The sequence below is a fragment of the Chiroxiphia lanceolata genome, chromosome 2 (genome assembly GCF_009829145.1).
Source record: "Chiroxiphia lanceolata isolate bChiLan1 chromosome 2, bChiLan1.pri, whole genome shotgun sequence".
Taxonomy (NCBI): domain Eukaryota; kingdom Metazoa; phylum Chordata; class Aves; order Passeriformes; family Pipridae; genus Chiroxiphia; species Chiroxiphia lanceolata.
Genome location: NC_045638.1, coordinates 47,161,199 through 47,305,377, shown reverse-complemented (window position 1 = coordinate 47,305,377; position 144,179 = coordinate 47,161,199). Strand labels below are relative to the sequence as shown.

The following is a 144,179-nucleotide window of genomic DNA, read 5'->3' as shown; positions in this document are numbered from 1 at the left end:
ATTGAATAAAAAATGGATGAGATTGTGATAATGATTCAGGTGTTTGTTGATGAAATAGTTAAGAGAAACATAATCTAATAAAATACAAGCACACAAGTTGATTTTATTAACAACCTTTACACTAAGACTGTACATCATTGACTACATATTAATATTGTAATAAGCTGAGCATTATGACATTTAGTATGGACTATCCCTTTGGCCGTCCGGGGTCAGCTGTCCTGTCTGTGTTCCCTTTCAACTTCCTGTGTGATCCCAGCGTGCTTCATGGTGGTGTGGGGTGTCAAGCAAAACAAGCCTCGACTCTGGGTAAGCACTGTTCAACAATAACAAAACCATCCCTTTGTTATCAACACTGTTTCCAGCAGAAAACCAAAACAGCCCCGTACCAGCTACTACGAGGAGAATTAACTCTAACCCAATCAAAACCTGCACAGGACTTGAACCAGTTGTGTTTGTATCATCACTGTTGTAGCTGAATTGGGTCCTACCGTCTTAGCAGTGTATTTAAACCACATTCCTACCAACTTATTCCTACTGGTCCTGCATGATCACCTCTCTAGGCATGCAGAGCTATTTCCTTCCCATCTTCAGTCTGACAGGGTGCTGTTCTCCACACGTTCTGTCACTGGTGTGGTGTCCTTTTCTCTGCCCGGCACAGCAATGTCACTGCACGGCTCCGTCCTGTGTCTCTGCCGGGAATGCGTTGCACAGCAGTGCCACCCAGGGGAAAGGAGACAGGTCGGCACAGGGCAGTGCGGGCTTGTGTTCAATCCGAGGTAAAGCCTGGCAGCAGAAAGCACATTACTCTCACCAGAAGTGGAGGGGTAATGACTGAGTGATAGCTCCTTCGAAGGATTTAGGAGCTGCCTGAAAATACAGCTGTGCCTGTTGGGAAAGGCAGGTGTAATAAACTTCAGATAAAAAGCATTACCGAGGTAATTGGTGTTGAAATGATGTTTACCTGTCACCAAGTTTTTCTAAACTGTAGCAGGATTAATTTTTTGGGGAGTGATTATATTTCATACGGGCTTTTTTGTGTGTGTGTTTTTGTTTGTTTGTTTGCTTGTTTGGCTGGGGGGTTTTAAGAATAAAAATTCATACTTAAAATTCCATACTTAATTGTTTCTCAGAAAAATTTGAAAACCTTAAAAAGCACTTACTTTGCTACCTCTGCTCATTTCATCTAAATGTGTCTGACATGGCTGCCCCTCTTTTCAGCCCCCAAAGCCTCTACTCAAAATAACCAAAATAAAATGATTCGTACAGATAAAAATCTTTGTTAGGAATATCTGGGGGTAAAAATCAAAACAAAAGCAGACAAATAAACCCCTAAAAACCCCAAAACAAAACAAAAAAAACAAGTCCAAACTAACAAAACTGAACCCAAAACACAAGGCAAAACAAAAAGTATTTTTAACTATATAAACCTTCTTCAGCATTTTTTCTTTCCCTCTGAATTAATCCTCCAAACTTTTAAGTTCTATTTGCTCATGATCAGGTTTGTTACACTCCCACAAGTCTTTCTGCAGGAATGTGTGATGGCAGCCTACTTCTTGCTTATCAACTTAGTGCCTATTCATGCTACTAAGGACCTCAGTTTGCAAAGTAAATATTGTGAAAGGAAATTCATTACTGTCTATATTTTAAAGCAAAGCATGTGGGCTAGTTTCTGCTCTTGGGCTCACTCACACTGTGGCTTAAATGCCATTCCGTGTAGCTTGTCTCTGCTCTACTTTGCTCCTTTTTCTAGTCTATTCAATGGAAATAGATCTTGGGCTAGACTTTTCATACCTTAGTGATATCTAGGAGGTTACCACTGTACACCCTGTCAACGAGAAGTTCAAGAATTTCAACAAACACATCTAGGCATGTGTCCAGTGACTCCCTGTTGAGAAGCAATGGGACATATGGAAACATCTGGCAGCCTGACCAACTTGATCACTTTCTACAACAAAGTAGGATTTTCTGTGGATGTGAGGCATCATTGTTTTCCAGTACTTAAAGGGTGGCTACAGAGAGGACAGTTTCTCTCTTTTAAAGATCCACACATCAAGGATAAGAAGCAATGGGTGAAAGTTACACCAAGAGAAGTTTCATCTTGACATAAGAAAAAAAAATTCACAGTGAGAAAAATCAGTCACTGGAACAATCTCCCCAGGGACATGGTGGGGTCTCTATCCCTGAAGCTTTTCAAAACAAGACTGGACATGGTGTTAAATAACATCATTTAAGTTGGTATTCCCATAAAATGTTTGGACCCGATGACCTTTCAAGGTCCATCCAGCCTGGGCTGTTCTATAATTTCATGATTCTGGCATCTGGAGTATTATTCCCTACCTCGGAAAGCAAGAGAGAGTGCTCCAGAGGAGCACTCTCAGGGTATAAAAAGGGGACTTTATACCCCTTTAAAAAGACTTCAGGGTATATAAAGGGGAACGCGAGGGGAATTACTATGAGGGGATAGAGTCTGCACCTCAAGAAAAGACTGTGTGATTACTGGGGGACGAAGGGGAGGCAACAAATTGCCTGGCCATGAAGAAGGTAAGGAGGAACATCCCAGATACGGAAGGCAACAAACCTCGGATTGCTGCAACTACAAGAGAAACACCAAACAAAAACAAAACCAAATCAAACAAAACCGAAAAGTAAAACCCAAAAGACCACGTTAACAGGAACCAAGACTGCAAAAAAAGAGGTCATAGAGGACAGAGGGAGAGCTGATGGTTAGTTCCTAAACTTAATCATAAGCAATCCCACTAAACTTTCTCTATACAAAAAAGGGGAAAAAACCACCAAAACCCCTCATTGTTAAATTGCAAAAAATTGTAAACTGTAAAACATATTTTTCTGGCACTTCACATCTCTCTGTGTCTGGTGGCTCTTTTTGAGGCACGCACATGAACATACTCGCAGACTGAACTACACGACAACTACTGGGCTTTCCGGATTGCTGGTTATGTTCATTCTGCTTCAGATCTGACCCCAGGCAATGGCTCAGCAGGAAAGATCGTGAAGCAAAGAGTAAAGTCCTCTGGATGGATTTGGTGTATAATGTTCCTTTTGGCCCCATTCAGAGGAAAAATGTATCATTTTGAAGTATGACAGTTACTATATTCTTCATAAATAAAACACCAAATGGATTCGAACATGTGTTAACAATACGTGAGACAGGCATTAATCCAATCTCTGGGGGAAAAAAAATGAAAGAAAATAATAAATATGCCCAAAGTTCTCTAGGCAAGTAGAAGAAGCTCAAGATGTGCTATGAAAAGCATTATCTCCTTGTGACTAGTAAAAGTTTGTACAAAACCTCTCATGAGACAGCTAAGATAAAGTGTATGTCCATAGGGGGTTTTTGCTGCTTGAAAATGAGAGGCTATCTTGGTTTGGTCCAGAAATAAAAATTGTACATCAAACTTTATTATCATGACTTAGAAATAGAAATATAGTAAATAAGCATCTATGAAATATCAACTATTCCATATGAACCTCTATAGTTTATGTTTCTGATTTTTATGTTCCAGTGCCAGTGTATTTGAACAATATCCTTTTTGCCAGTACTGAACTAATTTCCTTTGTAATATCAGTAAGTATTGCTTTCTAATTTTTCTACACCATAATAGGTGTAGAATAATACACCAAATAAAACATGTATTTATATTCCATATATGATTTATAGTTTTGTACATCTTTCTTCTCATATATTTTCACATAAATTAAAATATAATTTAAATTTTTGGTGAAATTTATTTATAGTCTAGTTATTAGCGTTCTATTTTAGCTCTCTGGTTTTCTTTTCCTTATTCTCACATGAATAAACTGGTATTAACCAGAAACAAAGAGATGATGGTGAAAAATCAACATGAAAATACTAATGGAAAAGTGCAATAGCTATTTTTCAAATATCTATATGTTTGATTTTCTATTTAAACCACACAGCTGGCAGAAATACTTATGAAAATTATTATAGTGATTAATTTTTTTCTTTTTTTTTAAATTGTTAATTAATATAAGAATAATCATAATATTCTTCTGTTAGGCAGAAAATTAATTATTTTTCATCCTTCTCGTATTTCAGCTAGATTGTAATCTCTATTATTTGCCTTTCACTATATGATTTAGCTTTAAGGGATCTTTTTCTTGAGTTACTCTATCAATAATCATTTGAAAGTCTTATGCTAATCATTTATCTTTTATCTACTGCTTTATTGTGAACTGAATATAAAAGGTATGTTAAAAAAATTCTAAAATATTAGCAAGCTACAATCTCCTTTTGAAATGCTGTTGGTGCATATATAAAGATAATCCTGTTGTTTTACTAGTTTGAAATTTCAACCATTTTTCTAATTCACACATAAACCCCAGTTTATCTAAGTGTAACCTTTTACTGTTTTACCTTTTAATTCTCTAGTGTAAGAACTATGTTTGGAGAAGAGAGCAAATCTTTGTTAACATCTCACTTCAAAAGTTTTCAGAATTATATGGTGGTCAGCCAGGAATTATAAAAAATAGTTTTTATATGAAGGCCACCTTGAGATATTTAAGCTCCACTTTAATTCTGTGGTAAAAAGTTCCATAAAGAATTTCTAGTAAAACCCAGTCTCTTTATATTTGTATTGACTTTTGGATTTATCATATAAGTTGAGTTCATGAGGCTGGTTCATACATAACTAAGCCTCATTTAAAAAAAACAAAATTTGGCACTCAGAAATGCTATGTGTAGCACTTCTGGGTATGAATTGTTGGAGCTGTATGAAAAGTGTCTGAGTTGAAAGTAAAAACTAATAACTACACCTATTTCAGTAAATTAAGTAGTTTTTCAGCACTTTCCTCGGTACAAATAACTATCATTTATTTCACGGTCCCTGGCATGGCTTCATTCTAAGACAACTCACCTTTTCTGAAGACTATCTGAGAACAGTTGAGGAGTCAGCATGAGCAAAACACCATTCCCTAAAATCTTTTTGGAGGTGACTGTGTCTGTTACTCAGCCTCAGGGCCACAGAACAATCACAGACTCACTGCAATGAGTGGTCTAGATGGAGATTCAGGCCCTCATTCAGGGATAAATTCGATGCCTCCCTAAGACAGTTCACCTTCTTCTTAGGTAGATGCACAGGATTGCTTTATCCAGTGTACTTCAAATCCAGCCTGTTTTCTCCCATTAACAATGAGAGAGTTATAGGAGAGGTCAGACATATACAACTTTTAGGTGAATAAAAGCAGATGTAAGAAATCTTACATAATCTCTAATTCTTCAGATTTTTGACAAATATACACTTTCACAAATCTGAGTTTTAACATCTGCAGCAGTTTCAGACTTTTCCTTCCCTTTTTGGAATTCTGAAGGAAAAACAATAAACTTGGTATTAAGCATAATGAACTTCCTTATTTTTGTAAATTATCTTTGTACTTTACTCCAAGCATTCTAACTTTGTAAGCCACTGCATGTAAGCCACTGCATGCAGAATTTTTATCCTTGTTTTAAGTATTTTAATCATCACACTAAAGTGTTTTGTTGTCAATATTAATAAAATAATACAGAATTAATGATGTGTTAAGTAAATGTTAAAGAAGTATAAGGTTTTGGATGTTTTTCAGAATTAAATTTAACATCTAATCTATGATTGTTTCTCTACCACAATTTTACAGACAGAACTTGTGGATTTTTTACTTACGTGAATGTATTTCATATTCAAAGGTTATACTTAAGAGACAGCTATAAAGAATAAAATCATATGCATAACTAAATGAAAGCAATATTTTTAAAAAGCCTTATAAAAATATCAGGTTTTATGCATGTGTTGGATGAATCATATGTTTTATTCTTCATAATAGCAGTACATCTAATCACAGAACTTATCACAGACTAATATATGGTATATTTAGAGGCTATAGGAATTTCAGTAAATAATTAAAAATTGCCACAGTTATCCTAGAGGATGGCAATTAAACAGGTTGGTTTCTTTGTTTTCTTTCTGAGTTATCCATTTTAAAATCCTCTATAAGCTTACGTAAAAACTCTTCACACTCAAAGGTCAGGAATTTAAAAAAAAAATCTTATATAGAATAAGCATGCTAGAGAGAATTTATAGAAAAATATTTTCATCTGATTTCTCCAAACTCTAGTTTTCTAAGAGCTGCAAGGAAAAACTCATAAAAAACCCCAATAAGTTTCCAAAAGAGAGTTAAACAGCTACTGCAACAGTCAAATGTTGCCTGACAATGAAAAATATTATGAAGAAAAACCAAAACCAGCAGTAGAACTAACAAGGATTCATAGGGATTTTCATAAGATATCTTTTATTCTCATAAATGCAAGTTTTCAGAGATTTTCTTTTAAACAAAATCACTGAATCACAGAATTGTTGAGGTTGGGAGACACCTCTGGAGAACATCTGGTCCAACAGCCCTGCACAAGTAGGGTGCTTAGATCTGGGTTCCTCAGGACCATGTCCAGACAGCTTTTGAGTATCTCCAAAGAGAGAGACTCCACAACCTCTCTGGGTAACGTGTACTAATGTTCAGTCACCCACAGAATAAAAAAGTTTTTCCTCCTGTGTTTCAGTTTGTGCCCACTGCCTATTTATAAATAATGAATAAAGCACTATGGACATGATTTGTCTATGTATCTTCTCATTTAGAAGATATTCAGGCATGGAGGGTACTGGAGAATGTCAGGAGACACGCTATGAAGAGCATGATTATGTTGTTCCAAGTTGTCATCGTGAAAATTGTCATCACTTCGTGATGAAGTGGAAGGAGTTAATTGATACCGAAACCACTGAATTAAATGAAAAAGAATAATTTCCCGTTGTCAATTTTCCAGTGAGCAAAATTTTGTTTGTAGAACAGAGAAGTAAATATTACCTTATTGTTTTAGATTATAAATCTCAGAATCTGAAAATTTTACTTGGTATAGATTTTGACAGATGGGAAATAGTGATATACTCTTAAGCTATATTGCACAGAATACATGGGGTTTAACGAATTAATGACACATAAGATTTTAAATCCAAATACTTATCTTTTTCTTTTCTTCCTTTCCCATCTTCCTCACAAATACACAGAAAGAAGTTAGAATCACCTCTCCTTATTACTGTGAGAAAAGTTTGGTGGTTCCTGTGTCATCTGCTCTATATCTGTCAAGCTCAAATAAGAATGTTTTGTCATATAATTTGGAAAAACAGAAGTTCTATCAGTATCTACGTTAAGGAACAGTGTATTCCCATCTTTAAAAATACTCTTCTTGGCTTATTGTACAGGCAAAGAACACGTTTTGCTATCACTGGGGGTTTTTTGGGTTTTTTGTATTTTGTTTTTTAATTATTATTTCTTAAATCAAAAAATAACCTTGAGTATACTTGTAATTCTTTCTAATAAAGTTAATTACAGTGTTATGTGTTGTCCAATTAACCACCATGTGGAGCTCTAACCTAGAAAAAGAATGAATTGCTTTATAGTCAGTGCAGATACCAGCAGTGCTTTTTCATAAAACAAAATAAATTTGAAGAAAAAAAAAAGTCAGCTGCACCCTGTGCCTATTACACCTGTGTCAATTCATGTCTCTGGAATCTGTTTTGTCTGTAATTCACAGTTCCAGTCAAGTACTGTAAAAATAAAGTTCATTGCAGGCAAAGCAGAACAGTGATTCAAATTAAAATGGAATTATACTGCAATAGACTGAAGATTTTACTTCAAAGAAATTACAGTTAATGAAAATGATGCTCGATCCCTCAAGTGTTCAAGGATCCAAGTTCCAGATAAAAGAAACTGACTTATAAATTGTTCAATGATTAAAAGAACTGAATAAACCCTTAATAATATACATTTAATTGCCCTGATTACATTGAGAGAATTCTACTTACATTTGAAAGTTGAATGTCCTATTTAGAAGACCATCTAATGTTTAAATAAATGAGGCCAAATACTTATGAGTGACATTTATAAAAAAAATTGTTATGTGTCAATTATTTGGTTGACTGTCTTTATAATATAGCCTTGTGATTATTTAAAATCATATTTGGAATGGAATTACAAACAATGTAATACAGTAGATTGCATTTGAATTGCTGTTGTGTTTTGGATTCTTTGTATGCTCTTTTTCTACTTTTCCAGAAAAGCTGTGCTTACTTACCTGATTTCTTTTAGATTTCATTCTGTTAGTTATTCTGCTAGTTATATTCTTTTAGTTCTATTCTGTTGCACTTGTTCTATACACAAGTGAGAATAGGACTTAGGAGAGCTTTGGAATTCCAAGGTCAGTTTGTGCACCTTCTGACAACACGTGTGTACATTCACTCCCATCTCTTCCTCTCACCCTCTGCTAACATACTGACTCACTCTCTGAAGGCAATCCTGAACTCATGTCTCACAGAAAGCCATGATTCTACAGGTATCCCAGCACGGGCAGGTGGGAGACTGTGACTGAGGACGTTGAACAGAACAAACCTGTGTTGCAGGGTGTGTGCATGCTGCACAGGTACATATGGATAGACATGTGTGTGATTCTCAGCGACCATTCACCCAGACTTCTCTGCAAACAGCATGGGAGGCAGGCATCAAGGAGGCTGTAAGTCCATGCCAGATACTGGTGTGACCAGAGCGTCTGCAAATCATCTGTTGAAGGGACCAGAAGATCCAAGTAATGTGGAGCTTAGGGGTTGACTGAGAGACCCATCTGCATGTACTGCCTGTGTGTAAAGAGGATCCAAGGGCCAGCTGCTAAATGGATTGAATGTCTAAGTATGGGTTTGTGTTCAAGAATGTCTAAACACCTGCAGCAGCAGAAGGGCTGTGGACCCCAAATACTCATCTCCCAAGTGCCAGCAATGGGGGAAACCAAGCATCCAGGGCCAGCTGCCAGATACAAACATTTAGAATATTCTGAGCAATTCTTTTTATATTTTGAACCCATTATGTTTACAATAAATAAGAATAAAGCTGTTCCTATCAATTTAACTTTGCTGATTTCAGTAGCTTCATACATATGAATAATTTTATACATTTTGTAGCTTTTATACATCTTGTAACATATTGCTCCCAAGTAAATTCAAGTGCTTAATATTCACCTGACAAATCTGTTAAATGAATTCAATAATAACAAACTGTTGCATTAGGAATCATCTAAGAAGCAACAAAACAAACACTCCTCCCTCGCTATAGTCTGAATATCAGCCTGAGTAAGGTCTGAGTATTTTAATACCAATTAAACAGAGAAATTACATTGTAACATAATTTTTTAAAATGTTGCTTCTATCCAAATTGACCTTATAGAATGGACAACAAATAGCGGAACTTCTACTTCCATTCGCTGTAAGGTGGAGACAAGCCCTACACATCCAAGCCTGATGGCCTGCTTTAGTTCACAGCTTTGAAAACTGACATTAAAAGATGGTGTGAGAGACAGAATAAATGGAGCAGTTTTGTTAATCAAAGTTTTACCTCAGACTACACCTTATTCTAGGAAGAGTATATCTTGTAAAATGTTTTGATGATTATGCTAATAACAGTTTCTTAATGATATGTTCTCTTGGACTAGTACTTCACAACTTCCCTAGACCCTTATGCTTCCAGACTGACAGTCGTGACTCTGCAGCACATAACCTAAAATTATAGTAAGAACATGGTTTCTGTGGTCCCACTATGAAGAAGCCCTGAGAGCCACAAGCTGTGAAGTCTGTAGTTTTCTGTGGTAGGCAGTGCAGGACCTGTGGCAGTGTTTTCTGTCTTGAATCTGTGTATTGCAGAAGCATCAGGATGCACAGCAGCACACTGCACCCAGTCAGAGATTTTCTGAACACTGCTTTCAGTTTCCTAATGACTTCTGGGAAAGTAGTTCATCAAGATACTGTAGTTTTTGTGAAGCAACATTTTTTTATTAAAATTCTCTTTCATCCTGTTTCCCCAAATAGCTGTATTTGGCAGATCTTCACTTTCTCTCTGTCCTCCATCAGGATATTATTTTCAATCGCTTTTTGATGTGTAGATTGAAATCAGATTTTTTTTTTTTAAGTCTCTGGGTTAGCTTTTTAGTTATGCGTGGGCTCATAGGTACTCATGTGTATCATGGCTAAAGGCAGTTTAAATTAAGTGATGCCATCACAAAGAGACACAATTTCAGTGGCATAAGATCCTACCACTTTGCTATTGTGTTTAGCCTGAAAGAGGCAATGGCTGAGACAGGAGGTTATGAAGCTCTGTTACAGGTCCCAGGTAGATATAAAGGTGGAAGATGACACTTCAAAGAGATTTCAAGAAAGTGAGGGAATTTTTGAAGGATGTCCTGAATTTATATCCAGAAGATGCTGGAAACATCATATTGCATTATAATTCTACAAACCAGATTGTGTCATGCATCATCACATCAAGTAATAGTCCCTGATGTCTTTGCCTCTAAATTGCTGTGTAATCATGGATTTTCAGAAGAAATTATCAGCATAAGTTCTAAATAGCTCTTATAAATGCTTAAATTATTCTATTCTGTGACTGAGTGAAAACGATGTGACTGTGTATTGCCGTCAACACTCATGAAATAGTACTCTATGGGCTATAAAAGAATAGACAGGAGTTCTCTATGACATGGAATCAATGTACTTGCATCTTTCCAATGATACTGCGTTTCAAAGTGATTTCCAAATCTTTATCCTCCAGAGATGCAGCAGCTTCATGGTTTCATGGCTGTTGCTTCTCCTTCTGCAGAACATTACTCACATGACCTTCCAAATATAAATCAATAGAATTTGTTTGTTGCTAATTTAAAATTAAATGAGTACACATTGCAAATTAACCTAGGATGAAAAGGACTGATTAAAAAAAACCAAATTTTCCCCATTAAAAATTAGGTCCTACTAAAAAAAAAAAAAAAAAGCAATTACTTTTAAGCAAAGGTGTTCCAATAATTGATGAAAACAATTATTTGAGAAAACAACCTTAGAGTTAACTTTGTTTCTCTGCAGCCAATTTCCCATTAAGGATCTTTTTTCACTACCCAAACTCAAAATCAGTGTTATTCCTTATATCTTTTTTCTTGCAAGTTTTAACTCTGGTGTCTTTCTGCCAATCTGTGACCTAGCACCAATTATTCCCCTACACACACTCTTTCCGTTTGAAACCACAATATTTGCTCAAAGCTTTACAAAATATGTTAAGGCCTAGAACAGCTCCAGTAAGTAGAACAGAGAAAAGGAAGTGGAAGATCTTCTTTCAAAGTTTCACAAGCAGTGAAAAATAGTATGTTATTCAGATTTTGGAAGTAATGCAATATTCACTGTACTTTTTTCAGTTCTCAGTCAAAGCTTCAAGCCTTTCTTTTCCTGGAAAATTTGTAATAAGGATTTCAATCTACTTTACTGTTGTCAAGGTGTAGTAGGAAGCTATGATAAAATGTTCCAGTACTAAATACTCTGAAAGATGGCATGTTAATCCTTTCATTGGAGACCAGCCTGTCTAATCACTTGAACTCTTCTCTAAGATACTGTAAATTATTCCTCGTAGATTCTGTAGATCTCCTGTAGATCTGTTATTCTAGTAGATATGGCCCTGAGCAAGGACATGCTTTGTAAACTCATTCAGTTGTAGAAATACTGTGAGAGACATTTTACCTGACTGTGCTGTGTTTGACTGCCCTTGAGAGCAGATTCAGTGCTTGTCCAGTCAGCAAGCCTGCAGGTACAGACAAAGGTCATTCCTAAAATATGTGGGGTTCTATCTGCCTTGGTGTTTTTACCATGTTCACAAACCATGTTCACCTTGCAGGCAGGTGCTGGGAGAGTGTCCACAAGGCTACTCACAAAGCCGTGGGTCCTTATGAATAATATTGACAGAATAATTTTTTTTCTTTCTCCTTGCATCTTGCAAGGTTACACATTAGTGCTAATGCTTTTCTCTGCTGCTTCCCCTCATTACTCTCTGCTACTTTACTTTCTCTGGCAAGCATAGAAGTGTGTGTAGAAGGCAGATTCATAGGGTCTTTTTATTTCCAGAGACAAGAGTTATTTCAGAGAATAAAGTAACTCTGTTTATGGGGTTTCAGACCCCATATTTATACCCGAAATGTACTTAATTTCATATCAATGCTTAATGCTTGCCCCAGCTTTCTCAGTGATGAGGGAGGCATTTCAAGCTACTACATTCCTTCCTTCCTTACAAAAAAAACTCAAGACAACTTTTATGATCCGGTCATTAAAATCATTAGAAATACCTCTACCTGAATTAAGGTACAAATGAGACCAAATGCCAAAGTCAATATTATGGGTTTTATTTTATGGCAAATGTGAGACAGAGAAAGAGAGAAAGAAAGAATTAGGGAAAAGGGGGCTGGGGAGGTAGAAGAAAGAAAGTGACAAAGAGGGATTAATATAGAAGAAGTATCACCACTCCGTGTAACCTGGCAGCATCCCTTTGGTCTGGTTCTTCTGGTCTTCCTAATGGTGAGAGTTTCCCAAAAAACATAGAGTCCAATGGATTAATATGTTCAGAAGATGCCTGGCACCTCCCCTTTGCAGTCTCTTGTCACAGGTTTGTTGCCTCATTTGGATCACATGCAGTCCTTCAGTGGCAGAAGGCCTCAGGAATGAGTGGGGGGGGAGGCGCTTTGCGGGTCTTTGGTGGTTTATGACCCCTTCTCAGCTGCATCTCACATGAATATCCTGTGTGTACTTGGTCTTCCCAGAGAAGGGGGAGTGGTTTTCTCCTTCAGTTTGGCATGGAGAGATTTCACCATCACATCCCCAAAACTCTTCTCCCCCATGACCCCCTGAGCCCACCTAGGGCTGAATCTTAGCACAGATACATTCTTCTTTCCTGAGCCTTGTTTACTTCTCCTCAGACTTGAGATGGTTAGACAATATCTTATCTCAAGCCCTCAGCCACAGTCCAAACTCCAGTTAGAAGCACTGGGAGGCAGGGGGTGCTTCGGTGGCCACAAACAGACTGTTGTTTCCTTGGGGTTTAACAAAAAGTGTTTCTATGATTTTGACAACATTTAAGACATTACCGACATTTCAGTCTATCACAACAAAAAAGTAAAATAAAAGAAAAAAGAGGTAGATGAGAGGAAATGGATTAACACTACCTATGTATGTCATGCACACATGAATAGCTATTTCATTGTTTTTCTATATGTATTAAGTTCCTGCAGACAGATATTTATGCTTGTAAACTATATTGTGGCACAAAACCAATATATCTTTTCCTGATTCTTCAGTACATACTTTTTGTAAACATTAAGATACAATGAAAAAATAGGTGTTTGCCATACTAATTACCAATACAGAGGTAAAGCAAAAAAATGCATTTTCAAAAAGTACTATAGAATGCAAACATACAATTTTTAAATCTGTACTTATTAGAAATGTAATGAATGCCTTGGTTAGCAGAAATTATTTAGGTTCTGAATGATGGCTTATTGCACAGCTACCTGCTACCACCTCTCAAATTAAGGATTGACTAGGAAATGTTTATTTGCTCACTTAGTATTTCATTTAGGTATTTAGTAACTGCAGTACACTCAGAAAGTTGAAACAAACTTTTCCATTTACTTCAGAAAGCTTTGAAGTAGGGCTTTCAATCTCTCATTTGTATGGATAATAGATAATTTAGACTGTTAGATATTATAACTACCAGATAATTTTGTATTCATGAAACAATAAGGTGACTCATATTTTCTTTGGTACTTAAAAATAATAGATATGGTCTCATAGATTAAAACCATCTTTCATAGAATTAGAAAAACAGGTGTGAAACTACCTTCAGAGAACCCTTGGGGAGCACAGCTATTCAAAATTATGTATGCTAGGAAAAAGGAGAGGAAATCTGGCCAGATGTTCATAGATCATTAATTTATCCTGAGTAAGTTAAACAAATTTTCATTTTCTTTCCCAAAAATACTTAATCTTAAAATTGTATCAATTTCATAGCTATTTATTTAAATAAATTATAATAATTCTAATAACATTTTAATTCTAATTACTGTTATTCTAATAATAATACATTGCAATGTTATCATTTAATGAGGATTCAGCACACTGACTACAGTGTAAAGGTTTGAGCAAATGAACATTTCAGCTGACCCAATGATGCATCTTCAAGTTCATCTGCTAAAAGTTTGAGTTTAACAATTATTTATTTCTAAGAAAGAAAGAAAGAAAAGAAGAAAACAGGAAGAATAAGAAAAGGCCCGTTGTAGTCTTCCTATATTTGACCCCTGTAAGGATTTAAAGAGCCTGTCTCAAACATTGTTAAGGCCACAGAAGGACTTTGCCATGAGACATGTACAGAATGCCATGAGACAAGTACAGAATGCCGTGAGACAAGCACAGGGTGGCACTAACTCCACTAACTCCAGTCCTGGTGGAGTTAGTACGTCCAGACAAAAATTCCCACTGGGGCAAACTGTGTAAAAAAGCAACTGCTCATACACGTCACCTGTCAAACAAAGATCATCCCAAGTTATGGGGCAAGTGGCATCTGCAACAGCCAATGACCACTGAAGCCCCCCCCTCCGATTATGACCTCAAACTTGGACTGTAAATTAAGCCACCACAGCAAGAACTTGAGATAAGATAAAAGGTCCTATCTCAGACCTAGTGGGAGGTTAACACAGTTTGTGGAGAAGATGTATTACTGATAATGGACACAAAGAATGCAGAACGAATGGGCCACAAGGAAAGCCAACTCGGCAATTGTGCAGAAATCAGCTCTGTCTGGGTAAAAGGTCATTCCAGCAGGGAGAGGTTCATTTCATAATTTATCCACCCGGTGGATAAAGAGTTGGCTGGATGGTTGCACTCAAAGAGTTGTGATCAATTGCTCAATATCCAAGTGGAAAGCAGTGACAAATGGCATTCCTCAAGGGTTGGTACTGGGACCAGCACTTATTAACACTTTTGTCAGAAACATGGACAATGGGATTATGTGCACCCTCAGTGAGTTTACTGACAACACCAAGCTCTTGGTGTGGTCAACACACTGGAGGGAAGGAATGGCATCCAGAGGAGCCTTGATATACTGGAGAGATGGGCACGTGCAAGTTAAAGAAGGTCAAGTGCAAGGTCCTGCACCTGGACTGGGGCATTCCAAGCACATAGAGGCTGGGTAGAGAATAGATTGAGGCTAGCTGTGGGAAGAAAGGCTTGGGAGAGTTTGGGGACCAAAAGCTCAGCAAGACTCAGTAATGTGTGTGTGCAGCTCAGAAGGCCAACCCCATCCTGGACTGCCTCAAAAGAGGCAGTGGCCCTCCCTGGAGTACTGCATCCAGCTCTGGGGTCCCCAACACAAGAAAGTGTGGACCTGTTGGATTGAGTCCAGAGGAGAGCCACTAAGTTGATCACAAGCTGGAGCACCTCTCCTATGAAGACAGGCTGAGAGAGTTGGAGCTGCTCAGCCTGGAGAAGAGAAGGCTTCATGGAGACCTTACAGCAGCCTTCCAGTACATATAGGGCCTGCAAAAAGGTTGAAGAAGGGTTTGTAGTAATAGGACAAGGGGGAATGGCCTTAAGATGAAGAAGGGTAGGTTTAGATTAGAAATTAGGAAGAAATCCTTTCCTGTGAGGGTGGTGAGGCACTGAAACAGGTTTCCCAGAAAAGTTGTGAATGCCCCATCCCTGGAGGTGTTCAAGACCGGGCTGGATGTGGCTCTGAGTAATCTGGTGTAGTGGAAGGTTCCTTGCCCATGGCAGAGGGGTTGGAGCTAGCTGATCTTTAAGGTCCCTTCCAACCATAATCATTCCACGATTCTATATTAGCATGTTATGAACTCTGCAAATTACAAGAGATGTGCTTTATTTACAAATAGGTATTCTAGCCTCTGAATGCCATATTGCTTCATTTGAAAGTGTAGTGTGAAGTATGGTTAGGTGTGTATAAGTAATCCATTCCATTAATAATAAGATCTTCTGAAGTACTCAAAAGTGCCAGAGATGTATTTGAAATACACAACAACATTTAAAGGAAAGTAGCAGTGAATTATATAGAAAGAAATTATATTTCTTTAAAATTGTATCATGCACACTTACACAGAAATTTTGAAACTGGTTATTAAATTGAAGAAAAGAGAAACTTAATAGTGAAATGCATATAATGAGTTGCTATTGTTGTTCTGCCAGCTTTCTCTTAAATAATAAAACCACCATTACATAATCTTTATCTCTTTTGTCCTGGGTAATTGGTAACTATTGCTTTCATGTTTAAATTAAAACTTAAAGAAATAATGACAAAAAACCCAACCCCCTCAAGCAACTGAAAGCCCTGTTTTCATTTTCGTTCTTTAAAACAGTAAGACTAACTGCCAAGACCTGTTTTAAATATTAAAAGGGCTGAGTGGTGTGGACTGAGCTCATGCTTTCATCTGGGGAAAAAAAAAAAGGTTATATTTTTTCTGGCTTTTCACTCTTTTTTACCTTTTTCTACATGATTGATGTTATCTCCAAATAAAATATGTAGTCTTGCTGAAAGATGCTAAATTAATGACAGTAAAACAAACTGATGAAAACACACTTGAATCATATAATTCTTTCGCATTCCTTCCTTCCTATTTTGTTTCCTTGCAAAGTATTTTTGTGAGAAGAGTTATTGATATCCTATACAGGATATATCAAAGATAATTAAACATTGTTTTGTTTTCTAGTAAAAAAATTTAAACAACCATTTTTTTTCATACCTACTTTCCTTCAGAAGTAGAAATAAAATTTCTGTGTGTTCTACAAGAACTGTTGTACAGTGTTCATTTAGCAGTGATGTTAAATTTAGGTGCAAAACTGGAGAGCTGAACTTCCAGAGTTAATCAGAACATGTGGAACTACTTCTTAGTGAAGGGATAATAATGCTTTGCCACAAAATAAGATGTCTGACTAGATAGGTTCATAAACAAAGAATTTTAGAGGACACTATTCTGAAAATTATCAGCTTTCCCAAGAAGACAAAGAAATAAGTCCTTAGTATCTACTTTCACTTAATGAAGTGGCAGTGCTGTCAAAAATACAGGTTAAATTTAAAACCTACAGCTTCAATAGCACTACCTGTTCTTAGGATTAGCACTACTGTGGGATTAGAAGTATGTTAGCAAGCAGGAAGAAAGCATTTTGTGTCAGTGATCTTTTTCAAGTATTCCTTTCATGTTGGTAAAATGGGGAGGGGGAGAAGTCAAGAGTCTACTTTCTGTCTGTGGGATCTAGGATATATAAAACTTGTTTCAGCCCTTCAAACTCAAATTTTATTTTAACACATAATGTTGAAAGTCTGTTTCAGGATTCTCCCTTTCTGAGGGAAAGGAGCGGCTTGAATGGCAAGCAGATGCACAGGCTTTACCACCTCTGTGTCATAAAAAAGTTTTCAAAAGTACTGCAAACTCACTATTGACTGCCAAACAGGACTTGAAGGTTCCCTGTGAGGGAAAGAAATCACCTATAAATTCTACAGAAGTGCAAACAATTTCCCATTCAACCAGTTCATTTGAATTTGACCTTGCCTGAAAACTAGCTTTCTTGGAAACTGTGTAACTGAATGCATTTTTGATATTTTATTGAGTTTATTAAGTCACTTTTATTAATATAAAAAGGCATATTCCTAGGCCAATGTAACTAGAATAAGGTCATTAGGAAATCCTCCTGAATACTCTCCCAGCATCCAAAAATGTCATGCCTGAAAAATACCTAAAGAAGAACTTGCGTTTATGTATTGAACTTTAAACCACTAGTGTTCATACAACATCAAGGACTTTTCTGTTTCTCATGCTGCTCTCCCTCCCACCAAAGGAAAGTAGACTTGGGTTGCACAAGAGGGTGGGAGGGGACACAGTCAGGACTGACCCCAGCCAATCAAAGGGATATCCCATACCATATGCTCAGCAGTAAAAGCTGAGCTACAGTTTTCCCATAGTTACAATTGCTCAGGAAGTAACTAGACATGAGTTTGTTGATGGTGAACTACAGCATTTGCATTAGTTGCTTTTTTAACTTTTTTCCTTTTTTTTTTTTTTAAATATATTTCCTCTTTTTCTTCTTTCTCTTTTACTTATTAAATTGTTTTTATCTTCTCCATCCTGGTGTGTGGCAGTGAGTGAGGGCTTAGCTCATATCTCAATTAATCCATAGCAGTGCATCACTTAATTTTATTTCCATTGACTTTAATCTGTCATTTTATTGAACTTCATCATCACTAAGTCTAAATATAATCTGTCTAAACCTGATCCAAGAATGCCAGACTGTGTACTGAGAGTTTAACTATTAATTATCATTTATGCTTCTTTGCAATTAATTAGTTTCTTAGAGGCTTTCTAACTATTCTCAAAGACCTGATTTTTATCTAAGCTTTTCTTCCAGTAGAAAAAAATAAAATTTCAGGTATCCTTCTTTAAGTCAAACTTACTTTTATGTCATTGATAAATGAGAGCCCACTACAGAGACAAAAGCACTCATAATGAAGGTCTGTGGTAACATTGAAGCACTGTCTTGAATACTTTGACCAATTCTGTACCTGAATACACAAAAACTTCTCGTTATGAAGTAACATGTTGAAAGAAGTTTTGATTAGTTTGCTTTTCTTTAGTGTTAGAACAGTTTTGACTCCAGAGTTTTGCTTAAAAGATATAAACTCTTCAATCCTATTCTCAAGCCCAATTAAATAAACGTAAATGTCTAACTTTTTACCCTGGTGAAAAAAGAATCAACAAAGCATCACCATTTTAAAAAAAAAAGAGATTTTGAAAACTCTCACAAAAGACAGATTTTGCCTGTGAATTCATCTGGAAACCATAGAAACATTTACAAAGAATCAGAGACTGTAGGAAGAAATGCAGAAAATAATTTATTTGTTCTCTTTATTCAAGACAGAAATGGACTTGAAAGTGATGTAATTCACTTATTTTCTACGTGGTAGAATCATAGAATAGTTTGATTTGGAAGGACCTTAAAGATCATCTAGTTCATGGACAGAGATGTCTTGCACTAGACAAGGTTGTTTGGGACCCCATCTAACTTGGCCTTGAACACTTTCAGAGATGGGGAATCTACCACCTGTCTGGACAACCTGTTGCAGTGTCTCACCACTCTTATCCTAAATAATGTCTTCCGTATGTCCAATCTAAATCTACTCTCTTTTAGTTTCAAACTGCCTCCTTTATATATTGAAAGGTCACAATCAGGTTTCCCCAGAGCCGCCTTCTCCACGCTGAAAAAACTCTACTCTCAGCCTGTCTTCATATCCAACAGACTCCAATAAAAGTATACAACAACAATTGCTGGGATATTTTAAAGTGAAAACTGGATCAAAAGTCAGAAGATGTTGACTTGGAAGCTGCAGTCATTAATTCCCTCAGCTAATTCATGAGAAGATAAATGCCCACCAGGATATCAACTCTATTGACCTGAATGTGGACAGGTCTTTCATACCACCTTTGTCAGTTCTTCTGGCATGTAAAAAAAAAGATGTGGGATGAGCCTTATGAATTCTATATCCAAGATTCATGGATACTGCCAAATACCTCTTTTGCAGCTTAGTCAATAGACAGTCTACCTTTTGGTAGTGGTAGGAAACAGAATCACAAAATATCCTGGAAATATTAACTGATTGACTTTCAGTATCTCCTAACCTTTCTGTTGCTCTTTACTCAGCTGTATGGCATCCGCCTACTCCATTTGCCCTGTAAAACAGAAATGCTTTCTCCATTCCAATATATCTCCTCTTTTCCTTCCCCCTGGGTAAAGCTCAACAGGACTTGAACTCAGCAAGTTGGTAATTAATTAAATAAATGAAAAACATAACCCCTGAGGTTTGACCTGAGAGCGGAAATTGCTCTGGCCGCTCAGTGACACGGAATGGGAAAGACAGCTGAAGAAACCACCCGAATAGATAGTCACAAGATGCCTTTCCACTCTACCAGACCAAGAGCCATGCAGCTGGATCTTAACAGATGGTCTCAGTCTCTTGTAAAATATTTAAGTATGCCTTAATTCTATCTTAGGATTTCTACAGAAGAAAGAGCCTCAATTTATTGTATTTTTACTGCCGACAGCAATGGTCCATTGAAGTGGCAGTGAAAGCACAGGGAGACACTGGGGTTACTCTGTCTTTCTGGCTGGCTGCCCACAGAGGCAAGGAAGTCCCTACTATTGTAATGCAGATGACAGAAAACAAAGCACACACTGCAGCTGAATTAATCGAAAGAAACCAACTGCACACCAAAACATAATTTAAACGTTAAAAAGAAATCTTACCATTATAATTAGCATTATGTATTTCTGAGAGATCCTCACCCAACGGACTTATTAAGCTGTGCAGAACAGAAGTGAAGCATTTTAAAACAATCAGAAAGATTTTTATGTAGTAGCCTGTTTGGAAAATGTGGGGGTTTGTTTTGCATTTTTTGCTTTGGTTTAGTTTGGTTTGGATTTGGGGGTTTTTTTGTGAGGGGGGAGGTGAGAAGGAAGGGGGAGGGTAGAAGGAGTAAACAAGGAAATATTAATCACCTTTGTATTTTCTCAACTCCAGTTCCAAACAGCACTCTGTGACCAGAGGACTTTCCAAAATAAATGAACTATAATGACTTAGATGTGAAATCCATTTAATGACATGACCTGAGACTCCCAACTGCATGAACTTTATGAAAAATAAGTTTAGTGACTTCAGAGGAATTATTCTTTATTTTCATCAGCTTAATGGAAAATAGAATTGTCCCAAAATTATGCTAAAATGAGAATACTAAGATTTGAAAAATGAACTGTAAAAGTAAAATTTTTATTGGAAAAGCATAGACAATCTCTCTATTCAACTCCCATACAACTAGCTTTGTCATCTTTTAAACACTGAAGCCCCTTAATCTTGGACAGGGGACTTCTGGACAAAGTGACTTCAACCTGTGTGTGTATTTTGGCGACAAATATGATTAAATTCTGTTTGTTTTTTTTCTGTAAGGCACATAATGCCTCCTAGTGTCTTTTTGTCACTCTCACTTCCTTGTTAATAAAATCCTGAGTGATCACAGGGACACCAGGAGCTCACAGATGCATGTTGGTTGCAAAGATTCATTTCAGCATATACACTAGTAAAAAAATGAATAGAGAGGTCTGTAGTTCAGAAATATGTATATATGTTAATAAAACTGCTACACTTAAGGTAACTCCCACCTGCATTTTGAATAGAATTTTGGGAGTCTGCATTTTCTCACATAAACTATAAAAACATCCGTTATATTTTTCCATCAAATGACATATCATGGTATTACCAAGATTTAAGGCATTAAATACAATAGGGAAATCTATGCAATGATCTGTCTTTCACTGAAAAGGATCAAACAAAAAATAAAATAGAATTTAGCCTTCCACGTTAAATAAAAAGAATAAATATGGTGCACCACACCTGAAGTTTGCAGTCTTAGAATTTGAATTGCACTTGTTCATCCACAGCTGGTTAGAAGCAAGCCATTACAAGATACAGTTGTTATACTTGGATGTTACCTCCCGAGTCAGGAAATGCTAGTGTACAGAGAATGAGTTTTTCAGTTGGTTGCTTGATAAGCAGGAGTTTGCCACAAACTCAGTAATCACAGGATAGGTTGTAAAGGACCTCTGGAGATCACCTGGGGTAACATCCTCTTCAAAGCAGGGTTGTCTAGGCCGTGTTGAGCTGAGCCCTGATGACCTCTAGGGATGGAGACTCCACAGCCATTCTGGGAAACCTCTTCTTCCTCTTTAGACCTCCCTCACAGTTGTTTTAATGTCTAATTCAAATGTCCTGCTTTTCTGACTTGTGCCTCACTTCTTATCCTTCCTCTATCCCTTACGACCCTGTAAGGGAAAGGTGATGTGGAGCAAGGGCAGTCAAAGGTAAGTCAAGGGTAGAGAGACAAGTGCTGAGGGTTAGGGCAAGGCAGACTGACCAAGGGATGCAGCCACATGGTACCTGGTCAGGAGAGCAGGGCTGGGATGGGGATGATGGCTGGGGTCAGCTGGGAGACCACCAATATCCAGGCAAATCCAGAATGACCAGGCAAGCCTGAGGCCAAGGCAGTGAGTCAAAGCTGACACCAACAGAGGAGATGTCCAGATCCAGCCTGCTTGGCATGCAGCTCAGGCAGGAACCAGGTAGGAGTCAGTATTAATTATTTTATTTTATAATTGTTTTGTGAACAATATTCACATATTTTATAGAAATATCTCAGAACCTTCAGCTGTAGACCACTTCAGTTTATCTAATAAAAGGATTTCCACTATTATTTTTTTGCCATTTTTACTTACTTTAATTCAAATTTGACTGCAGACTTCTCAGGGCAAGAAAAAATTTCTTTTCCATTGTTAAACTGCTAATACAGGTATTGTCAAACTTCGTACTGCATTAGGTGAAAGTTTATTTACAGTTCTTCTGAAGGCTTATAACAATAAATACAGAACATCATAAAATGTCAGGTCAAACCAAAAATGTTCAGAAATGTATTACTGTATATTATGAATAAAGCTGGTAAACAAGGTTTGATGCAAGCATAAAAAGAGTTTATCTCATCCAATTTTGGAAATAAAGAACAGGAAAAACTGATAAAACAGATGAAGTATTTGAGCCAAATCCTAGACTTAAATGCTGGTGAAATAAACCATCAGAAATTCCCACTAGATTAATTCTGTCTTGCTCTCCTTTGAATCCCGATCTCATTCTGCTGGTGAATACTGCACCTATGAGTGCATAAGCTTTGCAATTTTGCAAGCCTGTTGATTATATTAAGAATCCACAGATAATACTACATACAGAATTAATTATCTTCCCTTACCTATTCAGGAGAAAAAGCTATTCATCACTGTGAGAATTAAAAACCATATCACAATCATATCAAAACTCATTACCCTCTCAAAATTTTGATTCTGTTCTTCAATCTGAACTCATAAAAACTTGTGCAGTGACATAAAAAAAGCACACTCTTGCTTCCATCTCCACCCTTTCAATCATTAAAAGAGACTATAAGGGGAACATAATGAAGAATTTTTTTACAATGAGGATGGTGAGGCACTGCAGCAGGTTTCCCAGAGAAGCTGTGGCTGCCCATCCCTGGAGGTGTTCAAGACCAGGTTGGATGTGGCTTTGAGCAACCTGGAAGGTGTTCAAAGTGGAAGGTGTCCCTGCCTACAGTGGGGGCTTGGAACTAGATGAATTTTAAAGGTACTTTCCAAAACAAGAAGCCTTGTGATTCTATGATTGTCATTGCCTCACTGAAAAATAGAAGAAGAAAAAAAGAATCAAATAACATCTATGATAATTGTGATCTCTATGATTTATTGTATTTGTAAAAATCATTTATTTTATTATTGTGAAAGGCTCAACACAAAATTAAGAATTTCAATCAATATGACCTAAAAACTTGTCTTCACAAATAATGGCAATTTGTGAAAATGGAGTGAGTGTATATTATATGCAAATGATATTGAAGAAAATATAAAATAATCTTTGAAATTCTGTAACAATGACAGTGAATAACTAAAAGTTTCTTTGATATATGTTTTCATTAAATATTTGCCTCATGCTATTTGGATTTTTTTTCTTTTTTACACAAAATTGAATGCCTTACTAGTCATTTGCAAACAAAATTGACCAAAACTATTAGGAAGCTGTATTCTTTAATGGTGCCCATGCTAGGATACTCTACAGTGACATACTTCTGCAAAGTTATGAGCTTTTCAGAACAGCCCAGGAAAAAGAAAAGCCTTGTATAATTGTGTAAACATGCTTGAATGGAAGCACATTGATGCTGTAGCCAATCATTTACCTACAGTTATGTCCCTCTGTAATGTTTGTCTGTAGATCCTCTGCTCAACCTTGACCCAAATCAGCCCCCTGATTGTGTGATTTTCTTATGAACTACTGTGGCTTACTTTAAGCATTATGGATAAATAAATTGCATAAAATTCCATCTCATTCTTTAAAAGGAAATAATCTCTAGGTCCTTTATAAATGATAATATCTTTTAAAAGAGAATTTGAGATAAAGGGCACAACAACTAACCAATTCTTGATGAATTAGAGTTAGGCTATCAATAGATTAGCTGAGACCAGCTCTCCAAAGCTAAGAGCCATAGGAGAAAAAAAAAAAGTCTTTACCTATGAAATCTATACAAAGACAGCAAGACTTGTCCTTTGCTATGGGAAACTGTAAGAAATCTGTATTACTAAAATTTGATGATCCAGCCAAATTCAAGGTTTACGTTTCAAAGGGCACTAATTTCTGTTACAGAAACCTTGTATGAAATTTTGTTATGTTAAAAAAAAAGAAATCCCTCTGCAATTAATAAAGCAAATCAAATTAAAAGCTTTAAGAATCTATGCAACATTAACTTTTAAAAAAATCCAATAGAAAAAAAACCCAACTCAAAATAAATATTAAATGTTCAACTGATTTCCCAGGAATTTATTCTAGTTGATAGTTGTAGCCACTTGTACCTTTCAGTTAAGAATTATATAATCATAACAAACAAGTTTTCTTGGGGACGGAAAAACCTGAATATTAAATGTCAGAATTTTGTTTCTAGAAAAGCATTTCTCACGTTTTGTCGGCAGATGGCAGCAAATATCCAGTGAACAGCAGAGTTTTCACGTTACTACATCACACCGATGGGAAGATCAAGTTAGCTGTCATACATTTTATTAACAAAATTTAAAAAATAATTAGATAATAATAAAAATATGCATCCTAAAGTATCAATTGAATGAATTTAATGTGTTTTTCTGAGTCGAATAAGTAGATATCATATGTAGGATGGAGTTCCACAGCTATGGAGTTTCAAGCAGTAAAATAGGTAGGATTTGACTTGAAGTGAGAAACTGAAAATGCAGCACTGAGGTTATCAACTGATTAAATGTCTGGTGTCATAGGTGACTGTCAGAGACTGAAATGGTTAATGATTTATGCATTCTAAGAGACTTCTGCAGGCTTTTGACGTTCTGATGGGCAACTGGGCCCATCCCTCCTCCTCCAGTGCAGAAGATGTCAAGCCTCGAAAAGGCGGGAAGAGCCGAGTTTACCACGCCCTCCACATGAACTCTGCGCCAAAAAGGGGGACACCACCCTATGAAAACAACTCCCCGCCTTGGGGGAGGTGCAAAAGATATAGATGTTGACTGGTGACTCTGGGGGCTTGGGGGGGGTTTTTTCTTCTTCTTCTCCCCCCACCGCCTGCGGATCAAGACATCACTGTATCCAGTGGGCGGTGATTATACCACTCTCATCTTTTCTTTTTTTCTTGCTCTCCCTTACTCTTATTCTGTCTTTCTCTCCCCTATGCATTTTTCTCCTCCCCCAAAAGGTTATGACAGCACCCAAAATGCTAGCATACCTGTTGATACAAAATTGTTAAAATAAACCTTGTCAATATATGTTTTCAGACACCGATTATTTAGTGTCATTTCACTTTAATCCCCCCCAAGGGAATTATTGATAAAACCTGGGTTACTCCCCCCCTGCTTTTCCTAGGGCAGGTTGTAACAGTGACACTGTTTCTTATATATGACATTTATATTATTCCTGTATTTAGAAATCTCCCTTGGTCATAAACCCATTCTAACAGACACCATGCAAAAATAACAAAAAAGATCCTACTGTTCACTCAGGGAAAAAATGCATGTGTGAGCCAGTTGAGATACTTCTGCTCTTTACAAAGATTTTTTTCTTCAGTGGAGATTGGATTTTAGTATAACTTCTAAAAAGTAGGTCCAAAAGTAGATATAAATTTAAGGCAAGTTCGGAAGTGTCTAAGAATACATAGAGCTACAATTAGAGTTCACACTTGCCTGTCAGATAATTGAATTAATTTCTATTGCTTCTGCTTTTTTTTCTTTGCTGGTCACTGAGCAGTTGAAGTTCAGAAATGTGTTTTGAAAGGGAAATGTATAGTTTAGGTATAATATTAGCCTTGGATTTTCCTGGCTGATTGTGATGGCCATGAAAGATAGTCAGGTCTTTGCACTTGTGCTCCCACACACTCACATCCACCCCACACTGCTCCCCTCTCCGTTTAAATGGGTGAGTAAAAGCACGAAGATACAGTCAAATATGAGAGTAGCTGAATGGGTGCTTTGTTTCTTTGTATTTGTGAGTTCTTCAAGGTCAAAGGCTGCAAATCTGTACATTTCTAGTTGAACCTGATTAGGTTATAAAAGTCTAGACTGTTGACCAAATCTGAGACTAAGTCGATCAAGCCACACCTAGACCCCTCTTAGAAGTTAAGAAGGCAAGGGGGTCTCACTGAAGCTCCCACTCAGTGGGAGGGACAAAGACCTGGTGACACTATAATCCATTGTAATAGATGACAGAGTTGTTATCTAGGTACTGCATCAGCAATATTTAGCTGCTACAGATCAGCAGATTATGATCAAACACAGTCATCCACATTGCGTCCTATTTCTTGTGCCTGGCTGAGAATCTTCTCTGCTGTTCTGTATGCTGATTAAAAAACAATATTAAAAATTGGATTTTCATGTACATAGGGATATTTTTTCTCTTCATAAAGAAGGCATTGTAGGATGTACTATGATCCTACCTGTCAGCTAACCACATTGGTGCTAAGTGTTTGTAGCTGCTGACATAAGTGTTGCTATGAAATAGAATCAAATGAATGGACAGGGTGATTGCTGCTGCATTAGTAACTGTAGGCAATCTGTGAATTATAATGGCAATTGAGGAGCAACATCAACTGAAAACAGTCACTGGAATAATCTTCCCATGAACGTAGTAGAGTCTTGAGGTTTTCCAAACAACTGGACAGAGAGTTAGATAATCTCATCTAGGTTTTTTTCATCTCGTATCTACTGGGAAAGTTTGGACCAGTCACACCTTTGAGATCCCGTTCAACCTGGGCTGTTTTATGGCTCTGTGAATATATGCAGATGTTCATTTTTTTTTCTTTTAGTTTTTTTTTGTGTTTTCACACATGTGCTATATCACAATAACTGAGATCTTTGATCCCATTCTGTTACAAAAATTTCAAAGGAAGGTACATTAAAATTGTAATGGGGAAAATCTCCCATGGCACAGAAATTCTTGACTTGTACTTGATTCTTTCACAGTCTTCCATCAGTCAGTTGAGTTATATTAAGAAATATTATTTTTAAAAAACCCAAACAACAAACAACAACAAACAAAGACAAAAAGACCCCAACTATGTGAGTGGAAAACAACTGAAACAGCTAAAAGTGCTGTTATACTGAATTCCAAGATAATGAACTGTGTTGATCTGTGGCCTAAAATTCACAGTGAAATATTGCCTTTATGTACATTACTGTCAAAATATTTGTCTTGGTCACCTTTTTTTTTTCCTTTTCATTTAGAATCCTTGCTGTCTTGTATCAGCATTTTTCATGGAACAGTTTCTCCTAGAAGCTCTGCTAAGGCACATGGAGAACAAGGAGGTGATTCACCAAGGGCAAATCCTGTGTGACCAACCTAGTGTCTTTCTATGACGGAGTAACTACATCAATGGGCAAGGGAAGAGCTACAGATATCACTTCTCTGGAATTCAGTAAAGCCTTTGACACGGTCCTCCACAACACCCTTCTCTCCAAACTGGAGAGTGATGGACTTGATGGGTGGACGGTAAGGTGTGGAGGAACAAGGATCAGAATGGGAACGGTTTCAGGAATGGAAAAAGATATACAGCAACTGAAAGGACTTTATTATATGGACTTTACAGTTCTTATGTGTTTATAAATACACTGTATGTTTCCCTGAGATTTGTATTTCCCAGGCTTGCCCAGGCTTGCCTGCTTCCCTCTCTGATTGGTTGAGAAGGCTGCAGAGAGGAGAGAGCTACCATTCGTCTGTTCCTCCCTAGTTCCTCCCTCTTCACCTGAGTCCCTATCCCTGAGTCCCTACCCCTACTCATTTTCCTGGTTGTCTGTCTCATGCTCCATCCCATTTTCTGGTGCATTCCGTACCAGAGCTTATAAAACCCTTCTGCACCCTCATTAAACTTGGCATTGCATCACAACCTCAAACCTTCTCGGACCCTTTTGTGCAGTGCTGTGGCCTCCTCCCCGCCCCCTTCAGACCGTAGCAGTAAAGTGGATTAGGAATTGGTTGGATGGTTGCATCCAGAGGATAGTGGTCAACGGCTCAGAGTCCTGATGCACAAGAGTGACAAGTTGTGTCCCTCAAGGGTGAAGAAAACTTGTGTAAACTCCTGAAGCTTTTTCAGTAACCTGATTTTTCTGCATGTATTTTTCAAAGACTACTCTTTGATATTAAGTTGCCTCTCGAAAAAGTCTCTCATGAAGTATTGTCAAAGGGTGCAGAAAAGTAAGGCTTTTATGCAGAGATATAAAAAGACTTGTTTAAAAAACTGAAATCTGTATTTATGAATGCACTAACTATGCAGACACTCATATTGGTAAGAAAGTTGCAATATTACCATTTAGATTTTCTCTATTTGTTTTTATTTCCTTTTCAAAGTCTCTGAGAATACTTTGATGTGCCTTTGGAGGGTTGGGTCATGCAGGACAGTAACATAGAAGACTTCAACCTCCCTGGGTCACCCCTGCAAATGCAAGGGTAGGAAGAAACAGTAAAGGTTAAGAGTCCACTGAAATACAAATATGTCTCTGCAAATCTATAAAGAGAAGAGTGAGGACAAATTAAGCAGAGCACTGATTTGAATGACAGCTTTGGTGATCAGGGAAGTTGTCTGCATAGCCTCCCATTCCATGTTGTGACACTCCATAAAATCAAGTGGGGGCTTGGGAATACATCAAGACCCAGAGCCAGGACTTCTTGCTTAGCAGTTAAAGGTCTTATTTTAAGAGGCCAAAAAGACCTCGGGTCTTATCTAGGCTTAAAAAAGGGAGAATTTAAATTCACATTTCCTGTCCTTGAAAAGTGTACCAGCTTTCAGGTGACAAGTCAGTCTTTAAACTTGTGGTGAGTACACAGCTGTGAAAAGGGGAAGCCCTCCTCTTGCTGCTGCATCCTGTGTCTGCTGGACCACTCAGGGAGTCATTTTAGATCACTGAAATGGCAGAAAACTACCTCAGAAGAAAGGAAAAAATAGCAAAAAAGTAGAACACAGCAGCCTGACATTCTAGTGAGCTGAAGTGGCTTGAGGGAGCCTCTAAGCAACCCAAGAACAGGTGTAGAGGGAGCAGGAACACTCCTCTGTATGGCTCTGTGCAATTAAATCAGTACATCTGCCTCTGAAACGGTGCTTAGAAGAATCTTCCCTTGATTCTGTGATTGCTGTGCAACAGCTGAGGTATGCTGGGCTTGAAGGAACACAGATCAGAGCAAAAACCTAAAACCAAGTGTGAGTCTAAAGTTCTGTTAGAGCATGTGCCTGGTGGCGTCCTGGCCACCTGTAACAGCCCGTGTGTCTTGCATTTTATAATCTGCAAATACAAGGTAGGAACCGGGTATGTTACCCGGAAGACTTCTGATCACTACATGAGTGACAGAAGGTGAAGTCAACCATCCTTCTCAGGTAAAGTAAGTCTTCTATTTCAGTCTCTGACTTTCAGTCTCAGCCCCAGATCAGTCTCCTTTTCTGCTTCTTCCCATTCTCCTTCTGCCCCAGTTTACTCATTTTTTTAATTCCAGTTCAGCTTTTATCCCCACTGGAAGGGACTGTGTCAGGCTACACCTATAGAAGCAAACCACACTGTAGTAGGTGTCCCACAGTTGTCTATCTCTGTTCCCAAAATACTTCTGGGCACTGTGAGGCAGTCAATGCAGGTCAAGGACTACCCCCAGCAGGCAGTTTAGAAGAAGCAAGCCTGCTTTGAAAGGCAGCTGAGAAGGGACATGTAGGCATACGAATGTGACCTGTGCCATATCTGTCCACCTCAGAGTCAGAGAGCAGACTCTATAGACTATGGAGGCACCTAGTGACCTTTATCCATGGCTCAAATCCACTGAAAGAATAAGAGAATTCCCTGCCAACAAGTTCTAGCACTCAACTCCACAAAGCTCCGAGACTGTAAATATGGCCTTACTTCTACATCTCTAAGGCAGAAGGAATCAAGTATTTTGTTGGCCTGATATATGCACAGTTGCTAAAGGAGACTGCTCAATGAGAAGAGAGTTACTGGAGAGTTTATCTGCAAAATTTTGAAAAAAGTTCATAGAATATGCACAAATGGCCATAAAATAAACCCAAGAAGTTCTACCTCAACATGAGGAAGAACTTCTTTACATGGAGTGTGGCAGAGCACTGGAACAGGCTGCCCAAGGAGGCCAGAGAGTCTCTGGAGATATTCAAAAGCCACCCAGATACATTCCTGTATAATATGCCCTGGCAGGGGGATTGGACCAGATGATCTCCAGAGGTCCCTTCCAGAGGTCCCTATCCTGTGATTTTGTGAAATTCATTTAAAAAAAATATAATAAATTTAGCACCCTCCTTCCAACCTTTGGCATACATTTCAAAAGCAGAATTTCTTTAAAGACATCACCAGATGTTTACTTATCATGCAAAAAATAATGCATGGCCTAAGCCTCATAATTTGAAAGAGGTGAGCTACTTTCATTAAAATTTTAAACATGCTCAATTCTAAGGTAAGACGTAAGGAAAATTTTGGGAATCTGCTTTTGAAAACCGGTGGGCAACTTCAATTATGAGCAGAGCTACTACTGTTCCAGTTCGATCACAGAAACACCTTACAAAAACTGAGAAGCTAGTATTTTATTCTAGTGATGGCACTGAGGAGTGCCATTACTGATTCTGCAGAAGTGACAGAGATGTATCTGGACTAGGCAAGAGAATAAAGCCTGCAAAATCAAACTGAATGTATTTGTTGAGAATTTATTCCAGCACTTCATAGAAAACTGAGGTAACCCTAACAGGAGCAAAACTGAAGTCAATATTACAAAAAGAATAAGAAAAATCACTAGTGAATTTACATGTGAAAGTACAACCATATACCATTCATTCTTTACATCTGTTCAAATTTGTACATGTTTCTGAAAGACAGATTGGTTGTTTGTTGGCAATCCACAACTATTTTAAAAGCACAAATGAAACTATGTTACTGTACTGTAACACAGTATTACATTACTATGAAAGACTCAAGACCCGTCCCTCCCTCTCTGATCTCATTTGAAGTGTGACATCATCAGATTGGCATTGCTAATGCACAGCCCCCCCAGTGTATAGTGGGTCTCATTTTTGCATGCTCTGAACTAGCTTTCCATACCCTCTTCACTTCAGACCTGTATATGTTAAGGACTCCTAACCTTGAGTAGGCAGGAATAATTAGTACACACGAACAAAACACATTTATAAAAGACAACATTTTAAAACTAAACGTGCTTGCTCTTGGACATTCTACAGTCTGGACATGATGTGCAGTTTTATCTCAGGAAAACTATTTCAGTTTCAGACAAAAACATTTGGAATGTCAATAGACTACTGAAAGTATAACATTACTGTTATAACTCAGTAAAATCCATTAATGTTTCCCATAACACTGAATCTAAAACATGCATTAGTGCAAACCATGAATGATAATTCCAAATTGCAATATGGCCTAAAATTTCCGGATATCACAGGAACAAATGTTTGTGGTCATTCACAACACAACACTCCACAATGTAGAATAGAGTGCCTCTTTTTAATATGTATATGGAAATTTCTGGAAGTGTGATGAGACAAAAGCAGATATATTTATTTGAATTCATTTATAAGACATGTTAAAGCTACTATTTAATAAAATAAAAACTTGATTACCAGGTAAGAAAATCTTTTTTGAAATGCTTTCTCTTTTCAAAATGTACAAATTCCCTGCTGGCAATCTTACAAAACACATATGTGCTGCAAAAATGAAACATACAAGAGTAGCAATGAAGAATTACCTCAGCTTTCATCACCACTTCACTTGATTGAAACTGTTCTAATGTTCTATTAAGTATAATAATATATTTGGAAAATGTAAATAACCTAATTACATTTTCTTCTTTCAAGCTGCCAGGCACCAGTCATATATCGCAGTCGTATAAAAAGAAGATCCCTGCCCATCTGCAGCCAGCTCCAAAAGGGAACTAACTTAGAACCTGTGATTAATGAAGAAGAAAATCAGAAGGACATTGTTAGAAAAAAATGAGCACTGGTAAGACACACACTTAAGCAGTCTTGAAACTCTGCATTCTCAGCATGTTCAGTCCCACAACTTAGATCTTAATAAAAAATCATATTTTGAAACTTATTGCTTTATAATAATTACACTACGCCATAGGTGGGAGACTAGTTTGCAAGCAGCACAGTAATTCCATGTATGTGACGAGATGCACAGTCTTCTCCATAACAAGGCTTTGTTCAAGTAAATAGGAACCTGAACACCAATAATTAGGCAAATGATCTTTTTACTGACTTTGGAGAAGAACATCACCACCTTGTCTTACAGCAGTAACATGAATGTGCCAATCTTCAGGCAAGAAAGGAACCCACACCATGAAACCAAGCCTTCTTCCATCTTTGCTAATATTTGTGATAGGTGCAATGCACGTGTGGAACTGGACTGAAAGGAAGCATTTCTTTTCTAGCAAAGCTGGCTCAGGATGTTCTCTACTTGCACCCTTCATCATCACTGCAGTTCATTGTACTATTTGTTGTTCAGGAGTTGTGTTGAGGGGAAGAGATTGAGGTTAAGAAAAAACAAGAAAAGGTAAAAAAAAATGGAGGAACTGCATTTGATGGGAAGGAAGTGAGCAGAAACAAGCAGTACCTCTTAAGTTGGCTCTGCTATGACGAAATATGCATGGAGCTATACTTTCCAGTAACTCAGTGTCAGAGACCTCTCTATGGGTCTGAAAGAACATCACATCTTAAGGAGAGATGGTGCCTTAGAGGAGGCCTTAATAGCTGAGAAATTTGCAAGGTAAGACACAGTGAAATGAATCAATAAGCCATGATGGTCAGATTTCCTGCACAGTATTTTACAATGGCTCTATTTTTATTAACACATTACAGCAAGAGGACATGCCAAAGTAGTGTTTTGTCCTAGTAGTATAACTACCTACTTTTGCCTCCAGTGGGAGTGCAGAGTTTCTCTTTCTTGTTACCCCTTCACCTACTATTTCTGTAAAAAGCCACGGAAGAAGGCTGGCAAGGACACGAAATTCAAAATTTGTATGGAAAGAAGGCTGTGAGTTATCAAAACTGCATAAAAAATGGGCACACCCTTGGCTACTTTATTCTGGGTTGACATGTAAGGAATCTTACAAGAATATAAAGAATTTGCCTACCTTCTATTTCAGTCCAGTTGACAGCAACTTCTGCTATAGGTATTTTCAAGCGCTGGGCTATATAAAGAAGTTCCACATCAAATGCCCTGAAGAAGAAGAGGAAATAGAAAATACAGTCATACTTATTTCCAGAAGAAAGACAGTGGTGATGTTAATTAAATCCCTTGCCTGATTTAATTGGTATCAAGTGCATAACTGAACTAATTGTTCAGTTATGCAGTTGATACTAGTGCTCTAGAGGTCAGATGCACAAGGAAGGGAAATTTATTTCCCTGACTGCACATCTCAGAACACAGCCAATATACAATATTACAACAGTAACAACAACGCTTCACTGCATCCTGTTTTTGAAGTATAAGGTCATGCTGTACCCAGACCACTGCTTGCTTTTCATTCTGGCCACTATCGTGATTTAAACATTTTTAAAGACCATAAAGACCAAGTACAGCGTGGAGTACAGCGTCACTCCACATCTCTAGGGGTTTCATCCAAGGGGACAACTATGTGCTGTGGCTTTATGTGGATCTGATGGTTTCTCCTTGTACTTTCTAAGTCAAGAAACTCAAGGCAGCAGCACAGAAGTGAGAAATGATCTAAGTTACTCTGCGTAACAGAACCTGAACAACACTTTTACTTTATCCAGTGACCATTTAAAGCACAACACAGAAACCTTCTTGAGACACTTACGTTTTTTGCTGGCACAATTTTTTGCAGGTTGTGCAGCAAAATGAACTGGGGAAGTGATCCTGCTCTAAGTCAGCTGCCCTTTTCTGCTCGCTTTGTCCAAAATATAACTCAATCCTCTCAGTTCTCTGCACAGAGGATTGTTTGTGTGTTTCATTCTTGAAACCACATGCTCAAATGGGCCTTGTGGACCTGAAGCACTGAAGCTTTTGATGTTAGACAAGTAGTTTGTAATGCTCGTGTAAAAATCAGCATATGAAACTGCCAGTAGTTACTACTGACAAGGGTGAATGCAAATCATAATTATGAAGGTTCTGGTGATTTTTGTTAAATTTCTTAGATTTATTGAATGCAATAACAGCAGTCAACTTTGAAATATGCCCTTAGGTATGACATACACATGTAGGTTCCCATTGAAGTGCAGACCACAGCATGCTGGCTTGCTGGTGAAATCATGGGCAAACAGGCATCAACGTGAACTTGTGCTCTCCATGTACATTACAGGAGAACTACTGATATCACTGGACAGCATTAAAATATGCAAAGATAACAGATGTAATCTACAGAGACTACACTTACTGTGTATGGAGAGTTTAGAGCTACTTTCTAAATCTGATTTTGATCATGACATAGGTCTTTTAATTGTCACCAAAACAGTTACAGGAATAGAGTTTTTCTTCCTCAGTGACCTGAATCTGCTCCAAGCAGCCTTGCCATTTCACTGCTTTCTTTAAATGGGGGCTGAATATTATTTTATTAATTACACCACAGTCTCTTTTACTGAAGTTATATTATATATTTTTTTTGCTGACATTTTACATTTGTAAGCTAAAAAACCCACGTATTCACCTTTGAATGTTTATGAATCATGTGTATTAAGACTAAATCTAATTTTGTAATACTTACTACTTAAATGACTAAAAATCTTAAAAGACACAGAATAATTGTCTGCTGAATTAGACTATATGAGTTTCTCTAAAAGTACTACTACATAAAGTATTAGCCTAGTGAACTAGTAGTTATTTGCAACGATTCCTGTGGACAACTGATTACTGGAATGTCAGTATATACATCACAAAAAAACATTAAATAGCTCTGTGAACTACAGTGCTCAAAGTAAAAGATTAAAAGCACAGAAATTAATCAGGTTGAACACTAATATTGTTACATGTGCTTGCCCTTTGGGTAATAGTGAACATATCCTGAAATTAAAAAAAAAACCCTAATCAAAGTTGAAGGGAGAATGATTTTAATAGAATATTACTGGAGTATCTTCTTTCTTCCCTTTCTCTCATCACCTTTCAGTATACCAGAATAGTTAATCAGGGAATACAGACCACAGTGTGTTCAATACAGCATTACACCCACATTGCTGATCACCAGACCCAGATGGTATAGAAGAACCATATAAAAGCTTCCACAGCCAGGATTTAAGGGTGAATATGTTACATGAAGCCTGTCCTAGAGGAGATCACAGCCAGATCAGTGGATGAGTTGGTGAGTGTGATTAGCCAGGAAGCCATTTGTGACTAGTTAACATGGGACAAAACCACTCTTTGAAACAGAAAGGTATTACTCACACCATGTACTTCATCCTGCTGCAGAGACTCAAAGTAGGTGCCTCTTGGAAGGCGGACATACAGCTCAGAATACCTAAGTTTGGGTCCAGCTTGAACGAATTCAGGCTCCAATCTAAGTTTAGATCCAAAAAATTTAGACACATAAAAATATATGGTGCGAACAATTTCCTCATCTATTTCTAACAGTGGCTCCGTTATGTGTTAGTTAACACTAATATGTAATGTAAAATAAAGAAAAATTTCTCCAAGTAGTTGTGTTTTGGTAAGTTACAATTTAAGATGATGCTGGCTAAAATTAATTTGAACATCAAGTTGGTAGGTGTTTAATTAATTCAGTCCTTTTAAACTGAACCCTTAAAATGCTTGAGCTTACAAAATAACTATCCTGAAAAATTATTCTGTATTTTAAAATTGCACTAGGACTCTTTCTTACTGGGTAGAGAAAACTTCCAGTGGTCAAAGAGCTCTAAGAACGAAACACGATGTCAAGTGGGTTAGTCTGCCAGCACTGCTCTAGTTAAACTGGGGCTTTTGAAAGTCCACATATGTCTGCCAGGAGCAGGACTTCTTACAAGACAAAAGAGACAAAGTTAAAATAGCAAAATGTTTTTGTGTTGATTAGACATTAATAAACAAATCTACTTGCCATGCACAAAGCCAGGTAAAAAATTCATTCCACTGCTTGTGTTAGTCTACAATGCCAAAGAAGTAGGGAAAAAAAAACGTGGCAATACGAATGCTATTTTTTCTGTAATTTTTACACAGTGACTCACATCTAGAGATAAGTGAGAAACTGGAGAAACAAATGCTAATTTTTTATATTGATCTTTCCAGTTTTAAAAGTGAAACAGCATGGCTTGTTCAGTGCACAAGGTAACTTTTACAGACAAAAGTAATAGCAACAACTTGATCTAATCAGTGATTTGCTAGCTTGGGTAATAGCATTATAAATTGCCACTTCAAAAAGTTTGTTGATCAAACCAGGACTAGAACTATGTTTTGAATTTCCCCTCCTTTTATCATTATTCCAGGTAGGACAGTAATCGCTGCTATGTCTAGTTCTCCTAAGGATGGACATTTTCTGGCTCGAAGGAAATTTTGTTGTTGTTGTTGTCAGAAGAAAGCAATGATCAAATTTAGGATAGGAAAATTCTGCCAGTGAGATAATTTAATTTTCTAGTATTTCTCCTGTGCATCAAAACTTAACACAGTTACATTTCTCAGGTCAAGACTGTAGATGCAGAACTAGACTTTCTTTTGTAGCCTGAACTGAGTAAATACAACTGTCTCTGTTATGTTTTTATAATATTTCTTTTAATTTTAAGTTTTAAATTAAAAAATGTGCTCCATCCATTTCTGAAAACAGATTAATAGTGTAATCAGATTCAGAACCTAAACCACAAAGCATATGCTCTCTGCTCAAAAGGTTGTTCTCATTTCAAACTAATGTCAAAACATTGCTATTTAGAAAAGTAAATTTCAAGAATGTTTGGTTTGTATTCATTTATACACAGCCAGCTCTCCAAAGGACAGTTAAACAAAAAGACAATGAGAACACTCACAAAAAAAAGGTAGTTTAGGATTTAAGCATTACTTCTTAATATTGAATATATAAACAGTTTGCAGCATCTATTAATTTTCAAATGCTTTCTAAACTTTAATATGCTAGGAAATATGTTGGTCTCTCTTTAAAAAGTGTTACATGATCCTTATTGCCATAATGATAAAAGTGTATTTTTACTTGTATACTTCAGTTTGCTTTCAAAATTTCCTAAATAGAAGCATCTATAAATCAAATTCACATAGCAAAAAGAAAAATGTGGTCTGTTTTCTAGTACTTTTAACATTAAAGAGGTGATTTTCCCATCAATGTACACTGGAATGGAAAAAGCACGAAGAAAGTATAAAAAAGTGAAGGTCTAAGTAGGTAGGAATTACTAGATAGCTGATTTTATAGTGATTTTATAGTAACGTCATGAGTAAACATGTTTTGCATGAATTTTAGTCTAAATATTTGTCATGTGCTCACACAAGAATTCACCTAGCACTGTAGTACCCCAAAAAATTCAAGCCTGACAAAACTTGAGCAGACAGGACAGAGGACCTGGTTTTTGCAGAAGTCTCACGTTCATTCCCTTCAACAGCTCACCACATGCTCCAGTGCAGCAGATGGGAAGCCCTCAACAGATTCGAGGACCAGGATGCTCTCAGATGGCTTTTATTTGATTAAATGCTGCTTGTTTGTTGAATATTCTCTAGCACTCTCCTCCATTATGCACTGACCATCCTGAACTCTTCTTTCAATACCTAACAGAGCTGCACTTCACTTGTGGGATTTTAAGACTCAAAGAGAATCAAATAATTTCTTCACATGTTGAATAGCCCCAGTGCAGTGATGCAGAGGCTGTAACAAACCCAGATTTCAGAGCCTCTAACCCAATATCAAGATAGTGGTTTCTCTGCAACCTCTTGCTGATGGTCTCAGTATCAATGAGCTGCTCTGTGACACAGCTGGGGACCCCACGCTGTTCCAGGTTCCAGCAGAAATACAATACTGGCGACTATTTCTTACTGTTATGTTTGCACACTTGTGGTATATACAGAACCATTATGGCACAATATCTAATCAGTTTTTATTTTCCTTTTTACACACATGTTATGCAATGGAAAGGTATCAGGGGTCAGATTTGTTTAAAATAAAAGCTTTCCATTATTGGGCTATTTCTGGTTCTTACATAATTACATAAAAAAGAATCTAATGGAAGTTCTATGGGATGACTATTTGATATCCCTACATAATTTCCAACTGCAATTATCCCACCTGTTTGTACAACACTGACATTTCACTTAGGACTATAATTTCCTTTAATTTACCCACTCTTTCCATATACTTACACTTCCCCATGCCCCAGTTTATTTCCAGATCTTATAAATATTAACTGGGAAAGTGACAGTACTCTCTTTTGTGCACTGACAAGATACACACGTGAAATGACTAGCTGTGAAGCTGGTAAGTTACTTTTGAGTCCTTATTGTAGTTTTTTTTTCTTCAGCAATGGGTTTCTCTCCTCTAAGAGGGTTTCAGTTTCCACAAAACTCACCAAAGCTTTTGATCTTGTAACCTCTACTGTTCTGCCAGATTTGTTAAAATTAGCCAATAAATATTAAAATGAAGGCAGGGAAACACAGAAACTGTTGACAGACAGATGAAGATAAAAACAGACAATATATTTCCTGTTTTAGTGGAAAATTAAACAAAACTAAAAAACCCAAACCAACTATTGTTGCAAATTTGTGAATGGGAATTATCTGAATAGCTTCTTTATTAGAAGAATTTGACAAATTTGACAAATTCTTTCCTTGACAAACAAAACAAACATTCTTTATCATTAAGTAGTACATTTTGATAAATAAGAAAACACACAGGGGATTAGTTTTTGCATTACCGTAAATAACAAAGCTAGAATAGAAGGCCAATTTTACAGCAGTACATACAAGGCACAACGAATTAAGATATGAAGATCTAGTTTGTTACATATCAATAATACAATTACTATAAAATAAGTTAGCAATATCCTTTTTTCTTTGCCTCTATTCCCAGATAATGGGATACAGCACAATTATTTTTACTCTTTCATTCCTTTGGTGCTAGAGAATTGAAGTGGCAGAAGAAAGCTTATTAAGATTTTTTCTGTAGAAAACACTTTATGTAACCAGTAAGTGCAATTACAGTCAGAATCTTCAGTTTAAAAAAGAATAAAATTTAAGATTGCATTTTTACAGCTTAAACTGATTATCCAAATTTATTTCTTCTGTTTTCTTCTTGAAGAGCTTAATTTATTAAAGTGAATAGGGTTTGGAGGTAGCAGCACAAACCATACTTCTGGCTCAGTTACAGTTTCCTTTAGAGTGATAAGCAAACCACTCCAGTAGAAAAGTGATTTTCTGAACGTTGACTGCTCACAGTTACAGATTCCATACAACAGAAGGTCTATGTTCCACACTTGTGTGCCCAAACACTACCTTTGCAATTTCATTCTGGAGGAGCAGTGTAGCTCAACTATCTCTGCCAAACCTCAGTCTAAAACTAGATGTATTGGAATTGACTAGCTACTGTAGGATGGCACACATTTTTGTACAGGGACACTGTTCAGTAATTCTGTTCCCTGCCAGCAAGCAGTAGCCCACGAGAGATTTTCTTGAATGAAGACAACAGTTTGAAAATATTTGATTATACGTAATTAAACGATCCTTTTAAGCAACAGTTGGGGTGCAGGAAATTTACAGAAACTGTAGTAATTGTGTGGAAACAGTGTTTTAGTCCCATAGCAGTATCATGACTGTATCACTCTCATAAGGGAACTGTTCTAGCTAAATTACAACAAAAGGAGCTCTAAAGTAATTCAAAGACTATGAATCATCTTCTGTTGTCTTAGACTTATGATATCTATCAGTAGTCCTCTCATCAAATATTTTAGCAAGAAAATAAGTAAAGAATAGGCATTTGCTTTCACTTGAGTCTTGAGCAATTACAAACATCAGATATTGATTCTAGGTAAAATGTTTTGCTTAAGCAGTACTGAATTCTAAAGAATATGGAATTTCCAGCAATTACCAGGATATTTGAACATAACAAGAGATCTAAGCTGCCATGCAAGCAGTGCTACAACTGGTTAAACTGAGCAGCTAGGATTTATACACAGACATAACATGCTTCATAGTAGCTGCAATACTAAAATTATTTTTTCAAAACCACGTTCAATTATAAAAAAACCCGCAACAACAACAAACAAAAGGAACAATTTACCAGCGTTCTATATGAAGAGTTGAGAAAGTCCGCAAGGCAGCTTCTCTGGTTAGAAGTTTAAATCCGCACTGTGTGTCCCTGATCTCTTTGACACAGAGAAACCAAACAAGGAAGTGGAAGCCGTACATAAGGAGAGTTCGAAAGTAAGAGCGCTGTGGACAAAACGCGGTAAGTTAGATGGTTTCATTTAAGTGATGTGTGAAGTGCTTGAACAGAGCTGCCTTACAGGACAATAATTCTGTTTTGTGACAGCTTTCAAAGTCTGTAAACTGTTTTTGGTTTGCACTGGAACGAAAATAGAACCTATCAATTGTTACAGTGAAACAAAACTACAGCTGAAAGACTTGCCAGCCAAGAGCCCTCTAGAATAGGAGAAGTCCAAGTTCTTTTTTCTTCTTTCCCCAATTCACAGCAGCTTTTCACTTGGAACAATGCTTTATTAAGTAAAGCAGGAACCTGCACCTGGATTTCAAATAATGAGTGGGACAGCCAGAGCATCTTCTGCATGATTCTTTGGGAATTCCCCAAGGAAAAGTAGAGTGAAGGAGGAAGAGGATGGCATGTTACATGCTCTACTTCACTGGACACTTTTAAGCTATTTTTTCCCTCTGTCTAGTCCTCTTGTTCTTCTAAAAATTGGCTGCACAGATGCAAAAAATTCAAAAGTTACCAGGACAGACAATGGACAATAAGCCAGCAGGACTCCATAAAGTGCTACTCTTAAGAATACACATTTAAACTAAACAGGTTCCAGCTGCTAATCCAACAAAAAAATTGAAAAAAGTTTTTTATTATTAAAAAACCCAAATGGGAGCATCTCTTGTTATTTGCCATCCACTTCTTTCATTCAAGACTGAATGATCACCAGAGTTTGCACACACCATGTTAAGGCACTTAAGAGAATACAACTGAAGAATGCAACTTTTTGCAGTACACAACGGACCAAGTGAAAACCAGGCCTACAGTAAAGGGTACTGTGCAAGATAATATTTCATTTTATATTTTCAGCAATGTTACACAGTCATCTCTTTTGTTCTTTTGCTTTCACAGATATATTTTATGTTCCCGGTAAATGTTCTCCCAGCCTGCTCTTTGGTTTCACTTTTGTTCTTGATGCAATAATCATATGGATAAATTTGTCCATGGACTCCAGAGGCTGGAGTCTGGATTTGCAGAGGTCACTCTTAGTCTTTTATTCAAGATAGTTCCTAAACAACCAGAACTCTGATCTACAAATCACTTCTGAACTCACTGCTGACCTTAAGCTCAATTTAAGCGATTGTATCTAAGACTGCAAGCCAAATATCATATAAAATCTTTAGGAGCCATCAATTTAACTGGTAAGCATCTCTGGGTGAAAAGAGATGCCTTCAAACCTAACAATTTAGAATCTCATTTGAAAAATGAGAAGATGCTCAGCTTATTATGTAACAGCCTTTGACTTAAATCAAAATCCATAGCTTGTGCCTTTCAAAAAGTGCTCCAGTCCCAGGTTAATGGTGAATCTGGTGTGGCTTCTTTGGCTCTTTTGGCTCTGTGACCAAGAACACAAGGCTGCCACTAGTGTCAGAAGAGAAGTGCTAAGAGGCTGCATGATTGTCAGACAGTGACAAAAGACTTCACAAAGAGGAGTTCCTGGATTATGATTATCACTCCTAAGACTATTTATGCATGTAATATTTTGGATTAACTAAAGTACATTAACAATTCTGGAGGCAGAACAGAATTCTTGATGTCTTCAGACTGAATTTAAGGTGAAATTCTGGTCTCAATAAATCCCATACAGCTGCTTATCACAGCTTCATTCTACTGTTTTAAATGCCACTAAGTCCAGAGGGAAATCCCAACATCTAAAAGATTGTTCTGCAACTTTTTTATACCTATTGCACTATACAATAGGTATTTTCTTCCCACTTTAGTAGTCTTTCTGCGTCAGACTAGAGATAGCTGCATGACAAAACAAAATGGGCTACATATTTTAAACAAATCAGTACTACGTAACCAGTTGGTGATTCCTTTATTGAAGTCAGAAATATGGGGAGAAACAGGAAACAAAGTATGGACACATCCTAAAAATTGTACTTTTGTATTAAAAGATAAAAGTCCTGTTCCAATTGCTTTCCCCTATGCAGCAAAACCTTCAAAGATGAAAAGAAATATGAATGTAGTAAAGAAAGTTTATCTACAATCAGAACCTGACCATAAAATGAAGCATTTTTTCTGGGCTTAAATTTCTGAACATTATCAGTGTAACCTGTTTGGAACTTTTGTAACTATTTTAGTAGTTGTGTATACATTTTAGAATTATTTCAAGTATTAAAGATTAGTATAAACAAAGCTTACTCTTGAAAACATTCAACATGATGAGCACATCCAATGATGCTGAAAAAATGAGCCCAGCAATGTGTCTGTTGCAATACAAATCCCATATCTGTACTTTGTCAACTACTCTCTGCCAAGACATCAGAAAACCAGATGCAAGATAAGGTCGTGTGCCTATGCATCACTGTTTATTCCACAAGAGCCACACACAGAACAGTATGGTTTGTGTGTTCAAAACTCAAAAATTTTACAATGAGTAATACAGAAAAATTACACCAGTTTCCCATGAATTGAGATACTCTTCAAACAGTCGGCTGCTAATTATCCCTAACTCACTTTAAACAAGTTTCAAGATCTGCAGGTCAAGCTCTTGCACTGGAAGGGAATCAGTAATAATGAACTCATCAGTTTCCTTCCACTCCAGTCCCAGTACTGGTTACTGGTTACAAACTTTGTCAGGGTTTAGAAGCTCTGCTCGTGACATGCTCTCAACTCAAAAAATTAAATCTATAAATTGGAACACTAACTTAAACAGTAAAAAGTGCCTGAAATCCAGAACACATCTTCTGTATATGACAGAGCACATCCTACATTTATGACAATCTTTTCCTTATTTTCAGCTTCCATTCTTTTACAAATATTGATTATTTAATTGCAAAATCTGTAAAGCAGAAACAAACAATGGAAGTATTTGAGTAATAGTACACAGCAGGAAATGGAAACAAACCTTTGCTACTGAGTCCTTCTCCAGATGAGCTCTAGAACCACAGGAAATAGCCATCTGGTTCTGTACAGGAATATAAAATAAAGAGTTATTACTTAAACTAGTATTTTTGGAATCAGCGGAATCTTGTGTTGAGAACCATATAATAAAAAACTTCAAAGCAGTATACTTCTATGCTTCCTCTAGCTGCACCTCTTTTACTCCTGAATTCTGAGCCTAAATCAGTCTTCTCTACAGTTAACAGATAATCTAAAGTTTATTACAATTTGCATATGGTGTATACAAATTGCTTCAATTTATTCAGGTTTGGTTTAGTTTACATTGTTTATTGTATGCATACAGTGTAGGTGCTTAACAGCACAGATAAGCATGCAGCATTCCTAGGAACTGAATGTTTTCTTTAAATATTGTGCAATGAAAGGGTAACAGAATAAAGTACTTGTTGCACTGATGTATCTTCAAACAAATAAAATGACATAGTGTTAGGCAAAAATATAACCTCAAATTAAATCAAGGCGACGAAAACAAAAGGTTTAGCATTATTCTCATGCTACTATTTCTCACATGAAATCTCTCAAATATACTATTTGAGAGTGTGGGACTGAGGCTGGAGAAGCAGCAGCTGCTGCTGCCCTGGCAGCAAAGACCATCAGAGTCACACTGTTGCCTGTTGGCTCCTGCACTTGTGCTTCTGCAGTCACAGAACCATGATCCTTTCCACAGGCACATCCCTTTCAGCTCTGGCTGGAAGGCTGCATATCACTTCTGGCCTATGGGAAACTAGCTACAAGTACCTCACTCACCTGTGTTTAAGCAAAAAATAAACCTCAGTTCTTTCAAGTTAAGCTCCCTAAAGAGAATGACTATGCAGGAAGGTGTTCTTGTTCCACAGGTTTTTGAATTTTTACTTACAATAAAAGCTCTTCCAAATACTGTCATTTAGCTAAGGACCCTGAGAACACAAAACCTCTTTAAAAGAGGGTGAAATTAAGATGCATCCTTAAAGGTATACAGGATGACATCAGACAAAATGGAAATAAAAAACAGTTAACAAAGAAAACTAAGTAGGCAACACATGTATTTATACAGAAGAGAACAGCTTCAAAGAACTTAAAGGAAGGATAAATAAAACATTCTGTACTGCATTGAAGTAGGCACAGTGAATGCAAAGGAGTTAAGAACTTTGTGGAAGCTCCTTCATACAGCCCATTCTTGAGGCTTCTAAGCTTACACGTAGGTCTTCAGACTTACATCTACATCTTCAACTAGAGCTCAAAAAACTCAAGTTGAGAATTACAAAGGTCAATCTCTGTGCATGTGTATTAAACTAAAGCCATGAGAATTTATACTCACAGGCCATGGCTGGAGATTTTTTAGACCTTCTTCTACTTTTTCAATATCTGCAAATTTTGTAGCTCCATCTGCATCAGCCATAAGAATTTTTTTCCCCCGAGAACTAAAGACACCCTGCAATGAAAATAGTCAATAAAAATCAACACTTTTGAAACCAGTATTTGTCACAAGCTAGGTGCAAAAGACTCCAAAAACCTAATGTAGTAAGAAGAACAGTGATATCTTACAGATTCAACACAACAGGTGTCTTAATATTCTGCTACTAACAACAATTTACCAATTTATATTACAACATCTAGAGAATTCACACACTGCATAGTGTCCAGTGACAGACAATGCATGAACACAAAAGGTTAACAATCCCTCTGAAGAGAGAGTTGCAAACTAAAAGCTTTACAACCCAAAATCTGAAAGTCAACAAGTTCCTACAGTCAGCTGTAGAGGGGAGCACAAGAAGCAGTGATTAGCAGCTGCCACTACACTGGATGGCTTTTCTTTGTCATTTGAGCTATGGAAAGGAGGATGCAGTGCTAGTTTTTCCCAACATTGTTTCAAGAGAATTCATGAGCTATTTCTCAAAACTAAATTTAAGATGCAGTTTTAAGTCACAGTATCATTAAAAAACATTTGTGATGCACAGGTCTCACAGACAGTTTTGCCATTTTGAAATTTGTCAGACAAATTTCAAAATTTTTGAAGGGGTCCAGACAGGAAAACAATTAGCAGTGGGTTTGACCAAAGTACTGTTGCAACCAAGGAGGTGTGAGTTTGGAAAACCCTGTCAAGGAAGTATTGTATACACATCCACTCTACACTCTGCACTGCAAGAGTGTATCACACAAAGAATTTTCTCCTTCTCTTGAAATAAGTATATAGCTTACAAAAGTTCCAGATGTTTTAATATAATGTTCTCTCCTTTTCCTATATTTACTCATTTTTCATAAAAAAATAAAATTGATGTATTAAAGATAAACCTTAAAACACAGAAAAAGACAAGTCACTGATAACCCACAGATGATACCACCCTTTTTCATAAAAGTAATCTTAGGAAAAAATACTCCTTCTAAATGTGTAACAGCTATTTTATTTTTAGGACATGATGATCTCAGGATAATGTCTGTGTGAAAGCATCAATTGTGCTGTTTCCGCTATCGAGTGTGGGTGATAACAGCGGACTTCAGTAAACACAAACTTTGCTGGATGAGAATTCTTCTTTATTAGCCATTTTAAAAAACCACATCTATGACCTGGAGAGCAAAGTTTGCAAATTTGGCTCTATTTTGTCTACAAAACCTTAGCTTTTATCTGCAACAGTTTGGTTGGGTGTTTTTTATTTAGTTGGTTTTTATAAACACAAGCCTATTCCTAAGTGGAACTAACATAAATATGAAATTCAAGTATTTTTTTCTCTTTGAAATCTCATATAAAAAATTGTCTTCACTACTGATCTTCCTGGCAAGACAATACTGTTTCCAAGATCTCAAATAAGCTTATTTTGAAAAACAGGTTTTGCTTTAATTTATAGAATCTGTACTCAGTTTTCTCATATTCATTTTGTTAATGCATTGAATTCAAAATGTCAATCAGCACAGCTCTGTCTTCTACATATGTGGTAGTTCAAACAGAGAAGGAGATGAAAGTATCAATTACCATCCTGACTGCTCCTCCTTTCCCTCGATTTTTTACCAAAGAAAGCACTCGCACTTTGTCGCTTCCATATTTCTTGCAGTACTGCATTGCAACCTGATAGACACACAAAAAACCAGCATAAAACAAACCGAGGAATCAAGGTAGAAGTTTACATTTGCTCACCCTTTAAAAGAAAATAAATTAACAGCACAGAGCTATAACCACTTCAGTCGGCACAAATACATTGCCAGTGTTCGCTGGAGTCTGTTCAGGAAAATAAAAACCAATTCAAAGTCAAAACAAGAAGACTGAAGAAACCAGTCATGTTCAAAAGAACAGGATACTCCAAACCCCATCCTCCCATCTCTAAAAAACTCAATCCTAATTTAACTTATACTATTACAGACCTTTCATATTAACACCAACAGTTAATAAAAGAAATATAATTTTCTACTACAGCCACTTATTTATCACTTGTCTTGCTGCTATTTGTGGTTTTAAACAAAAATTCACATTGATCTAAAATCCCACTCACACTGCAACGATCTGCAGATTTTATTCCATGCTGTGAGGAAGACAAAGCATGAGTTTTCTCCTCTTAATTTTTCCTAAAGGTTGTCTTGAGTCCTTGTAAGTCCAGAGGCCTGCAGCCATTGTATGCTCAGTTAAAGGAGATGCCAGAAGGAATGCGCAGTAGTAAAAAATATTTACGAGCAATCCTTAACGGATGAGCTTAAGGAAAGTAAATCAAAAAGCAGTATGCATTTCAGTAGCTACCTCAAACATCTTCCAAGCAGTAATAGTAAGAAAAGCCCTCAAGTTAGCAAGCCTTCCTTTCCAGTGACGTACATCAAAGTCAAACCAGAAGAATACAAAACTATTTTGAAAATACTACTACTGGCACAGGGATTTTTAAATAAGCAATGCCATGAAGGGTGTGAGGAAGAACTATGTCAGATGTTCTGTCAATCACAGTACAAACTGAGCATTTTAAAAGACTTTAGTTTTCTAAAGTTCATATTCACATCATCGCTATGCATATATAGAGTATTTCATAAGGAATTTCTTGACGTTAGGATTAGAATTCTGAGAATCGCAGCTGCAGGAAAATGGCTGTCACAGTCACCAATCAAGAAAACCAGAATTTGCAGAAGAATTATGTGTATTCATATGCATATGTGATATCCGTGATGCATACAGAACGACAGAAAATACTCAGAAATGTGAAATTCAATTGTCAACTATTCAAGTACCAAGATATAAACGCGAAAAATTGTTATATTGCACAAATGCAGCAAAAAACCTGACACCCCTGATGCTTGGGAAGGCACTTCAGTTTTCTTACCTTTGTAGTTTGATCTTTACTACCATCATTAACCACTATCACTTCATAAGTGAATGAAGGATCTCGTTTCTTGAAAATAAAAACAGAAATAATACATTTAATCCAATTTCTTAAGTAGGTAGTAGGTCTTTCAAACATCATTCTTCTTTTCTCCCTAGCAGGTTTCAAATTATTTATGGTTGTCAATGGACACTAATATGATATAGTAAATTTGTTCACCTGGCATAACTAAAGAATTTTGCCATATTTGATGAACATACCATTACATTGGGTTGTCATGCTACCATTCAGAGATCAAAAATCAGTTCATTTGTAAAAGATGGAACACTCAGAACATCATCACTGTTAAGAAAACCCAAACCGAACAACATCCACAAACTTTCACAATGGGCTTCTTACCCAGAGAACAAACCAAAATGAAGAATAGATACTTATAAACTTGTTGGAACAAACTAGGATTTAGTTTAGAAAGTTAAATGTATGACTAATCCTCAGCTTTGTCTTGGAAGGGTAACATTCACATGAAGATTTCTTCATCCCATAACAGTATATTAAATGTTTACTTAATTTAAAAATACTTTTTGGCACTTGATTTAAAAATAACTAAGAGACCTAAGCGTTACTTCTAAGTGGCCAAGTATTACCGTTAAAAGTACACCAACAAAGTGACTACGTCAATAACTTATTATATGCAATACACACAACAAAAAAATGTTGAATGCAAAAAGAAAATACCTGTCTTTTTTCTAGATAATCCAAAGCTTCATCCATCATAAGAGGTACTAGAGAAAAGGCGGAGGAGGTCAGGTTAGTAGATTATAACAGGCAAAGCACCAAAAGCACTTGCACAAGCAAGCTGAGAGCAACCACAAAGCAAAGCTGAGCAAATCGACTCTTTCATACAACACTACCTTCAGCAAACAAGCTTAGCAGCTGCAACTCTAAGTGCTGTCCTTTCTGAATGCAAAAAGAACACTGAAGAAAATCACGTACATGATAAAAGACAGGATAAAAACATTTCTTCTGAGGAACCAACTTTTCATTTTGAAATTTGTAATTCTCTACACAAGATTAAAAGAAAAAGAAATCATACTTCATGATTGACCCTGAAAACCAGCACTGACTTTAGCTATTTAAGCAAGCTGACAGTTTCTGTACTAGCATGTTTGATTATTTCTATCACACCTGAAAGCCTTTCCTCAGTATCAGGTACTTGTATGTATTGCCAAGTCAAACACAAACGTGTGAGATCATCCTTCCTCTGCTCATCTGAAGTTGCTGTTGTTTAAAGAGTGGGAAGCTCTCAAATCAGTTTTAAAAGTCTTTTTTTACTTCTTGCCTTGCAGCATTTACAGAAGCAATGAACAACCATTCTTCTGAGGTTCACTAAAATAGAGAGGATTCTTACAAGTGTCCCATGCTATTTTTAGCAGCAGAAATCAAGTTACACAATGCCTTAATTTTGAAATTCAATGTACTTGGACTGTTTTCTGGAAACTGTTTCCAAAATCTGATACATAATCTGGCCTGCTAGAATCTACCCCAAACATAACTGACCTCTGCATTATTACAGTAACAACAGATAGATTTTCTTCTTTTCCTCAAAACAAGAAAAATCTTACACCGGTCTTCCTCATTGTATGAAGGCACAACAACAGAGAGTTCCCTTGTAGGGGGATCATGTACACTTGGTAGAGGTTCTTTCCTGCCTTCAGCGTTTACGAAGAATTTCTCTTCTTCGTGTCGGTGAAGGGTTGGCATTTTTTTGGCAGTTACATGAGCAATTGCACAAATCTGTGATGAAAAAGAAATAAGAAAAATTGCTGAGCATTCTGTTAGAAGTTGACCGAGCTGTTGAACGTGCTACAAAGGGCAACCAACTGTTTTTCAATAATGTGGTGGGTCAATGGTGTGGAACTTCATCCACTGACTGAATCACAGAGGACCAAAATCCTCTCATGCCAGTTGGTTACTCCTAGTCTGACCACTGTCAGCATCACTGGCGTGTTGCTATTTTCGACTGCAAAGCATGCAGATGCCTCCAAAGTCGTGGTCCAAGCCCCCACTGCCCGTTACCAAGTAATCCAGAGCACACATGCTGGTGCTGCCTCTGATCCCACCCCGCCCCACTGAAATCAATGGCATGGCTTGTGACCAGCCACCCACATGTGCTTGCAAAACAGAGGCTCTGATGGCCTTATGAATGGCTAAAATGAAGCCATAGAACTTGCGGTTTGGAGGACTTAATTTGGTGACACCAGGTTGGAAAAGACCTCTAAAATCATCGAGTCCAACATCGAGACTGAACACCATCATGTTAACTAGACCACGGCACTCAGTGCTACGTCCAGTCTTTCCTTAAACACCTCTAGGGACTGTGGCTCCACCATCTCCCCGGGCGGGAAGTATACGTGGCACTACGGACAGGCAGCAGAATTCCGCCTTCTGAGGTGTCCAACTTCTGCAAACTGCCGGGTATTTCAGCCACGCAGAGACACAGTGACCTCCCAAACGGTCACCGCGAACGGGCGTTACCAGGGCATTCCCCAAGGCGTCTTTATCCCCTCCGCAGGTCCCCGGACGCCTCGCTCGCCCCAACCCCCGCACCAGTGCAGCCCCGCCGGCTGCTGCCCACACGGCTCCCGGTGCCACCCGCGCTGCCCCCAACCTGGGCCAGCCCTGCCTGGGCCCGCCGCAGCCCCCCCGGGACCCCCCGGCAAAGACAGGATCCGCGGACAGCGCCCCGGCTCTGCACCGCGGGGGCGGGCACGGGGCGGCCCCGCGCACCGCCCTCGCCACGGAGGCCCCCGGGCCCGCCGTGACCGCGCTGCGCGGCTCTCACCAGGACGAGGAGGAGGGCGGCGAGGGCCGCCAGCGCCGCCGCGGCCGCGGGCAGGGACAGGGGCAGGGGCAGTGACGGCTGCAACGGCAGCGCCATCGCCCGCCGCGGCGCGCGGGACCGGGTCGCGCGGCGGCAGCGAGGCGGAAGCGGCCGCATCGCCGGGAGCCGCTGGCGCCCCCCCGCGGCCGAGCCCCGCCAGCGCCACCGCCCCGACCGCCGCCGCCAGAGCCGGTCCGCCCGCAGAGCCCGCCGGGCGGGCCCGCCGCCAGGGGGCGCCACATCCGGGGCGGCGGCGGTGCCGCCATGGCGGCCGCCTTCAAGTAAGTGCTGGGGCTGGCGGCTGCGGTCCTGCCCGTCCCGCTCCGGGGGTCCCGCTCGATCGCGGCAGCGCCGCCCGGGCCCCGCGGGGCCGCCGGGGCCCCCCGCGCCACAGCGCGCTCCCGCGGGGGGAGCGGACTCGGCGCGGCCACCGGGATGGGGTCGGTGCTGAGGAGGCTGCGGAGCCCCGACGTGTGCTGGGGGGTACTGAGCGGGCACGGGTTGTCCAGCCGGGATAAGGCTTGGCAAAGCGCGGAGCTCGGTGTGACCTGAACGTACCTAGTGTTACAGAATCGCAGAGTATCGCGAGTTGGATCCACAGGGATCACCAAGTCCTGGCCCTGCGCAGGACACCCAAGAGACACACCACGTGCCTGAGACCGTTGTCCAAACCTTCTTGGATTCTGTCAGGCTTGGTGCTGTGACAACTTCCGTGGGGAGCCTCTTCCAGCACCCAGCCACTAAAGGGTGAAGAACGTTTTCCTGATATCCACCTTAAACCTCCCCTGACACAGCTGATAGCATTACAAGGATGTTAAAACTGTAGAGAATTCAGTGGCTTCTCATTTGTAACTTCTCGTTTTAGAATAGTAAAATTAATTGGGTGAGAGGGGGTCTTCAGAGGTTGTTTTATTCCAGCCCCACTGCCGTGGGCAGGGACACCTTCCACTAGACCAGGTTGCTCAGAGCCCCATCCAACCTGGCCTTGAACACTTCCTGGGGTGAAGCATCCACAGCTTCTCTGGGCAACCTCTTCTAGTATTCTTGCTTCTGTGTTTATGTCTTAAATGCATGAAGCAGCGTTTAGCAAAGTGCTTTTACATGAATTGGAAGAGAGTAGGCCTTGCGTTGGGCTTCAGAAAACCAGTACAGGACCAACATATGTGGAGCCAGCAGGAGCTAAATAATGCTTGCCGTTATGTTTGATATCTCTGTATGTTAGTTTGCATTTGGAAAACCTGCTATTCCCATTTATCTTTGTTTTTTCGTCCAGAAGCACTATTTTAACAAAACTCTGAATGCTTTGTTTAGGTATTAACAACAGTTTTTTAAAAAAGGTGGGTTTTTTTTTTAGTTAATGATCCCTACTTGAAATACAAATACACGAACACTGTTAGTAGTATGTAATTAATAATGAGCGTTAATTATTTCTCACCTGAAACACTGCACGAAGCATATTTTGTAATTTTATATTATCTCAAAGATTCTAAGAAAAACTGTAGCATTTAAAATTGTTTTATACCATTTTGTCCATCTGAATGCGATCCTTGAACTAACAGATATTTCAGACACAGTTATAACATGCTTTCTGCATTTTTTGTAAACCATTCTACACCTTTCTGTCAGTAAACACTTATTTTGATTTATAACTAATATTATTGAGGTGAAAGCTAGTAGTTTTTGTTAGGTACATGTGCAGGCAGGTTCCTTGTAAGGAGGTGGAATTTTGGAACTGAATATAGGAAAACATCTTAGATCAGTTCAGAGTCTCCTCATCTTTCTGTAACCATATTGCTAAGCATCTTTGCCAGGCATCTTGATTCTCAAATTATTTGTTGTTGTGGGTTAGTGCTTGCTTATCTTTTTTTTGCTATCTCTTGCCTACTCAAGAGCTTGCATGTGAACTTCTCTTTCTATTTGTTTTAGAACTGTGGAACCATTGGAATATTACAAAAGGTTTTTGGTGAGTAAAACATGAGATCCCTGTATAAATTGCTTATAATGAATTTTTTCTTTCTTGTGGTTCTTCAGATCTAACACGATGCAGTATTGTTTCAATTTCTGACTTAAGGGTCATGTGTTGTACAGCCTCTGCCTGATGGTATTTGAACGTTACGTGGTTTTGGGGGTTGTTTTGCTTTACTTTACTGTAACATTAATTTTAAGAGCTCCACTAGGTGGGGATGGAGGAGGGGAATTGCCTATGAAACCTGAACAATACAGACAGATGGAAACTCTCATTTTAAGTTACCAACGAGTATTCATTCTTGGATGATATTCTGAATCTAGCCTGTAGTACTTACCTTTGAGACAATCAATCTATTGTTATATTTTCAAAATAAATTATAATAAAATTTAAAAATCAGGGATTTTTTTGCAGGCCTACAACCACAAACTACATATCGCTTGATGAAAAACCAGGTAGAGTTGTGAGCAAGTTTTCCCTAGCATTTTTGAGGCTGCATATTTCTGCTAAAAAGAAGAGAATATTGTTTTATATCAACTTCTATAGCATAAATATTACTGTATTATTTAATAAAACATGTTTTCTAATTTGAACTTTGTAATTTTTGGTTAGAAAGAGAACTGTCAACCTGATAGAAGGGAGTTAGGTGAATTCTGGGCAACCACTGTCAACATAGGCAAGTGCTTATTTGGAATAATAATAATGGGAGAAGTATTATTAATATCAGGTTATAATAGTGACCTTAATGACTTCCTAATTGGTTTTCTTGGTCCTTGCTTTGAAACAAGGAAGAGAAAGGATTTTTATTTACTGTTTCAGCAAGCATGAAAGAGAATGCATAGTACAGTAATATACTTTAACATTGTTTTCAGTCTTGATCCTGGGCTGATGTGCACAGTGTAATTACTCGGGTCTGCTCCTGTCTGGGTATGTGCAGCACAATTTAGGTGGCTGTGGAATCTTGTCTCTGTCTAAGGTGAGCAGTATCTGTTACAGATGCTGAAGGCAGCATCAAGGCATATGCTGACCGGCACAAAATTGATGCCCAAGCATCTTGGGAGAGACAGTGAGTCCTGGCTTCTGCTGTGTTCTGAGCTTGGTGGGCAGCTGCCTCGAGCAGAGGCAAAATGAGCCAGCAATGTGCCCTTGCTGCAAAGAAGCAAATGTTATCCTGGGCTGCATTAGGCACAGCATTGCCAGCAGGTCAAGGGAGGTGATCCTGCTCTCTGCTCAGCACTGGTGAGGCCACACATGGAGTATTGTGTCCAATGCCAGGCAGTGTATAGAAATACCTGAAGGGAGGGTGTGGGAAAGACAAAGCCAGCTTCTATTCATTAATAACCAGTGACAGAACATGAGTCAGTGGGCACAAGCTGAAACACAGGAGGTTCCCTCTGAACAAGATGAAACACTTTTTTACTGATGGAGTGATGGAGCGCTGGCACAGGTTGGCCAGAGAAGTTGTGAAGTTTCCTTCCTTGGAGATAATCAAAAGCCATCTGGGTACAGTTCTGGGCAACCAGCTCTAGGTGGTCCTCCTTGAGTAGGGGTGTTGAACCAGAAGAGCTTCAGCTGTCTGAGCCTCAGCCATTCTGTGTGATTAACTGTTTAATATAGAGATTCCATCCCACTCTGGATTTGAGACATTGCGTAGCCTCTGTTTAGTATAAAATGATGGAAAGTTAACACTTTGTGAAGGTAGATGTTAATTAATGCTCTTTGAATGAAAAATAGATTTTATTGAACAGTACTTTTCCTCTGCAGGTAAAATTGATACATTGACCTCTTCATGTGTCCCCGCATCACACAAAGAGCTGATGTGTCACAGTGCATGGGGTTAGACTTTAAAAAGCAGCATTTTTGAACAGGGTAGGTAAGGACTTATGTTTTTGTTACTATTGCTATTAAATGGCAATCTGAGGTTTTAAAATTCAGCTTTAAGTTCTAGGTTTTCTTGTTGAGCAAAGTTGGCTTATAGTTTAGATCCTATAGATTTCCCATTGATTTTGCTCTCTTTTTAACTTAAATGGTTCAAAAATAACGGTATTTAATCTCTCAAAGATATGCATTGTGATGTATAACAGTTTATACTGGATGTCAAACACCGCATAAATCCATTTTTTTAACTGTTCCCAGGCTGAGTGATATTAGAGTTCTCTGACAAGAAACTGAGAACTACTTTGGTGAACTATCCATTGGAAATGAGTTTTGCATTAAGGTGTCTGGTAGAGATTAGTGCAGCCTACACCCTATGCCAGTTTTTGTGTAACTACAAAATAAGTGACTGCATCCTTCAAATGGCAGTTTAGTGGCATTTTCCTGCAATACATGGATGTCACAAATCTAGGAAACTTCAGGCATAAAGCTGCATTTTCAGTAGACATAAACACTTGATTATGTGGAATCTCCCATATTTTTTGACTTTTTAATTTTTTTAAAATTGGTGCACTTTGGTAAGAAAACAGATGGGCACTAAATCCATCTACAAGTATTTTGTAAGACTGCAGTAAAAATTAATGTTATGTGTATTTTGCAATGATGGTAATGGAGCAATACGTACAAACATGTCTGCATGCGTTTTTCTTTCACAAGCACATTACTCATTACGTTATTGATCCAACTGCTGAAGATGATTTAGCAACTGGGACAGTAACCATTGTCTGATGAAGAAGGCAGACTCTGTTCTGTCCAGGTACTTACAAATTTATTACAAAGAAACCTATGGAGATGATAACGTTTAGGTCAAGAAAAGACTGTGTACCTCCTTTGTTTTGTAAGATTTGGGTGGCTTTGTAGTAACAGAGGATCTGCTCAAATACTCATTAAATTACTTGCTCTTGAAATTAGTTTTTAAGATGGTGGCATGACTGAAATTCAAAAAGAAGTCACAGCTTGACCTACATACAGCAGAGGACAGATTTTGAGCATGTTTCCTGTTACAGCTCTAGTTTGTTTCCATAATATTTGCCTGAGGCTGGAGCTGGGAAAGCTGCATGCTCCCTAGGTGAAAAGTGTTGGTCATAAAAATTACTGTGTTAATACTCTTATTTGGAAATCACATTTAGAAATACATAACTGAAGTATAAGTAGAAAATCAAATTGTTTCCTTTAATTTTTAGGTGGAAGTCCTCTTACAGAAGCCAAGCTTCAGGACTGTATCACCAGAGCAATTACAAGACACGAAGAAGTAAAGAAGCTGGTTGACAAAGTAATAAAAAGTACAGTGCCCAAGTGAACAAAAGGAGAGATCTTTTCAAAAATGGATTTGCAAAAATTGTATTTGTTACAGTGTTCACAAACCTTTTATACTAAATAAACAATTACCAATACTACCTTTACAAAGTTCTTTTTTTTCTAAAATGTTTTTCACCCTTATTCTATGTACAATGCTGTTGAGTGCTAAAAAATACAAAATAAAACATTCCTTTAAAAAATTAAGTGACTTTAGAAAACCAGATCCTAGCTGCTTTATGGATGAAATTTCTACGTTCTGTAGGGTTGGCTTCCAAAATCAGTTCATTTCTTTTTGTGTAATGTCAAAAGTTAATTTTCCCACCAGTAATAAAAAGCACTATTTTAACTTTAAGCTTTCTCGTTATTAATCTGAAAAAAATCCCCTTTGAATCAATTTTTTTTGGGGGGCGGCAAGTCTCATGATTTTGGAGGGGCCAGTGTGCCTCTTTACTTTTTGAGTGGCTGCCTGAATGCTGTTGATGGTGCAGGTGAGCTGCTTGTGCTGCTGCCGTTGCCATTTGATGCTGCAAGAATCGCAACTGCTGCCGTGAAGGAGAAGGGAGAGAAAAAGCTTGTTAGTGTTGACTATAGAGCTTTTACGTCAGGAAGAATGAGAGGAAGGGGGGGGGAGGGGGAAAGGTAGAAAAATAAGGAAGCACCAGGTTGACAAAAGAAACACACCATGTACTGGGGCAATGGGTACAGTCAAGCAGCACCAGTGGCACAGAAGCCTGCTGAGGGCACAGCTAACATTTTGTATGTGTATGTGCCCAGCTTTGTTTCTTTGCCCTTTCCCTCCATTGCAGTAACTGCAGTAACTCAGGAACTGCTGTGAATGTTTGGGTTACATAGCACATTTTTAACATATTACCTTCTCAGTGTATGCATCGTATATAATTTCTGTATATATTACAAAGAGGAGACTGTGAGCTGAAAAAATATTAAAATATTTGTATAAAGCATCTGGATGACAGAATGGTAAAAGGAATGCTTTGCAGAGTTGTTGCCTCCATGTACTGACTGTAGCAGTGCTACACTTGAATTTGCAGGTGCTTAAATTCATGTCATTTTAAAATCTATTGGCACCTGGCAGAGCTGATTTAGATATGTGCCACAAGCACCCCTTGAATGTTTGCAAATCAGGAAGGTGGGCAGCTTAAAGGAACAAAAATCAATTCAGTGCTCCAAGTTGAGAGAACCACAGATTATAAATCTTGCATGATAGTTTACCAAATTCATGTTTGTTTGTAAGCTGTAAGACCATAGTGAGATCAGTCAAGGAAGTCAAAAGGGCAAGATTTTCGATTTTGGAGCCAGGAATTGTATTTTTAGTTTGTTGTTTTGTTTTGTAGGGTTGGGTTTTTTCGGTTTTTTGTGTTGGGGGTTTTTTTTTGTGTGTGTGTGTGGTTGTTTGTTTGGTTTGGTTTTGGTTTTTTTGTTGGTTTTTTTTTGGTTGGTTGGTTGGTTGGTTTGGTTTTTTTTTGTTTGTTTGTTTAGGTTTTGTTTTTTTTGGTTTTTTTCTTTTGTGTTTTTGTTTTGGTTTTGTTTTTTGTTTTTTTTTTAAACACAGAGTGAAGTTGCTGGATTACTTGTAGCTGTTGCTGCTGCAAGGCTGGTTGTTGCTGTTGCAGGGCAGAAGAGAGCTGGAGTCTCTGCTGAGGAAGGCTTTGCCCAGGTCTGTTCACGGCAGAGCCAAGCTGAGACAACACGGAGGAAGGAGAATGGGAAAGCAGGAAGGTCAAAGAAGTCAGGTTCAGTTTGTCAGGGTTGGGGAAGGAAGACATAGGAATACAGTGTAACAGGAAAGAGGGATCAATAGAATTAGTTTCAAACTGGAAGCAGTGCAGAATAAGGTATACATGATGTACATACTCAGTTAGTTAGAACATAATTAGATAATGAAGTGTTTGTGGAGACACAAAGCATCTCACACTGGATGTTAAGCACAGAGTTAAAGCAATATTCCTCAATGAAGTCTGGCATGGAAGTTGCCTGCATTTTCTTTTTGTATTAAGTGGAGCTTATTTTCATGTGATACAATCAATTGACTGCACTTAACTGCCAAACAAAACAGAGAAGTGCATGCGTTAAAAGTCCAGTATTTCTCATGTAATTCACATGCTGATAATCAGCAAATTCTTCTGATCTAACATATGACTTCTTTAAGACCAAACTTCATTTCAGTGTGAATTTATCCATATACACACTTAACTACAAAAGGAGGCTCAGCAAGCACATACCTGTGGCTTGAGGTTGCATAAAATTCCCTACTCCAGTCAGGTTAATTACAGCAGCTTGTTGGGCAGATAATGCCTGATCTTGATTGGATGGACCTTGGTCAGACCCCTAGCAAAAATGAAAAGCTTGATCCTTATTACCAAACTTTGGTATCAAGCCAGTGTGAAGGCAAACTTTTGAAGTGCCATTTAAAAACATTTAATGTTATGTCGTCCAGTGTGTGTAGATACAGGCTATAATGCAATCACTACAAGTAGAACTTTGTTTTGGCAGAAATGGTACTGCACCTGTTACCCTGCAGAAGTCCCATGTAGTTGTCAACTTCCCTGCGTTGTAGCAGAGACTACACTTTATGGCTGTGATATTATGACTATCTCCTGTCCCACTCCCAGCCCCAGAGTGTTCAGGTGACTCTGAAACCATCCATGTGCAAAGGTCCTAATCAATCAAAGTGTGCAAAACCCAATGTTTTACTTTCCCATGTTCATATTGTGCCACACACTCCTTAATTTCATAAAAAATACAAACCCTGCTTTTAAAATTATATTTTCAGAACAGAGCAGTTCTCAAGTAATCACTCAAATGGAGTAAGTGGAGACTGACAGTATCTCCTGAAGTCAAAGGGTGTTGAATTGTACTGTTCTCTAATAAACTTGTGAGATAGATCTGTCCATTCCAGACCATTCTTTTGAAATTCTCTCTTTCCATATAAAGAAAAGCATCTCAAGAGTACACTATATACAATCCTCAGCAAGCATTCTACTTCGTTACCTCTAAAAACAGATTTAGGGTTACCAGGTAGTCATGGGCCATCCTCTTACCTTGTTTTTATTTCCAACTGAACTAAGATGATGCTATTAAATTACACAGTTTAGTCCACAAAAGTCATAATAATAGTTTTTCCTGCAGTTTTAGCCTTAGGTAACTAGTACAGTAGGAAGAGTTTATTCTTGTTTTAACAAAGAAATTAAGTGAAAAAAAAATGTATTTTCTGAACTTGCCTGTTTAGACAGCAGTGAAAAGCTTCTCAGCATTTGCCACTTACATTCTTCTGTATATAAATCATAGAGTTTTTGAAACACAGATTTTCTGCAATTAAAAAAGCTTAATTTGTAACCAAAATTAAATCAAGAAATGCTATTTAAAAACTGAATACTGAAACTCTTAGTACCTTCCACTGGATAAATATTTTCTTTTGGGAGGTCTCTGATGGGCACTTTCAGTGATATACTACAAGAGAAAAGTAAACCAAAAAAATAACATATGTTACAAAGAAATTTATTTCTATTTACCACACAACTTTTATCATTACCAGACAGTGTTCCATGAATACAGAAAATAATTAAAAGCTATGATACATGACTGTTTCAAAAGAGTACTGAACACGATCTGGTTTATGTTAAAGTCATCAACAAGAACATAGCTCAGTTTAGTTGTCAAAAGAAGCATTTCATGGCTATGGCACTAGTTGCACACAAAGGCTTGATTCTGCATTTGTTTTTTTAATTACAGTAGTAATTAACACTACTGTATGTAGCTAATGTTTCTGAAGTTAATGTAGTTAACACACTGACAATTAATATGGTGAACATGCTAAGATACGACCAAATTTATGCATGTTGGCTTGACAACATCTACAGTCAAGTACTCCTCATCAAAACTAATTTCAGGAAGTTTAGTTTTCCCCTTGTCTTTTGCATTTACATTTGTTTTCTCTATAGAGCTGTGCATTATAAAAACAATTCATGTACATTAAATATTCAAATTAAAAAAGAATAAGAGAGATATCATCCCACATTAAATATGATTTATATTTTAATAAGGTTTTTCCTAATCTCTATTGTTTGTCAGAAGTATTTTGATTAACAGCTTAGTTCAGAATGTCAGGGAAGAGAGGTTCTCCCACAGAAACATGTATTTCCCATAACAGGGTTCAAGGTAACCGTTGTACCATATAGCAGCATGAAAGAACATGAATGTGAAGGCACTTGCCTCTTTGTTCTAACTGGGCTATCCTTAAACAGGATTTTACCATATATTTCTGCCAGCTGTCTCTGTAGAGCTCTGCCTATTTCACAGCACACAGATATGCTGGTTTAAAAGGGGAAAACTGAAGTCCTGCATAGTCTATCACCATTGCACTTGATGATGTTCACAGTAGAATGGGTGAGAGATAAATACATGACATCAGTTTTGATGAGAATTTTGTAAACTCAGTGTTACATGTATGGGTGATTATTTATACACATACATATAATTAAATAACATGCTTTTACACTGCCTTTCAGAAGACATAAAAAAATAACTGTTGTATTTTTATAACTGTGAGACCAATATATTATGTACAAGCAAGTAATTTAGCTTCTTCTTACCTCAGCACGATCCAATGCCAGTTCCAAAGCTTGTTGCTGCAAGAATCACAAAGGGGTTTTTAGAAATTAAATGACTTGTTTAAACATCCTCATACATAAAAACACTATGAAAGCTCTACTACTGTTATGGACTTATAATTAGAAGATGGGCTCAAACATTCTTTGGCACATACTAAAATTAGCAGCTGAAACTTCACGTAACTGTACCACAAGGTTTGGCTAAATTATGTAGCCTTAGAACAATGAAAGGCAACTGGAATTAAAAATAGGAATAGAAATTACATCTAATAAAAGCAGTAACAAATATTAACCAAAACAGTTAGCGATAACAAGTAGAAAACCTGTTCTCCTTTGTTAAGCTGGTCACTAATTCAACAGAAAGTTTAGGCCAAAGTGTCCCTGAACAGCTGTCCAGGAAGAAAACATTTTAACTTCTAGATACTGGTGCCCAAGTATTAATACACAAAATAGAAACGAAGATCTTGTGCTCAGAATGCTACTTCTGCACACAATACAATTTGAGAAGAGTTTCTTATGACATACTGTTAGTTGGCTAAGAAACAAAACCAGTTTCCACTCCAGATTTCCTTCACGGCAGGCTAAAAAGTCTGGCCAACTCTACCAAAACAGCAAAATCTGCAAGAGCTGCTCTATATCCCATTGCACAGTATACTAAATAACATTTACTTTAATGAATTTAGCTCCTCTGGAATGTCTTTCACTTCAGTATACCTGCAGCCAATATTTCTGTATTTCAAGAAGAGCAAAAAGAATAATGAGTTCTTAGACTAAAATTTAACAAGTATTTTAAACTGGAATAAACAAAAAAAGAGAGAAAGTCTTCCCTGGCTCCTAACTTTCTTCCTCCAGCACTCACTTTAGCTCTGTTGCCTCCTTTGTGCAGGAATAATGCCCAGCTGCTAAATGCACCAGACAATGACATTGATTCGGGGCAGGGAGGAGAGAGAAGACAACACTAAGAACAAAAGTCTTGCAGGAGAATGCTTGGGACTTGATTCAGCTCCAAGGAAGTCCGGAGAAACAATGCATTAACTTCAGGGGCAGGTGGATAAAGCCCCTAGGAATGTATTGTAACAACCTCTAATATTCAGTAAACCTTAGAAACATTTGTAATAGATACCTCTTCCCACATAGACATTTGTGTTATTTCCTCAGTTTAAACCATCCCTATCAGCTGTTCATGAAAGCAAATACCTTTACTTGAATATCAAGGAACAGAAGGCACATGAGCCACATTCACTTCAAGGTAGCATCAGTTATTTCATTGATAGTGAATATTTCGTATTTCATTATAATAGAATTCAAGGAAGAAAAACATTACACAACAACAAAGTAACAATAAAGAAATATACAATAAAACCACTCAGGCTTTTCACCATTAATCTACAACATACCTAACACAAAATTTCTTACCTTTTCCTGAAAAAAACACCTACTTTAAGTGCTATTGCTTGTTAGAATCCACCACTACAAAACATGTAAATTTTCAAGTGTCTAGGTGTTTTTATGAAAATGTCTAACACTCATGCTTTCTATTTAAGTCTAGTGTATAACTACATGATTTCAGATGTTCAATTCACTGACTGCTTAACATTAGGTAACAATCCAAATTAATATTAGCATCAGTCAACAGAATACTACGTGGAAGCAGGATTTATAAGCACCCAACTGTCTACCATCCGTTGTGACTGAAATCTCACCATTAGCTTTATATAACAATTCCTATGATGCACTGGCTAGTGACTTAAGTGTTTAGAAGCATTCACAGGCTATGAAGGAACACATCCCTGAAAAAAGAAATGTCAGACCTCAGAAGTGACGTACAAAATAATTTTTGTAAAGAAAATGTGAAACGCTTTTCAATGTGAAATGTAATGGTATTCTCCACAGCAGCCAGACAGCTAGCAGGCTGGAGCAAAAGAATCTAAAAATATATTATCCGAATCATAACTTACCATTATAGTTGAAGCCATGTGACCAAATGCAAAAGAAGTACTCAGGGAGTTTGGTGCAGCAGGCAAAGAATCATATTTTATGGTCACACTTGGGATACTGAAAAAAAAAATCAAGAAGAAAAAGTATCACTAAGAAACTAAATGGGTATTTTATTCAAATGCAACATTTTTGGCAGCTAATTGTACTTAAAACTCATTTGCATAGTATCCTTTCCTCCAAAAGTAGAAACAAAAAAGTTCCATTCACTACTAGTGCAGAGGTTCTCATTCTAATGACTACTACTCCTCTTCATAATCATTTTACATCAGTTTTATTAAATAGTAAAGTAATAAGCATATAAGTGATCTTACATAGCCAAGTACTCTTCTCTGTTGCAGCAGCGTGCCGAGACATCCCAAATATCACATCCTCAGACGCACAGGCTAAAACATTTAATGACAATCAGTCAGAGCGTTTAGCACACCCCATCAGTTCTTCTGTTTTGCTTTCGAGCAGGTGTTATTCCCAGCCAACAACTCCACGAGCGGTGTCTTCCAGCACTGTTCTGCGATGTTAGTTTAACACTGACTCACAGCAAGCGTCTGCCGGGGCGGAGAATGACGGAGGGTAGCGGCCGGCCAGGAAGGGCCGGGCCGGCACAAGCCGAGGGCGCAGGACAGGGCCCCGTCCTGACCCCTCCCACCGCCCCCTGCCCGGCGCGGTCGGGGGAGCGCCATGCCCGGGGGAGCCCCGCTACCTGTGGGCCTGTCCCGGGGAGCCCCCGACACACGGCCCCACTGCCCACCCAACCATCCACCCCGCCGCTTCCCAGCTGCTCCGGAAGGGGCGGGAGCGGCGCCATGGAGACCGGGCGGGCAGGGCGGTGGACGGGGAGAGGTTGGCGGCGTTGTTTGGTGAGGCGGGAGTGTGGAGGGTTCAGTGGTTAAAAAAAGAGCCAGGAGAGTTCTTCGAGGCGAAGATTTAATGCCGTTGTGAACGTCAGGATAGGTCTCCATGTCTCTCAAGGGTGCTGTAAAGATATTTGAAGTTTTTTGGTGTGTGACTCCCAGCCAGCAGCACGTTGTGAAAATTGATTTGAGAGCAGAGAGGACTCAGAGTATCCTGAACTGGAAGGAACCCACTGGGATCATCAAGTCAAGTTCCTGGCCCTGCACAGGACAACCCCAGAAATCACACCATGTGTCTGAGAACGTTGTCCAGACACTTACTGAACTCTGTCAGGCTTGGTGTCTTGACCATTTCCCTGGGGAGCCTGTTCCAGTGCCTGACCACCCTGTGGGTGAAGAACCTTACCATAAAATCCAACCTAAACCTCCTAAGACACAGCTTCATGCCATTTCTTTGGGTCCTGCCACTAGTCACCTGAGAGAAGTTCCTTCATTTCCCCTTGAGAGGAACTTATAGACTGCAATGTGGTCTCCCCTAAGTCTCCTCCAGGCTGAACAGACCAAGTGACCTCAGCTGCTCCTCATGCAGCTTCCCCTCAAGGCCCTTTACCATCTTCTTGTTCCTCCTTTAGATGCTCTCTAAAAGCTTAATGTCTTTAAGCTTTTAGAAGCTAAAAAAAAATACAGCCTCAAGCCTAATTTTTTTTGTTTAGTTCAGTGTTCAGAAACAGAAACCAAACGTTTACATGATTTCAACATGAAATATCATTTCCCTTTTGCATTTTCATAGAAGTTTCTTAGACAGAACTACTGCTTGAAGTGGAGAGCAGTGTATGTGTTAATGTACCCACCTCGGATGGAAGGAAACCCAGATGTGAAGGAAAATGTTTCTACTTCAGAGACAAGGCATGTTTCACACCAGTTGGATAAATTTTGTGTAGGCTATCACTCAGACTTTGCAGGAGTGGTGCTGAATCAGGTGCAGCTGCCATGAGCTCCTGACAAAATCACTTTTCCTTACTCTCTTCATAGCCTTTCTTTTAAATCCTTAATGTGCCATCCATCCTTTGTTTCTCCCTAAGGAAATGAGGCAGTTTAAAAATAAGGGTACTCTTTTTTTTCCTAATATATGGAGGTCTTCTAAAGAATTTATTGTCAGTCCCCCCTTACAAAATTATGCTTATTTGTTGCCAAGACAATGTTTGTTATGGAAGCAGATGCAGATATGTGTTTTTATAGTTGTGAAGCTGGAGAGAGTATCAAGAACACTCATGACGCAATAGTCAAAACAGTAAAAACAGGAGAACAATTTTTCCCCTAGGTAATAGTGGGTGAAACGAACCATGGATAAGTACACTTCTTACAAATAACTTGCAATGATACAAATATTGTCAGATGGGGTAAGATAATACATTTTATGGCCTAAATTACAATTATGTTAGTCCAAGTACTCCTTATCCTCTAAAAATATTCCATAGGCTGGGCATCACATAAGAAATAACTGCTGAGAGCAGAAGTTTAAGTACTAAGAACTTTAATACTTTTCTTTTTTTTCTTTTTTTTTTAATCCAGACTTTCTTGTGTCAGTTGTTAGCTATAATGAGCTCAGGCTGCGAGTTATTGAAGATATAATTTTAAAAATATCTTTTGCAAAATATCTAGTGGATATGCAATATGTTGCCAGAAGACATGGGAGTTTGAAACAGAAGGGCGAGGCACAGCTGCCAGTCTGGAGTATTTCCTGATGAGCTGATAGTGGCGTATGCTTTAGCAGCTGATCTTTTGGCCACAGTGGCATGCTTTTTTTTAAATTGTGTTTTAGATCATAGATCACTCCTCTTTCACAGTTTTGCTATGATGTGCAATAGAATTTCAAGAGAATAATGTACCAAAGAAGAACAACTGCTGCAAAAAATGTTAGGATTACATTGAAAGAAAATACATCTCATGATGACATCTGTTCTCATATCATCATACTAAAGTGTTTTGTTGTCAATATTAATATTAAGTTAATACAGAATTAATGATGTGTTAAGTAAATGTTAAAGAGGTATAAGGTTTTGGATATTTTTCAGAATTAAGTTTAACACCTAATCTTTGATTGTTTCTCTACCACAATTGCACAGACAGAACTTGTAGATTTTTTACTTATGTGGATATATTTCTTTCTCAAAGGTTAGGTTTAAGATACAGCTATATAAAGAATAAAATTGTATCCGTTACTAAATGAAAACAATATTTTTAAAAAGTCTTATAAAATACCAGGGTTAATGCATTCATTGAATAAATCATATGTGTTTTCTTCTTCAAAATAGCAGTGCATCTAATCACAGATCTTATCACAGACTAATAAATAGTATATTTAGAGGCTATAGGAATTTCAGTAAATAATTCAAAAATGCCACAGTTATCCTAGAGGATGGCAATTAAACAGGTTGGTTTCTTTGTTTGTTTTCTTTCTGAGTTATCCATTTTAAAATCCTCTATAAGCTTATATAAAAACTTCACACCTAAAGGTCAGGAATTTAAAAAAAATCTTATATAGAATAAACATGCTAGAGAGAATTTATAGAAAAATATTTTCATCTGATTTCTTCAAACTCTAGTTTTCTAAGAGCTGCAAGGAAAAGCTCATAAAAAACCCCAGTAAGTTTTCAAAAGAGAGTTAAACAGCTACTGCAACAGTCAAATGTTGCCTGACAATGAAAAGTATTATGAAGAAAAACTAAAACCAGCAGTAGAACTAACAAGGATTCATAGGGATTTTTGCATAAATGAAAGTTTTTCAGAGATTTTCCTTTAAGCAAAATCACTGAATCACAGAATTGTTGAGGTTGGGAGACACCTCTGGAGAACATCTGGTCCAGCAGCCCTGCACAAGTAGGGTGCTTAGATCTGGGTTCCTCAGGACCGTGTCCAGACAGCTTCTGAGTATCTCCAAAGACAGAGACTCCACAACCTCTCTGGGTAACGTGTACTAATGTTCAGTCACCCACAGAATAAAAAAGTTTTTCCTCCTGTGTTTCAGTTTGTGCCCACTGCCTATTTATAAATAATGAATAAAGCACTATGGACATGATTTGTCTATGTATCTTCTTATTTAGAAGATATTCAGGCATGGAGGGTACTGGAGAATGTCAGGAGACACGCTATGAAGAGCATGATTACGTTGTTCCAAGTTGTCATCGTGAAGATTTGTGATGAAGTGGAAGGAGTTAATTGATACCGAAACCACTGAATTAAATGAAAAAGAATAATTTCCTGTTGTCAATTTTCCAGTGAGCAAAATTTTGTTTGTAGAACAGAGAAGTAAATATTACCTTATTGTTTTAGATTATAAATCTTAGAATCTGAAAATTTTACTTGGTATAGATTTTGACGGATGGGAAATAGTGGTATACTCTTTAGCTATATGACACACATGGATAGAGCCCTTCCCAAATCTTCGTTTGCGAAGCCTATCCATGATGATGATATGACACACATGTAAAGATGTATTCCCATCTTTAAAAATACTCTTCTTGGCTAATTGTAGAGGCAGACAGGGTAGAGCCCTTCCCAGATCTTCGTTTGCGAAGCCTAGCCATGAATGTAGAGGCAGAGGACACATTTTGCTACCACCGAGGTTTTTTGATTGTTTTGGGGTTTTTTTTAATTATTATTTCTTTATATTATAAAAATAACCTTGAGTATACTTGTAATTCTTTTTAAATAAAATTAATTACAGTGTTATATGTTGTCCAATTAACCACCAAGTGGAGCTCTAACCTAGAAAAAAAATGAATCATTTTATAACCAGTGCAGATACCAGCAATGTTTTTTCATAAAACAAGATAAATTAAAAAAAAAGGAAGAAAAAAAAGGTCAGCTGCACCCTGTGCCAATTACATCTGTACCAATTCATGTCTTTGAGATCTGTTTTGTCTGTAATTCACAGTTCCAGTCACGTGCTGTAAAAATAAAGCTCATTGCAGGCAAAGCAAAACAGTGATTCGAATTAAAATGAAATTATGCTGCAATAGACTGAAGATTTTACTTCAAAGAAATTACAGTTAATGAAAATGATGCTCAATCCCTCATGTTCTGTGTTCAAGGATCCAAGTTCCAGATAAAAGAAACTGACTTATAAATTGTTCAGTGATTAAAAGACCTGAATAAACCCTTAATAATACACATTTAATTGCCCTGCTTAGGTTGACAGAGAATTCTATTTACATTTGAAAGTTGAATGACCTATTTAGAAGACCGTTTAATGTTTAAATAAATGAGGCCAAATAGTAATGATTGACATTTACAAAAAAAAAATATTATGTGTCAATTAGTTGGTTGACTGTCTTTATAATATAGTGTTGTGATTATTTAAAATCGTATTTGGAATGGAATTACAGTCTTAATGTAATACAGTAGATTGCATTTGAATTGCTGTTGTGTTTTAGATTCTTTGTATGCTCTTTTTCTACTTTTCCAGAAAAGTTGTGCTTACTTATCTGATTTCTTTTAGTTTATATTCTGTTTGTTGTATTCTTTCTGCTAGTTATATTCTTTTAGTTCTATTCTGTTGCACTTGTTATACACAAGTGAGAATAGGACTTAGGAGAGCTTTGGAATTCCAAGGTCAGTTTGTGCACCTTCTGACAACATGTGTGTACATTCACTCCTATCTCTTCCTCTCACCCTCTGCTAACATACTGACTCACTCTCTGAAGGCAATCCTGAACTCATATCTCACAGAAAGCCATGATTCTACAGGTATCCCAGCACGGGCAGGTGGGAGACTGTGACTGAGGACGTTGAACAGAACAAACCTGTGTTGCAGGGTGTGTGCATGCTGCACAGGTACATATGGATAGACATGTGTGTGATTCTCAGTGACCATTCACCCAGACTTCTCTGCAAACAGCATGGGAGGCAGGCATCAAGGAGGCTGTAAGTCCATGCCAGATACTGGTGTGACCAGAGCGTCTGCAAATCACCTGTTGAAGGGACCAGAAGATCCAAGTAATGTGGAGCTTGGGGATCAACTGAGAGACCCATCTGCATGTGCTGTCTGTGTGTAAAGCAGCCAGAGCTGAGAGGATCCAAGGGCCAGCTGCTGAATGGATTGAATGTCTAAGTATGGGTGTGTGTTCAAGAATGTCTAAATGGTTTGTAATGAAACACATGACAACCTACAGGGTTCAAGGAGGAATGCAGGTCTGAGTTTATTCAAAATGGCTCTCCCATTTCTAGGGGGGAGGGGGAAGGTTCTGGAATTAGGGGCGAAGACTTTCCAAATAAAGCAAGAGAAGGCGGGTGCAAGCCATAAAAGGGAGAGCGTGGGAGGAGCTTTGCCACAGCTCGTGGGTTGGGAAAAGGAAAGGGCACTGCAATGAAGGACTCGGGCACAGTCGAGGTCGGTGAAGCAATGCCAATTTATTGAGGGAAAGCTCGGGCTTATATAGGGTAACTTGGGGGTTGGACTCAGGCGAGGGGAGGAGAGAAGGATTGACAGGTAAGAAGCAACTGGGATTGGTCGGTATAATGAGGTAGGGTGGAGACTTTGGGTAACCGGGGGAAAGGGCCAATGGGAGCTACCTCTGCACTGCGGCAAACTGCAACCAATCACAGGCAGAGGAGCGGGAAAGCAGGGGAGTAAACAACTTTAGGCGGGAAAACTCTGAGGGGAGGAGGGAGACAACATGGAGGATTTGAATTTAAAACAACAACTGGGGGTACAAACACACAGATAACTACATAACAATAAACTGGGGGAAACTGCAGCTAACTGGGGATAACACAAGAAAGTAGTCCAGTCCAGGGGCAGCCTCTGAGGGCTGCAAATGTCCATTTCTGAGTAGCCTTTTCAGGCCAAAGCGTCCATCCGGGGGTAAACAGTCTTTTAAGATTCATAGACTCTCCTCCACGCCTGGAACCGTTCCCATTCCTCTCGAAGTTGGTGGTTTTCATCCCCAACATCTCCCCCTTCTTTGTTTTTTGAGGCCGCGGCGACGTTGGCACTTATAGTTGAGACCAGGGACTTGCGAATACAAACGATAAGACAGGGTAAACAGACACACAACAGAAAAACAACGGAAAGGGCAAGGATGCACATTATTATAATTTTTTTAGACCAATTGGGCAGTGACGGTATGTTAAGCCAATCGAAAAAGTCTCCTAAGTCTCCTTCTTTGTCCTTGTGAATGTCTCGGATCAGGCTCTTTAGCTGGCTGATGCTCTCGTGAATCGATTGAGCATGGTCCGAGAAATTCATGCAACACATCCCCTCAAACTCCTGGCACCCGTGTCCGTGTGCCAGAAGCAAGAAGTCGATGGCCGCTCAGTTTTGAAGACTTACCTCTTTCAATTTCTGGGTGTCTTCTAAAAGGCCCTCTATCGCCTGGGTGGTGGCATTCGCCTCCTTGGTCAGCCAGCAGCAAGGTGCGTCAAAAGTGACAGAGCGTGTGCGGTTCCAATTCCAGGGATAGGGAAGGACGCCCAGAAGTTTTTCATCCGCGACCAGATGTGGATGCTGGAGTCGCAGTCCGCCGGGAAGGGTAGAGGAGGTGGCATCGTCACAACTCCAGCACCCGCATGTGGTATGGCGTACACAATTGGAGACTGATTTTGAATTTGTTTGACTTTAGGAGGGGTGGTCTGAGGCTTGGGTGGCTGAGGTTTGGGCTCCGGAGGGAGCCTCCACCCATCCACCTGCCTCTGAACATTTGGAAACCACCCCTGGCGCCGAATTCGGTTTCTCAGTTTTGGAACAGCCAATTCATTTTCGTCTTTGAGGGACCTTTTAATTTGGATTCTCGGAAGGATTGCCAAATCCGTCATCTGAAACTTCGCCGGGTTGTAAAGGGCCAACTTCCCTACTGTGCAGGGACCCCCTTCCGGGTAGGCCCGAATACCAGGCCATGCCCGATCTCCACACAGCAGGAAGTACCCCTTGGGCAGACGCATGTTCCGAGGAACATGCTCCGTGGGGATGGTGGTAACAACAGACCCATTACACCACGGCGAAGCGGTCCCTTGATACAGGGGTTTAGAGGGGGTAACGTTAAAGGGAGTAAATAAAATGGGTTGGGTATACCGGTGAAACATAATACAAGCAAGGTTAGGGAGAGAACCTAACAAATCAATTTCTTGAAAGGGGATATCAATAAAAGAAAGTGCCGCGATCGCCTGGGCTAGATTGGGGGAGTTGAGGGGCATCGCCCCACGAGCTCTTGTTTGGGAGACGAATGCGCCCCAGTCCCCTGGTGTTATGGGGACTCCCACTAGGCATGTCCTGAATGGACTACCCGCGCTAGCCAAGGACAGACACAGGGTGTCTGTGCCCGTTGCCTTGGCCAGCGTTACCCACAGATTTTCTTTGGGCTGGTCCATCCAGGGCCTCAGTGGGATGGGCGCGGCGAGAGGAACGGTCTCGGCAAGGATGACGATGGCGGCGCAGAGGAGGATGGTCGTCGGTCTCATGATTTCGTTTCTCTTGATTCCTGTCCTTGTGCGACTTTAACTCTTCTAGCTGGGACCCACTTTGGTCCTTCTGGACCTGCAATACAAGCGTAGCCCTTCCCCCAGGTGATCAAGGGGAAAGGGCCTGTCCATTTTTCTGTGAGTGGGTCCCGATACATGATTTTCGCTTTCAGTGATGACGCTTCTGGTGAATTCAGATCAATCATAAAGTGTTTTTGTGCTGGACTTCTGTTTACGTGAGTGTTATATTCCTCCAGCAGGTTCAAAAAATTTAAAACATACATGACTTTGTCCAATCGTTCTTGGGGAGTCAGGCCCATACTCCCCCTTTTTTGTTTTCTGAGCAAATTCTTAATATTTTGGTGGGCACGCTCTACTATGCCCTGTCCTGTGGGATTGTGAGGGATCCCGGTGGTATGGTGCACCCCCCATTCTTCAAAGAACTTTTTCGTGTCTGCAGACACATAGGATGGTCCGTTGTCAGTTTTCACCTGCTTCGGGACTCCCATCCTTGCGAATGCAGACAGGAAATGCCTTTTGACATCACGACTCTTTTCACCAGGATGCGCGGTGGCCACAATCATTTTTGAAAAGGTATCAATTGAAACATGAACAAATTTCAGCTTCCCGAATTCTGAAATGTGTGTCACATCTGACTGCCAAATTTCTAGCGCCGCCAGACCTCTGGGGTTAGTACCCTCAGGGGTAAGCGGCGTGAAATTCTGGCAATCAGGACACGTTTTTAGAATTTCTTTGGCTTGAGAAATTTTTAGACCGAATTGTTTGTGTAGCGATCGCGCATTCTGATGAAAAAACTCGTGGGATAGTCTTGCTTGTTGGTACAAATTTGGGGTGACTACCATACCTGCCAAATGGTCGGCAAGTTGGTTTCCCTCCGCCACAGGGCCTGGCAGAGCAGTGTGTGACCTGGTGTGGACAATGAAAAAGCCGAATTCTCGGGCCTGAATCAAATATGCCAATTGGGTTAATAATCTGAATAAATTTTCATTGGATACTTCTTTTAGATAAGAATTTTCAATTCTCTTGACCACACCAACAACGTAAGCCGAATCTGAAACTATGTTAATTGGTTCACCACTGAAAATTTTGAAAGCCCGCACAACTGCTGAAAGTTCCACAATCTGAGGGGAACCTTGCACTCTGTGTATATCTTGTTGCCAATTGCCATTTTGTTGCCAAACGATCACAGCATTGCCGGTTCTCCCTGAGCCATCAGTAAAAATGGTTTTTGCATTTTTTATCGGTAAATTTGACTGAACAATTTTTAATTTGAGTGGAATTTGCATTAACCTCTGAATAAACGGGCACGCCGGGAGGTGCAGCCGAATCTCTCCCGGGTAGCCCCCAATGGCTATCTGAAAATCGGTGGAGGTTTGCAGCAGTTGATCTAGATGTTCAGAAGTCAGGGGAAGGTAGATGAAATCTGGTTCTTCTCCACTGAGTTCCAAACACCTAGTGCGGCCTTTGAAGATGATCTTGCCAATCATTTCAGAAAGAGTGGTGATTGTCTTGCCGAATTGATGAGGGAGGAATATCCACTCCCATAAACAGAAGCCCTTATTATTATCTGTGAATTGACCTAGCAGGGCTAGGGGTTGTCTTTGCTCTCTGATAATTACCAAGGAGGATGGCAGCCCCTCCAACCTCCTGCATGATTGCCTCTCTGAAATTTTTCTTTCGACAATGGATAGGGTCTTTTTTGCTTCGGATGTTAAAGAGCGGGGAGAAGATAGGTCAGCGTCTCCTCTGAGCAGCTCAAAAAGTGGGTGCAGATCACTAGTTGTGATCCCCAGCAGAGGCCTGACCCAATTGATGGCTCCTAGCAGCTTTTGGAGGTCATTTAAAGTTCGGACTCGGCTATCAATTTCGATTGACTGTGGTTTAATTGTTTTCTCAGTAATTTTGAGTCCGAGATACCTCCAGGGTGCTTCCTTTTGGACTTTTTCAGGGGATATTTCCAATCCTCTGTCTTTTAGCGCCAGGATAGTAGAATTTAGGGTTTTCTCAACTGCCAATTGAGTCCTCGCACAGATCAATACATCATCCATATAATGGAAGATGATTGACTGCGGAAATTTCTGCCGAATTGGCCTCAACACCTCTGCCACAAACATTTGGCAGAGTGTTGGGGAATTTTTCATCCCCTGAGGAAGCACTCGCCACTGATACCTGCGGTGGGGTTCGCAAGCATTGACTGCTGGGACTGAGAAAGCGAATTTGACCGAATCAGCCGGATCCAAGAATATGTGAAAGAAACAGTCCTTTATATCAATGACCACTAGGGGCCATTCAGCAGGGAGCATAGATGGTGACGGCATTCCCTGCTGGAGGGCTCCCATTGGTTCGAGGACTTCATTTACTTTGCGCAGGTCCTGGAGAAATCTCCAGGAACCTGAGGATTTTTGAATGACGAACACTGGAGTGTTCCAGGGACTGGTGGAAGACTCCAGGTGTCCTTTAGCCAATTCTTGATTCACAAGGTCATTTAAAATTTGCAGCTTTTTTGTAGGTAGGGGCCACTGATCAACCCAGACTGGTGTTTCTGTTTTCCAGCTCAGTCTGGGGAGCTGCAACACTTCAGTGACCCCACCTAAAAATTTTGATCATGGAATGGGGAGCTTAAGGTGAGCTCCCACTGTTCCATGACGTCCCGTCCCCATAAAGTAATTGGAATGTTCAATATATATGGTTGGAGTGTAGCTGGCCTACCTTCTGGCCCGTAGATGGTAAGTGCCTCCCTGCTCCTGACCGGTTGTTGGCTTCCTCCCACTCCACTGACCCGCACGGACGCCGCCTGGGCAGGCCACTCGTGCGGCCAATCGCTGGAGGCTAGGATGGTGACGTCAGCTCCCGTGTCCAAGAGGCCCTTCACCTTGATCTGCTGTGGTTGTCTCGGCTGTGGGTAATAAATGAGACATGTGAGCAGAGGGCGAGAGGATTGGACTGTAGTGGTCCAGAGAACCTCTTTCTGGTCTTCTTCCCTCTGCTCTTCGTCCGGTGATCGGACACACAGCAGATCTTCGGTGGCGACCATCTTGGCCACTGGGGAGCGCACCTCCAGCTGGACGGGAGGAAGATGAACAGTTAGATTAATCGCGATGTTATTATCATTCAATCCAGTCAGGAGAGTAGGCACTATGCTGATTCCCTTATCCATTGCCGAAAGATGTGTTATGATTAAATAGGTCAAATCAGGGTCTACATGGGCGGATGGTACAACCTTTAAAAGATGTTCAGAGGATGTTATCTGTACAGTGGAACTGCCAGTATGTAGAATCGTCCACTGAAACAAGGCATTTTGACCCGGAACTGATCTTATTGTCGGAGGTCCGGCTGGGAAGCCGTGCGCAGAGCAGAGCGCAGTTGGGGGGTCACTTGTGTCATCGCACTCCCCCGGGCGCTCTGCTCCTCGTTTCCCGACTGTTCCGTGTCAAAATGCCTAATGTCTGGGAGGGAGGAAAAGGTGACCCGTCGCTTTAGGTTCCGTGAACGAGGAGGAGGGAGAGGTTCGCCGTTAATGTCTGTGAGGGAGCGGCAGCTGGCTGTCCAGTGCCGCCCCTTTCCACACCTTTTGCACACTGTTTTAGGTAGATTTGGTGTGGACGCAGACAGGCGAGGGCAATGCTTTTTGAAATGCCCCTTCTCCCCACACTCAAAGCAGTGATTTGGCCCTGTAAAGGCGGCAGCCAGCAGGCGTGCTTTATGGGATTGGGAACCAATGTTTTTACACGCCTCTATCATCTCCAGAAGAGTGGGATTTTTGAGCATTTTTAGAGCTCTTTGGCAGTCCTCGTTGGCCTTTTCGATCACCAATTTACTAAACAAAATTTCTTGGCACTCTTTTTGTGGGACTTGCCTGGCAATAGCCTCTTTAAGCCTGGTTATAAATTCAGTAAAAGGTTCTTTTATGCCCTGGTTAATCATGGTGAAGGAGGGGGTCGGCACATATGCGTCGGCCACCTTCTTCAGGGCTTCTAATGCCAATTCTTTACTGATCTCTAACAATTTAGGGTCTAATTTTATCTGATCCCCTCTTCGCGTGTACCCACCTTCCCCATAAAGCATGTCTACTGCCTGCCTGGGGGGAAGACCTCTCCTGTCCATCTTGTCGTTCACGAAACCTATAATTCTTTTCCTCCACTCCGCTTCGAACACGGAGGCCTGCACGGTGGTCAGCAGGCCCCCCATGATCGCCCGTATATCAAAGGGTATTAGGGTGTACGCAAGAAAGAATGATTCCATTAGTCCGATAGTGAATGGGGCGCCCAACCCATACTCGACAATGGCCTTCTTTATATCCTTTAACATCGGATATGAGATGGGGCGCCATTCAGGGGGTTTCCCCTCCTCATAGTAGACCGGGAAGGCCTTTAAAAATTCAATGTCCTGGGCACTCGCCGCGTCCTCCCGGAAGGTTTTCCAAATGTCCGGAGCGGTGGATGGCTCCTCCGGGAGGTGCGGTGCCCAGTGGCAGTCAGAGTGCGGATGGTGACAGGCGGGGTAGGCCTCGGTGGCTTGGGCCTTATGGGCGCAGCCATCTTTGCGGATGTGGGATGTGGCCTTCGCCCTGGCCCCGCCCACTGAACCCCGTGGCTTCCGGGAGGGAGATGGCTCGGGGGAGGAGTCAGGGGTGGCGGAAGCGGACGCAGAAGAGGACCGGTCCGAGGAGGGGCTCCGCGCGCGGGAGTATGGGGGCGGAGGCGGAGCAGTGGGTGTTACTCTAGAGTCCCGCCTCCGCCTCTCACGCTTAGAACTTTCCCGCGCTACCAGGGGCCCCGCCTCCTCGTCGCTGTTGCATCGCCGCGATTCCCTCCTTCGCGCCCTCCCGCCATTTTGATGTTCTTCATCTGACTCCTGCCCGCCATTTTGTGTGCGTTGGTGTCTCTTCCTTCTCCCTCCCTTCTTCCCGGGTTCTTTAGTGTCCTGATCGGTGTTATGAGTGTCCGTGTCTGTGCAAAAAGTGTCTCTGTCCGTGTTCTCCTGGCTTTTTTGCGTGGTCTTGGAGGAGTCGGCTTCTTGGATGTTACTGCCGCTCTTCTTGCTCATCATTTGGTGCTGTAGCACCATCAGAACAAGCCTCCAGGCTATTTGCGCCTTTTTTGCGAGCCGGTCACCTCTCTCGCCCTCTCGCCACAGCTGGAAGCCTATATTCTGCCACTCATCAAAAGTGGTGTCATCATTAACATGATGGTGGTGGCTATCCAGCCATTTGGCGAGGGCTTTTGCTGACTTTTTATCTAGAGGGTGACCGTGCTCGATGATGAAATCTTTAAGGCGTCTATAAACGAACTTCTGGGAGGTGGAGAGTGCGAGTCCCATGCTGTTAATCGGTCTCTCAGCACTCTCAGGTGTTAATTCCTCCCTTCAGTTCTTTGTTACAGGGGTGGGTGGTGGGTGAGGAGTTAGGATGTCCCCCGTGGCTCACCTTCCGTTGGTGCGCGACTCGTCGGACTCCGCAGGGTCCTCAGCCGTCCGCTTCACAGGGGAGAGCTGGCGGTGCGATCTTCTCTCCTGAAGATGTCGCCGAGCCCAAGTGCAGGCACAGGAGTTCTCTTAATATAAGAGACCTCGACCGTGCCCCACGTTGGGCGCCACTTGCCACAGCTCGTGGGTTGGGAAAAGGAAAGGGCACTGCAATGAAGGACTCGGGCACAGTCGAGGTCGGTGAAGCAATGCCAATTTATTGAGGGAAAGCTCGGGCTTATATAGGGTAACTTGGGGGTTGGACTCAGGCGAGGGGAGGAGAGAAGGATTGACAGGTAAGAAGCAACTGGGATTGGTCGGTATAATGAGGTAGGGTGGAGACTTTGGGTAACCGGGGGAAAGGGCCAATGGGAGCTACCTCTGCACTGCGGCAAACTGCAACCAATCACAGGCAGAGGAGCGGGAAAGCAGGGGAGTAAACAACTTTAGGCGGGAAAACTCTGAGGGGAGGAGGGAGACAACATGGAGGATTTGAATTTAAAACAACAACTGGGGGTACAAACACACAGATAACTACATAACAATAAACTGGGGGAAACTGCAGCTAACTGGGGATAACACAAGAAAGTAGTCCAGTCCAGGGGCAGCCTCTGAGGGCTGCAAATGTCCATTTCTGAGTAGCCTTTTCAGGCCAAAGCGTCCATCCGGGGGTAAACAGTCTTTTAAGATTCATAGACTCTCCTCCACGCCTGGAACCGTTCCCATTCCTCTCGAAGTTGGTGGTTTTCATCCCCAACAGAGCTTCACCCAAATATAGAGAAAGGGGGAAGGACATGACCAAATATGGGGATTCTGCACTGCAGCAGAATCCAATCAATAGGAAAATAGTAGATAAACTTGAGGGGAAAAGCATTATAAAATTGAATAAAAACATGGGGGTGCAACAGATTTAAACATGCATTAACACTGGCTATCAACTCTTTCAGCGAAAACAGTCTCCTCCATTCGAGGAACCCTTCCTTCTTCATCTTGGATACTTCCAACATCTAAACACCTGCAGCAGCAGAAGAGATGTGGACCCCAAATACTCATCTCCCAAGTGCCAGCAATGGGGGAAACCAAGCATCCAGGGCCAACTGCCAGATACAAACACTTAGAGTATTTTGAGCAATTTTTTTGTATTCTGAACACATTATGCTTACAATAAATATGAACAAAGCCGTTCCTATCAATTTAACTTTACTGATTTCAGTGGCTTCATACATATGAATGATTTATTGTAGCTTTTATACATCTTGTAACATATTGCTCCCAAGTAAATTCAAGTGCTTAATATTCACCTGACAAATCTGTTAAATGAATTCAGTAACAATAAACTGTTGCATTAGGAATCATCTAAGAAGCAACAAAACAAACACTCCTCCCTCGCTATAGTCTGAATATCAGCCTGAGTAAGGTCTGAGTATTTTAATACCAATTAAACAGAGAAATTACATTGTAACATAATTTTTTAAAATACTACTTCTATCTGAATTGACCTTATAGAATGGACAACAAATAGCTGAACTTCTACTTCCATTCGCTGTAAGGTGGAGACAAGCCCTGCACATCCAAGCCTGATGGCCTGCTTTAGTTCACAGCTTTGAAAACTGACATTAAAAGATGGTGTGAGAGACAGAATAAATGGAGCAGTTTTATTAATCAAAGTTTTACCTCAGACTGCACCTTATTCTAGGAAGAGTATATCTTGTAAAATGTTTTGATGATTATGCTAATAACATTTTCTTAATGATATGTTCTCTTGGACTAGTACTTCACAACTTCCCTAGACCCTTATGCTTCCAGACCGACAGTCGTGACTCTGCAGCACATAACCTAAAATTATAGTAAGAACATGGTTTCTGTGGTCCCACTATGAAGAAGCCCTGAGAGCCACAAGCTGTGAAGTCTGTAGTTTTCTGTGGTAGGCAGTGCAGGACCTGTGGCAGTGTTTTCTGTCTTGAATCTGTGTATTGCAGAAGCATCAGGATGCACAGCAGCACACTGCACCCAGTCAGAGATTTTCTGAACACTGCTTTCAGTTTCCTAATGACTTCTGGGAAAGTAGTTCATCAAGATACTGTAGTCTTTGTGAAGCAACATTTTTTATTAAAATTCTCTTTCATCATGTTTCCCCAAATAGCTGTATTTGGCAGATCTTGACTTTCTCTCTGTCCTCCATCAGGATATTATTTTCAATCGCTTTTTGATGTGTAGATTGAAATCAGATTTTTTTTTTTTAAGTCTCTGGGTTAGCTTTTTAGTTATGCGTGGGCTCATAGGTACTCATGTGTATCATGGCTAAAGGCAATTTAAATTAAGTGATGCCATCACAAAGAGACACAATTTCAATGGCATAAGATCCTATCACTTTGCTATTGTGTTTAGCCTGAAAGAGGCAATGGCTGAGACAGGAGGTTATGAAGCTCTGTTACAGGTCCTGGGTAGATATAAAGGTGGAAGATGACACTTCAAAGAGATTTCAAGAAAGTGAGGGAATTTTTGAAGGATGTCCTGAACCAATTTATACCCAGGAGATGCTGGAAATATCATATTGCATTATAATTCTACAAACCAGATTGTGCCATGCATCATCACATCAAGTAATAGTCCCTGATGTCTTTGCCTCTAAATTGCTTTGTAATCATGGATTTTCAGAAGAAATTATCAGCATAAGTTCTAAGTAGCTCTTATAAATGCTTAAATTATTCTATTCTGTGACTGAGTGAAAACGATGTGACTGTGTATTGCCGTCAACACTCATGGAATAGTACTCTATGGGTTATGAAAGAATAGACAGGAGTTCTCTATGACATGGAATCAATGTACTTGCATCTTTCCAATGATACTGCGTTTCAAAGTGATTTCCAAATCTTTATCTTCCAGAGATGCAGCAACTTCATGGTTTCATGGCTGTTACTTCTCCTTCTGCAGCACATTACTCACATGACCTTCCAAATATAAATCAATAGAATTTGTTTGTTGCTAATTTAAAATTAAATGAGTACACATTGCAAATTAACCTAGGATGAAAAAGACTGATTAAAAAAAAAAAACAACAAATTTTCTCCATTAAAAATTAGGTCCTATTAAAAAAAAAAAAAAGTAATTACTTTTAAGCAAAGAAGATGTTCAAATAATTGATGGTATTGGAACACAGAGAAAACAACCTTAGAGTTAACTTTGTTTCTCTGCAGCCAATTTCCCATTAAGGATCTTTTTTCATTACCCAAACTTATTCTTTATACCTTTTTCTTGCAAGTTTTAACATTGGTGTCTTTCTGCCAATCTGTGACCTAGCACCAATTATTCCCCTACTCACACTGTTTCCATTTGAAACCACAATATTTGCTCAAAGCTTTACAAAATATATTAAGGCCTAGAACAGCTTCAGTAAGCACAACAGAGAAAAGGAAGTGGAAGATCTTTCAAAGTTTCACAATCAGTGAAAAATAGTATGTTATTCAGATTTTGGAAGTAATGCAGTATTCACATCTGTCTGTACTTTTTTCAGTTCTCAGTCAAAGCTTCAAGCCTTTCTTTTCCTGGAAAATTTGTAATAAGGATTTCAATCTACTTTATTGTTGTCAAGGTGTAGTAGGAAGCTATGATAAAATGTTCCAGTATTAAATACTCTGAAAGATGGCATGTTAATCCTTTCATTAGAGACCAGCCTGTCTAATCACTTGAACTCTTCTCTAAGATACTGTAAATTATTCCTTGTAGATTCTGTAGATCTCCTGTAGATCTATTATTCTAGTAGATATGACCCTGAGCAAGGACATGCTTTGTAAACTCACTCAGCTGTAGAAACACTGTGAGAGACATTTTACCTGACTGTGCTGTGTTTGACTGCCCTTGAGAGCAGATTCAGTGCTTGTCCAGTCAGCAAACCTGCAGGTACAGACGAAAGTCATTCCTAAAATATGTGGGGTTCTATCTGCCTTGGTGTTTTTACCATGTTCACAAACCATGTTCACCTTGCAGGCAGGTGCTGGGAGAGTGTCCAAAAGGCTGCTCACAAAGCTGTGGGTCCTTATGAATAATATTGACAGAATAATTTTGTTTTCTTCCTCCTTGCATCTTGCAAGGTTACACATTAGTGTTAATGCTTTTCTCTGCTGCCTCCCCTCATTACCCTCTGCTACTTTACTTTTTCTGGCAAGCATAGAAGTGTGTGTAGAAGGCAGATTCATAGGGTCTTTTTATTTCTAGAGACAAGAGTTATTTCAGAGAATAAAGTAACTGTTTATGGGGTTACAGACCCCATATTTATACCCAAAATGTACTTCATATTGATGCTTAATGCTTGCCCCAGCTTTCTCAGTGATGAGGGAGGCACTTCAAGCTACTACATTCCTTCCTTCCTTACAAAAAAAACTCAAGACAACTTTTATGATCCGGTCATTAAAATCATTAGAAACACCTCTGCCTAAATTAAGGTACAAATGAGACCAAATACCAAAGGTAATATTATGGGTTTTATTTTATGGTAAATGTGAGACAGAGAGAGAGAGAAAGAAAGATTTAGGGAAAAGGGGGCTGGGGAGGTAGAAGAAAGAAAGTGACAGAGAGAAATTAATATAGAAAAAGTATCACCACTCCGTGTAACCTGGCAGCGTCTCGTTGGTCTGGTTCTTCTGGTCTTCCTAATGGTGAGAGTTTCCCAAAAAACATAGAGTCCAATGGATTAATATACGTTCAGAAGATGCCTGGCACCTCCCCTTGGGAGGGGGAAAATTTGCAGTCTTTTGTAACAGGTTTGTTGCCTCACTTGGATCACGTGCAGTCCTTCAGTGGCAGAAGGCCTCAGGAATGAGTGGGGGGGGGGAGGCGCTTTGCGGGTCTTTGGTGGCTTATGGCCCTTTTTCAGCTGCATCTCACATGAATATCCTGTGTGTACTTGGTCTTCCCAGAGAAGGGGGAGTGGTTTGCTCCTTCAGTTTGGTGTGGAGAGATTTCACCATCACATCCCCAAAACTCTTCTCCCCCTCCCCGAGCCCACCTAGGGCTAATTTTTAGCACAGATACATTCTTCTTTCCTGAGCCTTGTTTACTTCTCCTCAGACTTGAGATGATTAGCAATAATAACTGTGTCAAACTGTGTAAAGAAGTAACTGCTTGTACACATATCACCTGTCAAACAAAGATCACCGCAAGTTATGGAGCAGGTGCCATCTGCAACAGCCAATGACCACTGAAGACTCTGATTATGACCTCAAACTTGGACTGTGAGTTAAGCCACCACAGCAAGAAAATTGAGATAAGATAAAAGGTGGTACTATTGCACAGGTGTTATCTCAGAACTAGGGGGAAGTTAAAATAGTTTGGAGAGAAGAGTGTATCGTTGATAATCATGGAATCATAGAATCAGCCGGGTTGGAAAGGACCTCCGAGATCATCAAGTCCAACCCTTGGTCCACTACCACCATGGTTATTAGACCATGGCACTAAGTGCCACATCCAGTCTCGTCTTAAAATCTTCCAAGGGCGGAGAATCCACCACTTCCCTGGGCAGCCCATTCCAATGCCTGATTACCTTCTCTGTAAAGAATTTCTTCCTAATATCCAACCTGAATCTCCCCTGGCAGAGCTTAAGACCATACCCTCTTACCTTACTGATAGTTACCTGGAAGAAGAGACCAACCCCCACCTGGCTACAACCTCCTTTCACGTAGTTGTGGAGAGTGATGAGGTCTCTCCTGAGCCTTGTCTTTTCCAGGCTGAACAACTCCAGCTCCCTCAGCCTCTCCTCATAGGACCTGTGCTTGAGTCTCTTCACCAGCCTTGTTGCTCTTCTCTGGACCTGCTCCAGCACCTCAATGTTGTTCCTGAACTGAGGGGCCCAGACCTGGACACAGTACTCCAGGTGTGGCCTCATCAGTGCTGAGTACAGGGGAAGAATCACTTCCCTGGTCCTACTGGCCACACCGTTATGGACACAAAGAATGTAGAATGAATGGATCACAAGGAAAGCCAACTCAGCAATTGTGCAGAAATCAGCTCTGTCTGGGTAAAAGGTCATTCCAGCAGGGAGAGGTGCGTTTCATAATTTATCCACCCGGTGGATAAAGAGTTGGCTGGATGGTTGCACTCAAAGTGTTGTGGTCAATTGCTCAATATCCAAGTGGAAAGCAGTGACAAATGGCATTCCTCAAGGGTTGGTATTGGGACCAGCACTTATTAACACTTTTGTCAGAAACATGGACGATGGGATTATGTGCACCCTCAGTGAGTTTGCTGACAACGCCAAGCTCTTGATGGGGTCAACACACTGGAGGGAAGGAATGGCATCCAGAGGAGCCTTGATATACTGGAGACATGGGCCTGTGCAAGTTCAAGAAAGCCAAGTGCAAGATCCTGCACTTGGATTGGGGCGTCCCAAGCATATAGAGGCTGGGTAGAAAATAGTTTGAGGCTAACCATGGGAAGAAAGGCTTGGGAGAGTTTGGGGACCAAAAGCTCAACAAGACTCAGCAATGTGTGTGTGCAGCTCAGAAGGCCAACCCCATCCTGGACTGCCTCAAAAGAGGCAGTGACCCTCCCTGGAGTACTGCATCCAGCTCTGGGGTCCCCAACACAAGAAAGTGTGGACCTGTTGGATTGAGTCCAGAGGAGAGCCACTAAGTTGATCACAAGCTGGAGCACCTCTCCTGTGAAGACAGGCTGAGAGAGTTGGAGCTGCTCAGCCTGGAGAAGAGAAGGCTTCATGGAGACCTTACAGCAGCCTTCAAAAAGGGCCTACAAAAAGGGCCCACAAAAAGTCTGGAGAAGGTCTTGTAGTAATAGGACAAGGGGTAATGGCCGTAAGATGAAGAAGAGTAGGTTTAGATTAGAAATTAGGAAGAAATCCTTTCCTGTGAGGGTGGTGAGGCACTGAAACAGGTTTCCCAGAAAAGTTGTGAATGCCCCATCCCTGGAGGTGTTCAAGACCGGGCTGGATGTGGCTCTGAGTAATCTGGTGTAGTGGAAGGTTCCCTGCCCATGGCAGAGGGGTTGGAGCTAGCTGATCTTTAAGGTCCCTTCCAACCATAATCATTCCACAATTCTATATTAGCATGTAATGAACTCTGCAAATTACAAGAGATGTGCTTTATTTACAAATAGGTATTCTGGTCTCTGAATGCCATATTGCTTCATTTGAAAGTGTAGTGTGAATTATGGTTAGGTGTGTATAAGTAATCCATTCCATTAATAATAAGATCTTCTGAAGTACTCAAAAGTACCAGAGATGTATTTGAAATACACAACAGCTTTTTAAGGAAAGTAGCAGTGAATTATATAGAAAGAAAACATACTTCTTTAAAATCATATCATACAGACTTACACAGACATTTTGAAACTGGTTATTAAATTGAAGAGAAACTTAATAGTGAAAGGCATATAATGAGTTGCTATTGTTGTTCTGCCAGCTTTCTCTTAAATAATAAAACCACCATTACATAATCTTTATCTCTTTTGTCCTGGGTAATTGGTAACTATTGCTTTCATGTTTAAATTAAAACTTAAAGAAGTAGTGAGAAAAAAACCAAACACCCCTGCCCCCCCCCCAGCAACTGAAAGCCCTGTTTTCATTTTCGTTCTTTAAAACAGTAAGACTAACTGCCGAGACCTGTTTTAAAGATTAAAAGTGCTGAGTGGTGTGGACTGAGCTCATGCTTTCATCTGGGGAAAAAAAAGGATATGTTCTTCCAGGCTTTTCACTCTTTTTCACCTTTTGTGCATGATTGATGTTATCTCCAAATAAAATATGTAGTCTTGCTGAAAGATGCTAAATTAATGGCAATAAACCAGAAACTGATCAAAACACATTTGAATCATATCATTCTCATTCCTTCTTTCCTATTTTTTTTTCGTTTCCTTGCAAAGTATTTTTGTGAGAAGAGTTATTGATATCCTGTACAGGATATATCAAAGATAATTAAATATTTTTTTGTTTTCTAGAAAAAACTTTAAATGACCACTTTTTTTTCATACCTAGTTCCCTTTGGAAGTAGAAATAAAATTTCTATGTGTGCTACAAGTGCTGTCATACCGTGTTTATTTAGCAGTGCTGTGCTGAGGGGAAGGAACTGTTTGAATGGCAAGCAGCTGCATGGGCTTTACCACCTCTGTGTCATAAAAAAGTTTTCAAAAGTACTGCAAACTCACTATCGACTGCCAAACAGGACTTGAGCTATTCCCTGTGAGGGAAAGAAATCACCTATAAATTCTACAGAAGTGCAAACCATTTCCCACTCAACCAGTTAATTTGAATTTGACCTTACCTGAAAACTAGCTTTCTTGGAAACTGTGTAACTGAATGCATTTTTGATATTTTATTGAGTTTATTAAGTCACTTTTATTAATATAAAAAGGCATATTCCTAGGCCAATGTAACTAGAATAAGGTCATTAGGAAATCCTCCTGAATACTCTCCCAGCATCCAAAAATGTCATGCCTGAAAAATACATGAAGAAGAAATTGCATTTATGTGTTGAACTCTAAACTACTAGTTTCTTTTGAACTCGGTTTTGTATTTGGGTTTGTGTGGCAAGGTTTTGGTAGTTGGGAAGGGGCCACAGACGTGCCAGGAGCTTTCCCTATGTCCAACAGAACCAATACCAGACAGCTCCCAAACGGACCTGCCACTGGCCAAGGCTAGTGAATTAGAGAGGGTGGGAGTGCCTCTGGGTTCACAGATTTAAGAAGGGGGAAAAACTGCAGCCAAAGAGAGGAGTGAGAGTATGTGGGAGAAACAGCTCTGCAGACACCCAGATCAGGGAAGGAGGAGGGTGGATGCCCAAAAGGGGCTGTGGGACGTCTACACTGGAGCAAACTTCTGGCAGGACTGGTGACCCCTTGGAAGGTACCCACACTGGAGCAGTTCATGAAGAACTGTAGCTCATGGGAAGGATTCACAGTGGAGAAGTTAATGGAGGACTGTGTTCCATGGGAGGAAGCTAATGCTGGAGCAGGGGAAGAGCATGAGGAATCAGTCGTCCCCCAGAGATGGAAGCAGCAGAACAGACGAGTGACAAACTGACCACAACTCCCATTGTCTGCCCCACTGTGCCACTGGGGGGAAGGCGACAGAGAAAACTGAGAATGAAATGGAACCCAGGAAGAAGGAAAGGGTAGAAAGGTGTTCTAAGATTTAGTTTCATTTCTCATTATCCTGCTCTGAATTAATTTGAAATAATTTAAACTGTTTTCCCCAAGTTGAGTCTGTTTTGCCCTTGACAAAGCCAGTGTTGATGAGACAGCAATGTTTTGGAACTTGCTGAACAGTGTTCATACAACATCAAGGACTTTTCTGTTTCTCATGCTGCTCTTCCTCCCACCAAAGGAAAGTAGACTTGGGTAGCACAAGAGGGTGGGAGGGGACACAGTCAGGACTGACCCCAGCCAACCAAAGGGATATCCCATACCATATGCTCAGCAGTAAAAGCTGGGCTACAGTTTTCCCATAGTTACAATTGCTCAGGAAGTAACTAGACATGAGTTTGCTGGTGGTGAACTACTGCATTTGCATTAGTTGCTTTTTTTTATTCTTTTTTTTTTTTTAATATTTCTTCTTTTTCTTCTTTCTCTTTGACTTATTAATTTTTTTTATCTTCTCCATCCTGGTGTGTGGCAGTGAGTGAGGGCTTAGCTCATATCTCAATTAATCCATAGCAGTGCATCACCTAATTTTATTTCCGTCAACTTTAATCTGTCATTTTATTGAACTTCATCATCACTAAGTCTAAATATAATCTGTCTAAACCTGATCCAAGAATGCCATACTGTGTACTGAGAGTTTAACTATTAATTACCATTTATGTTTCTTTGCAATTAATTAGTTTCTTAGAGACTTTCTAACTATTCTTAGAGACCTGATTTTTATCTTAACTTTTCTTCCAGTAGAAAAAAAATAAATTCAGATGTCCTTCTTTAGGTCAAACTTACTTTTATGTCATTATTGATAAATGAGAGCCTGCTACAGAGACAAAAGCACTCAGTGCACATAATGAAGGTCTGTGGTAACATTGAAGCACCGTCTTGAACATTTTGACCGATTCTGTACCTGAAAACACAAAAACTTCTGGTTATGAAGTAACGTATTAAAAGAAGCTTTGATTAGTTTGCTTTTCTTTAGTATTAGAACAGTTTTGATTCCAGAGTTTTGCTTAAAAGATATAGACTCTTCAATCCTAGTCTCAAGCCCAATTAAACGAGCATAAATGTCTCTAACTTTTTACCCTGGTGAAAAAAAATCAACAAAGCATCACCATTTAAAAAAAAAGAGATTTTGAAAACTCTCACAAAGGACAGATTTTACCTGTGAATTCATCTGGAGACAATAGAAACATTTACAAAGAATCAGGGACTGTGGGAAAAAATGCAGGAAATAATTTATTTGTTCTCTTTTTTCAAGACAGGAGTGGACTTGAAAATGACATAATTCACTGGCTTTCATGGAACGATGCTAACTGATATATACCAAGAAACTGGCCTCTTTGTGTTTAAAATTTCAGTATTGAACAAATTGATTTAAAATATTAGGGAATAGTTTGAAATAAAATATGGCTGTGACTTCACAATTTAATTAAAGATTTGATAACCATCCCACTGTAACTACCAGATAGTTGTAAAACTGAATATAGAGAACAATTAGAAAAATTATTTGGGAAACTAGATTAAATATATAAGGGACAGATCCTCAGCCTGTGTAAATTTTCACCGTTTTTAATGAGTCTATGTTACATTATACCTGCTGATAATTTAACCCTAAGAATTTATCAGTTCATGAATTCAAAAGAAAACCTTGACTGCCACAAGTAGTCATGTATTATAGCTCTAGAATTTTAACAGAATTTGAATGATTTTTGAAATCAGAGTATGTATTTATCATATGAACACAGATAAAAATTTAAAAATCTTAAAAGAGTGACAAGAAGATTCATTACAGGAATAGGTCCATGGCATTCTGAAGTTTATGTTATACCATGGGACAAAATGAAGAACTCAAAGATGAGCATGTCTTATTTTAACTGGTTAACTAGAGCAAATTAGGCCTCCATCTAGTTTGGTGTTTAAGTTTTTATCTATCCAGAATGTAAATAAACTCATTGACTCCTAAATTAAAGTTTGCACATTAATTTATAAGTAGTAGTAGTTATTATTATTATTATTATTATTATTATTGTTTTTGTTATTACTTCCTTGCTGAATCAAGATTTGGTTAGCAGTTAACTCAGTGTTCAATGCATTTAAATTTTGAGTCTTTTGATGAGAAAGCAATGAAAGGATGGTCACAGAAGGATTCTTCAGAAATAAGAATATTAAACCAACCATATCCTTATTCCTAAATAATACCTTGAAAAGGACAACAGTATTAGCTGTAACTGGGAACAACATACTGACAGGAATATAGTTTCTTTTAGCCTCCATTTAGGACACAGAGCTATTACAAAACTATTCTATTCTCCAACACAGTTCAGAGCCAATGTAATTTCTTTTTCTGTAACTTTTGGCATATAATTTAAGAAACATAAATTTGTCATTTAGTGATTTCATCATCCAGTTAATCCAGATGATACATTAAAAGTAATTAGGGGAGATAATGGAGAGTTTCAATTTCACTACAGTCAGTTGAAAAAGTATTAAATTCAATCAAAATTCCATTTATGAAGTAGTCTTTGACATTAACTTTCAAAATTGTCCCTGGAATGTACTGGACACTAGTTAAGTGATTCTGAAATACCTCTAAGGTAAAAGAGACAAGGTTAGAAAAGTGACCATGAAGTCAAGTCACTCAAATCCATTTTTTACCAGTCACCTCACTGCCTACAAATCATTTGAGTTCTTTAATTCTTTCCACTAGCTTTATAATTTCTTTGGATTTATTAAACTTTCTTTGACAGGAAATGTCCCTTACTATGTGTGAATTTTGGGATTACAATATTGCCTAGAATCCTTTAAAATGTATTTCTTACACATATACCTAATTGTTAAGTACCTGAACACTAAAAAAATAGGGATTTTTAAAATAAGATGGCCTGATAGTTCTGTGAAATTATTTTCTACCAGTAAATTTCAAATTCAGATTTAAACAATCACAGATTTCCTGGATTTTGTGCTGTGATTAGGAAATTCTCAACATTTAGTAGCTGAATTCTGTTTTAATTGCTATAGAATACAACCTGTCCATTTAACTAAAATTGGTAGACCTGGTCTTCAATCAGATTTTTATTAGAGTTACAACACCTCAGCTGGGTCAATAAATATGTGTTTCACATTGATCAGTTGAGAAAATAAACAAGAATGGCACTGAACAAAACACAAAAGAAATTGAGACAAAACTAATGAAGACGCATGTGTTCAGTTCCTGACAAAATCTAGGGAAAAACTACGTGCAGAATATTTGTGTGGATTTGACAGTTCATGTTTAAAACAAAGGGTATAAACAGGAAAAAAAAAAAAAAAGAAACAAAACCCCTTCAAACAAACAAAAAATTCCAAACAAACAACAACAAAACAAAAGCCCCAAGTTAAAAAAAGTAATAATACCCCCCTAAACCAAAATAAACTGCAAATTCTGAAATAGTAGATAGAGTCTTCATGATGTATGAGAGCACAAACCCCCCTGACATTATGCCTATGACATTATTACCTTTCTTAGAAGGACACAGAATGATTGAGTGAGGCATTACTTACCCATCCTCCTAAGTGCTCATCAAGATGACCTTTTAACATTGTCTTTTTTATCTAGTTTGACTTGCACAAAATGTTTTTTCTGTTTGAGGCTGTATATTATTCTTTAGATTTTTCAAAAGCTATTCAGCTTTATTCTAGCTAAAGAGGAAGAAGAAATTACAAGCAATTTGTTCTTTTTCCTTCTGAGTGGAAGATTTACTTAAAGTGAAAAAAGAATTACTAAAACTTGAAAATGTGATGAAGTTGCAAATGATTTCTCACTTTCTTAAAAGAAAAAGCTTACACATTCAAAGTATAAAAATTCTAATGAAAAGACAACACTTCTGTGTCACCTGAAATAAGATATGTAATGACATAATGAGTACAATACTTAGGTATAATGCTACATATCTGCTTTTTTAAAGAAAGGTTGGTACTCAACTTTCTCTTTCCCTCCAAATGTGAAAAATTAGTTACTAGGCTGAAAAAAGCCTATTCTCTCTTTATCTTTGGATATAAAGCCTGTCTTTATATCCAACTTTTTATGCAGTTCAGGATATGATTTTGTTTTCCAGACCCCAATAAAAGTATACAACTACAGTTGCTGGGATATTTTAAAGTGGAAATGGGATTAAAAGTCAGAATATGTTGACTTGGAAGCTGGAAGAGACCATAATGATCATATACATAAAGTCAGTCAGTACAAAGCAGAACTTCATTCAGTCATTAATTCCCTCAGTTAATTCATGAGAAGATAAATGCCCACCAGGATATCAACTCTATTGACCTGAATGTGGACAGGTCTTTCATGCTATCTTTGTCAGTGCTTCTGACGTGTGAAAAAAAAGATGTGGGATGAGCCTTATGAATTCTATATCCAAGATTCATGGATACTGCCAAATACCTCTTTTGCAGCTTAGTCAATAGACAGTCTACCTTTTGGCAGTGGTAGGAAACATAGAATCACAAAATATCCTGGAAATATTAACTGATTGACTTTCAGTATCTCCTAACCTTTCTGTTGCTCTTTACTCAGCTGTATGGCATCCGCCTACTCCATTTGCCCTGTAAAACAGAAATGCTTTCTCCATTCCAGTATATCTCCTCTTTTCCTTCCCCCCGGATAAAGCTCAACAGGACTTGAACTCAGTTGGTAATTAATTAAATAAATGAAAAGCATAACCCCTGAGGTTTGACCTGAGAGCGGAAATTGCTCTGGCCGCTCAGTGACACGGAATGTGACTACTGAAAGATTAACAATGGGAAAGACAGCTGAAGAAACCACCCGAATAGATAGTCACAAGATGCCTTTCCACTCTACTAGACCAAGAGCCATGCAGCTGGATCTTAACAGATGGTCTCAGTCTCTTGTAAAATATTTAAGTATACCTTAATTCTATCTTAGGATTTCTACAGAAGAAAGAGCCTCAATTTATTGTATTTTTACTGCCGACAGCAATAGTCCATTGAAGTGGCAGTGAAAGCACAGGGAGACACTGGGGTTACTCTGTCTTTCTGGCTGGCTGCCCAAAGAAGCAAGGAAGTCCCTACTATTGTAATGCAGATGACAGAAAACAAAGCACACACTGCAGCTGAATTAATCGAAAGAAACCAACTGCACACCAAAACATAATTTAAACTTTAAAAAGAAATCTTGCCATTATAATTAGCATTATGCATTTCTGAGAGATCCTCACCCAACTGAATTATTAAGCTGTGCAGAACAGAAGTGAAGCATTTTAAAACAATTTTAAACTGCATGAACTTTATGAAAAATAAGTTTAGTGACTTCAGAGGAATTATTCTTTATTTTCATCAGCTTAATGGAAAATAGAATTGTCCCAAAATTATGCTAAAATAAGAATACTAAGATTTGAAAAATGAACTGTTTTCAGCCCTTAGACTATTTTCTAATGATATTCTAATATTTCCTTATAAAACAAAGGTTTATTTGAAAAAGGTACAAGTAAAATTTTTATAGGAAAGGCATAGACAATCTCTCTATTCAACTCCCATACAGATAGCTTTGTCATCTTTTAAACACTGAAGCCCCTTAATCTTGGACAGAGGACTTCTGGACACAGTGATTTCAACCTGTGTGTGTATTTTGGTGACAAATATGATTAAATTCCATTTGTTTTTTTTTTCTGTAAGGTACATAATGCCTCCTAGTGTCTTTTTGTCAGTCTCACTTCCTTATTAATAAAATCCTGAGTGATCACAGGGACACCAGGAGCTCACAGATGTGTGTTGGTTGCAAAGATTCATTTCAGCATATACCCTGGTAAAAAAATGAATAGAGAGGTCTGTAGTTTAGAAATATGTATGTATATTAAGAAAACTGCTACACTTAAGGTAACTCCCACCTGCATTTTGAATAGAATTTTGGGAGTCTTCGTTTTCTCACATAAACTATAAAAACATCCTTTATATTTTTCCATCAAATGACATATCATGGTATTACCAAGATTTAAGGCATTAAATACAACAGGGAAATCTATGCAATGATCTGTCTTTCACTGAAAAGGATCAAACAAAAAATAAAATAGAATTTAGCCTTCCACGTTAAATAAAAAGAATAAATATGGTGCACCACACCTGAAGTTTGCAGTCTTAGAATTTGAATTGCACTTGTTCATCCACAGCTGGTTAGAAGCAAGCCATTACAAGATACAGTCGTTATACTTGGATGTTACTTCCCGAGTCAGGAAATGCTAGTGTACAGAGAATGAGTTTTTCAGTTGGTTGCTTGATAAGCAGGAGTTTGCCACAAACTCAGTAATCACAGGATAGGTTGTAAAGGACCTCTGGAGATCACCTGGGGTAACATCCTCTTCAAAGTAGGGTTGTCTAGGCCGTGTTGAGCTGAGCCCTGATGACCTCTAGGGATGGAGACTCCACAGCCATTCTGGGAAACCTCTTCTTCCTCTTTAGACCTCCCTCACAGTTGTTTTAATGTCTAATTCAAATGTCCTGCTTTTCTGACTTGTGCCTCACTTCTTATCCTTCCTCTATCCACGACCCTGTAAGGGAAAGGTGATGTGGAGCCAGGGCAGTCAAAGGCAAGTCAAGGGTAGAGAGACAAGTGCTGAGGGTTCGGGCAAGGCAGACTGACCAAGGGATGCAGCCACATGGTACCTGGCCAGGAGAGCAGGGCTGGGATGGGGATGATGGCTGGGGTCAGCTGGGAGACCACCAATATCCAGGCAAATCCAGAATGACCAGGCAAGCCTGAGGCCAAGGCAGTGAGTCAAAGTTGACACCAACAGAGCAGATGTCCAGATCCAGCCTGCTTGGCATGCAGCTCAGGCAGGGACCAGGTAGGAGTCAGTATAAATTATTTTATTTTATAATTATTTTGTGAACAATATTCACATATTTTATAGAAATATCTCAGAACCTTCAGCTGTAGACCACTTCAGTTTATCTAATAAAAGGATTTCCACTACTATTTTTTTGCCATTTTTACTTTGATTCAAAGTTGACTGCAGACTTCTCAGGGCAAGAAAAAATTTCTTTTCCATTGTTAAACTGCTAATATAGGTATTGTCATACTTCATATTGCATTAGGTGAAGTTTATTTACAGGTCTTCTGAAGGCTTATAACAATAAATATGGAACATCATAAAATGTCAGGTCAAATCAAAAATGTTCAGAAATATATTACTGTATATTATGAATAAAGCTGGTAAACAAGGTTTGATTCAAGCATAAAAAGAGTTTATCTCATCCAATTTTGGAAATAAAGAACAGAAAAAATTGATAAAACAGGTGAAGTATTTGAGCCAAAAACCTAGACTTAAATGCTGGTGAAATAAACCATCAGAAATTCCCACTAGATTAATTCTGTCTTGCTCTCCTTTGAATCCTGATCTCATTCTGCTGGTGAATACTGCACCTATGAGTGCATAAGCTTTGCAATTTTGCAAGCCTGTTGATTATACTAAGACTCCACAGATAATACTACATACAGAATTAATTATCTTCCCTTACCTATTCAGGAGAAAAAGCTATTCATCACTGTGGGAATTAAAAACCATATCGCAATCATATCAAAACTCATTACCCTCTCAAAATTTTGATTCTGTTCTTCAATCTAAACTCATAAAAATTTGTGCAGTGACATAAAAAAAGCACGCTCTTGCTTCCATCTCCACCCTTTCAATCATTAAAAGAGACTACAAGGGGAACATAAGGAAGAATTTTTTACAACGAGGATGGTGAGGCACTGCAGCAGGTTTCCCAGAGAAGCTGTGGCTGCCCATCCCTGGAGGTGTTCAAGACCAGGTTGGATGTGGCTTTGAGCAACCTGGTCTAGTGGAAGGTGTCCCTGCCTACAGTGGGGGCTTGGAACTAGATGAATTTTAAAGGTACTTTCCAAAACAAGAAGCCTTGTGATTCTACGATTGTCATTGCCTCATTGAAAAATAGAAGAAGAAAAAAAGAATCAAATAACATCTATGATAATTGTGACCTCTATGATTTATTGCATTTGTAAAAATCATTTATTTTATTATTGTGAAAGGCTCAACACAAAATTAAGAATTTCAACCAGTATGACCTAAAAACTTGTCTTCACAAATAATGGTGATTTGTGAAAATGAAGTGAACTTATATTATATGCAAATGATATTGAAGAAAATATAAAATAATCTTTGAAATTCTGTAACAATGACAGTGAATAACTAAAAGTTTCTTTGATATATGTTTTCATTAAATATTTGCCTCATGCTATTTGGATTTTTTTTCTTTTTTACACAAAATTGAATGCCTTACTAGTCATTTGCAAACAAAATTGACCAAAACTATTAGGAAGCTGTATTCTTTAATGGTGCCCATGCTAGGATGCTCTACAGTGACATACTTCTGCAAAGTTATGAGCTTTTCAGAACAGCCCAGGAAAAAGAAAAGCCTTGTATAATTGTGTAAACATGCTTGAATGGAAGCACATTGATGCTGTAGCCAATCATTTACCTACAGTTATGTCCCTCTGTAATGTTTGTCTGTAGATCCTCTGCTCAACCTTGACCCAAATCAGCCCCCTGATCGTGTGATTTTCTTATGAACTACTGTGGCTTACTTTAAGCATTATGGATAAATAAATTGCATAAAATTCCATCTCATTCTTTAAAAGGAAATAATCTCTAGGTCCTTTATAAATGATAATATCTTTTAAAAGAGAATTTGAGATAAAGGGCACAACAACTAACCAATTCTTGATGAATTAGAGTTAGGCTATCAATAGATTAGCTGAGACCAGCTCTCCAAAGCTAAGAGCCATAGGAGAAAAAAAAAAAGTCTTTACCTATGAAAACTATACAAAGACAGCAAGACTTGTCCTTTGCTATGGGAAACTGTAAGAAATCTGTATTACTAAAATTTGCTGATCCAGCCAAATTCAAGGTTTACGTTTCAAAGGGCACTAATTTCTGTTACAGAAACCTTGTATGAAATTTTTTTATGTTAAAAAAAAAAGAAATCCCTCTGCAATTAATAAAGCAAATCAAATTAAAAGCTTTAAGAATCTATGCAACATTAACTTTTAAAAAAATCCAATAGAAAAAAACCCCAACTCAAAATAAATATTAAATGTTCAACTGATTTCCCAGGAATTTATTCTAGTTGATAGTTGTAGCCACTTGTACCTTTCAGTAAAGAATTATGTAATCATAACAAACAAGTTTTCTTGGGGACGGAAAAACCTGAATATTAAATGTCAGAATTTTGTTTCTAGAAAAGCGTTTCTCACGTTTTGTCGGCAGATGGCAGCAAATATCCAGTGAACAGCAGAGTTTTCCAGCGTACACATTGCTACATCACACCGATGGGAAGATCAAGTGAACTGTCATACATTTTATTAATAAAATTTAAAAAATATTTAGATAATAATAAAAATATGCATCCTAAAGTATCAATTGAATGAATTTAATGTGTTTTTCTGAGTCAAATAAGTAGACATCGTATGTAGGATGGAGTTCCATAGCTTTGGAGTTTCAAGCAGTAAAACAGGTCGGATTTGACTTGAAGTGAGAAACTGAAAATGCAGCACTGAGGTTATCAGCTGATTAAATATCTTGTGTCATAGGTGCCACCGTTTCTTATATATGCCATTTATATTATTCCTATATTTAGAAATCCCCCTTGATCATAAACCCATTCTAACAGATACCACGCAAAAATAACAAAAAAGATCATAGTGTGAGCCAGTTGAGACACTTCTGCTCTTTACAAAGATTTTTTCTTCAGTGGAGATTGGATTTTAGTATAACTTCCAAAAAGTAGGTCCAAAAGTAGATATAAATTTAAGGCAAGTTTGGAAGTGTCTAAGAATACATAGAGCTACAATCAAAGTTCACATTTGTATGTCAAATGATTGAGTTAATTTCTATTGCTTCTGCTTTTTTTTCTTTGCTGGTCACTGAGCAGCTGAAGTTCAGAAATGTGTTTTGAAAGGGAAATGTATAGTTTAGGTATAATATTAGCCTTGGATTTTCCTGGCTGATTGTGATGGCCATGAAAGACAGTCAGGTCTTTGCACTTGTGCTTCCACACACTCACATCCACCCCACACTGCTCCCCTCTCCGTTTAAATGGGTGAGTAAAAGCACGAAGATACAGTCAAATATGAAAGTAGCTGAATGGGTGCTTTGTTTCTTTGTATTTGTGAGTTCTTCAAGGTCAAAGGCTGCAAATCTGTACATTTCTAGTTGAACCTGATTAGGTTATAAAAGTCTAGACTGTTGACCAAATCTGAGACTAAGTTGATCAAGCCACACCTAGACCCCTCTTAGAAGTTAAGAAGGCAAGGGGGTCTCACTGAAGCTCATGACTCAGTGGGAGGGACAAAGACCTGGTGACACTATAATCCATTGTAATAGATGACAGAGTTGTTATTTAGGTACTGCATCAGCAATATTTAGCTGCTACAGATCAGCAGATTATGATCAAACACAGTCATCCACATTGTGTCCTATTTCTTGTGCCTGGCTGAGAATCTTCTCTGTTGTTCTGTACACTGATTAAAAAACAATATTAAAAATTGGATTTTCATATACGTGGGGATATTTTTTCTCTTCATAAAGAAGGCATTGTAGGATGTACTATGATCCTACCTGTCAGCTAACCACATTGGTGCTAAGTGTTTGTAGCTGCTGATATAAGTGTTGCTATGAAATAGAATCAAATGAATGGACAGGGTGATTGCTACTGTATTAGTAACTGTAGGCAATCTGTGAATTATAATGGCAATTGAGGAGCAACATCAACTGAAAACAGTCACTGGAACAACCTTCCCATGAACGTAGTAGAGTCTTGAGGTTTTCCAAACAACTGGACAGAGAGTTAGATAATCTCATCTAGGTTTTTTTCATCTCGTATCTACTGGGAAAGTTTGGACCAGTCACACCTTTGAGATCCCGTTCAACTTGGGCTGTTTTATGGCTCTGTGAATATATGCAGATGTTCATTTTTTTTTCTTTTAGTTTTTTCTTGTGTTTTCACACATGTGCTATATCACAATAACTGAGATCTTTGATCCCATTCTGTTACAAAAATTTCAAAGGAAGGTACATTAAAATTGTAATGGGGAAAATCTCCCATGGCACAGAAATTCTTGACTTGTACTTGATTCTTTCACAGTCTTCCATCAGTCAGTTGAGTTATATTAAGAAATATTATTTAAAAAAACCAAACAACAAACAACAACAAACCAAAGTAAAAAAACAACTATGTGAGTGGAAAACAACTGAAACAGCTAAAAGTGCTGTTATACTGAATTCCAAGATAATGAACTGTGTTGGTCTGTGGCCTAAAATTCACAGTGAAATATTGCCTTTATGTACATTACTGTCAAAATATTTAATTTGTCTTGGTCACCTTTTTTTCCTTTTCATTTAGAATCCTTGCTGTCTTGTATCAGCATTTTTCATGGAACAGCTTCTCCTAGAAGCTCTGCTAAGGCACATGGAGAACAGGGAGGTGATTCACCAAGGGCAAATCCTGTGTGACCAACCTAGTGTCTTTCTATGACAGAGTAACTACATCAATGGGCAAGGGAAGAGCTATAGATGTCATTTCTCTGGAATTCAGTAAAGCCTTTGACACGGTCCTCCACAACATCCTTCTCTCCAAACTGGAGAGTGATGGACTTGATTGGTGGACTATAAGGTGGATTAGGAATTGGTTGGATGGTTGCATCCAGAGGATAGTGGTCAATGGCTCAGAGTCCTGATGCACAACAGTGACAAGTTGTGTCCCTCAAGGGTCTGTATTGGCACCAGTGTTATTTGATATCTTCATTAATGACACAGACAGAGGGATTAAGTGCACCCTCAGCAAGTTTGCAGATGACACCGAGCCCAGTGATGTTGTTGACACACCTGAAGGATGGGATGCCATCCAGAGGGACCTAGACAGGCTTGAGAAGTGGGTGCATGGGCACCTGATGAGGTCTAACAAGACCAAGTGCAAGATGCTGCACCTGGGTTGGATCAATCCCCGGTGTCAATACAGGCTGGGGAATGAACAGATCAAGAGCAGCCCTGCTGAGAACTTGGGGGTGCTGGTGGATGAGAGGCTGGACACAAACCAGCAATGTGCACTTGCAGCCCAGAAAGCCAATTGTATCCTGGGCTGCATCAAAAGCAGAGTGGCCAGCAAGTCGAGGGAGGTGATTCTGCCCCTCTACTCCACTCTCATGTGGTCCCCAGTCCAGCCAGGACACTGACCTGTTGGAGCAAATCCAGAGGAAAGCCACCAAGAGGATTAGAGGTTGGAGCACCTCTCCTATAAGGAAAGGATGAGAGAACTGGCATTATTCAGTCTGGAAGAGAGAAAGCTTTGGGGTGACCTAATTGCAGCCTTCCAATACCTGAAGGGAACTTAGAGGAAAGATGGGGCAAGACTATTTACAAAAGCATATAGTGACAAAACAAGGGGAATGAGCTAAAGTTGAAAGGCTTGAGTAGGTTTAGATTAGATATTAGGAAAAAATTCTTTACTGTGAGCGTGGTGAGGCACTAGAGCAGGTTGCCTGGAGAAGTTGTGGATGCCCCATCCCTGGAGATATACAAGACCAGGTTAGATGGGGCTCTGAGCAACCTACTCTGGTTGAAAGGTGTCCTTGCCCATGGCAGAGGGGTTAGAACTAGATGATCTTCAAGGTCCCTTTCCAACCCAAACCATTCTATAATTCTCGGATTGCACAAAAGTTTGAATTTTGTAATCTGATAAAATTACAGACTTCAAGAAGTATTCAAGCAGATTGTATATCTTTAGATGGCATGCATTCCTTTCTAAGCCGTTTATTCCTTCTTATTTGTTGATACAAACAAAAAATGCTTCAATTTAACTTTGCTTGTGGCTCTCTCTGATGTTTATTATTAATGTAATTGTTCCAGAGTTTTTAGTTTCCTATTAAGAATTCAAAATACACAGCCCAAAACACAGAAAAAATCCAGATCATATGATATTAATCTACATCATCTTTTCTGCTTTTTCTGCCTTTGGATATTGTGTATACTGAGCCTTAGTTGATATTGCTAGTTCTCTTGCAGTAGCATGCAATCATAAGTTCATACAATTCTCATGTGATACTGATTCAGATTTCAGTTTTATTTTTCTTTTGAAAAATCTTTATTTCTGGTGTGATACTGTACATCTAATTAATAAATAGTGATTTTTCCTAATAGATTTTTTCGAATGCTGATTTATAACAAAATCAGAGGGGGGGAAAATGGCTGGCATATCTTATAATGAGCACAGTGAAACTGAGTGCAGACAATTAGAACATCATTGCCTGCACAGCTGTGCATACTAATATGCAATTCTAAGCAAACAAAAAAATTCCCTTGGGGAGCTGCCAGCTAATCCTGGAAATACTTAAGACTTACATCTTTCTCCATTGAATTAGGAGTTTTCTGGTTCTCTAGCCAATTCCACCTCTGACCATGCCTGAGTTTGGCCAAGCTTGAGTATCTTGACACCTCCCTCATCTAATTCCAATTTGAATCCAGCTGTAAGTATTTCTCTACTCAGGTGCCCTAACCTTACATTATAGCAAGGGAACCTGTCTTAAAAGAATTCCCATCTGGAATATTTGCATCTGTCAATAAAACTTCCTCATGTAGCAACTTTTTTTCGATCATTATTATGAGGCTCTGGGAGAGAATTATGTGTGTGTGTGAGGTGAAAACAAACTTCATAAGGGATTAAATGGAAACTACCTCCAGCTAACAATACTGTTGTTTATAAGAAGATATTTGTCCAGAAGTCAGTTGATCAGGATGATAAATTACCTGATATGAATGATCCAAGGAAAAAGTGTTTGTCGCTCACAGAAGATTAGCTTGTACAGGCTGCTGAAGTTAGTTTTTGTGCTATCTGTGCCTAACCTGAAAGACACTATGTCTTTTGCTAATCTGGCCACTGGGTAATTGGGACTCTTTGAAAAGCCATAGATTGGAGCATTTCAGGTGTCAAATTTAAAAAAAAAAACAATTTAACTACCTAAATAATAAGTATACACATAAAGTAATGCAGTGAAAAACAAACAAAAAAAGCCCACACAACTTTCAAATTTTTATCTGAGCCTTCAGACCATTAAATTTGGCTCTAATATGCATTTAGTGATTTATATATCACAAATACCAGGAATATTTTAAACATTATTGTTCTTGCTAGCAGCCCTTAAAATCTAGGTTTTTAATTCTAACAGAAATATATGAAGCAAGAGAAGCTTTACTTATGGCAATTGTTTGTTTTTTCCCCTCCATGAAATAACAGAAATCATTAAAGCAAATGTATTTATTCTCTTGCCTAGGAGGCTCCTTGAGATATTTTTTTTTCCACTTGGAGAATTTTCTTTTCAATTTGATTAAGTCTGCAGCTGTGCTGCTTTGCAATTGCTGCACATCTACCCAAAGACTCAACTATTAGAAAATTAAACAAAATTAATCTGTCATAGGAGCTTCCTGTTAATCCTATAATGCTCTGTGGAGCCTGTATGTCATGCAAGTTGTTGTGAATGATGGATTCAAACACAATGGTTCTGGAACATAGGGAATCAAAATGTTGACTGTCTTCCCGTGTGAATTAAAGAACTTTTTTGTCTTGTTTACGTACTTAAACTCTCTCAATGCAGACCAGTCTTTATAAGACTTACTCACACCATAGAAGTGCTTGTTTCATATTGACTTTTCCTGTGGATTCAATTATAAAGCATTTTATTTTACAGGAGGGTTTGGCATTAAGTAAAGAAAATATCCTGAACTTCTAAAAATATAATGGTGGATAATAAACAGTAAAGCTTACAGAGATATAAAGAGTATGCTTATGGCATGATGAAAATTATTTATTATACCGAAAACCTTGTGTTACAGAAAAATAAGAAACTAACATGCTTTGTGGCACAAGTAGCAATACAGTGAAGGTGCATAAATAAGTTCTTTATTACCTAATCCCTATTACAGAAGAGTAATACCTGCCAAAAACTTAAAGAAGTCATGGACTGATGGTTCACTTTGTTCATGGTAAAAGTAATCACAGAGCTTTTTCACCAAAAAAACCCACCATCATACCATGGTGCCCTGAGTAAAGCATTTTATTTGTTTGCTTTCCAATGGAAAGCAATCTTATTGTAAAAACCCAGGGTCATCTCAATATTTTATAGTATAAAAGGAAGAAATAGGGGCAAATAATGGTGTTTTTTCTTCCTTTTCCATCATTGATTATATTCAACGATAAAATTTCCACTATTTCATCCAGTCTACTTGATAAAGATCTCAAACTTTCTTGTATTTTGTTCAAACCTTTCCATCATCTTTTGTGTGTGTGTTATGTTGTGGCTTTTTCCTTATTCAATTTCGTATCTGCTTTCAATATTTCTGTGTATGAACTTATAATCGTTTTTATTTTGACATTTATTGATCTGGGGATTTCATAAACTGCTTCAGTTTACTATAATATATATTTAGTAAGACCCATGGCACATTATAATAGATATTAAAGGAGATTTATACCTGTCCTGAACTCCTTTTCAATTTTTCAATTTATTGAGATTCTTATTTTAACATTTTATCCAGAACCACCCCCACCCCCTCCAGACTATACCAAATAAGCTTATCATGGTTCTGCCCTGGCACCGAAAGTCTATGGTTCTGGGAAAGTATATGTTCTGGGAAAGTTTGAGTGTTTGGGTTCAAGGGTTCGTTTAGTTTGTTTCTTTTTCTAGTGGTCTGTTATCACTTGTGAAAGCATTCAGATGGTCAAAAGCCTTTTAGCAACTGTATAAGCATTAATGACTTTATGTTATATGCCTCCTAAAATGTGTGAAGCAGTAAGCTTACAGATCCACTGACACTTTTTGGAAAAGATGAAGGATGGGATTCCTCCTCTCTTATCCTTCAGAAGATGATAGATAATACTAGAAAGAGATATGTCCTCTTACATAGTCAGTTGTCTTCATGCTGAAGCTTTAAACTATCAGTAGTTCCCCACAGCAAAGTGATGAGGGAGCAACAGGAAATGTTTAACCAGATCCTATCACACACTCTCCAAATAAATGTAATTCTAGTTTTGAGACTAATGTTGCCAACTAGACACAACTACTCACAACTAGATTTCATAATCATGACAAGTAAACTGTAATTTAAGTGCACAAGGAAGATGAAATTTCTGGTTGGTATTCTTTTCTTCTTTTTCTCAGAAAGATGCTCCTTAAAATTCCATACAGAAGAATATTGAAATAGTAACACAGTCTCTGAGTAAGGATGACATACCATATCTTTACCTGCTTATGAAATTTCATCTTCTCTGGGTTTCTAATTCATTTGAAGAAGTGTGTACACTTCATAAATCTCTGATTTAACCAGGTTCATCATTAAGGACTGAAGCTAGATCATCAACTTAGGCCTCTGTATTTGCACCAAAAGAACAAACAAAGTAAATCCAAGGTTTTGTCCCTACAAAACAAGAGACAAAGAAAGTATTAAATATGTAACTCAGATCCCCTTAAGGAAAATTTCCCCCATACATCGCAAAATTAAATTTATCAAAATCTCCATTAAAATTATTTTCTAAGGTACTATCTATTACAAATCACTAGTCACAATCAAATGTTTAAGATCAGAAGTCCAGTCCTGTAATACTTAAAGAAAATCTTATTTCATATTCCTCTGGCTGATTAGTTACTAACCACTGTATCGGAACATTTCAAGGGTAATGTAATACAGAGACAGACAAAGCCTGAGACTGACAGGGAAGAAAAAAGAATCTCTGCAATCAAATATTAGTCACACTGAACAATACAGCAGGTATTGACCACAGAAAACTTTAATATTCCTGTAACTAGGCAGTCTTAATTGTACATACATGTGACCATTGTGACCTGTGACCATGTAGAATACATGACACGTTTATAGTGCTAAATATAAAAGTGTGAGGGAACAAGCTCAAGCAATGTTCCCTGATGATTCACATTGTTTAACTGTAAGCTCACTGTATCACTCACTTTTACGTGTTCCTGCTAACTCTCTCTCAGACAAATCTCTTATAAAGGGAGATACCTCAAAAAAAACCAAACCCAAAACCACCAAAAACCCCCCACATAACAAAAGCCAAAACCAAACAACCTCCCCCCATAGTTAAAAAGCAAACCCATAGTGGTACCTGTTGACCCCTAGTCAGGAGAGTGCTAGACATTCCTCTTTGGTATAGCAATGTATACATAAGCAGTGAAGCTGATTCTTGAAGGACACATTAGACCTCCTCCAAACAAGACTTGGAGGAACATATGCCATAAATCAGTGTGTTCTGTGTGCTTTGGACCTCCTGTACTGAGCAAAAAGACCATGCCTTGTATAACATATGGATCTCAACAAGACTAATTAAAGTAACCTCAGCAGACCAAATTACTACTGGCATCCAAAAATGCTTCAATATATTCTGACCAAATATTATTGAAAGTGGTGCTAGAACTTCTATCCTTGACTAAAAAACTGCATCTGCTGCTCCAGCAGTTATTTATTCTGTCTGAACCAGATGAGATTGGCTTTTCAGTTCCATCTTCTGACTCTGCCTTCTAACCAAATTTAACTTACATTAACCAGTGTTTACTCTTAAAAAATAGAAAGACATCTGAAAAGCATTGATGAGATAGCATAAATAATATATGCATGAAGTTTTGAAAATGCTGCAGTTGAAAAGCACGTCAAAGTTAATTGAATACAAACACAAGAAATTAAGATACTGTCAGAAAACAAACAAACGAAAACCCCTTCATGTTGAAAAGGAGAGTAGAAACAAAAGGGATAATGCATGGACTGAATCTATTTGAAATTGAAGAAAGAAGTCCACAAAACTATTGAAGAATGTGAAGGTTGGCAAATATTATTCAAGGTTGTTGACAACAGAAATGTCATTCCTCTATGACAAGCTTATCAGTTGGACTGTACAGAATAATTTAGAATTAATAAATAATATATAACTAATATTCATATGTCCTATTCTGCAATAATAGTTTTCCTAAAACTTTATCATTTTTCTGAAAAATGTTTGCTATCAACATAAGGTCCTGTTTACATGTTTTAAGTCATCTTGTATATATTGATGTTCAATATATATATTGAGCATTTCAACACATAAGCTTACCTCATGGGTAAGTGAACATCAAATAAGGAGAAACTAAGGAACTTTTTACTTGACTTTCATAATCTGTAGATTAAATAATTGAAATGAAATCTGTATATGGTCATGCCCAGAGGTCCTTCCTGAAAAAAGGAAGAACCTTCTGAAAGTCACTAAAATGGGTATTAATACATTCCTGTATTTATTATAACCTAAGATTAATTGGATTTTCAGCGGAGGGCTGAAATTTCCTCTGTTAGTGTAAATTGTTTAAAAATGGAACTATGTGCTTTATTGACATTACTTTACCCTCTGAGAATTTCAAAATCTTGATTCTCTTCAACAAATGAACAAATGTTTATTTTACTGTGATAATCGTGGACACTCAGCTGAAACTAATTACAATTTTTAAAAAGCATGAAGTGTTTAAGTCATGCATTTTTAAAGCCTGTTTTATGCTTAATGAAGAACTAATGCTCATGAGGCTAAGTTGATTTTTAAAGTCATTATTCTCCTGCAGACTGTAAGGAGAGTGGAATGTATACAAGGTACCAAAACATGGATTTCAAATATACGTACATCAGAGATGTATCTCATGATGTGGTGCAGAGGAGCACAAGAATGGGGTGGTGATAAAAGATGGAGCACAGGCTTGGCACTGGAAACAACAAGTGTGAGGAATTCACCCATGGTCAGTTCATGAAATGATGACCTGGGGCTGATAAAAATTGGTTTCAAGAGTTAAAAAGTGACATATATCTGTCATATGTAAAAGACATTAGAAATTGTTAATATGGATTAACAAGGAGCTGCAGACTAGTGATGAAAAACCAAGGCACAAATGCGTATTAAAGAGAGGAAGAACAACCCCAAGTGAATCATACATTGAGAATGAAGAAACCGACATGACCAGCACATTTCCCCAGGTGAAGGACTGCAGAAGCTAAATGTTATCCTTTCCCCCTCCCTCTGTGTGTGTGTGTGTGTGTGTGTGTGTGTGTGTGTGTGCAGCAATTAGCTTTGGATTAAAAAGAGTTAGCATTCCTATTCCTGAATTGAAAAAAATAGATGTTTTGCAGTAAGCATATTTTAAATCATAAAAAAATTAAAGGCAGTAGGTGGCTAACCTTTGGCATCTTTCTTTAATTACTTTGCTCTACAAAACACTTGGCTCAAAGAACTGCAGAAACCTGTAAGGAATCATAATAATTTAAAATTCTTAAGTATTCATTGTGAACTCAAATGAAAAGGGAAAGGATTTAGCTGCCTCTCATACATATATTTTTTTTTATTGGTAAAAATTGCATTTATCATGGAGTTAAGCAACATTATTGACGATAATCAAAGCAAAAGTATATATGTAAAACTTAATTTTCATAAATGTAATTAGTTTAGTAAATTTCTGCCTCAGAAATCTACTAAACCCCTCAGGAATAAATAATCAATGTGGGGGGTTTAAAATATATTAACATTAAGAAGCACAAGTATTCTGTATTCTTTTTATTTACTTTTTTGTTTAGCAATGGAATGTACTTGGCAATACAAACAATTCCTCATATCTAATATAATGCTTTTTGTTATGCAGTTGATAAGTACTTACTATGAGGAATAGAAATCTTGGGATTTTTATATACTCTGAAATTCACTTTTTTTTTTCTTGCTATCTTGTGTTAGTAAGTAAACTCCCTCTTTGTCCTTTTCCTTTCCCTCTCTGAGACTCTGTATACTGCAGGCCAACAGCAAATCTATATAATTGCTCTCAATTTCTCTCTGAGTTTATTTCTGCAGAGGTGATTTCTCAGTACTTGAGACCTTTCTGGAAAAGAGCAACACTTGAAACTCTTTGTGTCGTCTTGGTGGACTAAATCTAAAGAACAGAGATCAGAAACATTGTATTTATTAACCAGTTCTGTGCTAACACTCAGACTCTTTTCCTTTACTAGTGTTAGTAGTATTGTAACTGCCATTATCACTAGCGTTGTCATTAATATCCTGCATTTTCACACTGAGGTCTCTACAGTGTTGCAAAGTTTGAAACAGACTCAGCAAAATTTAAATATCGTTACTGTTTTGGACAGATCAGAGTTGGGGTTATCTCGCTTTTAGGTTTTGTTTCGTTTGGTTTTTTTTCAGGGGAAGTTGTTTTTTTGGGGAGAGGGGTCCTTTTTTTTTTAGTCTGGGGAAAAGTTCAATTTGCCACTGAAAAGTTAAAGAAAGGATTTATAGAAGGAATAGTTAAAAAATAAATGTGAACATTTCATTTGTTTACAAATAAAGTTAAGCCATTTTGGGATTCCTTTACTTCCCACTGTATTCAAAAGCAGACAAAAGTGTTTCATTCCATCATTAATACTTGTGAGTATGAAAGATATTCTTATATGAGGAGTGGGAGCACATCCACTTCTAATGTATAGTTTATGGAAATATAGAGGAGATTTTTGCTAAGAAGGAAACCCAATGTTTTAGATATCTGCCAAATGATAACAGGACAATCCTGAGAGAAAATCTACTGCAACATGCTCAAATTTGCTCTTAGATCCTATGTAACTACTGTGGAAGCAACTCCAGTGTTAAAATTTTTTCTTCAGTGGATTGAACGAATGCTAGTGAAAAATGTATTAAACTTCTCAAAATATAACAAATAGGTTTTTTACAAATGCAAAAAGAAGAGCACATTTGTGGAATTAACTACCATTTTTTTCCATCTTGCCTGTCATCCTATTTTCCTTATTTCTGAAATGTCCTTATTTTTGAATTATGTACTGAATATAATCTCATGAATTTGTCTCTATTAAAATCTGTATGGATGATTGATTGATCCCTTTTCTTTTGTACATATCAGTACTTTTGGCTCTCTTTCCCCCCCCAAAAAAAAATCATTTAGAATTAAAAAAACTTAAGGATTTAGCAAAAAAATTTAGCAAAAGGCTTAGATAAATTTTAGTTGAAATCTTCTGGTGGTTTGCACTTCAATGCCCTATACATTTATATTTAATTGTTAGGAAGAGCACATAAAAAGTTCAAAGGCCACATTATGCCATGTCATAGATTATATATAATTATTTCATTCTATTATAGACCCCATTCACAAACAAACAAACAAAAAAAGGGTTTTTTTTTCACTTTCAACACAAAATATGTTACAAATTAAGTTTTATTCTTCAGGAGAGACTAAGGAAATATTTCTTTAACTACATTTTATGATAACAGCCTGATTGACCTATAGAGGCTATATATGCATACATTTACATGAATTAGTATTAAAGAAGACTTAGATACTGATAGCAGTGTAGCTGAACAGTTTTCCTGTCTTTCTTGTCCAACACAATCTCAAAATTATCATGTTTCGCTACCTTCAAAGTCATTATTGACATTCTGCCAAAGGTTTTCCTGGGTAGAAATTAAAACCAGAATTTTTTGTTATTTATATGGAACAGAGATTAGTATTTCATTTTTTCATTTTTGTCCTCACAGCAGTCTTTTAAAAACTTATAATGTGAAAATGGAGATTTTCTCAAACCCTTTGTGTGCCATTAGTTTGTCAGTGCCCCAGGAAAGGCGAGATCCTTGTGCTTGACCAGTCTGTCAGCGTCCTGTTGTGGGGATACTTCACTGATCAGAGGGCAGTTCAACTAACTTGTTCAGAGTCACATGCAAACAGAAAGACCCCCTCCCAGGTTTACACACCTTTAACTGGTGTCTCAGCATCCCAAGAAAGATCCAGGGACATATGCCGACAGCATAAGAGAGACCTTCTCCCAGGCCTCCACAGTCAAGTGTGTTACCCACTGCTGGCATCTGTGAGCTTCCTTGAAGGTCTCAACAGTTTATGGAATAACTCTCTTTATTAATATAATAGATAATTGTGACATGTTAAGGTTTGAATATTACCAGTGGCAATATCTGACTGCAAAAACATATCCAAAGCAATATACTGACAAACTCTAATTCCTAACAAAACCTAACTCAAGATAATCATTCAGCATACATAGAGTATGATTCTTACCAAATAAGTGTCCCTGGGGGGGAGAAAACAAGTTCATCCTATTGACTGATCTCAGAAGTTACAAAGGAGTTTTCCCTAACTTCTCTGCATTTTTAACTTACTTTTATGCTATTTCGCATTTCAGTGGAGCTTGAGTGAGTCTAGTCATGTTCAGTGGGGTGTGGCAATGCCTTGGAGGTGGGTAGCATCAGTATAACATGTGAGGTAATCTTTAGGATGGAGATATATGTCTGTGATCTTGACACATTTCCTGGTTAAACAGTAGGAAATCTCTATTCTCCCTTGATTGACAGCTAATATGTGGCTTATCAGCTACAATGTACCACCAAGTTCCTCCTCTGGCAGCTCTATTTCTATTCCGTTCCACCCTCTGTTTAGCCCCTCTTGTGCAGGGGAAGTCAGGCATGCTGACTGCATCCCATCCAGGGAGTAGAAACTGCATTTCATCAAGGGAGTAGCAACCGTATTTCATCCTATAATTTCTGTACTGTTATAACTTCTGTTAGAACATAAATATAACCTCCTATTTTCTCTAATTTTACCTCCAGTAATTTTCCCACAAAACTTAAACATTTGTCAGACCTACTTGTCAGTTGTCTTTTCTTCAAATATCTTTGCTACTGGATGAATTGTTATTACAAAAAATATTACTTAATCTCAAAAAAACTCAAGTCTTATTCTACTGCTCATAAACCATAGACACAGGAAATTTTGAAGAAAAGTGACTTATTTTCTCCAGAAAATAAGCCAAAAAACCTTATGCGTAATTATAATCTACATGAATGAAGAAGCTTTCATAGACTAGCTGACCTTTTTGGATGAAGGTGACTTTCTCAACTACGTGTGCTTGAGTCTCTAGAAACAATTCAAAGCCTTTATAATCTCCCTGTGGGGCTTTCAGGATTCTACCACAAAATCTTTTGTGATCCTTTATTTCATATATTTAATTATGTGCAGAAGGTCACCCACTTCCCAAAGCCCAGTAATGTCATATATGTTGCCTTATCACAGTTCACAAAAAATCCTCAAAGAATGTAGCTTATTTCAGGCACTAGAGGGGCTTAAAATTAATTAAAATTAATTCAGACAAAATTCATGACTTCAATCATAAAGCCTGAGCAGCATATTTGAACAAGTCATTGTACTTTGGTGTTCTTATAGCTACTAATTGTCTCAGGTAGTCTACACAGAAAAAACCTGCTTTGGAAAAAGACAATGATAATGGTAGTGGAAGGGGTTTTTTATTATTGATTTATTATTTCTAGTCTGGCTTAGGACTGTTTGTTTGTTTGTTTGTTGGGAAACTATTGTAACATGAATGAAAAAATAATGTAAGGGAGAACTTACCCCAGTTGGACAAGAAACAATAAGAATGCTTTCCCATATGAGTCCCCCAATGTTATTACTCTGACCTTAAATAATGTGTTCCAAAATAACTTCAAAAGTTCACTGTAGCAATTTTAGATGCTGAGAATATCAAGATTAACTCAGTTGTTTAGAGTATGGTGCTAATCATGCCAAGGTTGAGGGTTTAATCGCTGTATGAGCCATTCAGTTACAAGTTGGACTCGATGATCTTTGTGGATCCCTTCCAGTTCAGAATATTCTGTGATTCTGTGAATATCAAGATGCTTGATTTTTTTCTTATTTAAGATGTGACACTCCCGTCTTCACCTAGCCCTATGTTTTACAGGCAATATTGCCTGACACTATGTTTCTGTAGAACCAGAATCTCTAATTATTTGCAGAACATGCCTCTTAGATCAAGCTGTGTAGAACAATTAGGCATAGGACTGCATCATTTCTCTAGACCATTCTCAGGGATATGTTGGAGATAGGTGCCAAAACCCTGTCAAAATTGAAGTGCTTCTTAGAAGGTGTAAAGAGAGCTTTTAAGTGACTGTGGAACACAGTCAAAAACTAACACATGTAAAAATTAGGTACTGCCTGAGTAGACTTGTTTGAAACTAAATTTCATATTATCCCTGTGTTTGGTAGCCGTGAATACAAACTGGAAAAATAATTATGAGTTAGCTAGTTCTCAATAAGATAGACTGGGTATTATAGTTAGCCTAGCTATTGTAGCACATTATTTTACCTTAGTTTTTGCACAAATGTGTGAGTCTTGCTTTAAATTCCTTCTTCTGACTGAGGAAATTCAAACTTGTGCCTACCATCCTCCAACTTACAGTTTCATTTATTTTAGAAAGGACATTACTATGAAAAATATGAAAGAATGTACGTCCATTTTACTAAATGTACTAAAGTCCAAGGAAGAGATTGATGCAGCAGAATAGAAACGTCAAAGATTCTTTGCAGAATAGAAGAACAAGAAAGTGAGAGCCAACAAAGCACTCTGTTGAGCAGCCTGTCAGCACGTCTTACCTGATAAGAGTTGCATTCTTTTTCACAGTGTATTTTTTCTTGTAGCAGATATATTTACAATATTTTGATGTCTGGATATTACATTTAGTGTAACAGTGATGTAAACAAAAATACTACATAAAAATAAATGTAGAATTTCAGATTATTATTTTTATTGTATTTAAGAAGAAAAACAGTGGCAGAACCTTCAACCCATTTGTCCTTCTGAATAACATTAGAATCAGTATTGAGAAGTTCACAGAATGTGTAAGATCAGGCAAAAGATACTGTATATATGAATTTGTTGATATTGTATGTAAGAGTGTTGTATGATGTACAATCTTAAACATCCACTGGTCAGATTTTGTGACCAATACATCTGTTCTTGAGCAAGCAGCAGTTACAAGTGTAGAGGCCATGCTGATGAGAACACAGCTGCGATGGGCAGGGCACGTCTCCAGGATGAAGGACCACCGCCTCCCTAAGATCTTGCTCTATGGTGAACTTGCCACTGGCTGCCGCAAGAGAGGAGCCCCGAAGAAAAGATTCAAGGACTCCCTGTAACAACATCTCAGCCTTGGCCTTATTGATCACCATAATTGGTCCACTCTGGCCTCAAATCGGGAGGCCTGGAGACACAGCATCTATAACGCTGCGGAAGCCTTTGAGAACACACGCAGGATCACTCTCGAGGAGAAAAGGCAACGCAAAGGCAACGCAGGAAGAACCGTGTCTTGCGGAATACACCATCTAAGGTGTCTTTCTGTTGTGCCTTTTGCAACCGGATATGTCTGTCACGTATTGGCCTCATAAGTCACCAACGTGCCTGTAACAAATGTGGATAAAGCCTTCCCAAATCTTCGTTCGCGAAGCTCAGCCATGATGATGTGATTTCAGATATTCATGTCTATAAACACAGGGAGATACCATTTTATACAGAAAAGCGTAAAATTGATACTAAGCATATTTCTTAGATCAGGATTATCCATAGAAATTTTAACAGTGGCCATACCTGTGATGAGTTAGCTCGTATGGAACTAGCCTCTTAAAGGAATTTACATGCATCTCATTGCATTTAGTTGCATGTCTATTTTTGAGATAAACAAAGTTTCTCTTTCCAGTAAAGACACTGGTTCTTACTATAGGTTTTTTGAATCAGGAGTATTTCTGGTTATTCTCTAAGGATAATTTTATCCTGTAGGAATACTTTCAAATTCCTGTATTCGTCAGAGTTATTGGGATATGCAGCTGTAAAGAAGTAAATGGTAAATAAGCATAGAATATTGAATGGCAATTAATAATAGGGTATCTGGACAATCTGTCTCACATTTAAGTGTTTTTCAGACTAGATATCTGACCTACTTTGAAACTTTCTTATGGGGGAGACCCAGGTACAAATATTTGTATTTATTCACCATGCCTCTAAAAAGATTAAATTTCTCAGATGTTTTCCAAATCCAAAGCACAGACTTGATGTAACTTCTCTTGTACCCCAATGGAGTAATCAAAGTGCTGTGGATTTCAGGATCCAGACAACTGGGAGTGTACCCTGTGTGTGATCAGGTGTTCGAGAATCTGTGTATTCCAAGTGTTTTAGGACAGGTCCAACAGTAGCTCTATTAACTACAATTATAGTGAGAGAACATTTGGACAGCACCTCTCCCACTGCTCCCCTGTTGTCTCTATTTGCAGAGACCCAACCTATACATGATTTCAGAGAAAAAGAGAAAGAGATGTGGAAAATCAATCATTTCAATACTAAAAAAGTGAAGTCCTTAGAAAATGCTCCTTCACTCAAAAAGCGCTAAGGCATAGGGACCACCAGTAACATCTAGAAATTAATTTTACACCTCTTTCTCATATTTCTTTCCAGTTATATTCACTGGAATATATATCCCAGTTATATAAGGCTGCACTTAGTGGCAGCCTCAAGTGCATTTCACACTTTCAGAAAGCAAAGCTAACATTATCCCTTAGTTCACTGAGACCTTATAGAACCCTATATAGATAGAAGCAGATTCAGAGAGGTGAGAGAAAAAAACTACTAGAATTCCCTGTGATTTCAAGTGAAAAAAAGTGCCACAGCTCTTTGTATGTGGTATTTTTCATTGATGTTGACAAGTCTAGTCCATTTTTCATCATCTTTACATCTCTTGCTCACTTTCCCTCCAAATCCTTCCCCAAGCTCCCTTGGATGTTAAGCTCAATATTGTTATTGCAGAAGCAGTAATTCTGGGAACTTCAGCACAATGCCAATGTTTAGCACAGAATCACAGAATGGTTTGAGTTACAAGGGACTTCAATGTTTGTCAAGTTCCAACACTCCCACCATGAGAAGAGTCCCCTTCCACTAGACCAGGTTCTTCAAAGCCCCATCCAACCTGGCCTTGAACACTTCCAGGAATGGAACATCCACAAGTTCTCTGGGCAACCTGTTCCAGCACCTCACAAACCTCGCAGTAAAGAATTTCTTCCTAATATGCAATCTAAAACTAATTTCTTTCAGTTTAGACCCATTTCTCCCCTTGTTCTATCACTACATGCCCTTGTATAAAGTCCCTCTCTGGATTTCTTGTAGGCCCCCTTTAGGGAAGGTTGCTATAATGTCTCCATGCTATAAGGTCTCCCTGAAGCCTTCTCTTCTTGAGACTGAACAGCCCCAGCTGCATCAGCCTGTCTTCACAGGAGAGGTTCTCCATCCTGCTGACCGTATTCATGGCCCTCCTCTGGACTTGCTCCAACAGGTCAATGTCCTTCCTATGTTGGGACCCTCAGAGCTGGACACAGTACTCTAAGTGGGGTCTCATGAAAGTAGAGGGGTAGAATCACCTTCCTCGACATGCTGGCCACGCCTCTTTTGGTGTAGCCCAGGATACAATTGGCTTTCTGGGCTGCAAGTGCACATTTCTGGCTCATGTCCAGCCTCTCATCACCAACACACCAAAGTCCTTTTCCACGTGGCTTTCAACCCCTTCATTCCATATCCTGTGTTTGTACTTGGGATTGCCCTGACCCAGGTGCAGGACCTTATTTTGGGTCCTGGTAAACTACAGACAGCTACCTGTTACTCCTTAAGAGTGAACATCCCTGTGTTTTTCATAGCATGATTTAGGGACAGCATGTGAGAATACAATTCTTGTGCACTGGTAACAGCAGAAGTTTCACAGATGGTGGCTAAGAACAATATACTTATACACTTTACTGTCAGGAAAGGGATTAACTAGATGTCCTCTAATGTAATTTCTAAATCTATTTTCCATTACCTTTCCTCACCTCACTAACCCCAGGAAACAGCTTTCCTTTCTCCAGGGCACATTAATTAAATGTATCAGACTCCCACAGCACAAACAGGTCAGCTGCAACACATACAACATAATCACATTCACCAAGTCACTGCTTCAGAGAAACTGAGTGGCATAGAGTATTCAAAAGCATAAAAACCCGGCTGTAAGTGGCAGGGCATGTGACGCATTCAAGGCTATAGTTCATAGGAAACTATTTTTTAGCTAGAGTTTTGAATTCATCTTTTTACTGAATGTACTCCTTCCCTAAAACTGCAGGTTATTTTCTACTGGAGATTATAATGACCACTTGATGGTAATTACAAATTATAGGTTTAGGAAGGCACAAAGATTAATATACATAAATATGCATAATAATTCCCTCCATGCAACCTGGACAACAATGTTCCATGCATTTACAGGTTTTACCTATGGGAGGTATGATTTTGGGGGATTTTTTTATACAACTGATTACCCCCCCCATTCCTCCAGTAAATGTATTCTTGGCAAATATAGAAACTGTTTAACAAAATCCATGGCTTACAGTACTGGATGAAAATTGCACATATTATTTACTGTCACTTCAGCCTTCCCAATTTCAGAAAGCCCTTTAGCTGTATTCACATTCTTAATAACCCAAATACATGTACTCACACCCACACAAATTACTCTATTACACACTGAGAAAGATAAGGAAAAACAAAACATTAACACACCCACTATTATCTTCACTCAAACACTTAGGAATTCACAGTAAGAGAAAGTCCCAGGCCCACAATCTTTTTTCAGCACTCAATACCCTGAGTCCTCAAAAACCGTGACATAAGAAAAAACTTCTTTAGCTATTAGTTCTCTCAAACTATATGTACCATCTTCTGTTGTAACTATAACAATTCAGAAAACAGAAAGATCGAAAGGTACATATTGATGGATCTTGTATTTTTAAGGAAATAAGGCAAAAAATGACAATATAGGAAAATATTCCAAAATAAAAATTGTTCTATGCTCTTAAAAATACATCCTAGAAAGTTAAAAAATCATATTTATGTTAGCTTGAGAGGTTTTAGCACTTTTCTCATGTGTGTAGACACAATAATAAAGCTCTTAATTGTATATTCACAAATTATTCTTACCAACACATTCTTTCATTCAGTGCTCAAACTACCAGAAGTCTGTTATTTCCCTGCATTATAGAAACTTCTTTTAGAGTTTAAATATTTCTTCTTTTTTTGTATCTGACCTCTGGATCTGGAAAGGTAAGAGATAAAGGTAAACAGTATCATACTATAACTTGTTTCTTGAACCCATTTGAAAAAAAAAATGTAAGTGGTGAAATGCTATTAAAATTATAATATGACTTTATATTGAAGACAGTATTCTCCTAGTATTTGTGTAACTTTCCCCAGTATACTCGTTTCAGTAAACATTTTTTGCTTGCAAATTAGCCTAAAGCAGTTTCTTCCACTACCATAGAATATCGCTTTCTGCAGATTGGTGCAGCACTTGCAAATTCAAGGCAGTATTTGCCCTTTTTTTTCCCATACATGACCAATAAGAGTAGAGATGCAAAATACAGAAAGCACTTCTTTCTTTCACTTGTTTTAGTCTCTTCATCATTTGCTTTCTCAACATATCTGTCCTGTTGCTAAAATTCACTACCACTTCTGATACGTTCCTGATCAAAATATCATTAATTAAATAAGAGTTCAGCTCTAAATTCGTATCCTACTCATCCTTAGACATTATGACGTTATGATTCAGCTGCTTTAGATGTCTAACAGTGATTGAAGAGCAGCCTTTTACATGGTTGGAAGTGAAATCTATCTAAAATATCGCTTATTAGTATAAAAGAAAAAGATAGGATAAAGAAGTAAAGTTTTTTTTTGGAGGGGAGGTATTCAGGAATTCTTAAAAAAAAAGAAACCCACATATTTTTAGCAGTCTCAAAATTATAGCATTCAGAACATGGCTATTCACCTTAATTCATCAGGGGAAAGAAGTGAAGGAATGTTCTACAATAATTAAAATAAATTCATTCTAAAATGCAAATAAATGCAATCCTATAACAGCTTGAGCTGCTAAATGCTAATACCTGTGGCAGACAGCAACCTCATAAAGTTTAACTTTAAAGACTGTTATTTAAGCAAGTGAGCACATGTACTTCTGTTATTTCTTCATAAAAGTTTCTCTAGGTGGAGCTCTGGGTCAAACATCCTTGCAGTTACCTTGAACAGCTCATCCTGCTAATTTTGGAGATTTGTTTTAATATCCTCAGTTCACCACATCTGTTGCTATAAAATGAGGTGCAGAAAATGCATTGACTTTTTTTTTTTTAATTTTATGTTCACTGTTTATGTAAAAGCACAATTATCATGAAAGATGAGAGGATTAAATAGAAAATCACAGAAGCTGTCAACTCAACAGGACTGCTGCTGCAATTTAGTGGCATATACAGACATATCAGATTTGTCATGGTTCACATTTTTCTTAGCTGTGCCATAATGCTTCTGCAGTGATGTCGTATTAAATAATAATTCACAAAGCTCATAAAAATTCAATTCTTCAGGACATATTCAAATTATTGATCTACCTTAATTGTGTATAACAGGTGACCTGATAGACTATAAAAAAATGCAGATTGCAAATGTCAAACTAAATTTTTTTTAGTTAGCATATAAATACAAAACCATGGTGTAGAGTGCTTTTTCAGGAAAGGATGATAACATCAACGTCTTTTTAAACGTATAAGTCCTCCAAGTAATAGTTAGAAATCAAGCAATAAATAGTTTATTTGTTTTTTGATTGATTGGTTTGGGTTTTTTCCCCTCTCTCTCCCCCAGAAATGCTTGGTATAATAGCAGATTTCTCTTAAAGTTTAAAAAGCTCCTTTTTGGTTTTGGCGTACTACTGATTTGTTGGGGTTTTGTTTTGTTTCATGGAGAACTCCTAGATCCTGAAAATTAAAAGTAAATAAATAAAAGTTATGTTTTATAAGTTATGAAGAACATTAACCACTATATTCTTGGAAAGTTTCTGTAGCAACAATACAAGGGAAAATAATATTATCACAGATATACAGCTACCATTGAAACAAAAATTTTCCAAACGCTCTGGTCCACAAAAGAGAAGAGTGGAAGGGAAAGTGAAAAGCGGTATTGTACTAGCCACGGTGCATAAATATCAGTAAGCTCACATGACTTATTGGCTCTCATTTTCTCCTATAAATGACATCTTTTTACTGATTCTTGAAATTTGGCTTCTTGAAACAACCTCCTTCCCTAACTTTTTGGTTCAGGCTATTGGGTAAAGACACTTGCTGGATCTTCTGTATTTGCTTCTTTTTTGTGTCTCTGAGAGAGGCGGGAAATGAGAGAGAATGAAAAACACTTTGCTTTAGAAAATAATCATTTCACTACTGTGTAAAATTGAGTCCTTGCTGAGTCCTTAGCCTAACTGTTACACAGTATGTTTCTGCCACATGAAGCCTTAGAAGAAATAAATGACTTATTCCTATATTCCTGGAACATGATTCTTTGCAAAGTAATAAGAATTTCTCTCCCATACAGATCTTTTTAATATCTCTTCCCAACTTTGTTCTCCTGTGCAAGAATGCATGGTACTCAAGTACATGCATGTTCCTATGTGGGTGGGCATAGGAAGAAAAGGGTGAAAGAATCAAGATTCCATTATCTACCTGTTCAGTCAGATGACAACTTTCATGTACTACTATAATAGTTGGTAGGAAAGAAAAAGCAACAGTAAAAAATGTCAGTTATACCTACAGATATTTTGAAGAATGGTGTGAATTTGCTTTGCCTCCTGTAAGCTAGTAAAATATAAACTGTGCACCATTAGTATGAACACAGCACTATGCTTGTGAGTTTTAGTGAGAGATAGGTTATATCAGATTAAGCTCAGAGATGGGTTAATGTAGCTATTCAGCTTCTGGTCAGCTTACTTAAATAAAGGTTTAAATACTTACCTACCGTGTGTTCTGTCTGGATGGGAAGTTATTCCTCTGTATCTCCTACTGACTGTTTCCCAAGGCTAAATGAATAAGAGCAAACACAAATCAATAAAAACTAAACCTATACTCAGCAAATGCAGAAGGCATACTGGGACAGATGTACAAAACCAGGAGTACTTATTCTCTAATGAATATCTTAGTCACTTGGCTATGAAGCCATACTTGTCCTCTGCTTTTATGGATCTTGACTTCTTCCACACAGTATCACAGCTTTACCAGGACCAGTGGAGAGTAGAATTCTCAAGCGTGAGTTCTATGAGCTGGCAGTTCAGTGCTAATTTAAAAGATGAGGATTTGAATGCTTTCAGGGACAAAAAGCATTAATCTTTCTTTCACCACTTCTTTTTTGAGATTTAAATTGGAAAGAATATACAAAGAATGTAGGTTTAAAAATGTATTGAAATTTTTGGTTTAATCTTCATTTTTTAATTGTACACTACATGTGAGGAGACACATGTAGTGCTCTGAGAGCACACAGAAACTTTTTAATTCCTTCTATTAATCAAAGCAAGAAAGATTTATACTTTTTTGAAGGTGAACTTAAAAAAGTGCTATTTTGGATTGTAAACTGAACAAGGCTCCAAATAATTAAGTCATCAGAGGAATTGGGAACAGGTGAAGGATGTGAAAGCATAGCATGAAAAAATTACATCTGTAATAGATTAAAACTTCTAAAATAAGAGGAACTGAGGGTTTTTTTACCAGATCTTCTGCAAATTGATGGTACTAACAGTTCTTTGTCCTTTAAGTGCACCTCTCTAATAAAAATCACAATGCTCTGGCTGGGATTCAATTTGTCTTCTCAGGTACAAAACCACATGAGTTAAGTACATAGTAAATTCCCAACCAGGTGGGACACCACTTACAAAATTCAGTAATTGACTGACATTTAAAGATAGAGACACTTCAAAGGAACAACAAAGACAACAATAAAAATACGTACATACTCTAAACCATAGATACGTAATAGACTTCCATTTGTCCTATCCACAGATGCAATTTTATTCTGCTGACTTTAATGGACCAAAAGTAAAGTGCATGTTTGAAATCTAGCTTGGCAGCCAAATTAGAAATATTTTCTGCATTTGACTTTTACCAGCATTACAGAAGTTTGCACGACCACTGATTTGCATCTAGATGTTCAATAGCACTGTAATTCTCAAGCAAAACAAAGCACAGATGAAACACCAGTTGTGTGTTCTAAGGTGAAATTCTCTCTAATATGGTCTTGGTAGCTGCTGACAAGACAGATAGGCTGAATGGTACCAGGATTAATGAAAATATCTGCAATATACAGAGACAGATGATTATTTAACTCATGTTCTGAAGATTTGAACTTTCATGTAATAATGCATATTTTTGGTATGCAGGAATAAAAATAGGATCAGAACTCTTTAAAGGGACTATTTGTCAATTGCCTAAGTATAAAACTAGAAATCTGGCTTGAGATAGTCACCAAGGCTTGTGCTACTAAACGTAGATTAGCATTCTGCTATCATTTATCTGACCCAAAGGACAATGACAGCAATTAATTGGATACACGAGGGAATTGCTATCTGTTTGTGACTGAGATACTGATTTTTGGATCGCCTATCAAATGAACAACTTTAAAATTAATCAGATTGAAAGAAAAATCTGTCTCAAAAGTAGGACATAATTTTTCAAATCAGTTTTTTAACTGAGTGGCAAATGATGTAGTAAGAGAATATGAAGGCATCTGTTTCAATCCTATAATTCTGTAATGCTTTCAATTACATATGAAAGGTCACAGACTAAGTATATCATAAAGGAATAGAGTTATCCACATTTCATTTTATACAGGCTTATCTTAAACTATCCTGCTTATTCAGATACCTTTTAAAATATTTCAATTAGATTTCCAACAGAAATTACCACAAAGAAATAAAAGTTTAAGGATTATTTATAATTTCTCAGTCTCCAAATTGAATAATTGAGTGCACAAGTAAATATGTATTGATATTAAGACAAGACACGTTTGATAATACTGCTTGAGTAGTGGATTTTTTTCTCCCTTCCCCCTCCTCGCTTCCCTGTAAAGTATCTAGACTTAATCAGCATATAGTTTCTTTGTCTGACATTATAGATTTAAACCAAATGAAATCAAACAATCAAGAAGAAAGTCCACGAACGCCAAAAACCTAAACACAAAGTAGTAATTCATTTAACGTTCTGTGATTCATAGTGGTTAAAGATATTTGTCCTTCCTAAAGGACAGTTCAAAATCAATATGAGCCTTCGCAACTTACATATTTTGTTTCTGCTAAAATAATGTATTGTTTTCAAACACAGAACAGTTGAGGTCCAGAGGGACCTCTGGAAGTCATCTAGTTCAAACCCCCTGCTCAAAGCAAGGTCACCTAGAGCAGGTTTCTCTGGGCCATGTCAAGTTGGGATTTGAATATTTCTAAGAATAGGAACTCCATAACCTCTCTGAAATCAATTCCAGCCTTCAAACATTCTCACAGAAAAGAAGGGCTTTTTATGTTTAGGTGGAATTTATATTTGTGCCCATTGCCTCTCATCCTGTTACTGGATACTACTGAGAAGAGTAGGCTTCATCTTTATTCCACTCATCAAAAGTTTACACACTTTGATAAGCTCTCCCCAGAGCCTTTTCTTCTCCAGCTCTAACAGTTCCAGTTCCCTGAGCCTCTCCTTGTTTGACAGGTGTTCCATTGTCTTTTTCTGGACTTTCTCCAATATCTCCATGTCTGCCTTGTATCAGGTAGCTCAGAAATGGACGTGTATCAACAGTGCTGAGTAGAAAAGGTTTATATCCCTCGACTGGCTGCCTACTGCAGCTCCAAGGTAAGTTTGTTCAGCTTAGTGTCCACCAGTACATCCAGGTCCTTCAAAACTTCTTTCCAAACAGTCTCCAGTCTGTACTAGGTCACAGAACTAATTCTTCTCAGGTTCAGGTCTTTACATTTGCCTTTGTTGAACTTTATGACCTTTCCACCTATTTTACCAGCCTGTTGAGGTCACTCTGAACTGTATCATACCTACTCCTCAAGTCCAAGGCTGGGATCCTATTATTTTCCTTGTCCTCCTGCTTCAGAATCCTGAACTCCACCATAGATGGTAATTACCAGTAAGGTTGCCCCTGACTTTCAACTCTCCAACCAGTTCTTCCTTGTAGGTATGAATTAATCAGTTTCAGCAGAGCTCCTCTCTTTACTGGCTCCTGCATCACATGTGCCAGGAAGTTTCCTCCAATACGTTCCAGAAACTTCCTAGATTGCTTGTGCTCTTCCAGCAGACACCAGATTGATTAAAGTCCCTGTTGTTTGACTAAGGCCTCATCTACTTCTTCCAGATCAAGCAGTCTGCAATAGTCACCCATTGCAACTTCACCCATATTGGTCTGCCTGTTAATCTTGATCCATAAAGTCTCACCTGGTTCATGACCTATCTCCACACAGAGCTCCATGCATTTCCAATGCTGTACCATGAAAAGTACAATCACTGTCCTTGCCTTCCCACTCTGTTTCCATTCATCACAGCACTTCAGTAGCATGATGAACTATCTCACCATACCTCTGTGATCCTAATGAGATTATATGCCTGCAGCTTCATACAGGTACTGTGATTTCCTCTGATTATATCCCATAGTGTGTGCATTATTGCGGTCATTACAAAGAAACACTCAGCCATGCTGATTTCTCAGAAAAGGTGATAGATATTTCTCCACATGGAACTTCCTTATTTGTGTGCATTAAAGTGGGTCTCCTTCAGCCTTGTTTTATTGTTTTCAGGGGCTCTTGCAGCTTGCACCCTTCACCTTCCAATTCCCTTGAGAATTTGTCTTACAGTTAGTTGGATTTCATAACTTTATTCTTAATGTTGGGCTAGGATATCATTACAGAAAATTTTCATTAGTCTATGAAATTAGGATTGCTCATAAATCTTACCCGGTCACATTGTTAAAAATTACAACATAGTAAAATTTACAGCTTTGTAAACAACTACTTTATATCTGTCTCTATCTGAGTAAACCTATTTACACTATTAAAGCATTTTCTACCACTTTAGCTGCTTTGTTATTTCAGAATGACACCATTTATTTTTTCCTTAGTTTTAATTTTTTTCTTCAATACTTAAATTACATGTAATAATGACTTTTTTCCCCAAACTGAGTGGATGATTTCTGAAGTAGAGCATTCTTGAAAAATTAATGTAGTTTTATATGTTTAGCTCTGAATAATTTATGTGTTTAGATTTTAAGATTTTCACCTAATATAGGCTTGGGTTTACAAGTCAAGGTAGTTGAAAGAAAGGAAAAGCAAGTAAGCTAATGGGCAATACTGTCAGGCTACAGAAAAAATAATAAACAGTTCTAGAAATAAACTTGACACAATTCACAGATATTTTAGCCTCAAGTACGCTTTATGGAGATGACTGAAAGTCAGCAACATCCTGTTTACATTTCTCAGCTTTTTAAAATTTGTGGTGCTCCGAAAATTCCTGTCTCGTCTTTTAGAAAGAGTTTCCTCTTCAATCAAAGTTTCCCACTGAATAAGAACAGATTGTTCTACAACTCACTAATAGTTTAACCAGTTATTGATTATGGAAGTTTGTTTTGCTTCCTGATTTTCTTTCTAGTGAGTTTTCATGAATTTAATTAATTTTCATTCTAATATGTAAACCCAAAAAATCCACAATCTTATTTCAACAACACTTTTTAAATCCCTTTCATCCTCCCCTGCTAGTGTACCTCATTTCATTGAACATATACAAAGAAGCATATCGGTATTTAACTAGATATAGATAGTCTCATAATAACTGAACAGTTTTCAGATATTTACAAATGTACATTGTTATCCCTAGCTAGTGCTAAACTGAGACTTAGTGAAACAGTTGGTGATTTCCTTATGTTTTTGGAACATAAGACATGTACAGGAAAGAACTATGTTTTTCTGATTTCTGGTTCAGTGTTTTGGCCATGAGTACACATAATTGTGTGGTCCAACCATGCACAGAGTTCAGACTGCAGAGTATTTCAGCTAAAACTTATTCAGTTTTGGATGAACTAGTCTTAAGAAAGAAGCAGACTAGTTTGTGCTGTTTCTCAGGTTATCACAGCCTGACCTACTATTGTATCTAGGCAGTAGTTACTCTCTTACATAATTTTCAAAAAACTTAGGTAACTTTCTCTGTTATTGTACTATCCAGTGCAGACAACCCTAAGGAATCAGCTGGAAAATTTAGAAGAACATAGATAGAAATCTATTCTATAAACCAAATTCTAACTTTACGGACACTGTTGTTTTGTTTTATCTTTGTTTCCTTTCCTTCATAGTTAGGGCAGAAAAAAAGCCATAACATATTTCCCTCAAGTCTTCTCCATGCCATTCCTTTTTCATACAGTTCTCTTGCCTGCTGCAGCCTGAACTACCTGTATATTTTCTGGAGATGTCTCCACAGAGGTTTGCTGCAGACGGGCAAACAGATTTATGGACTAATCACTGAAGTCTTATATTCTAGGCATCTTTGGACATAAGCTACTTGTTCTCAGGAATGTACAAACGTGACAAAATGGATGATAACTACAACTATATACCTAATCATAATAATAAGCACTGGGAGTGAATATGATAAAGGATGTAAAAATTTCTGTCAACTGGAAATTAAATTTTCTGCTTTTAATAGTAGATTTCACAACTTCTCCTCTAGTCCTGTTTTCAAATTGTAAATTATGTTACTCAAGAGGGTCGCAGGAGGATTCAGAGAGATTGCAAAGTGTTTACGCTAATTGGATAGCATTAATTACCCAGCTGTTTCCAGCAATTAAAGACAGTTAGCTGTTCCCAGGCTAATGGTACACTTGTAGACAATAATTAGAGCAGCTTCTTGGAGCACCTAAACAGCAGCTCTATGGTTTGAGAGGGAAAGGAGCAAGAGGTTTCATCTGAAGGATTTGTCTTCAAAAATAGAAGAAACTTTAAGGAACTTGCGTTAGCAAAAAACATATAGGAAATGCTGATTTCCTGCTGTGAAAAGTAATAATACTAAAGTTATCTTTTCTAAAAGTATATATTTAGATGTGAAACTCTGGTCTAGCTTAGGTCATACATCTAATTTAAAGCAGACTATAATAGCAGTTTTCTTTGTACAAGCACATTCATGTTCAGGTCACAAAAGCCTTCTCTTTTCATTTCTTCTCTTAGAAAATGCTTTATGTTAAGTTTATCCTGAAATCTATTACAAATTCTGTAACATAAATCAAACATTGTCTTAACCCGAAACCAAGTCTGCTGCAACTGTTTATGAAGTATAATTAAATGAGAAAAACAGTTATCATTTAATTTTCTATTTCATCTTGATAATACAATTTCTTCTGTCATTTAAATAGTATTCACTACTCACAGGACTTTCTATTATGTAAAAATCGAATATCTAATCCCCTATTTTTTGTGGGATCTAAAGTGATATTAAATTTCAGTAATTAATAGTTTCCCTTCCAATGCCAGTTACTGCAACAGTTAATAAATACCAAGTACAGTGGTTTTTGCTGAGAAGCAACAAATGATTTAAGTAGCATTTGTGTTATTCTGCTGTCCTGGAATGTCATATTTTTGAAAATTGTTAGATATTCAAGCCCCTGAAGAATGACAAGAACTCTCTAGGGTTCCAATTCTCATCATGTGCAGGATAATAGCATTGAATTCACCACATCACAGGCCTAAATAGATGCTCTTTCACTCTTTTCATACAGTAATTTAAAAAATGCTTAATATAATCCCAATAACAGGTACAAGCAATTTCACTTACAATGGGGCTAATGCTGTACAGGTTTTACACAATAAGATACCCTTATGTGGTGCCTAAGTTCAGTTTTCCCTTCATTCCCTGCTGTATGTGGCATGTGCATGTCCTACCTACCTGCCTGGAGGCATTCTCTGTACTCTTTCAGTTACTTTGATTGAACAATTGAATTGAACACTCATTAATTTAATAGCCCAATAAACGGACCATTTAGTTTGAAAGCAGGATTCTCAAGTTCTGCTCCTTTTCCTTCCTCTCTTCCAGCTTCTGAATTAGTATCTCAACTCCAGCCATATAAAACCAATTATTATGTAAAAGTATAGAGAACCACCATTTTGGGCAAAACAAACCAACAAGCAAACAGAAAAAAATACAAAGCACTGAACACCCACCACCACCACCACCAAACAAACAAACAAAAAACCCAAAGCCCCACCCTTTTAAAATTGAAGAAAGAATCCGCAATTTAAATCCAGGAGAGGATTAGAGGCTGTAATCTCAGTTTCTAACAGTGATCTGTCCCATCTTTCCAAGTATTAAATTCCTAAGAAATTGTAGACACCATATTCTATTCACTGACTAGCTGAAGCACCCTTTTTCTCACCAAGTCTGCTATTAAAAAGGTGGTAAAGTGATTTGGTGAAAATATCAAATGTCTTAGAAGACTGATTGCTGAATTCCATATAGATTCAGAAAAGACTGTTCTCAGACGTTAAAGAGTTTCTTTGGAATTCACTAGACTTCTATCCTGTGTCATTCTGGATGCCTTTTGCAAGTTCTGCAAATATTACAATCATCTCTCCTTCAGCAGATCTAGGGAGAATCCTGAGAAAACCTTGCACATTTACAAAGATCATTTTAGCATTTCCCATGCCATACCACGTGCAGCTGCTGCATCCTTTTGTGACTAGGTGTGCTGGGAACTCTGTTAGAACAAAATCAGACCAGATCAAACCCCCTGTGTCTATACCTGTGATAGGTACTAAGGTAAATAACAAGTCTGGGTGCATACCAAGTCAAAACTGGCGTGACAATGCTTTGAGTTCTAGTCTTTTGGCCTGCAGAAGATGTCTTCCCCAGAGAATTCAGTTCTTCTCTTTCCAAACAAGGGACACTGCTGTTCCATTCTCCCTTCCAAATTAAACTTAACACTCCTAGCAGAGGATCCTCTCAGTAACCCCACAGTGAGGACTGAGTGGGTTACCTAGGACCCGGGATGTCATTATTGCCACAATAAAGTGGGTAGCCCTTAAAAAAGATCATCATTCTTTTTGCACAAGAAGGGAATTTAACTCTCTCAAAACAGAAAACATAAAGAAGGCCCAGATGTCAAATAGACTAGTCTGAAAGCATTGAATGAGGGTTGATGGACTGGTGCTGAGTGTAGGAGACATGGCTTCTCTGTTGTCAGTGTACCTCTGGCAGGGATGGGTACATCAGTGCCAGAATGAGAAGGATGTTTTTCTCTCAAATAGCTTTACCTTGGGCTGATATATGAACACACCTACTGGGTGGTTATAACTCTGTGCAGTATGATGACCTTCACAGTAATGGGCTGATGTTTGATTTTTGCATGAAGTATTTGCTGCTGACATTGACTGATAGTGTTCTGACTGATATGGCACTGATCAGTGGATGTCTTGGCATCGTTGTACAGAACTTGCAAACTTTTTATAAAATAAATGTGAATTAGACAAAACTGAAGACAAATACTGAAAAAAATTAGAATTCTAGTGTCATGAAAATATTTTTATTTTTTCCCACGGGCATGAAAGAATAATTTTTAGATGGATTTCTTTCAAGAGAAAGTGAGAATAGTTCTAAAGCCATACATATATATGGAGCTAAAAATTATGGCAGTTTTATTAAAACTGCAAAGGATTGACATACTATGCTGAGCTACCAAAGCCTTCAGTTTCTGAGACTTGGAATTCAATTTTCCCTATAAATTTAAAGAGTAAATAAATGGCAATTACTGAAAAATAAAACCTAGGTGGAACACTGATTCCAAAATGACAGAAAAATTTGTAGGGTCAGGTTTTACGCAAGACTTGTAGGTGTTTTTTTCTCTCAGAAGTGGTGGAGTCACAAGGTGATTTTACTCAAGACTGGTGAGGATTGAACTTAGAGAACAAAATCTGTATTAATTACAACCAAAGCAAAAACAGTCTTCCAGAGGAGTTACATGGAAATTCTATGGAGCAAACTAATAGCAGGTAGGAGACAAATTCCGAAAGAAAATTATTTATTCATTGAGAACAATGCTTGTCTTTTATTAATTTATTTTTACTGCAGTGCTCAGACTTACCCAAGAAAGGCCATTCTAGTGTTTCATCATTCCGAAAGTCAGCATCTAATATTGCCTCAATCTATTCCCAATGTCTTGTAATGCTCAAACCATATCTGTCAATTTTATTCAAGATAAGGATTTCAGCAACATGATACTAACACCACACCTATTCCTCAGGGAACAAGAGTGTCTGTGGATTTCAGAGCATGTTAACATTAGTCTATTGGACAGGTTCTTTTCTCTTTCTCTCTTTATAAGCAGCAGCAAGATTTCTGTTTGTCCTGGGGCTACTAAATGAGATGAAAATAAACTTGCATCAGATGTTTAAAATCAGGAAGTAGAAGTAGTGTTAAGTCAGAAAATATTAATGCCAATTTGCTATCTGAGGCATCATTCAGGAAAAAAAGAAAAGCAAACAACAAAATACTTTAGGTCCATATTTTCTATTATATTCCAAACATATTCCACTGCGGCTGGATTTATGTCCTCTGGAGATCTTGTCTCTGGAAATAATAATAACAAACACATTGTTTACTAATGCAAAAAATTAATCTCTATTCCAGTTTTTTAGCTCTTCTAGCACTCTAGCTTAAGTAAATAGACTCGCATGCCATGTTTTTGAGGGAAACGTATTACAATCAGATGCATACTTTATATCAAAGATAGATACCTTATTATTGATAAGATTCAAAGTATATCTTGAGGGATGTAAAAATCTGCATATGGACTTTCTGAATATAATATGCAATCAATAAAGCTCTAAAAATAGGAATGCAGAGAGTGGTTTTAAGCCGCCTTCTCACCATTGCTGAGACCAACCATCATCAGACTCTCTTCAAACAATATTTTTGAGTTATTTTTTCAAAAAATGGTAATTTGTTATCTAATTTTGATCAGCTATACTTATCCAGTTCTGCCATGATAAGAGAAGAAAAGGAATTTTGTGACAATGCTACTGTTCACTGCTCAGGAAAGGAGAGGTAAAGAACATCCATGCTTGGCCACTCCGGGCCTATAATCTTTCAGATTTTACAATCAAAGGGAACATCACACAGACTTAAATACAGTCATGTTTTTTGGATCAAAATGACAGACTTTTTTTATGTTATTCATAATCAAGTTACTCAATTGAAAGTCTTTATTAGGTTACAAAAAGAAATTTAAAAGTAGGCTCATCAGTGAGACGATTTTTAAGAGTGAAATTTTCAAAATTTTCATAATTTAGGAACACCATTTCTATTGACAAATAATAGAAAAAATTACATAGGAAGATTTAGAGTGGTTAAGTTACAACCAGTTCTCTGGTTTATGGTATGAATTGGACAGTTCTGTTCTACCATAATGGAACAGTTTGTTCCGTGGCCAGCTGCAACAGAGACTGACTGGTAGTTTATATCCTTCATACTTTCATATTTTACTTTTGTGCAACACATTTAACATTAATGCTGTTCACATACAAACTTTGTTCCAAACTAGTCAGAGGTAGTGTTTACACTGTTAGTCATATATGCACATACTGGATGAGAAAATACTATTTTACCTTTAATGATTTCAAAACTCAAAATGACTGCCTTTTAGTCACTTACTGACAGTGTGAAAAAGAAATATTTTGAAGAAAGTATATCCTTATAGAAATTAAATCTAGTAAAGATTGCTGTAATCTCCCAAATGGTTGATTGCTACCTGTGACAGCTAAATTTGTGGAATAAGCCTAAATAAACATGATTAAAAGAAGATCCTTTTCTAATTGTCTTGATCAATAAAATTATTATAACATGAATAGTGGAATCAGGATCTCTTTGATTTTTCTACAATTCAGAAACAGAATGGAAATATTAATCTGAGTGGATTGGTGACCTAAATTACCCAACGAACCATGGAGGCACAATTAAGGTTTTGGGTTAAAAAACCCTGAAGTGCTAGAAGGCTTTGCTATTGCATTTATGCCAAAAATAGAAAAAGTTAAACATTATGATTCATCTGGAAAAGAAATATTATTACGTAAAAATAATTGCTGAAAATCCAAACTTTAACAATTATTCTGCTATTGGAAAAATAAACAAGATGAAAAAATCTTTAGAAAAACACAGTACATTTCTTATATATGTTAACATTTTAATTTGATTTTCCTGTACTTCTTTTTTCCAGGATAATTTTATTATTCCAGTAATTCCAGTATAGTTGCAAGACTACTGAGATTTTATTATTATACAATTTGTAACTCTTTTTTTCAACTGAGGTATAAAACCACTTCAAAAGGAAAAAAAACCCAAAACTTACTTTGAAATATTCCATGCTGCTAGAGCTTTGAAATATTCCATGCTGTTTCCCATCATAGAGAAATGCAAAAAGTTTATTTAAGTTCCTCAGCAGTGTTGCAAAGACAGGTTTGCAAAGACAGATTTGTTTAACAAGGCATAAGTTTATATGAAGAGGGTAAGGTGAACTATGCTATGTGTGCTACACTAAGATTTCATGTGGGTGAAAATTAATTTAACCCATTACTAAACAAATCAGAGTAGGATAATGAGAAATTACAACAAATCTTAAAAACATTTTTCCCCTCTGCTTCTACATGGCCTCAACCTCTCTTCTGATTTCTCTACCTCTTCCCCCAAGCAGCACATGGGAATGGAGGTTGGGGTATGGGCTCAGTTCATCACACATTGTCTGTGCCACTCCTTCCTCCTCACACTCCTCCCCTGCTCCAGCATGGGGTCCCACCCATGGGAGAAAGTCCTTTACCAGCTTCTCTAGTGTGGGTCCTTTCCAGGGGGTGCAGTCCTTCTGGAACATTCTGTTTCATCGTGGGTCCCCCACAGGGTCATAAGTCCTGCCAACAAACCTGTTCCACTGCGGGCTCCTCTCTACCTGGGTCCACAGACAGTGCCAGGCACCTGCTCCAGCATGGGGTCCTCCATGGACTGCAGGTGGGTATCAGTGGCGGTCCGAAAAATAAAAGCTAGACACGATTCCAGTATGGGGGAACTGGAATAGTTTATTGAACACGAGAACACTATTTTAAAGGTATCTGAGGTTGGACATGTTAATGAAGGGGACGAGTTATGTTAATTATGGAATTACACAAGTTTTTACTGCAATTTCCAAATAGTTAATTTTTCTTCTAGTAGGATTACATGGGGGATAGAGGGATTACAGGGGTTTAGACATGGTTTGATACAATCATCTCAAGAGTCCTTTCTGATTTCTGCTGGAGCCAGGTTTGATCCATAAGGTAGAACTTTAACAGGTCTTGTGAGAAGGGTCCAGCTCTTTCAGATCACAAGGTTTTTGTCAGCCCTTGTTTTCCTTTGTTGAAGGCTGGGTTTGGGCTCCCACAGGTATCTGCTCTAACAGACTTCCCTGTAAGTCCCGTTAGTCAGTGTACTGCACTCCACTAGTTCAGTGCAGAATGCACTAACAGCGGTAGAAGAGCAAGTACTAGAAAAATGATGAAAAGTTATTTCATAAACTATTTTACATGGAAAATTAAGGCCATTATCTAGTCTTTACTGCTTGGTCTCTAGGCAGTAGCTGTAACTTTGAAATTTAGCAAATGCAATATAATTTTTTTTTCAATGTTTTTTCACCTTGAATTACCTTCGCACACTTTTTTTCCCATGATGTTACAAGCACTCATTGTGTCAAACTACCTTGAAATACTTTCATGGTAGTTCTTTGCAAGATGATGATATTTACAATTTGACAAAAGAAAATAAAGATGTTATAAAAAAGCTGCCCAAACCAGACTGAGTTGCACTATTTCCCTTTAAATATGATAATAAATTTTTGTATGTTTCAATTACTTTATACTGTAGGCCATAGAATTGTTGTGCTTCCTTTGACTGCCACATGATTTATGATCCAGATCTTTCAAGATAATATAAAGAACTTGTCTCACTGGTAATTTTAGTCCTGACAAAAACTGAGTGGGAACAAGGTACAAGGTGTGGTTCAACTATTGCACAGACTATCAGAAGAATCTATAAAAATTGACACAGATAGTTCCATATGTGATGGTCTGCAAGGAAGTTATAAACTTAGTTTAAAGAGTTGATGGAAGATCAGAAAGATTTTCTTCCTTTTTTTCTTTTCCCTTTGAGAAATCTCAGTTTTCTTACCATGCACAGCTACAATTACCTGTCTAAAAAGGTGTAGAATAGTGTCCCTCAAAATGCCAACCCATGTCTGAAATACCATTGATGGTAATACTAAAATGTTACATCAACCTTTAAAGTATGAAGTTATGAAACATTATGTCAAACCAATCCAAAACACTCATGAAATTTATATGTAAACTGAAAATGGAAACCTCATTTTAGCATATGAAGAATATCCATAAATATGAAGAAAACATTTCTATTGGTATTGCATTTAGTAGTGGTAGTGACACTTTAAAAGCGTAATTTTTTAATCAGAATTTGCAGCGGGCTTGTTTGGGTTTATGTTTTGGTTTTGGTTTTTGTTTCATAACATTCCATGGAAGGAAGGGAGGAAAGGAAGAAGGTCAGTAAGATTAAATATGAAATCATACTAAACATGGAGAATTTATGCTGGAAGGAAGACTTATTGAGATTTGTGAGCATGTAAAAATGCTGCAAAGATCTGGCATAATCACACTTAAAAATTATTCTTTGTCTATCATTCCTGTGCAGACCCTTGCAAATTTGCAGTTATGTCAGTCATCCATTTAAAAAGACATTTTTTTCAGTATGATTCAGGACATATGTAATTTCAGTGATTTTAAAAAAAGTTATCTACAATATACAGCAGAAAGTTCTTTATCTTAAGAACAATGGCATGATGCAACACATGAAAAGAAAAAAGTGGTAGATCAATTAAATCTTGATTATTCAAAAGTAATGCTGGGGTTTGGCATTATAAAATCTTGAATGATGTGTCATCAAGAGCTTTTTTAATGGGAGAATGGCATTTCTCATATCTATGATGATCCATATTGCCAGTCCTCTACGAAATAAGGATGCCAGCTGTTCCATGACATTTGGTACAACTTAGTTGTGATCTTACTTGACACACCTTTAAAAGGTAAAGGTCTAAAATGCTGTAATAAGAGCAATTAAAAAAATTAAAATTACTAAGGATCTTTAAATTCTCTACCTGAATCACATTGAACTGAGTGTGCTTAATCCAAAGTAGACTTCGTAATTAGAAAAGAGTGAAAAAATCAAATTCTAAAATAGGTATTCTGCAAAGAAAGGGACATCCTTGTTATCCAGTTCAGCTTAACAGTTTTCTTCTCACACAAGCAAGTGTGCTACACTAGACTCATTTGTGTTAAGTGAGCAAAGCTTCTTCAGATGGTTTAAGCTGCATTTGCTAGCTTCTTAGGGATTTCAGAGACACTATACCCACCTGTGAGAGCAATCCTTGGATAAACCTTTCATTTCACTAAAATGAGTCATGACGTTTTGTTTGACTCAAGCAGGACAACGATTTGCATGTGTATGGGGGTCCCTTTCATTTCATGTAGCCTGCCTCTGAGTCTAGTGTCCTGACTTTTGGATTGAGTTTTGGGGTGTTTTTGGCAGGGAAGAATAAGAGAATTATGGCTGCTTATAACAAGGTTTTTAGGGTACTTGGTCTTTGCAAGGATATGAATATGGCTCAGATGCAAATACGTAAGAAAAAGGAGTCTGAGTATAAACGTGCACCTGAACTGGCTCTCATGTTCCAGCCTTGCATTCTTCCAGGTCATACTGCTGTGTTAAAGCTTCTATCTATTTCCAAAGCTGGCTTTCATGGAGTCAGTTTGAGCTCCTTTTTTACACAGTGTGAAAAAAGTATGTGACATTTTTTTTTTACTTTTGCCCTTGTTGAACTGGGATAGAGTTAACTTTCTTCCCAGCAGCTAGTACAGTGCCATGTTTTGCATTTAGGTTGAGAGTAATGTTGGTAACACACTGATGTTGTTGTTGTTGCCAAGCAGTGGTCAAGGACTCTTCAGCTTCTCATACTGCTCTGCCAGCAAGAAGGCTTGGGAGCACAAGAGGTTGTGAGGAGACACAGCCAGGCCAATTGACCCCAACTGGCCAAAGGGATATTCCATAACATATGGCATCATGTTTAGTACATAACTAGTGGGAGAGCTGTCTGGGGGCTGCTCGTTGTGAACTGTCTGGACATCAGCTGGCATGTAGTGAGAAATTGCATTGTATATCACTTGTTTTGTATATTATAATTTAACAATGACAATTACTATTGTCATTATTATTGTTACTATTTTTATTATTTACCCTTCATTTTACGTTCTACTAAACCATCTTTACCTCAACCAGAATTTATTTTTTTTCCCCAATCTTCTGCCCCCTTCCACTGGCAGAGGTGCAGAGTGAGTAAATGGCTGTGTGGTGTTTAGCTGTCTGATGGATTGAACCACAACAGCCCCTTTTACCACCCAACGTGGGGCATGAACCCATGAGCCTGAGATTAAAAGTCCCATGCTCTACGAACTGAGCTAGCCGAACATTTTAAAACAGTTTTATCAAAATATGTTCTTTATTAATCTGGATGATTTTTTACTGTAATACCATTAGGTATAGGGCATAGAGCAACTATAGCGATGATAGAACTGGACAAGGACACTGGTGATGGAACGAGAACTGGCTTCAGCATACAACAATCCAATACCACATACCATCTCTCCTGACTTGAATGACCCAGATTCATGAACTAAACGAAGTTAACATTTTAAAGAGATGGCCCATAAGCCAAGGGATTAATATCTGTATGTATATATCACAAGACAGGAAAGACGGTGGTGATTTGGGGCATATGATGTGAACGGTATAGAATAAGGGTTGGATGTGATATATAAACAAGTGATGCACAGTGCAATAGTTTACCACCTGCTGCCCCATGCCCAGCCAGTTCCTGAGCAATGGACCTCAGACAGCTTTCACCTCAGTTTTTATATAGAGGGTGATGTAATATGACATGGAATATCCCTTTGGCCAGTTTGGGTCAGCTGTCCTAGCTGAGAGTTGGAACTTCCAACTTAGTTTCACTGAAAATTGTTCCTGTTCAACCTGACAATTTTGTAAATTTGTTCTTGTAAATACTATTTTACCTGCTTAGTTCCCTCCTCTACCATTAAGGATTAGAAGGGCTAACTCAGAGCCATGTTTTGCGTGATGTTTTTGCATAAATTCTTGAACTAAAGTCTAAGTCCTTCAGGGAGATCTCACTAAGGATTCAGCACTTTTAAATGTGTTGCTTGAAAAGTACAGAGAAGTAAAAAGTGCCAAAATACCATAATAGTATGTGATACTTAATTTTTAATATCTGTGTAAAATGACCAAACATTTTTTCCACATCTAGTTCTTTAGAGAAGAGAAAAAATATGCAGTTTACTTGTTACCTTTCTTAATTTTAAACTTTCATAATATTGATGCCTTTTTCTCAAATTTACACAAATATTTAAGCCACAATATTTGTGTGGGTTTTGTAGGAATAAAACATATGATATACTGCTGCAACTTCAAAACATAACAGCTATGAGTAGGAACTAATGCCATACCAAGTGTGTTTAATAAACTCAAAACTTTGGTTAACTAATTAAAACTTCTCAATGCATGTAGAGGTACACAGAGAACCTCTTAAAGAGATAAGATGAATTGCAAAAACCAAATGCAATTTTTTCTAGTTTTCCTTACCTCTTGACTTAATGTTATGAGTTTTTTACCAAAATCCAAACATCTTTTTCAGTTTATGACAGAAAAAAGCAGATGGAACTATATTGACCCATCTGCTTCTTTTGGGTATCTAACTATAGCAGCAAAGGAAGAGGAGATAGTAACTTTGCCTTCAGGAGAGGCAGCAGCCTGCATATCTAAAATAGTGACAGCAGTCAGCTAGAGTGTAGCTGCTTCTTATGCAACTCACTTATTCTCTTCTTACTCCACAGTTTCATAACGTGAAGATTTGTTCAGAATCAAGGTGATTCTTTGCAACAATCTTACCCAGTGATAAAGAGTTCAGTACCCTCATCAGATGCTTCCAGCACTTGAGTAAGGTGTTGAAAGCCTAACAAATGGCCATAAAGTGATTTAGGTAAATATAAAAATAAGCTGTTACTGAGTCATTTTTATACTTCCAAATCATTCAAATGAAAGTCAGAAAGATAACATGATTTGTTTTGATTGCCTGTTTGTTTGTTTCAGTGGGGAGGATTTTAATGTTCAAAGTAAGCATATATTGCTTTTTTGTTCCTGGATATCATACTACATCCTTGCTAGCACACCACAGCTTCACGTAGCTTTTTCTGGCTATCACTGGTCTTAATTTGTAGAAGGGCTGATGTTCAGGTGTCTTTTTATCTGGTCAATTAATGATTATAGATTATAGAGTCCAATGGGCTAAGTGCTTGTGAGCCAGAGGTGCAGAAGAAAACAGAATATCTCATTCTTCCTCAGCTGCCTGTATGATAAGAGGTGGCAGACAATAGAATAAGGTTGTGTCAGCTGATAGTAAGATATCATGAAGAGATACCAGTCCCGTAATCTTAAATGGCTGAAACTGCACTTTGTCCTTTACCAGTTTAAATTCAAATGTCAGAACAGAGGCAAACATATGAAGTGTTTCACCATATGGAAGCAAACTTCCCGATGTGCTTCTAAAAAATTTTGAAAGCCTTCATCTGCTTCCTTTGAACTGTATTATTGTTGATTTGGCTTTTCATTTTACAGTTTCTGTTTTCTTTTCCCCTTGTTTTCAATTTTTTTCCTGTAGCATGCTTTATATTCCTTCTACATCTTTTGGGGAAGTCTATCTTGTTAAATAATAGAGCGAGGCTGAACAATGCAGATTTATTTGCCCTTGCTTGTCAAGTGCTTCCATTTTGAACCTGTCCAAAAATCCTTGAGAGAAATCTGATATAAAGTGCACTTACCCTAAGCACTGTGCATATGAGCCTGTTGGTGGCACTTGATCTCAAAGAAGAATTCTGTGCTTGGCCGTCTTATTTAGAAATAAAACCACAGTCTCTCAGACCACATTTACTGAGTTGAATTCTTTATTTTCAGGAAATCTTCATTTAAAATGCCTCTTAACATATTTATTTCTTCCTGTTAAACCTTCCTTTATCTCTTGCGTATTTTGCATCATCATCATCATAGTTCAGTCTTTCTCGTTATGTAAATCAAATCTATCAGCTTTTTATCTTCTATTTCTAACTTCACTAGCTTCCTATCAGGTTCTTTAATTAATCATTTTCTCCATATCTATCTCCTTATTGGCAATCTCTTCTATATTATTAAGTATTCTTTCTTCAGAAACTATTCCCCTTTATTTAAGGCTTGATCCTGCATATTGACAATATAGGAAAAAAAAAACATCTCGGTCACTTCACTGATTTAATATGAAATAACGATCTGTCCTTGCACTGCAGTTCCACTGGTACATTAAAAAATTGTAATGAATAATGTCTTTTCTGGCCTATTTCCAATTCAGAAAGATTACTATGGACAGAAATGTCTGGATAGAGAGAAGATGGCACAGACAGGCCTAAATGAAACGTTTAACAAACTGACACTAACATTCTCCCTGACAGTCCCAGACAAGGGAATAAAGCTTTGAGTTCGAATGCCTACCAGAGTTAAGGTAATTAATGCTGTAGTCACTGATACTTGTAAGAGTTCTCCATGCAACAGGAGAATTTACTTATTTATAAGAATTACAAGATCAGAAAATGTCCTTTCTGAGTGCTTTGAATTTAACCCTGACTTTCCTAATATTGTTTAAAGGCCTTACAAATGCTAGATCTTACTTAGGAACATAAATGATCTAATTTTCTGATTCAAGTTCACTATGAAATATAAGTATTTAACAAAAAGAAATTTTACTGATGTGTTGCAGATACCAATTAAACTAATTCTGGAGGAATTTTAGATGGAGGGTATGTAGAAGTAATTATTTAAACAAACCTCAAACAAACCCAAAAACATCACTAACAAAGAAATAAAATATGTATATATATGGATTTGTGTTTGAGCAAAAAAATAGATATATCCATGTATACATAACATAGAGTATAAGCAAGTATATAAGATGAATGTTTAGCATAATTTTGTATTAATACAGGCATTCAAAATTTCATTTTGTTGTGGGTTTAATGCCACTAGTCATGCCTTCTAGCATTTTGTTATTTATTTTAAACAGATTTCTTATGTCACCGGAGCATGAACAAACACTTAAACAATTTTGAAAATAGAGGTTTCCTCCACAGCATTATTTTGCTGATAACTTTAACAACATAATACCTGAGAGGCAAGTTCAAATTTTTCTGAATAGTTATATACTGATCTCTAAGTTGACAGTATAGTCATTCCATTCCCTGTTTAGGATGGCACACCAAAATCCACTAAGACCTTTAAAACATGTAATGTAGAAGAAATTTGAACTACAAAGGCTTTTATGTGGCATTTAGGTTTTATAAGTGTCAATGGACAATGCAGAGCAAAATGAATTTACTTTTTTTAAGGTTTCAGTTAGAGCAATTATATAAACTTTCCATGATTACTAAGTACAAAGGACAGAAATTGCAACACGTTTTACTAGAACATGCAAGAATTTTTTACTGGCCATGTAAATGAATTGCTTACTACTCTGCTATTCTGGAGATTGCAGGGACTCTTGAATACTGGACATTTCTCTGGTGAAAGAAGATTCCTAAAACCTTCAAAGCAAAGGAAGATAGAGTGGATAGAGTTGAACATGGCATACTTCCTTAATTTCCTTTTCTCCTCCAACAAAACATATGCTCTTCTCTGGTTAAGCAATCCATATTGATAAAATGCACTGCAGAAGACCTACTCATGCACATATGCACATTAGATTTGATGTATGTGCATGGACGAGTGTTGAAGAGATTCACAAGCCCTAAATCAATCCCATCAAATAGCATGTGTGTGGAGCACTCCTTTAATTATTTCTTTTATGATTAGACAGCTGTTCAATATTCCATCTAAGGGACGTTGACATCAACATCATATCTATCCTAAGACAGTTCCATTCCCAAAACAGCTTGTTAGATTATTTTGCCATTAAATTAAGTTCTGCAGTTTGCCAGAAGCAAAAGACAATAAAATGGAATTTAAATATGCAGCAGAGCTCTGTTTTAAATCTGTAGTCACAAATGCTTGAAATTGTCAGAAAATTGTTATCTTTAGGAACAGGGATCAATTCAAACTGCATAAGAAAAGACAAATAACAGAGGATTTCACTTCTAAATTTAGCAGGTGAGATCCATTCCAGCTAATTTAAATGTTGGATTTCTCTCTGTGTACTCATGTGAAGAAAAAAAGCTGTAGCAGTAAGGCACATACTATTAGCTGTACTCCTGATGACAGATGGATAGAAAGAGAAATCAATCTTTATATACCTGAACTTAGCTGTTAGCTCAAGTTTAATTCTGCTTTAAACAGCTCCAAGCACCTTTCTCCAGAACAATACTTAGGAAAAGTTGCAGGATTATTTCATTTTCAGAACCTCATAGCATAAATCCAACATATCAGTAAATTGCACTAAAATTCAAAATTGTTTCAGATGTCCAAGCTGGAAAAACAAACAATCACCACAAAAAGTTGTAACTGGGGGCAAAGGAACACTACATGACTGAAGAAGACGTCAAACACCATAGTACTGGTAAAGACAACTTACTCTAGGGGCAAATAAGCAAAAGCAATGATAGTTTGTTTGTCATAACTTCTTGGAGAGCAATTAATGATTCTATTTTACTTAGTACTACATAGATTGGGATTCTTAGTACTACATAGTTTGAGATTCTTATTTAGTGTATGAAGTACACCTTACTTTGAGAGCATTTTCTCATGTCAGTCTGTGTTTATTGGTTATACAGAGAATAAAGTACTGCTGCAGGTACCTAAACTTTGAGATGTAAGAAGGTTGACTAAATGAGGGACATTGACTCATATAGGTTGCTTTTGCTTTAATTTACCTTTAGAATTATTATGAAAACCAATTTGTCTTGGAACTATTACTGTTGAAGCCAGGTGATGTTTCTCCACAGATATTATTCTTTACACTTTGCAGTTTTCTTTCAATAAGAGTAAATTATAAAACCAGGTGTTATTCCCAATAGAACTAATAAGATTGCTCTCAGAATCTCTTCCATGTTAGTCACCTAAGCCTGTGAATAACATGTCTTCTGGAAGTGGAACACTCTAAAAACATACAGTGATCTTAAACAGGTTATCACTGAACCACTCATTTCTAAAATGCTTTTTATTATTGATGAAATGTACTAAGACAAATGGGTGTCCTAGAAATGAAATTACAAAATTTTTCAGTCTGCTGTCCCTTTTCCCGTGAAAACTTTTCATAAAACTTCTCACATTCCTCTCTAAGCTCCCTACCTCTCTTTATATATATTACAGTATACTTTTTCTGATGAATGACCTCATGTTGCAGACTTTTTCCAGCATAATGACAAGCAAAGTGGCTAGTCAGCAGTGCCTTGATCAGCCCCTGGAACTATGATTTCCTTCTGTTCAGGGCCTATATCCATCCCCACCAAGCTCTTAGGATCAGTGCATAAGGATAGCCAAGTCAAGTACACGGTCTATAGTCACTACAGTCACTACAGTCACTTCAGTGCAAAAATGCAGCCCATCCCTTAGGCTAATTGCCTCTTCTCCAAGTCCTCTCCAGAGTCTGGCTATTTCTACTATGTCATCAGAAAATATCTGTTATGCGTTCATTAGAAAATGAAGATACTTGGTCACCAGACAAAATTATGTTGTGGTCTAATGTAACCACTTAACAGCTTAGATTTCAGGCTATATGGTGTATTAATCTCTTTATGTTTTCTACAAGACTTTAGATCTCTTTAATTTGTTTGGAAACACATACCGTACCTAATCTCATAATTTATTTTATATTTCTGGACATATATAAATGTCGTGCTTATTCATAGTTTTCCTTTGAAGAAGAAATGAATCTATGTGGGATATCAAATTAGAATTTCTGGCCACATTTCTGCTGTATGGAAACTGATTAGCATGCCAAAGGAAAAGGAAGGGAGAAAGTATACTTAGTGCTCCATGAATACAGATGATGATCTTGCATTGTCATTGAAAGCTAAATGATTACCCAGCAGACAGAAATAAAATAAAATAAAATAAAATAAAATAAAATAAAATAAAATAAAATAAAATAAAATAAACCCCCTAAAATTAAAGGTGGGAAGCTTTGGGGGCATAAATTACCTTTCAAAGATGCTAAAAGGCAAATTGCTGATCTCAGCTAAAGCCAAGTGTCAACGTAGCTAGCAATTCAAGATGCTTACATCTTACACAAGGCTGTAAGAAAAACCTTGAAAAGAAACAAGGTGATTGTAGAAGACATTACTGCACCATGGCAGACAGTCTAGTTCCTGGCAGTATAGAAAGGGAAAAAAAGAAGGATGGTAAATGAGGGTGTCTACATCACGCTACTCAGCAATGTCAGGACCAGAATCTGCACACAAAACAGCAGCCCAAACTTTAATGCACGGCTCGTGAGGCCTCTGGAGCCCTCCAGTTAGTAGGAAGGTGAGGCGGATGGAAATACAATAGAGCCTTCAGCAGATCAACACTCCCATCCAATTCAGTGTCCTCTGCAAATTAGCAAACTGACGTGAAATTTAAAACAATTTTTCACATGTAATAGTAACTGAAAAAAAGAACCCAAAATGAAAAAAAGAACCCAAACAACAAGCCCAACACAAACCAAAGCAGATATCATTAGTGGTACCATCTACCATTCTCCAGAGATAAAAGACCTAACTCTTTCCACATGCTAGTGACAATTAAGTGGATTTCTTGTCATTATAGTTTGTCTTTAAAAGAAATACTACTACAGCTACCAGGCCTAAGACATGCTGATGACATATTGGTCAAAAAAAAATAATTTTTTTCTCTTAAAGATCAAACCTACACTGTTAATTACTGACTATTCCTTTTTGTAGTCTTCCCTTTTCAGAAGACAAACAGTAGCCATGAAGAGTCTTTTAAACTTTACATGCATAATTTAACAGCCTGGCATTTCCATTTGAGGAAAAGACATTGCAGATTTCAGATACAAACACATTCTTAAGCAAATGTGTTCTGAAAAGCCCTTTGACTCAGACTTTGGAGAAAATGAAATACCAACATATATTGAGGGTAACTACATCACGGACAATCTAACTGTCATTGTAAATATACTAATGGTGTGCTTAACTATACCATATTCCTCCTATTTGGTGGGAAGTTATTGGCAGATATACAGGACCCCTTTCAGTAATGTAAAACCTTGGGTGCTGCTGCAGTCTCTTTCCCATTCACATTTTTTACTCCACAGTTATATACACAAGGACTGGTATTATTCTATGCACAATTCAACCCTCCTCTTTCCTTATGGCTATTTTTCTTGTATCAGGAGAAAGCCTGAAATAAGAAAAAAAAATTGTTTTCTTCACTTTTCAATATAATTTTAATATAGTTAACTACTGAATAATGAATTACAGATAGGCTAAAAATTTAAATCTTTCACTGTCGGTAGGGACATTCAAACACAATGAAACAATAATGCATAGAATCCAGGGTCATCCTTGTTTATTTTGTCAAGTGTTTTTTATGCATTCTTCCCAGTGTCATGAGCCGTAAATGCTGTAGGGATTAAGACACTTATAGAAAGGAGTAAGATAGTTCCAGAGTACAGATAAGAAAAATAATACGGATCTTGGAATTACACCTCCTCCTTTTGCTCTCTTCCTCTAAGGTGAGCAACCAGAAAGGCAACCTTGTTACAGAAGGGGAAAATTACTGACCAGAAGAAAATGCCTTCTGAAATCATGACAGAAAAATTGCCTGCCAGTCTGCAAGCTGTGAGCTTGGGAACTGGAGCTGGGAACCAGAAGTGCACTTGAAAACTGCAGCTGGAGTCTTTGAAGTACAGCTGAGTACCCAGCAACTGGATACATCCTAATTGCAAAATCAAGGAACTATAAAGACAATGAATAATTTAAAGAGATTAAAAAAAAAAAAATTGGTTTGTAATACAGAGTAAAGCATCCCGAAAAAGTAAGAATCAGTATCTATTGTTGGTAGTTCTAATTCCAAAAACAGAAAAGACATTTGGAAAAAAATATTGGTCTGAAAGAACAGAAAACATCATCATCACTCGACTGCCCCAGGTGAAAAATAGCAGCATCTATTGGCTGCTCGAAGTGGTGATGTTCTCTTACATCTTCTTGATATAAAAAACCCGAAATTTTTGTCCAAAATGGAACCTCTCTCTCTGAGAATTTCCTGTACTGTACATACTTTTACTTTCTTAAACAGTCTAATTTGTCCACACAAGACTTCTATGAGACCTTGGACGCTCACTGGGCACACCTGAGCGACTCCAAACTCTGTGACATGGATCATCTTTGAAGTAAAACTGAAGTTTGTTATTTTCCTTGTCCCTCTCTGGGCCCACTTCTGGGGTTAGTTTTATTTGTCTGCTTGCTTTTGGGATTGTTGGGTCTTTCTTAGAGGATAAAACCTCCATGTCTTTGTGTGTTACAGAATATAAAAAGGTGTGTAATATCCACCTGCAGGCTGGATAACTCTTCATCTTATAACATCCTCTGAGACAATAACTGCTTCTAGTGAAGTAGTTTTCCTTATTGGCTTCTGAAAACCCTGTTTGTGATGCCTAAAGCAGTATAAAGGTGGAAATCCCATAATGATGGAAAATCCACTGAATTTTTCACTCTACTCATTCATTTTTCATAGGATCAGAACAGTATTGGCCCTTGTTACACCTCCAGAAGCTAAAACTGAAGAACAGAGGAAATATTTGCCACTACATTCTTTCATACGGGCTTTTAATGGTACTCTGTGCCTAATTTTTGCTGCAAGTGCTTTATATCTTATTTAGTAGAACTAAACATTTTGAATTACAAAATAGCATTCTGTGCTAGAATGGGAAGTTGCATTTAAACATCATTTATATTTATTTACACTTTTCATTAGTACCCCCAAGATAAAAATAGATTTATAAGACTAACAAGAATTTAAAATCCAAACAAGAATTTAAAATCCAAGTATACAATTGCCATCTTAATTCAGGTCACACATTGCTATCACTAGATGTATTAGCATTTATCAACAGCCTTAGAAAGATGCTAGATCACTGTTTTCTTAGAAAAGCACATGACTCATCTCTGTGTCTACATGTATCTGTATGCACAGAAAAAGAATATAAACAGTTTACAAATTTTACCTCTCAGAAAAGAAATATGGATCAGATATCAGCATACCTACAAATGAACTTCATGCACCAAGGTTTATTCTCTGCACTCTTTTTCAGCCTGAGAACTATATATGCAATCTACATAACCATTTTTCAATTTATTTTGTCTAAGTGAAGCAAAGTAAAGCCTTTGGCATAACTAATTGATGGTTTTTGATTTAGAGCAATTCCATAACCTCTTTATAGCTAAATTTTACAAAAAAAAAAAAAAAGTTGATTTTTTTCCCCCCTGAGTGAAATTAAGAATGAGAGCCCTTAAAAATAACTAAAGAAAGAATACATTGTTCTTAGCAAAATAGCAGTTCAGTGACACATGCATCAGTACCAAAACCAAGACTGTAACATGGGCTTCTAGAATTCAGTCCATCATTAACTCACAGAAAAAAGAGCAGGATAAACTTATGCTTGGAATGCCATGGTGCTGTGGTTTTCTGGTTTTTAACAGAATGGAACTTTGCAGACTGCTTCTCTAATACCAAAGGTGTACTGTTGCTGTTGATTTGTTTTGTTTTGTCTTTTTCTCTGGTTAAGATGACCTTTTGTTAATCATAAACTTCTTAGTTTCCTGTCACACTATCTCTGAAGTTCTTAAATAGAAACAAGAGCTCAATTTGCTGTGACGCTGCTGAGAAAGTAATGTCAAGGCAACTGTGGTCTTGGGAAGATTTCTGAAGTGTTTCTGAGACTGTGGAATGCTGCTACCCTAGAAGGTGTCAGACATAAGCTCTGCACTAAATCTGACTCAATAATAGGTTTTGAACTTCGTGGGAAGCTTTCTAAAATCTGGGTTTATTCCAAAAAAAGGCTGAAATTAAATAGCAAGCTAACAAAGAAACATAACATTTCTCATGGACTAATCTGCAGCTGTCCCACAAAATTGGCATTCCCAGGCCGGTATTGAACAGATTAAAGGTAAATGGCACAACATTGTACAGTCCAGATACTTCTGCTTCATAGCGTGATCAGACTTACCTCATTCACGGATGTCAAGTATATTTTCAGGCTACCTTCAAAGGCCTTCAGTTTTGGAGACTCATAATATCCTTCGGGCAACATATTCCAGTTTTCCTAAAGTCCAATCAAAATCTCTAGTGTGGCACTTAAGCCCGTTATTTCTTCTCCCATTCATCCTGGACACGTAAATTGAACATATCTGTGTGGAGACAAGGAAATCAGAGACATTAAAATTTTGACTGTATTTTTTTTTTAAATTTCTTCTGCCATCTGCATTAAGCTCCATTAATCTAGATGATGGTATCCAATATTTATAGAGAGCTGGGGGAGGGGCTTGTTTCTTTCTGTTTTTGTTATTTGGTTGATTTGGTTTTTTGTTGTAAGGTTTTGGTTTTGATTGGTTTGGAGTTTTCTTGTAATTAAATTATAACAAGTCTAATCTTTTTGCCATGTTAACTTATTTGGTGAAAAGTAAAAGACATGCTATGTAAAGTAAGCATTCCATGGGTTTATATGGGTTTAGGAAAGAGGTTGATAAGTCTGAATACCTATTAGGCAACTTATTGAAACAACTATGATTTGAAAAAAATTTAAGAATATTTTATGTAGCCTATGCTAGAAATAACTGCTATGTTTCATAGTTCTTTTTTATATTTTAACTTTAAGTGAATTTGTGCTTAAAACTTACTAAATTTAATAAGAACTGAAAAGATCTTTCTATTTTTTTAAAATATTTTTTAGAAATCTC

General features: G+C 37.9%; 2 protein-coding genes across 16 annotated transcripts; one reads left to right on the top strand and one right to left on the bottom strand.

Moving 5' to 3' along the window:
* Positions 1 to 30,747: 30,747 nt before the first annotated feature.
* On the bottom strand, positions 30,748 to 71,127 carry LOC116782631 (dolichyl-phosphate beta-glucosyltransferase). 6 transcript variants are annotated; one of them, XM_032679449.1, is made up of 11 exons: positions 71,123 to 71,127; positions 62,313 to 62,409; positions 49,268 to 49,439; positions 48,381 to 48,427; positions 47,646 to 47,714; positions 46,322 to 46,414; positions 44,672 to 44,785; positions 43,322 to 43,381; positions 40,273 to 40,424; positions 33,202 to 33,287; positions 31,898 to 32,010 (listed from the first exon to the last, which is right to left on the bottom strand). In XM_032679449.1, exons 2-11 carry the CDS (start codon positions 62,328 to 62,330, stop codon positions 31,898 to 31,900), a joined length of 924 nt encoding a protein of 307 aa, XP_032535340.1. In that variant the 5' UTR covers positions 62,331 to 62,409; positions 71,123 to 71,127. The 6 variants fall into 6 exon arrangements, with proteins under 6 accessions (XP_032535337.1, XP_032535340.1, XP_032535339.1 ...); XM_032679448.1 differs by lacking the exon at positions 71,123 to 71,127 and adding an exon at positions 62,664 to 62,875; XM_032679446.1 differs by lacking the exons at positions 62,313 to 62,409; positions 71,123 to 71,127 and adding an exon at positions 50,488 to 50,594 and having other exon boundaries at positions 30,748 to 32,010.
* Positions 50,702 to 55,834, top strand: LOC116782632 (exosome complex component RRP43-like). Of its 10 annotated transcripts, XR_004355280.1 has the most exons (5): positions 50,937 to 51,080; positions 52,453 to 52,489; positions 52,907 to 52,947; positions 55,085 to 55,184; positions 55,612 to 55,834. XR_004355280.1 is itself a non-coding variant. In XM_032679452.1 (3 exons), exons 1-3 carry the CDS (start codon positions 50,791 to 50,793, stop codon positions 53,318 to 53,320), a joined length of 270 nt encoding a protein of 89 aa, XP_032535343.1. In that variant the 5' UTR covers positions 50,708 to 50,790; the 3' UTR covers positions 53,321 to 54,951. The 10 variants fall into 10 exon arrangements, 1 of the variants encoding a protein (XP_032535343.1); XR_004355281.1 differs by lacking the exons at positions 50,937 to 51,080; positions 52,907 to 52,947 and adding an exon at positions 50,702 to 50,807; XR_004355282.1 differs by lacking the exon at positions 52,907 to 52,947 and having other exon boundaries at positions 50,938 to 51,080.
* Positions 71,128 to 144,179: the final 73,052 nt, after the last annotated feature.

Bases quoted from the DNA above. Each gene is read 5' to 3' on its own strand.
- LOC116782632 (XM_032679452.1), top strand. The intron at 52,490-53,104 runs GTGAGTAAAACA...ATTTTTGGTTAG, and splicing joins AATATTACAAAAGGTTTTTG to AAAGAGAACTGTCAACCTGA.
- LOC116782631 (XM_032679446.1), bottom strand. From the start codon at position 50,583: ATGGCGCTGCCGTTGCAGCCGTCACTGCCCCTGCCCCTGTCCCTGCCC. The intron at 44,786-46,321 runs GTAATTGATACT...TTTTCATTGCAG, and splicing joins AAGGAGGAGCAGTCAGGATG to GGTGTCTTTAGTTCTCGGGG. The intron at 40,425-43,321 runs GTTTGTTTCCAT...TTTTGTCCACAG, and splicing joins AGAAGGACTCAGTAGCAAAG to CGCTCTTACTTTCGAACTCT.